We start from the raw sequence: 104,199 nt of genomic DNA, 5'->3' as shown, positions 1-104,199 counted from the left end.
AAAAGGATTAAAATTCTTAAACAAAACACTTTACAGTTCGTATATATACATACATATATATATATATATGCATACTTACCTACAGGTTGGCCCCTCTAGCGTTTGGAATTTAATTTAATTCAGCTATAAATAAGAAACGTATAAATGTTTATCATGGCATTTTTTTTTATTGGAAGAATAACTTTGCCACCAAATTTACATATGTAGAAGACAATTTTATTCAAGAGGCTTTCACGGCTGGCTTTGCCCTTCCTATCAACAAGAAAGTAGTCTGATGAAGTCAAATCGCGTTCGTCATAAGCGAAAATCGCCTCATTTTATAAATGTCATAAAATAATAAATTTCTGATATATCATGTATGTTATTTCAGCTGTCAAAGCCAAAAATCGAAAGCTCAAATTCCTATCTCTCGATGTACCAGCCTGTATATAGACATTATTTTTATTAATTAAGAAAAGTGGTTATGTCTTCATGTAACAGTATATCAGTGAAAAAATATATACCCACAAATTAATATTTTTAGAATTGACTATTTATTGACTACTTATCTCCTAATTTAATTATTCTTAAGTTAATAACGTATTCACTAGGTACTTACAAACATATGTATATGCTTTAGCTTTTGTAGCTCCATATCGAACTAGCAATTCTATATAAAAACAATTAAGAATACTAATTACTTAAATTAATGTTAATTCACTTACATATTTTTGGATAAGCACTCTTATTTTGGGTATATGCATAATACATAAATAGATATGTATGCGAGTGTTTATTTTTACAGACAAACAAAAACAACTATGAATGTAGGAGTATGTAGCTTAAGAATTAAGTAGGAAAACTGAAGTTGCTGCATTTATGTATCTGAACACGTGTAATAATAAATTATTTAATAAATGAAAATTCAAGCTTAAGCACTGAAAAGGATTTCTCACTAGTAAGTATGAAATAAATATCACAGCATATATGTATATAAACCGTTTTTCAGTAAGAGCGCTTCAACTTTTTTTTTGAATAAAACACAAACGGTTTGACTTTTTTAACTAATTTTTTTTTTATTATCGAGTTTGAACATATACATTTAAGTATGAAATTCGATTTCTTTTGCATGATCACCGCGTGCACGTTTTACGAAGTCCAATCGTTGAACCCAATTTTCGACCACTCTTTTGCATAAATCGGCCGAAATTCCAGCAATTTCGCGTTCAATTTTCGCTCTGACCATAATAGTCTAGAGGCGTCAAATCACACGAGCGCGGCGGCCATACGACCGGTCCATTTCTGGAAATAATGCGCTCATCGAACTTACTCTTCAAAAATCAATTGTAGCGTGTGCTGTGTGGCTTGTGGCCCCGTCCTGTTGAAACCACATGTCGTCTAAGTCCATACCATTCAATTGCGGCCAAAAATAATCGTTCATCATGTCGCGGTATCGATTTCCATTCATAGTAACGTGGCGATCGTTCTCGTCAACGAAAAAATATGGGCCAATTACGCCGCCGGCATGTAAACCGCACCAAACATTGATTTTTTCGGGATGCAACGGTGCCTCATGAATCACGTGTGCTTTCTGCCCAGTAACGCATATTTTGCTTGTTGACAAAGCCATTGAGCCAAAAGTGAGCTTCATCACTGCAGATGATTTTTTGGAAAAAATCTGGATTAAAGTAGCAGCAACAGAACGATTATTTTCATAAAAAATTTGCACGATTTGCAATCGTTGCTCAAGTGTGTAGCGTTCCATGATGAAATGTATACTAATGAAGTTTACAAATGACAAGCGAAAAATAAAAAATATTGCGTCGTTCGCCCTCCCTATCGGAAAAAAGTTGAAGCGCACCTATTGAAAAACGCTTTTTATATATATATTTGGTCTTTTATTGGCAAAACAAAAATGAAAAACGATATGAGTGAATGCATTTAGATCTGACATATAGAGAATGGCGAAATCGAAAATCAAACTTGTTGCCAACAAAATATGAAAAATATAAAAATATATAATATATGTAGTTATATCAGTTAGGGGAAATGAAATCCAGTATTTTTGCGTAAACTTTTTGCGCAAATGGTTTAAAACTGTTTTAAGGTAGATCTTTAGCTCCCGGGCCGATCAACTTCGATTATTTCTGTGATTTTAACGACATTTGCTTTAACATCAAAAATGCCTGAACGGAATCGACTAAACCGAAATTGCACTTAATTAGCTGTTACAGTATCGGCAAAATAAACACGATTCACAATTTCAGCGGCCTGACTTGTATTTTCGTCTTTATCAAAGAAAAAACGAATTTTATCTTTGTATACTTCCATTGCAAACAGCAAAATAATTTTTAGTGTGAAATATCCCCTTAACAACGAGAATAAACTTTAAATTGTTTTTCCGATACTTTAGGAGATATCGATCACTACAGCCATCTACCGAGAACATACATATAAAGTATACAAGGTGAAGTCCAAAATAAACAAGACTGGCGCCATCTTTTTAATAAGTTAGTGCGTTGGAAGTTACACCCCTACTTGCCTTTCAGTGAAAGATTGGTCACATACGGTTCAGTGGAAGCGAAGTTGTTGCCTCTGAAGTGTCAGTATGTTTGAGTTATCGGTACAAAAATGAGTTTCGAACAAAGAGCTAATATCAAATTTTGTTTTAAAATCGGTAAAACGTTTACCGAAACATGTGAATTGATGAAAAAAGTTTATGGCAATGATTATCTATCTCGTGCCAGAGTTCATGAGTGGTTTACACGTTTCAGAGATGGTTGTGAGAACATAAATGACAATGAACATACGGCCGCCCAAAATCAGTAATCACCGAAAACTCCATCAAAATTGTTTGTAAATTTATCAAAAATGAAACGAAATCATCGTTGAAATTGATAAAATCGGAGTTAATTATCTCGATTTATTGCATTTTAACTGATCATTTGGGCTTACGAAAGGTCTGTGCACGTTTCATGTTTCATTCCGCACAAGTTAACTGAGAACCAAAAATTGCTTAGAATTCAACATTCGAAAGACCTCATTAAAGAGGCGAGAAAAGACGGGAACTTCTTTTACAACATTGTAACTGGTGATGAAGCTTGGTGTTTCCAACATGAACGTTAAACTAAGCGTGAAAGTGTCGAATGGAAGACCCCAGACGAGCCACCACCCAAAAAAACGCGTTTCGAGAAGTCAAAAACCAAGTCGATGCTCATTTGTTTTTACGATTCCGAGGAAATTGTCCACAAGGAGTTCATGCCAACGGGCCAAACCGTCAATGCGATTTTCTATCTTGTATCTTCTGAGTTTTGAGCGATTGTTGCATCGCTTTCATCGATTCGCCTTGGATGCCGCGAAAGAAGAAGCTGGCGCTTATTGCGAGATAATGCACCATCTCATCGAACCACTATTTCCACTCTTGTGACTGATTTTTTGCAATCGCATTTTAACCATGAATCACTCACCGTATTCACCTGATACAGCTCCCTGTGACTTGTACCTATTCAGAAAATTGCAATTGGCCATGAAATAAAAACGTTTTGAGAGACTGTAGAGGTCATCCAAAAGGCTTGTACCGACATCCTGAAAGACATTCCGGTCAATGACCTGAAACACTCTTTCGAAAAGCTTTTAGATCGCACAAAAAAGTGTGTTGAGGCCAGAGGGGACTATTTTGAATAAATAAGAACAAAGCTCCTGTCGTTTCTATTTTAGCTCAGTCTTGTTTATTTTTTACTTCATCTTGTATAATTGGCTCTTACAGCCTTTATTGGGTGTTTGGCCGAGCTCCTCCTTCTATGTGTGGTGTGCGTCTTGATGTTGTTCCACAAATGGACCTACAGTTTATGTCGACTCCTAACCTAACCTAAGTTTCATAAGTTAAGTTATGCTTTAACTAACATAACTTTCCATGCAAAGTGTTTGGGAGAATATTAAGTTAAGTTAAGTTACGTAAAATAAGTTTCGAATAACTGAGCGCCTATTTTATTGTTTGTCTGCTTGAGTATAATTCAATTTGCATAGGGACCTTTGCAGTTTTTACATATATATATCTTACCATTATTAAATATTTGACTACCTTTGCAGAAAGGGGATAAAAATATTTTAAATAACCTTAAAAATCGCTATATATAAGTACTTAAAAACTTTCTGATCAATATAACCCCCCATAATCGGACATCTCATGTTTTCCGAATGGATACAAACGCTACGGCTCTGAAAGTATTCGATGCTGGTACCGCATGGTTGTAATATAGCAGCGGAAGAGGAAGATCTCCTCTGCGTTAGAAAGATTAGATGGAGTAGGACTTGGCTTCACTTGGTGCGTCCAACTGGCGCCGGTTAGCATGAGAAAGAAACTACTGGCGCGCTTTGTTAAACTCAGCCAAAATCGCGTAAACGGTTATCGCGCCAATTAAGAAGAGAAGAATCGGACATCTCGGATTATCGGATAGTGAGTGTCCTGTTATAAGAAATTTAACAGTATATAAGTATAATTGTAAGTATTAGAAAAAAATTACTTATTCTCAAATATTTCACTTACATACATAGAATCCACATTTTGGCGCTAGGAGTCTGTTTTTTGTTTTTTTAATTTTTATATGGTAATTTTGTTGCACCCTCTATAATGTCCCATTGTTATACAATTATACTCTTTTACCACCTCTATTCACGTTTTCAAATTCTGTTTAAGGCTCGCTCCGTCCATGCTTTTATTTTCCATAACGCGCTATGTTTAGATTATGGCTTTTTGTGAAGTTTGTGAGCTCGGAGCTTGGGTTTTGCTTCGACTTTCAACGCTAGATTAAAATGGAAAATAATTATCAATAAGTATTAAATTATAACTTTTGCATTAACATTAAAATTAGTTTGGCGATACGAGTATATTCTCAAAAAAATATGAGGTTAGTACCTCAAATGTACTTTTACATTTTTATGAAAAATTTTGGATTAGATTTCTGAATCGTGTACCTAGTAAAGGAAGTTAGGAACATTCTTCTGTTATTTGTGAAAGAGTTTCATTATTTTTAACATCTAGTATTGAAAAAACGCAGTAATGAAAAATAATAAATTTTGCTTAATAACTTTTTTGTTATTATACCTGCACGCTTATGCACAATTTTTTACATAAAGGTTTATGTAACAACATAAAGGAATCGAGATAGATATGAACATATATAGTACATACATATATACCAAAATGCTTAAAATGATCAGAAAAGTCAATCATGTACTCAAGTAGAAATTAATATACCATATTTCAATGAAGCTCGGGTACGCTTTGTCCAAGGTAGGTTAGGCTTGAAAATGGAGGAAATCGGTCAATAACCACGCCCATTTCCCAAGTAATGGCAAGAAAACTGTTCTAAATAAAGCCAAGTTATTCAGGTTTGGTAGAAATGATAAACCTAAAATGAGAAAGACTTTGAAGAAATGGGTGTATCTAGTCAATGACTAAATAAAACTTAGACAAATATGATACTCATATTGCTTCCCACGTCATTTAGGACCGACATTATTGAGATTGGAGAAATGTTCCCTTTTTAATATGTTAAGTATATGCTAAAACTCTCATTGACTTGGCTGACTGATTGTCTTCCAAAATGAACAGCCTGCAAAAATTAAGTTTTACTAAAATGTGCGTGGCTAAATGAAATTCGGTCCGAACCGAATTTATTTGTTTTTTTATTAAAATTATTTGAAGTTTTATGATTTTATAAAGTGATTCTTATTCTGTTTCTTATGCATTGAGCCGCTACTAAGCATTGGTGAGGCCAAAGAAGTTACTTCTACGCTTAGTGTGGCTACTTCTTCGCAAAATATTTCTCCTTTATTATGTGTACATACATTTATCCGCTTTGTACATAGTTAAGTTTCAAAAGTCTCAACTACGAGATGTAGATGTATTTGGAAAATAGTAAATATTTATACATTGTTTAATAATTTTATTTACTTTTCCCCCTTGTTTATCCACACCTCAGTGTAACTAAATTCTAAAAACTGTTTATATTAGAATCTAAATGCCGAAAGCAACTCTGTAATTTTCGAAAAATTGGTTAATTCAAATATTTTGAGAACGTGGTGACAATTCACGGCTTCCAAAATTTGTACACGAATTTTGTTAACTTCGCAAATCGAATGATTATTTCCTCAATTATAATTAAAATAGAAAACTATAGACATATATAACTTTTGCATATATAAGATAAACCTTATTTGACGCATTTCGCTCTGATTTCAAAAGGAAGTTACATCTTCTACAGCCGGTGCACTTCCGAATGCTAGTCACTAGGGGTGGGATTATTTTCGAATAATATTCGAATAAACATTATTCGAATAAAACGAATAATACTATTCGTTTCAAATAATTCGAATAGTTCATTATTCGAATACCTTACTATTCGAATACCTCACTATTCGAATAGTTTACTATTCGAATACCTCACTATTCGAATACCTTACTATTCGAATACCTTACTATTCGAATACCTTACTATTCGAATACCTCACTATTCGAATACCTTACTATTCGAATACCTCACTATTCGAATACCTCACTATTCGAATACCTTACTATTCGAATACCTCACTATATATTCATTTATATCAGGGAGAAAATGCTTTTAAAAATATAAAAATTACATTGGCCCTTCTCATGGTGCTAATCAGTTTTTCTCGAATTTTGAACATTGTGATTTTTTGATTTGACCGCTTCATGTTTCAATTAGCTAATATGATAATATTTCTTTGGTATTGTTCTTGATAAAACATCGACAGGTATACATACTTATATGTATGTGCATAACTAAATGTGCATAAAAACATCAGAGCGTTTCTAAAAAAATATTTGGTTTTCCCTCGTAACAATTCTTGTGTTTAGACGCCTTAATATTAATATTAGGGTGGCCCGCACCGCACTTTTCAATTTCCCATATAAATTCTATGGAGAAATATGATTTCACATTTTCTATGTCCGCATCGGTTTTAACATTCTCGGTAACGGATCGAAATAATGGTTTTCTCTCAAACGATAAATATGGAGCCTTAAAATCTTCTTTTGCTTAATCTACAGATTTAGAAGTTATTCAAGGCCAATAATAGGATAGAATTATATATGTACTTATTTATGTACACATGCAGATTGCTTTGAAATTGGATTGATGCGCAAATGCATGTGTGTATGTATCTATGTATGTATGTAATTTCAAAAAATTACGCAATAGAAGAAATTAAATAAAAATATCACTTACTTTTTGTTGCTAATGTGTGTACAACAGATACATGACAACAACAACAGATACATACATGACATATGTACATATGTATATGTACATGTACCTACCCTGCTGAGTGGTCAATAGTAGGTAGATATTTCTTTGTATATTTAGTTATAAGACACTATTTGTGATAAATAATTATCATAGTAAATGGTTTTTGAAGTATTTATGTACGTATGCTTTTGCTAACGCTCTTCCTTTTAAAGTAAACAATTTTTTTTAATTCGATAATAAAATATATATTTTTTATTTCTCTTAAAAAGAAGTCTGAAATAGATTAAGTATTTCAGTGTCACATGCAGTTTATTGCCTGAAATGTCCATATACATACATATATAATTCTCATCGCCAGTTACCTAAGCGTATGCATGGTCGTAGGACTGTCTGCACTCGTTTATCGGGCTTAGGTCAGTCAGTAGCAGGTAGAGTATATGGGTATATGTATGTATGTGCATATAATAGTACTGCGAAAAGCAAAAAACCTAAAAGAAAATAATTTCATGCCTCAAGCAAGAGTAGTCCTTAGATTAGCGGTAAATATTTACCAAAATATGAAACAAAAACAAAGCGCCGACACAATAAAAAGTAGGTAGTATTTTCATTTAACACGTTCCCTGTACGCTTAGCCACATATGGTTCAGTAAACGTGCGCCTGATAAGCACTGATACGTTCCTGAGCCATATGTGTGTCAGCATAGAAAAAGTTCCCTGAACCACATGTGTTTCATGAACATGCAGAAGCAAAAATGGACCATATGTGTTTCAGGTAGAAATACCCTGCATCCGTTTTTTTGTTTAGTTATTATTATTACTAAAGCTATCCTATGACTGCAAAAAAACAAATTTTTCAAAAAACCCTGTTGGACTTGACGGTCAATTTTGCATTTTTGTATTGGGACAGGGAACGTGTTAATATAAGCCTTTTCGTGGTTTTTGAATTTGCATACATAGGTACATGCGCTTGTACAGAAACCGATTAGTAGTCCGCTTATCTAAGTAAATATTTACCAAAAATATTCGAATAGTGAAGTATTCAAATAGTAAGGTATTCGAATAGTGAGGTATTCGAATAGTAAGTAATTCGAATAGTAAGGTATTCGAATAGTGAGGTATTCGAATAGTAAACTATTCGAATAGTGAGGTATTCGAATAGTAAGGTATTCGAATAATGAACTATTCGAATAGCATTATTCGAATAAACGAATAAAAAATTCGAATAAATATTATTCGAATTACGAATACCTCTCGAATAAAAGATTTTATTATTCGAATAATTTTTATTCGAATAGTCCCACCCCTACTAGTCACGCACCGATCATTCGGCTACGGCAGCCGTTGATACACATGAAAGACAAGAGCCTCCCATATCGCTCAAAATTTTATATAATTCCATTGTTTTCAAAAAGCTTCCTATTTGAAAGTAAGCATTGAAATATAAGGCCTCTTCCATTCGCCATTTCCCCGCTCGCTATCTCTATTCCAGAGAACTGCACCGGCTCAGTGTAAAACATTCATACGCTTCGCTTGAACAAAAAAACAGGCCTTTGCGTTCAAACGATCGAACTTGTTCAAATAAGTTATTGCCATTGTTTATTTCAGCTCAATCAAATCATGTGCTGCGTTTTAGCTCTCCGATGTTATCACCAATCGTCTTCATAGCAGCCGTTTCGGGTATTTGCTCGTTCGGCTATACATTCATTTTTTTGAGCAAGAATAAAAGGGCTATAGAGCCAAATGAGCCGGTTTGAACACGTATGATCCCGCATGAGTTTTTGCTTGTAACTAACGATAGCAAAGCAAAAAAAAAAGCAAAATTTTAAAGCAAAACCACTATATTTTCATATTTGTTTTTTTTTTTCTTAAAACTTATAATAAAACACGAAAGAAAATAATGTAAATAGGAAACATTGCTGAAACCAACTAATCCTTTCAAATACGAAACGCAATTTACAGCGTACATTGTACGCCAACGCTCGTTTGCTCGAACATGTGCTATTTACAATAATGACAATTACTTCTTTGAACAAGTTTGATCCTTTGAACGCAAAGGCCGATGCTAATTTCATTCAATGCTGCTTTTTGTTCAATGATTAGATTTGAGCCGAAGACATTAGATCATACGTGTTGACTGAGCTGAACTACGCGTTCGCCTGCATGAGCTGACTGCACTTGACCAAATATTTTGGTTCAATTGACTGAATGTGAGCAAGAAATTTAGCGTATGAACAACTCAAGAAAACAGTGAGCCATGCAGGTCTCTGCTCTATTCTCGTTTAACGAAAAATTTGCATGCGAAAGCAACAACAAAGTTATCGAGTAAGATTCGCCGCTAGAGAGTATGGCTATAGCTCATTAGGCCACACTGCCTTACCAACACATGTAATTTAAGGCAGCTCTCTTCCCGCGCTGCCGAAAAAAAGAGGCCCATTGTAATACACCTATCAATGAATATATAGTATTTTAAAACAAGAAAATACATGTAAATCTCCAGACCAATATTCGGCTCTGAGCGAATTTGATAGATATACCGACGTCATTCGAAACGAATTACGTAGAATCCAAAGTTCCCATCAAAAAACTTTTTTTTTTCACCATACCTAACGAGCCAACCTGGTATCTTTCATCCTTGCATTTAAGGCTAAGCCTGATTGCTCTCGAAGTAGAACGAGTAAAGCGGAAAACGTCGATTTGCAGCCCCACTGCAAATAATATTGGCCGGCTATTTAATCGGTCTTTTTTGAATCACATGAAGAGGAATGAAAAGTCTGCCAACTATCGGCCGACTGCTTGATCAGCAAGACGTTTATACTGGAGACATTTTTGTCGGCCAAATAGTCGCATACATATACACATATCCACAGTTTCGAGTGCACCATCATCGAACCCACGGCCTTTAATTGCCTCTTGGCTGTCGGACAAGATATTTACTTCAGTGACAGTTATTACTCAAGGGAGTAGACAATCAGCTGCTTCTTTGATTTCGACTACCTCTGCTTGGAACACATATCACTGGTCACCCTAAGAAGGATAGAGCCTGCCGGCTTAACGACTTCGCTAACAACTTGAAAGTCTTCCTCATGAGAGGATGTTGAATTTTCGAATTTCGTTGTGGTATGGTCGCACCCAACACCTTTCCGCTACCTTTTTATGCCCCGCTTCTCAGAGAACCATTTTAGTAGCCATAGAGCTCCAGGATTTTGGAGCTACTCGTTGGTCAGAAAGGACTAACAAAAGGACTTTCTATCTGTCGGTAAGGTCCTCGTAGGGACGCGTCCAAAAACAAAATAAAAATAAAATAAATAAATAATTGGCGCGTACACTTCTGTTAGGTGTTTGGCCGAGCTCCTCCTCCTATTTGTGGTGTGCGTCTTGATGCTGTTCCACAAATGGAGGGACCTACAGTTTCAAGCCGACTCCGAACGGCAGATATTTTTATGAGGAACTTTTTCATGGCAGAAATACACTCGGAGGTTTGTCATTGCCTGCCGAGGGGCAACCGCTATTAGAAAAATGTTTTTATTAATTTTGCTTTCACCGAGATTCGAACCAACGACCTCTCTGTGAATTCCGAATGGTAATCACGCACCAACCCATTCGGCTACGGCGGCCGCCGACGCGCCGAAAAACTCTGGAAAATTATAGGAAACCCTTACTGGTGCTGGCTATCCCATCCAGAGGTAATAATTTAGGAACCGCACGCGGTTTCACCTACGATCTACTACCTATCAAAAGTGGATTCCCGCTTGCACCCCCCAGATTTAAGTTGGAAACCGGTTCCGAATTGCCTACTGATCCCCTTCGAACGCTGCTTTCTTCGTCGGCTCAGACAATTTACAGCCCCTAAAGACTTATACTCATAGGACTACCTTCCGGGATCGTGTGACGTGTGAGATGTGATTTGGGGTCGTCTCCAAATTTAAGCTACTACCTGAAAGTTTTTGGCAGGTTTTGTTGTAATTTTTTCCATGCCCCTATTCGAGACCACTATTTAAATCGTCGATTAGTGTAGTCGTCCCTTAATGGTTCCAAAGATGTCTCGGTTGTCAGGGCATGCGTTCAGAGCCAGACCGGAAGAAATTGCGGACCCAATAGCGACGGGGTTGAAAAGTACTCTTAGGCCGGGTCAGGGACAGTCACGGCATTAGCCCACTAGCCATTTCTGTTGAGTTTCACCTGAATATACTCAGGTGGCAGAATACCACAACCAGCAGCTCAGTATCAAAGGTCAAAGTAAGTTTGTAGAAGCGATCAATCCAAAGGTGAGAAATGAAGGGAAATATCACATTTTAGACCACATTTCACATTTAAAAGACCATCAAAGCAGATAATTTAGCGCTTCCCAGGGTGCACTGCGAGATGTGATCTACATCCCATAAATCAGTGCAATTAGTAAAACTTGTTGAAATTATGCATTTCAATGTTTTTTATTTCAATTAAATTAATTTCGATTATATGCGTTGCTTGCAGTTGCAAATCGTCGAAGACTCATATAATTGCTGGAATGGGTATTGATAAACCACTTTCGGTAGATGATTTAGCTATCAAAATTTCTCCATCTCACATGTTACTTTTTCCCTGATGTAAGGAATCTGAAAGTATTTCTCATATGTATATTCTGCCAGATTTTCTAAACCGTCTGTTTATTTATATACATATGTACATAAATGCTACTTTCTGTTACAATGTATTTAATTATTGGAAGTATTGTATGTGAAAAATCCCCCCGTTTTCACATGCGGACCTTGATCGCATGCAAGACAACGAATTAAATACAGATGGCTCATCGTAGACCTCATATAATAAATCGCCAGTTTTATGGTATGAAATTTATCGAATGCAATTAGCTACCATTTTTGTGCTTTGACAGCTGTATTTTCCTTTATACGAAATCTTTGTTGTAGCAATATTCTAAAATCAAAAGATAAGTTTAAAAACTATTTATTTAATATTTACAGCACTTCAAAATTTAGAAAAGTTACTAAGTTACTGACATTTTTTAATACTCTACTTTATTACTTTGCTCGAAAATGCAAAGAAGTTATGCGATGAAATGCCTACGATAATTGTTTCACATAAATTGCACAGCATAATTAAAGGCAAAAATTAGAACACAAGCGAAGACACCCAGTTATCACAACAATCGTCAGCTAATTTGATTATATATTGTTGTTTGTATGGGGCAATACTTTCATACGTTATTTCAGACACGATATCAAATGTGTTGACCCAACGCGCCCATTGTGATATCCCAATTACTTCCGAGTCCACTGTAAATAGTTCTTTATTCACTTTATCGTTTGTATTCACCAGAGAACGTTAAATATAGAGAAGTCTCACGAGCTACGAATGGTGTGAATTGTCAAAAATGAAGTCTAACCGCGGCCGTGGTTTAACAGAGCTGAACTCTAACCGCGGCCGGGGTTTAACAGAGCTGATTGCAGTGAATTCTCTCTTCCTATATTGGCTCTGCACATAGAGAACGTTCTCTGCTTTTGCTTCTGTAGAAAATCAAATTGACGATTAGCCGACGGCATTTTGCAAAGAATTTGCTTGTTCATTTCTACATATGTTCCCTTGATGAATGAAAATTTATTCAACTAAATGATTATTGATGAATAATTTGAATATTTATTATATGCGCCAACATTTCAAATCAAAGTAACTTTAATATTTTGATTTAATTTAAAAAAATGCACTATAAAACGACCTCTCACATCTTGGTATGTGCATTTTAGTAAATTGAAAACTATACAAATTTGATGAAAATTTTTACATACAAGTGCTTTGGTATTTTGACATATGTATGTAAATATATGTATATCAATATATACATACATATGTATATGTATTATGTTAGCTATGCTTGTGCAAAAGTTCAATTGGATCTTGAATTCTTATAGTGTTACATATGTATGTATCATATTTACATTTGAATATGCATTCATTTGTTCCTTTACAAACGAAATTTTTTTCAATTTAGATTTATTACTTGGAATAATATATGTATGCATTTTATAGATAGTATAAAACTTTGAAATTTAAAATAAATAAAAGAAAACTTCAAAGAAACGTATGTATTTGCATATACATATATATTTGTTATTTTTGGACAAAAAGAAATTGGGCATTGTTATACATACATTTGTTTGAAATAAAATTGACCGACAGCATTTTGCAAGGCATTTGAGGCATTACGTTTTTATTTCCGTTCTGTAATTTTTCATCCACATCCTATTGCAGGAGGTATACAAGCATGGTTTGTATACAAGTTTTGATATTCAAAATAAATAAAAGAATAATTTTAACAAACCCAAGATATCCTCCATATTTACATATTTTATAGGATAAAAAAGCATATTCGTATGTTACCGTAAGTATGTATATTTGGATTAGTAACAAAATCTGTTTAAACTGTTTCTTGCTACAAACATATGTATGTATGTACATGTATGCATACACATGTAAGAAACAATTAAGCAAAAGTTCAATGTACTGAAGCAACCATGACCTACCTCACGTATTGGCATATTGATGCCCTATTGTATGTAAGTCCGTATATACATATACATACATTCTCGACTCCCAGCAAAACTATGCTTATTAGTATATACATACATATGTATGTACATACAACAGCACACACAAAGCACTGGTTTTATGCCTCTGCACGCGTATGTTTCCAAAGCTAAAATTATAAGCCGAGCGACTGCAAGAACAAAATACATTCATAGGCGCAGTCGCAGCGGTCAGATTTTTTTAGTCACAACGACGCTGAAAAATCCAAAATATTCTATAACACTAAGTTCGAGCTCATATGCTAGATATGCCCATATGCCAATTTTCTCGCCAATTCGAAAATAGTCAATATTGTAATATTTCGCGTTGAATTATTTGCCAATATTTGGTAAATCTTCAATTTTTGTGAAGTCGAGTGGCCGCGGCTCCGTACATATGTATGCATCAATATATGTATGTAAATATGTGTTCTAAATTCTCGACAGCAATAGCAAATCGAAATATTCTGTCGCAAGTGCTCGCAGCCTCATATGTATGTATGGCTATGGCAGTTTGTATGCATGTATTTATGTACTATATATGAGTGTTTTGCTTTTGCACGTCCATAGGAACAATTTTTCATATGCAGATATTTATTTTATTGAGCTGAACGAATATGTGTATTGATATTCTAATGAAATCCTGTCGAATTGTATTATTGGTATATGTTTCTTTAAGATCCTCTTACCAAATAAATATTATTACCTTAAGAAAATGAAATACTAGTTTTTTTAATTTTAATTTTTTATTTTTATTCACAGAAATTTATGTATATGTATATATATTACAATGGTCTAAATAATAGGTAATTACATTTCCTGAAATGAAAAAAAAAATATAATTATTTTTATTCACAAGTAATTTAAGTATTCTTATATGTATATGTATGTATATATATTACAATGCTATAAATAATAGGTATTTACATTTCCTGAAATGAAAAAAAAAATATTAAATTTTGAAAGCACGAATTACGAAATTGTTCTCATACTATAACAATTTCTCACACGACTTCGATATTGACATCGATTAAGTCATTGCGATTTACCTGATTTTTAAAACACTACTCTCAATCCATCATGATTAAGAAAAAATTGTAGTGCTTTAAAAATCTAGGCTCGGGTGCTAGCTGAAAGAGAAGAAAAAATAAGAAGAAAAAAAGAAAACTGTAAAATAGACTAAAAAATAGAAAAAACCTGAAACGGGAAAATACCTGTAAAATATATAAATAAAAAAAAACCTGAAATATAGAAAAGTGGAAAACCCTGAAATAAAAGAATAGGTATCATCATATGCAAAAGATAGCTAATAGATTATTAATTACCTGTGTGAACGGCGAATCTCTTTTCGGGGGGCCCTGGCTTACAACCTACTTATAACCTACAGCTTTTTTAATTTATTTTGTAGTTTTCTTTCTTTGACTTTATTAACCTCATTTCGCAAGAGCCACTTTGCATTCTTGAATAAATAATACTTTATCTTTACTACTATCTGTAATTTTAATTTTAATTTTGATTTTACTGTTTATCTTTTTATGTAAACTATTCTTAAGGTCAATCATTGTAAAAATAACCTATGGTTGTATGTTTTGACTTAGTAATAATAAATAATAATAAATAAATAATATTTGCTTAAATTTAATCTAAAAACTCTTAGTTTTCCCTATTTCCCACTATTTATAGCACACTCTAGACTTCACAATCCGCATAAGCTGTTCAAATGCAAAGTTCAAAAACGGTTTGAGATAGAAAATTAATAAAAATAATTTTGCTTGATATTTTTCTGATTGGTTGTTTTGATTTTATTCAATAAGGCATAGTAACGGATGCCGGGCATTGTAATATTATGGTTATTAATAAAAAATTATTTTCTATGAAATATATGCACATACACATTCAAAAATAATTTAAATTTCTTAACTTCCTCCACTTTCCTGCCTCAAAACTCTAATGCTACCAGTTAGCAAACCTCACCCTCAATAAAACCTATCCACCCTAATATTATATCAAATGTATGCAATAAAACCTATCCACCCTAATATTATATCAAATGAATGCAATACATCAGTAGGTATGTGTGTTTGATATTATTGTAGGTTCGCTTTAGCGAAATATAAAAACACACATACCTACTTATGTATTGCGCAAAAACTTACCTAAACGAAGGGTGGGGATGGTACCCTTTTTCAAACATTGTCCCCCCACAATACATGCCTCAAAGTGTTTTACACACACAAATGAGTTGTGGGGTGGAAGATGTTCCGTCCTGGCAATATGCAAATTCTGCCTCCATTTGTGTGCTAATATGGGGTCCTGTGGGAAAGAAAATAATTTCACTTCACTGTTTTTTAAATAACACCCGCGCACACGACACGTTCTGCTCATTTTTAAATCGAAAAAGTTTAAAAAAATTCGGAAAATCGAAAGCGTTTGAAAATTGCGCGACGTCAATCAAAAGTTTTTCTCAAACTAAAGTTCATTAGACTCTTTTGGTTTGACATGGAAATTTTGGCGCAAATTACGCAAAATCAATTCAAATTCAAAAATGAATTTTCATGCAAATAAAGAGACAAAAAGCACCTGTAACCTAACTTTGGCACAAAACGGAAAGTTTCTAAAAAACAAGCTCTTAATTCTCAAAAGCTGTTAAATTTCTGCAGTTGAGCATATTTCTGTTAACGTTCTGTGAAAAATGTCGCTGTTGTGTACCACGCGCGCAAAACGAGTACCCCTGAAAAGTGCTGCCATTTAAGTCATTGAGACTTCTCTATATTTAACGTTCTCTGTATTCACTTTCTTCGGAAAGTACGGCAACTCTCATTTCGTCGAATTTTTCGTTGCGTCGTCTCCATTTTGCAGTGAAGCAGGCCGCATTGGAAAATTTTTAATGTGCGAAAAAAGATTATTGCAGATATAGTGAAATAAAAATATGTAAAAAATCAGCATTAATGTAGATAAAAAACCTTGAAATAGTTTATTATGCAGAATTTGTATCGTTTGAGGTTAAATTTAGTGCAAGGAAAACGATTGGGTTTTAATTAACCCCGCCTCCTGCCTTTTTGCTCGCAACGCTAAATTCTACGCCTGCCGCCGTGTGCGTATTTGAAGCCCCAGTTGCCGGGCGCTACTTCCGTGAAGCTGAAACTAAACTAATTGAGAATCTAATTAAGAACAAGGTATATAACTGCAATAAGTGAACTTAATCTATTAAAGAAAAGTTTTTAAACACTGTCATGACGTGAGGGTGCTTATTTGTGGAAGTCGAAAAAAAAATTGGATATACTTGCTACTACTGATAAAGAAACTGCTGGAAAATGATGTTCACGGTAAGTCTTCGTCTTTACTTTCAAGTAGATAAAATGGATTCGTCTTAATATTATATCACTTATTTATTAAAGAATTATTTTCAATTTACAGTTTATGCAAAAAATAAAAGTTGTCACGATGATAGTTCATCTACTTGGTTGCGAATTTACAGAGCGTACTCAATAAGTCAAAGATACCTTATGCCTTATACTTTCATTGGTGAGGCAATGTAAAAGTTAAAACAGAGAAGATTACGCCTTTGGCAAGTTATTGTGGCACGTGGCATGTTGTAAACGATATAAATATTTCATTCTGAGGTTCAACACTACTTATCAGTCGGTATATTGCTCACAGCTCTTGCATTCTCTTAAAGAATGAAAACAGCACTCCATAACTAATATTTAATATTTGTTTCATTATCAATATTACTTTCAATACAGTCGTTTTAACAAGATATAATATTTCAAATACGTTGTTTGATCTGAAAAATCGAAGGGGCTATTAAATATACAAATTCAATTTAATTTAATTCAAGTAACCTTTTGTAAACTATTACGAAAACAAGGATAGTTAACGATCTTAGTCGAACATATTTGTTGTTCTACATTACCAGAACGGCTCATTTTTTTATCCCACAGCATTCTTCAAATATTTATGGGGAATCTTTATGTCATTAACACAACACATTAATTCTAAATTCACGATTAATGTCAATGAATAATAGTCACAAATTTGGATATTTTATAAAAAATAAATGGGTTTAAGTAAATTTTTTCTCAAATTGATGAACAGAGAAAGTTTTATGCAACCTTCAAACGACGGATGGTTTTATTTGAAGCTTTTTCATCGAGAAATACATTCGGTATCTTCTCTTGCCCATTGAGGGGTAACGACCGTTAATATTTCTTTTTGGTGTTTAATAGTAGGAGTCGAATACAGAATCTGAAACTTTTATGAGCTTTATTAATATAAAACCAAATTCACTTTTGATTGTTTGTGTTTTGTCTTTTTCGGGTAGAGCAATTAATTCAACAGGGAGAAATGATTTTTTTATTTGAAGTTTAAGGGTGTATGTGAACAAGTTATTAGTGTCGTACGGGATACCTTCACATGCAGCACATATGTTGAGTATATCTTGGTTGAATCTGGATAAGTAGAAGTTTAATCTGCTACAATATCCGGGACTTGATTGTGAAGGTAAAACCCGCTGTTGTTGTGCTAACAGCATAAACATTCCCATAAATGTTTGGGGAATGATACTGAAGTGACAATACTTGACCGGATATTATTCCAGATGGTTCCGGTAAAGTAGAAGCGGCTGTGATGGGAACGATGGAACCCGCCGTCGCTTTGTTTGATACATTGAAGTGGCTACAGTTGCATTACTTGAAATGGTTTATTAATGATGTCGTTTTAATATCGCCATAGAAAACAAGTTAGACCTTTGTTATATGATTTCGATGACGGTACTTAAAAGGACACCGACAGAGATAGGACTACAACAACGAAAACCCATTTTCATACTTTACTGGGTATAGAAAACTACAGAACATCTAATTTTTACGGCATATAATCAAATATCACGAAAAACTTCAATCATATTCAATTTGTTACCGACCTTTAACAACCCCATAGAAGCATCACACTTCATGTTGATGCTGGCATCTATGCATATTAAGGGGATTTCTACATTAAATAAGATTTATCAAATGATATACATATAAAAAATGTAATGGGGCGCAAAAACATATTTATTTTCATGAAACCGTTTTTAAACTTATGTATTATAGCACCTGGTATATTCTCGTTAGAGTGTTTCGCCCTTGTCGACATTTGTTATTACAACGTTATTTGCATCAAACAATTTAATTTATTTTGTGATCCCAAATATTTACAGGGCACAACGCAGCAGCAGGATACGCGTTTCAGTGATAAGGAAAAGAAACTAATGAAACAAATGAAATTCGGAGACTGCTTAAATAAACGCGTTGACATGTCAAAGGTTAAACTTGACGTGTTGCGTCCATGGATCAGCAAAAAAATTACGGATATTTTGCATATCGAAGACGATGTCGTCGTTGAATTCGTTTACAACCAATTGGAGGAAGAAAAGTTTCCATGTCCAAAGAAAATGCAAATTAATATGACGGGATTCTTAAATGGAAAAAATGCACGACAATTTATGGGTGAATTATGGTCATTATTACTATCGGCACAAGAAAGTGAAAGTGGTATTCCAGCCGAGTTTATTCAGCAAAAGAAAGATGAAATACTTAAGCGGGAAGAGCAGCAACGTCAAAATGATCGTTCACGTTCACGCGATAGGGATAGGGATAGAGAGAGAGATCGGGATAGAGATAACGAACGTGACCGTGATCGCGATAGACGCAGCGGTAGGGATAGATCCCATGATGGACAACGTGATGAGTTGAGTCAACGTGAGCAGCAGCTACCGCCAAGCACCTTGAGCGCGATCGAGCAGGTTAGGTCACAATTATCAGCTAAATCTAGATCGAATTCGGCTGAAGAAACTAATTTAGGTAGCGTTTCCCAAAGCAAGCAATTTGATGGGGGTAATGCAGCCAGTGTGAATGCTGCAGCAGCAGCAGCAGCTGCAGCTATTCTACGGGATCGTTCCAGGTCACCAAATGCTAGTGCTAGATCGGCAGCTGCAGAAGCGGCGGCATCCAAAATACGAAATCGATCACCACGCAAACGCTCCCGGGAGAGATCAGCAACGCGGAAATCTTCGCGGGATCGCAACTCATCACCGCAAAGACGTCGCAATTCACCGCGAGATAGACGGCGAATATCTCGTTCGCCAAGGAGAAGATCATCTGGTGGAGATCGTCGTCGTCACCGCAGTCGTACTCGTAGTCGATCCAGAGATCGTAGCGGTAGGCGGCCACAAAGCAAGAAAAGGCAGCTATCACGTTCACCGTCACCTCAGAAACGTCAAAGTCCGAAATCAAAAAGTCGTCGTTCAAAAGAGAGGCGATCAAGGTCAAGATCAAGATCGAAATCACCCGTGAAACGAAACACATCACCAGCGACAACAAGAAATTCAAAAACCGCACCTTCACCACCTTATCGGAAGCGTTCAAACTCACGAAACTCTAACCCCCACACACCAGTAAATGGTCATGAAGATGGTACTAATGCTAAGAATCGCGATGGAAGGAAACGATCACCGTCTGCAAATCCTAGTGAGAACTCTCGTTTATCAATCGACGATAAGAGACCATCGCGCAAAATTTCTAAAGGCCGTTCTCGTTCAAGGTAAAATACAAAATTGTAGAATTTCTCTTATTTTTCAATATTACACTTTTAAATTCCACTGCCAGTTTCGTATTGTACTGTGATAAATGATAATTGAACACTAAAAATATCATGAAAACCATCTTCAGCTAAATTTTCTTCGAATTCAAGAATTTAATATTACTCCGTTTGTCTGCAAGATTTTGCTGGGAGAAATAATTAAACAGCCTCCAAGCTAAGAAATTTAATATATTAAAAAATAACAAAACAATTTGCGAGGAAAGATGTGATTGACAGGGTATGTGAAAAATAGTACTGTGGTGAAGTATATTTTGGAACTAAACGTAAAGTTTTTTTATGAATTATTGAGGCACTCGTAAGTGGCAACTTGAAATAGATTCAACTACGTTTTGGTATTATTAGAAATATAACATTGGTTAATGTTATGTGTTTTTATTAAAAAAAAGTGTAAGTATTCTTGAGAGTATGGGAGAGAAATTAATTATTCATGGAGTGCAATATTTTTTGTTGTTAAATTATTAAATCGCTTATATTTTGCACTTCGGAGCAATCCAACTGTTACTGAATCATACACGGAATAAACTATAGTATGTAAATAAATATTGAAAGATTTTCAAAATCCAAAATAAAATTTAATTTTTATTAATAATGCCTTAAAATTTTAACAGATCAGTTAGTAAAAGGTCCACAAGACGTGCTGCTTCCTCACGGTCGCGTTCAAGGTCATCATCCCGATCATCAAGAGCATCTGTACATTCAAAGAAAAAGGCAACACGACGTTCGAGTTCACGTAACACAAGTCTTTCGCCGTCGCCTGAACGTAAAGATGATTTTGAGATTCGTCGCAATAAGAATAGTGTTCAGAAGAAGCGGCATTATCGTCATAATCGCGATTCCTCTGCAAGCTCCATGGAGAGAGAACGCGATCGGGATGTTGGGCGCAGGATGGTGGGAGACAATAGAGGTAGACGGGGTGACATGCCTGGCCGACGCTTCTCACCACATAATCGTAGTCCACGAAACGACGGTGGAGGAGGACGAATTCAACGTTCACGGTCTCGTCGTCGTTCGAAATCCCGTAATCGATCAAGATCCCGCAATCGATCACGTTCTCCTATCAGACGGTCGCGTTCACCACGACGGTGAGTTTGTTACTTAGATAATAGAATATTTTTTAAAGGTTGGTGTTTTTTGAACTATCGACGCTATCGACGACCAATTAAAGTATAAGTGTGAACATTAGGCACGGCACGTCCGGTCAAAAACTATGTTTGGCTATGGAGTGTATTTATTGCATTTTCCGATATTCAAATTTGTTTATTAAATCTTATAGATTAAATTCAAACTAACTTGATATCTACAAGTGCTCATCCCTCAAAATATATATTTCTGACTATATAATGACACCTTCCGCTGAAAATCCTAGTTAATAAATCTTAAAACAATATGATAAGAATATAAAATATGTATTTACAGTTTTAATCGGCGTCGCTCGCCAATGATGCACTTTCGTGGAGGACGAGGAGGAAACAATCGTGGTCGGATGAACTTTTGGCGTCGAAGTCCTAGCAGGGGTCGTGGTGGAGGTGGTGGTGTTGGTGGTGGTAGTGGTGGTGGTGGTGGAGGAGGAGGACGTTTTGATCGTCGCTTCTCACCCCAGCGTAGATATTCTCGGGAACGCGATCGTGATCGCCGTATGTCTCCGATGCAAAATCAATTTCGGAAATTTTCACCACAACGACGATTTTCTCCTCCACAAAATGTGCAGTACCAAAGACGATCTAGGGAACGGAGATTTAGTCCAGGTCCACGTGATCGTCGACCTTCCTCCCCAAAACGAGATAATTCTAGAGATCGCACAGGCGGTAAAAGTTTCGGCCGCTGGGATCAAAATAATCGCAATGTTCAAAAACCAAAAGAAAGAACGTCCTCAGAAAGTTCAAATTGGGAATTGGATGACGAACCTGCTCAACAACCAACTGCTCGCCAACCCAGCGCAACCAAACAAACTAGTCCAATTAAAAACAATGGTGACCGACCAAGAAGTGCTAGACGTTCGCGAGATAGAAGCGATCGTGACTCCAGCCAATCTTCTGAAAAAATTCCGAAAGCTCGTGAAAGCTCAGGTAACTGTTTAAACAATTTACACAATTTCTCAAGTGTTTATAAATTAACTCTAATTTCAGGTCGCCGTTCTTCTGTCGAGTATGCAGGTCCTTCAGTCAAAACGATTGATTTATCCAAAGATGAACGAGGTGAAAATCGCAAAGCAAAAGCAGAAGCAGCTCAAGTAGAAGTACCTCAAGTAAAGAAACAAGCTCCTATTACTGCTACGTCTGCTCTTATATTACGCAATGAAAAATTACGTGACAGGTATAGTTCAAGCTTATCACGTACGCCATCACCATTTTTGAAACCTCATGAGCGTGAAAAGCTTCAGTCAAATGCGCTAAAGAAAACGGAAGACAAGAAACCACAAAAAAGCCATAAGGAAAGTTACTCATCCTCGTCAGATAGCTCTGGCGACACCGATGAAAGTGAAGATGACGAAGATCGCAATGTGATTGAAAAGGCAAAGGAATCTAAAAAGAACAATTCAGAATTGCGTTCTCAATCCAAACGACGAAAGTCAGTATCAAGTGAAGACGAATCGGACAATGATAGCGAGGATGAAAAGTCTAAGAGAAAGTCAAATACTAAAGGATCAAGTAAAGGCCAGTCATTAGTGGAGTTGTCTTCAAGTGCCAAGGCTGGACGTAAAGACAAAAACTCTTCCGTTGAAGAAAATAGAGAAGACCGGAATGCAGTAGAACTGCAAATTAGCCGTGGAAAAGGGAAACAGCATAATGACGTGCCCGAAGTTACTGTTCAAAGTACTTCAAAAGGGCACAGAAAGTTGTCCGAGAAAAATCATTCAAAAGATATTGTGTCATCCAATTCAAGCGATGACTCCGAAAATGAACATTCTGATAGCAAAATGGTAGAGGCAAAACCAAAACAATTGGCTTCACGAAAACGCACAGTGTCAGTTTCGGGCTTGAAAAAGTCCAAGCGCGCAGCTTCTTCTGACTCTGATGATGATGAGCATGTTCTAAAAAAGAAACGCAAAAAGGCAAAAAAATCATCAAAGAAAAATTCGGAAGAAGATAGTTCTTCGGATTCTGAAGCTGAGGCTTCGTCAAAAAAGAAAAAGCATAAGAAGCATAAAAAACATGGAAAGAAGAGTAAGAAACACAAAAAACATAAGAAGAAGAATAAAAAGGCTGACAGCTCCTCGAGTAGCGACAATGATGATGATAGAATTCGTGAACGTACAGGCAAATCAACAACATCAGCCGGTTTGTTACTTGGAGGAGTTAATGAAGATTTAGAGAAACAATTGCGTGAAAGGGCTTTAAAATCCATGAAAAAGAATGAATGAAAAATCACGGTCACATACATGTGCAGCAAGCACTGGAAGTATGAAGCTCCACACTTCATTAGTTTGCATGATTAATTTTTTATGTACTCGATAATACTTTAGTTTAACACCCATACATTTATTAATACTGAGAGTGATTAATAGTATTGGCGAAAACCTTTAATATATTGGTCTACATTTGAAATCAATCGCCATCCAAATGATACGGCCTAGAAGCTGTCCATAAAATATATTTATCATCGCATGCTAAGAAATTTGTAACATACATACAATGCATACATTACCTACTTTTACTGAAGCAACAAGGAGCGATTCCAACGATTTGAAAGTCGATTGTGAGCAGATGCATATAAATACATACATAACAATATAATATTGATTGATATAATTAATTAAAATCCCTTTCTGTTGAGAGTTATCGACATTTTCTTGATTTGAAGTTTTAGGTTCTATTATTTAAGTAGATATTATGTAATGCATTCATGTTTGTCAACTTAAAGAAACAAACAAATAAAGATTACTACGAAAAACTCGTTCATATGTTTTATTTAACAACTGCAACATGCAACGAATAATAAATATTGCCGGGTGTATAGGATATGCGCGAAACCAAACCACTAAGGGCATTTAAATTTGCTTACGACGACCTAAAGGAAACTGCTGCCACCAATTACCGCAAGATTGCGGTGAAACTAAAGCAATTGCCTGCACTTTTCGATTCGATACTTTTCTGAGTGCTGAGCACACACTACGGGGAAATGGCACACATAAAGCGAACAGACCCTTTCGTTTCCACTATAGTCAGTTTTATGTAGTAATAACGTTGCTAAGGACGAACACTGTCACAGCACAGGAACTATACTTTATATATACTGCTTAGCTACCATATCTGCACAGATTACGGATATGGTCCAATACTCCTGTCGCTTTTCTACCTAAAATGTATTCGACTGTTTGAGTGGAGCCCGTTTCTCCAGAAGTCCCTTGCGGTGATCTTCACAAGCCCTTGAAGATTCATCTAAAGTCAATCGGACAAGAGAAATTAGTTTTATTAATAATCTTGTGCCTGATCGAAGCTGTTTTTTTTCAAAATTAACAATATGGCGGCCTCAGAAAATATTTTTCAGATTTTCAAGAAAAAAACCGACAATTAATTGTTTTAAAAAATCCTTCGATCAGCCACAAGATTTTAATGTTTTTCAAAAGCAGTATAAATTTTATTCAAATCTACCAAGCGGTTTTTAAGTTACAGTGATCACCAGTTCAAAAAACATAGTTTTGCGAAAAACGCATTTAAAGTTTTGCTGCTGCTAGCTACTTGCTCTCGAAAGCTCCGGAGCGCCCTTTGTTGACAGTTGAAGAACTCTAAAAGTGTTTTGTCGGATTCACTTCAAAGTTTCACACAATATTTTTAAGGTATTATACTTAAAAAAAAAGCAAAAAAAAAAAACAATTTTTTGAATATTCTGACTATCCCTAATCCCTTAAAAATATTTTCTTCTCGAATGCGATGTCATAGCAAGAAGGAGTAAACATCTAGGCCTAGTACGGCCAGGGGATAGAGACATCCCAGCAAGACCGTACTAAAGGACTCACAAACTCATAAGCCAAAAGTAGCGAATTTACGCATACAAATGCAAGAAGATTGCTAATTGCTTATGAATGTAAAAGCGAGATGGCTTCTAATGTTGGTTGACATAGTAGTGGTTTTTCCTTTTAAAAAGTGTAAAAACCAAGTGTACGTCCCGATTATTTGTCAAAAATTAAAAGGTCCTCGGTCAGAAGTAAAATATGTAATAAAAAAGAAAAGTTACAAAACGCAATTTAAACAATAAAACGGCAAGTACCATATTAATAAACGTTTTGGGAATGCTTTGAGTAGTGAAGAGTTGCATTTGGATTTATTATATAAAAAAAAAGAGAAAAAGGAAAGGTTGAAGTGCAGTCCATTCGGAACCGAGAATTTTTATATTATGGAACTCAGACGCACACATTCATGACTTTTCCCATTAAAGCATTTTTAAGCATATATTTTGTATATATTAAGAAATCACACTAATTTAAAAATATTTGTTTTTTTTTCGAAGACAATGGAGAATGTATTTTATAGCAGTACCGAGCTGATGGCTGGAATATCTGAGGCCCAAAAAGTACCCACTGTACCACAGAAAAACAGGGGCTTATCTTTGTTTTACTGATTTTTTATTAATTAGTATCTTTAATACTGATTTTTTCATAAATTATAGCCGCACTTGTAATTACGAAAACGTTTGCAGCAATCCAGACCTTCTACCAGGCAGCGGTCGCTGAAGCAGTGGCCCAGCTACTTCAAAATTGGCGAAACTGTGCTGCAACTCTCCCTCAGGTATTGGTCTTATGCACATTATTATATCGAAACGTGTATTTTGGTGTTGCACTTGTTTACGTACCACTTTTTGCATATACATATATAAGTAAAGTTACCGACCATTATGGATTTTTTACCGAAACGACCCGGATTTATATCCGGCCAAGGATTGCCACTCCAGCAGCATTCCTCGTATGTAAGTATGGGGAATGTGTATGCTGCTACAACAACAACAACAACCATTATGGATTTACTTGGATTATATTTTTTAGATTCAACATCCTTTCTGCAACGAATTTTGGAAAATCAATATTATTGTTTCCAATCGGGCCAAATTGGATGAACAACTTAAGTAGTTTAGATTTAATTAAAGAAATACACAAAACAAAAAAAAAACAACAAATATTTAAAATTTATATGGTGTGTGTTGGTGAATAAATTATTTTTGTAAAAATGTAAATACAAGTTAATAAATAAAAGTTAGACAAAAATGTCATTAACATTTCGTTCAATATATTTAATAATAGATAAAAATATCATGGTTTATCCTATCAAATTTGCTTAAGTATATATTTTGAATGCTTGTAAATTAGATAATTCCTTTACATACTTACTTATATAGTCCCTCATATAATTGCTCAGACTACTCCTCATATATCCCTTAGCTATATATATGAGGAATAGTCTGAGCAATTATAAGAGGGACTATATAAGGTGTTCGAGTGAGAGGGCTATAGCATGTATAAATACTAGAAACTCATATGGAGAGAGACAAAATCTCACACATATATGAACTTATCTCTTATGCTTCTCCATTTGGCCTTTACTACATAATGGAAGGTTTTCAAATTCATGAGGGATACTATTCTTAGTGATACGAGTATGTATGTATAAGCCACACTGGTTTAGATGGGATACGCTCCATCCTAAGTGTATTGAGGACACTGGGGTTGGCTTAGATATTCAGCCCTCTCACTGAATCCATTGTAGTACAACCTTAATAGTTTAATGGGAAAATTGGATTTGGGTTAGATATTCGCTGCTATCACTGAATCTATTATAGTACGACTTTAGTAGGCTCTCATTGAGTTCGTAAACACACATCACGTTTCAAGGCACATCTGATTTCATTTGTAGAGCCATTTCGCAGATTTTTCAAAGAAATAATAACGACGAGTTGCGTGGCATGATTTAGTTCACATAACGGTTGTATACTGCAGCGTAAAGAAATCGAGATAGATATAGACATATAAGCCTCTAAGCCTGAAATGTTCAGAATGATGAGAGTAGTCGATTTAACCATGTCTGTCCATGCGTATAAAGTTTAACATTTGCTGTTCTAAAACTAGTTTTGTTTGACCAAAAAACACATGTGCGTATGTAAATGTGAGATGTCATTGGAGTATTTCTCTTAGATGCTAAAATTGTCTGTCGAAACACCCGAGTGTAATGTGTCTTGAAAAAGGCAAATCGATGATGTTGCCTCTTAGTGTTGTTGACTTATTAACGTCTGATGCACAATCGAAATTGAATTTGAATGAATTTGATAAATGTTTCGTCATTTTTCACGTTTGTGTAAATGTAATTTGACCTATTCCATTGCGATTCTATTTAACTCCTCCTCTGTATCCATACAAAACATCTATCAAACAAATAAAATTAAAATTTTGTTTTGAAAATTGCAACCATTCCATCAGTATTTTCTTAAGACGTTGTCACGTTAAACTATCGTCAGTAAACCGACTTTATTTTACTTTAAACTTTTTAACGATTTATTTATTTACATATGTATTTGGAATTTGGCGCTATATCACATTCTACGTTACATCATCATACATGCCCTGCCAACCGTTACTAGCCACTTATCCTCAAAATTTCCATTTCCATTCCAAAACCATTTGGCACTTTTCCTCCAAATAGCAGCTAAAATTATGTATTCTTATGTAATCTTTGACAGATAAACAATTTTACACCATAGAATAGCGCGTTAAAATTATTGAAATTTGGTAGATATTTAAGAACAGCATTCCAACGAGTCGATAAGTCAATGATTGGTGAAAAAAATTCTAGAAACTGATTCCGTCGAGGATAAAAAGGGGCCAAAAACTGGACGTTCTGTTGAAAATGTTGCTGCTGTAGCGCAAAGTGTTGCTGAACAGCCTTTAGCGTCGATATCTCGACGTTCCTCAAGAATTGGGACGTCCATTTCACCACATATTATTGTGAAGAGCTGTATTTTTAAAAAAAGTAGTGTAACCTAAAATAATCTAAATTTTAACATGTTTTATTTGAAAATAACGTCTAGGCGGGTGTTTCGAAAGACCCTTTACCATTCGCTGCGACTCTCGAGCATTTAGAAAATATAGCCTACAAGACACTGCAGTGTTTGCAGCAGTAATTGCATTGTAAGCATGCAAGCTGTTAGTTGCTTTGTCTTTGTAGGTCAATGGAATTCACTTATATGCAATTGTTATGAGAGGAAAAGAGATATAATAGCTGTGTTTTTTTCCGTGCATATGTCTCTGCGCTTAAAATTTATATAAAGCCATATTTATCGGTTTTTTGCAATCTGCTTTATCGACCGGAAATATTAAACGAAATATCAACAGACTGGACGCACTTTGATATCAAGCAAAATTAAAAACCGTGAAGATATGTAAACTAATAATAAAAGGTTTTCCAATAACAGGTGTTACAGCTGAATGGATTACGCTATCGAGAGATGATTAACGATTTTTTATGGCCGGAATTGGATCTTATTGATCTGGACAACGTTTATTTTCAACAAGGCGGCGACGCTACGTGCCACACAAGCAACGAAGCCATTGATCTTTTACGGGAAAAGTTTCCGGACCGTGTTATCTCTCGAAGAGGTGATCACAATTGGCCACCGAGATCTTGTGATTTAACACCTTGTGACGTTTTTCTCTGGGGCCACGTGAAAGAGAAGGTCTACGCCAACAGCCCAGGGTCGATTTAAGACCTCAAGATGGAATTCGTGAGGCTATCGAGGACATAGGGCAGCCACTTCGGTTAAGGAAAATTATTATTTTATTATCAATTATATTAAAAAATAGCATATTTCTTTGAATATTAAAATAACATCTCTTATTAAAAACCCGTATACGTTCACATATAAGTAGATTATCTACTTTTTCGTGCTTAACTTGTAATCCCTAATTAAAGAGCGAGATTACCTCTTCAAAATTTCTCTCCCGAAATCTGAGATTATAAAATAAACCGAGATTATTACCATACTTTTTTACATACAACCCTGTGTTTTCTGTGTAAAAAATTATTATTTCAAAAGCTTAATAAAATGCCTGAAGGCAAAGAAAACAGGTTCTTAGACATAATTTTAATAAAGTGTTTGTTAGGTATTATTAACTATGCATTCATATAACAGAAAAAAGTCTATGTCCATAAAGGCTTTGTAAATGTAATAATATTATAAAATGTAATATCGAATTTCGAATGCGTATTGCTTCCATAAGTTTTTGAAAGCTCAGTAAACGTCGTTTACGGATTTCTGCAAACTGTTTATTACTAGTAGCCAATTGCGCAATTAAATTAGCTATTCCTTCTCCTTGTATTTTCTTTATATCGTTAATAATAATTAAAGAAACCAAAAACACCGAAATATTCCTCCAAAACAATTTCTATGCAGAAAAACGTCTCAAACCAGTACTGACAGCTGATTGTAAATTTTGCAGGTAATCTGCCATATGTGGATGAGTACATTAATTTTGTGGATTAGTAGGTGATTAATGCATATGTGAACGTATTATTAACAACAAAGCAACCAACTTGTCGTGAATACCCCTCCTATTTGCCGCTGCGCTAAGAATTTTTTCGAATTGACAGCCAGGTGGCGTTCTGTATGGAGAAAAAACTCTACATTCCACTGAACTGTAATTAAGCACAACAGAACAAAGTGAACTGTCAAAAAGTCGAGTAGCATCCGGCTGCGGTCCCGTCTTCCTTTCCTTTTTACGTATTTTACCAAGATGGTAGGTGGTGTTAAAGTTGCTGAATAAATTCATTACCATCGTTTATTCCTGGTGTGCGAATTCTTTTAAGTTGTTTGAAAAATATTCTTAAATATTTTACGTTAATGTGTATGTCGTTATTTTCAAGCTAAATTGTAGTTTAGATAAAGTTTGTTGTCGGTATTGCTACGCGGTTCAGTTATGACTACTGCAAATGAATTCGTCTTTGGTGGTGAAATTTACGGCTAACAATTATTCAAGGATAAATAATAGTGAGACATGACAATGTATCAGTGTTTTGATTGCAGGCGCGAGGTCCCAAAAAGCATTTGAAGCGTTTAGCAGCCCCCAAGGCATGGATGTTGGACAAATTGGGAGGAGTATTCGCTCCTCGTCCATCCAGTGGCCCCCACAAATTGCGGGAATCATTGCCCCTGATGATTTTCTTGAGAAACCGCCTAAAGTACGCATTGAACGGTGCTGAAGTGACCAAGATTGTTATGCAGCGTCTGATCAAGGTTGATGGAAAAGTACGCACCGACCCCACTTATCCCGCTGGATTCATGGGTAATTATATGGAAATTATAATGAAAGATATATTCGTTCTTATTCAATGCTTTTTATTTCAGATGTTATTACCATTGAGAAAACTGGTGAATTCTTCCGTTTGGTGTACGACGTTAAGGGCCGTTTCACCATTCACCGCATTTCCGCCGAAGAGGCTAAGGTATGCGTGATACAATCCATTTAAAATTACTAATTTGCTAATACGTACCGGGCTTGATCGAAGACCACATAATTATGATTCGAAACATATGTGTGGTTCAAAAGTAAGCCCAAAGCAATTTTTGTTACGACGGTCACTGAAGGTCTTGATTTCGACTCTTTGGTAACACATACGTGCAATTACAAATGTTCAAATTTTAAATGTTTACGTTCTGTTTTACGTATGGGTTTTTTATAATATCGTGAATAATTGTATTTTTTATATTCTATAGTACAAACTGTGCAAGGTCAGGAAAACACAACTCGGTGTTAAGGGAGTACCATTCGTTGTCACACACGACGGCCGTACCATTCGTTATCCCGACCCTCTTATCAAGGCTAACGATACCGTTCAAGTAGATATTGCCAGCGGAAAGATTACGGATTATATCAAATTCGATTCAGGTAAAAATTGTGATTTACAATTATTATACATTTTTTATAAAGACGTTTGTACATTTAGGAAACTTGTGTATGATCACTGGAGGTAGAAATTTGGGGCGTGTTGGTACCGTTGTTAACCGTGAAAGACATCCTGGTTCCTTCGATATCGTCCACGTAAAGGACTCACAAGGACATGTGTTTGCAACCAGATTGACAAACGTTTTTATTATTGGCAAGGGTAACAAACCCTACATTTCTCTACCTAAGGGCAAGGGCGTCAAACTGAGCATTGCTGAGGAACGCGACAAGCGCTTGGCGGCCAAAACTCATTAAATAGTTATTTAAGACCGGTTTCTATTTTTGCGAAGAATGGATCGTTCACAATAAAGAGAAATCACTAGAATAACCAACGACAATTGTTATATTACTGTATAACATCTTTATCTGCCAAATTTTGTGCATGCACGTTCACATCTTTGATCGGCATAGAAATCCATATGATAGGATAACGAATTCTGGTAGGGGGAAGCAAAAAGAAGTACACTGGTGTCTCCAAATTGCAAGTTTACATATGAATTTAATTTTAAAGGCGGGGAAAAACTTTCTTATTGGCAGATTCTTATGTTAAATTTAAGGAAGCTATGTGTACCAAAGTTCTATGCCAAAAAAGGCAAGTAGGCGTTCGTCAACATTAAAAAATGATCCATTTTCCAAAAATGGAGAGAGCAAAGTGATGCTAGAGGGATGCAATTTTTGTGCTAGAGATTTTTTAGCTAGAAAAAATGATCCATCATGAAAACATCTTTAAGCGCATGAATGTACTTCTTGTAAAGAAACAAATTAATATTTTGTGAAATCTAGAGTTATGTACACTTTCGCTCAGTTTATAGTCAAAAATGCTAAATTGGGAACTCATTTTCGAAAAAAGGTCGGTAAATATGTTACAGTATATTTTTGGTAATTTTTTTTGGACAACACAAACTCGTTTGATATGCCTTTACCGGTTTTTGTAATGAATGCCAAATTTTCCGTTCGTTAGTTTTTTTTGCTTATTTTTCTCTTTGGAAATTCTTTGGAGAATTTCTGCTGACGTTCTTGATTTGGTTTTATGGCTGATGATGAACACAACTATTGTTTTCCTCTTTTGCGAAAAACGACCAACAATTCTTATAACACGGATATAGAGAATTGAAATGTACTAAATCATAGGAATTATAGAGAGCAGATTTATTTCAGAAGTGAGTGAACTTAACGTTACGGAACTTAAGAAAGAGTGGTTACAACGAGGCTTATCAATTTCAGAAAGCAAATCAGAGTTGCAAGTGATTTAAGGTTTCCGGATTAGCGGTCGAAGAGGTGCCGCTCCTGCAAATTCGAGCTAAACGTCAAATTGATGGATACACACATAAAATTGAGGCACATCCAAAACAGGTGATAGCAGTGGAATAGCAGATTTTTTTGTTTTCTTCCTATTTGGTGATTTCAATGTCAAAGTGATCTGCATTTTGTTGTCCCTTCGCTTCTTTGTTTACAATTCAATTGGAATTTTGATGCCCAAACCAACAAATTACAAAAACAAAATACCCGCAAAAACATACAAACTTGGGTTTTGCCCCACTGCTCTCACCTTGTATGGACTAAAACGAAACGTCAAACTACTGGTTATCCAAGTGAAAGAAAATAAAGGATCGACTGTGACTAAATGTAAAACTTATAGTCTTCTGAGTGAATTAATTTTCCTTTTTCAATTTTTTAATCTTTTTTATAAAATTTTATGAAAACTAAACTTCTTTAATAAAAATAAATTTAATAAAATAATTTAAAATAGTAATCAACTTTTATAACTATGTGGTTCATTTTACACTGTCGTTCATCACCATCACCTATAATCCTGATACTGCAGTAACCCACATGCGCTCGGGGTTCAGGCTGAATCAATTAATTTAGAAAAAAATTAGCTAAAATCTTTGAGTTTAAAAAATTAAATTCTTGGAAAAATTATTTTTTACTGAGTAGAGCATATTTAATAATTTCGGATCAGATAGAAAAGTTAAAGTTGATAAAAAATCTGGCCAAAACCCAACGTTGAAACTTGTTGGCGGTCAAATTTTTTTTCTTGTTCACTCCTCTCGGAAGCTTACCGCTACCAGTCCTTAGTGGTAGGAATGCCCACCTGCCGTTGCTTAGGAACAACGCTTTCTTACTGTTTGGAGCGCCATCTGTGTTTCACATTTTTCTGGCAGAAGGATCGCGCAGATGGTTGAGGACTTCGCCAAATTTCGTGTGTCTACGCTATTACCGCAGTCGCCCGCTTCCTCTTGCTGGCGCCACTGATGTTGTATGTGTGTTTTTCTTTTGTTTTTTGCTTGTTTTAGCAGCCACAGTGCAAATAACGTGGATACTATTATACATATTGTGCAGGAGTAAGGGTGGAAAGGATAAATTGTTGGGGTTGAGAAATGGAATTGGAGGATTTTTTGGTTTTTGTTTTTAAAAACAGGGAAAGTAGGTAAATTTGGAATAGTGCAAGGACCGTGCTTTACGCAGGATTCGAACCCATAACCTCTGGAAGGCTAGTGCACTTACGCTAGAAGCTCATTCCATTCATCTAAAATCAATAAGACACGAAAAGTTAGTTTTATTAATCGATAATTCCTGATCGAAACTTTTTTTTGCAAAATTAACAATATGGCAGACTCAGGAAATATTTTTTATATTTTCGAGAAAAAACCGACAATTAATTGTTAAAAAAAAAATCAAAAATAAAAAAAAAATCCTTAAATCAGTCGCGAGTTTTTTAGGGTATTCAAAAGCAGTATACATTTTTTGAAATCTAACAAGCGGTTTTTAAGTTACAGTGATCATTAGTTCAAAAAACATAGTTTTGAGAAAAACGCATTTAATGTTTTGCTATCGAGCTCCGGAGCGCTCGAGCGCCCTTTGTTAACTGTTGAATAACTCGAAAAGTATTTTATTTTTAAGATATTATACTTTAAGAAAATGCAAAAAAAAACCCATTTTTTTGAAAATTCTGACTACCTAACCCTAAAGTACCTAACCCTTTAAAGTAATTTTTATTACTTTACAAATTATGTATAACTCATGAATCTTCCTAGATGTAGTTTGAATTTATTTGATATATTTGCTTTAGCGATTTTGTTTATTTGGTCCCGATTTATAACCATATTGAAGTGTAATCAATTGTTTTAATTTTTTGGGAAATTAGAGTGGTGCTGTCTACCTGTGAGTATACATATACGAATAATTAAACAAAACTGAAGTAAAATTAGAGGTGCTGTAATGCTTAGATCGTTGCAGACCTTAAGTAAATCTTCACGTGTAAAAGATTCGTTAATACTCGTACCAAATACCGAAAAATATGTGTTGGTTTGGACAGAAGATTGCAATGTTCCCATAAAACGTTGTTTAATAAAAGCAAAAGTCCAAAAAATGTATACTCATTTAAAGAAATTGTAAACTGTTTCATTCGACAAGCCAAAATCAAAATTTGTCAGTAGAAATGGCGGATTTAAAAGGTTTCGAAAAAGGTTTTCCTTACACAATTCCAAATTTAAGGAGAGCGCGCTACAGTTGATTATGAAAGTGCTCGGAAATTTAAGGAACTTCCAAAGATAACGGATTAAGGTGGATATACATACAGCTGACAAAATTTATACTTGCTGGAGAGCAATTAAAAAGGCCTACCATTCGGAGTTCAGAGAGAACGTAGGTTCGAATCTCGATGAAATACCAAAATGAAGAAAAAGTTTTTTCTAACAGCGGTCACCCCTCGGCAGGCAATGGCAAACCTCCGAGTGTATTTCTGCCATGAAAAAGCTCCTCATAAAAATATCTGCCGTTCGGAGTCGGCTTGAAATTGTAGGTCCCTCCATTTGTGGAACAACACCAACCAAACGTAAAATTACTTTTTTTTACTTCTCAATAATACATAGGCTGAAAAGTCCTGAGCCTAACAAAGAAAACACGTTTTTTTTGTTCAAAAGTCGCTTTATTTATCAACGTAATTTCCATCAAGAACAACGTAATCATTTCAGCGCTGCTCTAACATTTCAATACCACTTTTGTAGAACGATTTAACTTTTGCCTCAAAATAGGCCTCAGTTTCAGCGATCACCTCTTCATTCGAGCGAAATTTCTTACCGGTGAGCAGTTTTTTAAGCCTGCGAATAGGCAATAGTCACTGGAAGCCAAATCTGGCGAATACGGTAGATGTGGGAGCAATTCGAAGTTCAATTCATGTAGTTTTGCCATTGTTTTTGTTGACTTGTGACACGGACAGAGTCAAATGCCCATGCAATGTAAAGCCAACACATTCCTTTTCTATCATTACGATGTCAGCAACTCACGCAACTTAGCTTTTCGATCATTCAAAACGATTTTGTGAATTTTTTATGTTTTCTGGTGTTTTGGACGACCACTGCGTTGTACATCATAGGTGTCTCCGAGACCACGTTTGAAGTCAGCAAAGCATCGGTTTATTGTTGTTCCTGATGGAGCGGAGTCTTCATAACACTTTTCAAGCCATTGTTTCACTCGAACGGATTCTTTCTCATCAAAATGCAGTCTAAAATAAAAACATGAAATTTTTTTTATCCTTTGTTTTGAAAATAACAAAAGGAAAGTCACTCTTAGCACAATTACTCACGAGCTAATGAATAGAATACCATGAAATTTTAACATCTGTCTTTTTAATGTTAGTACTAACTGAAAAATATGTGAATGCAATAAAACTAGTGCCATCTATATGTTAGGCCCGTAACTTTTCAGACCATGTCTACATCAATACTCCAACTGTTTAACTAGTGTATTATAACCTTCTTCTTCTTCTTAATTGGCGCGATAACCGCTTACGCGATTTTGGCCGAGATTAACAAAGCGCGCCAGTCGTTTCTTTCTCGTGCTAACCGACGCCAATTGGACACACCAAGTGAAGCCAAGTCCTTCTCCACCTGATCTTTCCAACGCAGAGGAGGCCTTCCTCTTCCTCTGCTACCACCAGCTGGTACCGCATCGAATACTTTCAAAGCCGGAGCGTTTGTATCCATTCGGACGACATGACCCAGCCAACGAAGCCGCTGGATCTTTATTCGCTGCGCTATGCCTATGTCGTTGTAAAGCTCATACAGCTCATCGTTCCATCGTCTGCGATATTCGCCGTTGCCAACGTGCAAAGGTCCAAAAATCTTACGCAGAATCTTTCTCTCGAACACTCCAAGCGTCGCTTCATCGGATGTTGTCATCGTCCATGCTTCTGCGCCATACGTTAGGACGGGCATGATGAGAGCCTTGTAGATTGTTAGTTTTGTTCGTCGAGAGAGGACTTTACTGCTCAATTGCCTACTTAGTCCAAAGTAGCACTTGTTGGCAAGAGAGATTCTACGTTGGATTTCAAGGCTGACATTGTTATCGGTGTTAATGCTGGTTCCTAAATATACGAAGTCTTTTACAACCTCAAAATTATAACTGTCAACAGTGACGTGGGTGCCGATACGCGAGTGCGCCGACTGTTTGTTTGAAGACAGGAGGTACTTCGTTTTGTCCTCGTTCACCACCAAACCCATTCGCTTTGCCTCTTTATCCAGTTTGGAGAAGGCAGAACTAACAGCGCGGTTGTTAAGGCCGATGATGTCAATATCATCGGCATACGCCAGCAATTGTACGCTCTTATAAAAAATTGTGCCTGAGCGATTCAGTTCTGCGGCTCGTACGATGCTCTCCAACATCAGGTTAAAGAAGTCATACGACAGCGAGTCACTCTGTCTGAAACCTCGTTTGGTATTATAACCACTTGAATTTTATTCCAACACTTGAAATTATGTACATTGGAATATGTATATTGGAAAAATTTTAATGCAATCCACATATGAAATCACCAGAGATGTGGAAATATTTCTCAATTTTAAAATGTGTGTAGTTAATATTATATTTTTTATCTGTTGAGGAGTTAAAGTGCTCGAGATTAAAGGTCTGTTCGAAAAATAATTGGCCTGAACTCGTTTTGCACGAAAATATTTCAGGTTCTACAAGTATATATATCGAACCTATAGTAAATATTGCTAGATCAGTAGGTAGAGAAGGATTTGACGACATGGATGAAGGAGATATTTATGAATTAATAAATAACGCTGAAGATTTTGATGAGGAAGAGCTTTTACAATTAGCTGATACACCTGACGCAAATAAATAAGTTCGTGCGGTTTTTTTTCGAAATTTGAATTTCGGATCATTCCCATGGCTTTTAAACGTTTGGAAATGGTTGATTGATCAACTCCCAAAGTTTTTGCAACCTCTTCTTGCGTTTGAGCCGGATCTTGATCGAGCAATTCCTCCAATTCGGTATCCATGAACTTTGGCGGCGCACCCTCGCGTTCTTCGTCTTCCAAGCCAAAATCACCACTTTTAAAGCGTGCAAACCACTTCTGGCACGTTCGCTCAGCTAGAGCATGCTCACCATAAACTTCCACCAAGATACGATGACTTTCGGCTGCTTTTTTCTTCATATTAAAGAATTCCCCGCAAAAACACATTATTTGGCACGAAATTCGACAATTTCAAGTGTGGTAAAAATATTGTTGTTTACGCTTCAAATAAAAAACTTATACTGACGTTTGTGCCTTACGACAGTAGCTCTCCAATGAATGTTTGGAAATGTGGATCGATGGAATAATAATCAAGTTACGCCATCTGTTGTAAAACCGCACGAACTTATCCATAGACCTATTATTATATTATAAAGAGTAGTGCTGAAGAAAGCTCAGTGCAGATTACTGACGAAGTAGACGAAAATTTACGTATAGAAAATCTTAATATATAGGTATATGTATATAATTGACGCTTACACCCTTTTTGAGTGTTTGGCCGAGCTGCTCCTCCTATTTGTGGTGTGCGTCTTGACGTTGGAGGAACCTACAGTTTTAAGCTAATTCCGAACGGCAAATGGTTTTTCATGAGGAGCTTTTTCATGGCAGAAATACACTCGGAGATTTGCCATTGCCTGCCGAGGGGCGACAGCTATTAGAAACAACTTTTTCTCAATTTTGCTGTTTCACGGAGATTCAAGCCTACGTTCTCTCCGAATTCCGTATGTTAATCACGCACCAACCTATTCGGCTACGGCGTCCGCTAAATCTTGGAATTGTGATTCTTATGCGGTACGATCTACTGAATTTAAAATAAAAATTCAGCACTGCCTTGCACCATTAGTAAAAATGCAGAAAAAAAACATAAAATAGAATACGAAGAATTATTAAATAGTGAAAATTTAATTAAAAGAGACGAACCAGAAGATATGCTCTTAAAAAAAGGAAAATAATGTAAATTTCAAATGGTGAAATCTTTGAACATTCTATTTTAAAAATAAAACAAGAAATAAAATTCGTCTTGGAATTATGTAATTTATTTGAAATTAACTGTTCTTAGTTACATATGCATAAGCTTTTTACTTAAAATGTTCTTCGTTTGATTTCAAAACGCACATATTTCCTTCCTTTAAAGAGAAAAGTTAAACGAGAATCATTTGTATGAGTACATAACGCGTTACACAGGGCTAATGTTAATTGGGCTGAAAAGTTTTCGGTATGGTGTATTTGCTTTCTGGAGTCGGTTTAGAACTGTAGGTCCCTTCATTTGTGGAAGGCATACTGGAAGGAGGTGCTCGACTAAACACCCAATAAAGAATGTACATACGAGCTAATTGTATACACATGTCTATGTATATATGTACATATAATATAAATAATTTTATAGTAGTCGTTTACTCGCTTGCAGCTTCACTTCCTGAAGGATGAACCTTGGTCAATCCTTAAGTCAAATTTGTTTGGAGCTTACTTTCTCATATAAACGGCATCATAAGCGGGTGTTCCGTTGCTGCCCAGAGGGTACTTCATGGAAACACAACTTAAGCTATGAACTGCTGGAATTTTTTGTATTCTTATTAATCAAATAAACATATTTTCAAACAAAATTATTTAAAATGCCTGTTTGCAATGAAATGGCTATTTCGATGAAAGCAATACAAAACAAATATTTTAGTTTAGACACTTATGCGCGTATTTTATTTATTTTTTATTTACAATGGCCTTTATCGGTTGAAAACTTGAAAACTGGAAAATCATGAAGAAGACATGCTTGGGAAAATATTGTTGTACACATACTTATTGCAATCTAGACTCGACTTTTTTGAAAAATGCTTTAACGGAGCCGCTACAAAACAAGAAGAAATTATATACATATTTATCCGAAGGTCTAGATTTACATACATACATACGAGTGTATGGAATAACATTGCGCTGTAATGGTTTTTCACAAATGTACATTTCTCTGTACATTGATGACATTTTTTAAACTAACTACAAATACGTAAGAGATGATACAAAATGATGATGAGTGTATTTAACTAAAATTTCTTTCATAATCTTAACAATATTCACGATTTTATTGAACTCCGTTTTGTGACTAATTTGCCGGAATCTCGACTATTAATGACTTCAGCATGGAATCCTGTCTCCCAATCGGCATAGTATTTAACGGTGCGAACATTACCATCGGGCTCCACCAGAGAGTATTCGCCTTTTACAACATCTCCATCCCGTTCTTCCTTTTGATGCTTTATATCTCCTGTATATGGGTCATTTACGCCATACTCGAAGGCATATCTAGCATGGTCACTCTGAAATAATTAAAAGCAAAAATCAAAATATTTTATAGGAGAAATTTAGAAGTATTGATAAAATACGCACATAATGTTCATAGTGTTTTTCTGGAATCGTTTTGATAACAGCTGGTTGTATTTTGAGTGCAGGTTGTGTCTTCAGATAAGTTGCGGGGCTAGTACTATGCGCTAGTAAAGGTGAGATTGATGGTGCATATCGATAGAGTCCAGCGCCAAGCGGACCAATACCTCCAACTCCGTGCGCATAGCCACTAAGTAGTTCCCTCTGGTCCTTTAAAATAGGCAAACTCCCTTGGACTGTACTGTATTTTAATGGCGATAAACTTAAACTGCCGCCGACTCCGTGCAGAGATGATGGCCCAGTTTCACCAAGTTTCAAGATCGGTGACAACCCGGTGTGTCCCAATGCTATTGCTCCATAATATGGACCGCCGTGCGCCGAAGGTATTGTTGAATACCCAGCTATAAAATGAATACAATCCATATTTACGCTATTTGAAAAAGGAATTTCCTCTAATACCGCACACACAATGTAAGGATTTTAAAATTCGCAAATATAGGATTTTAAGGCTTTGCGATATTTACTAAATTGTTAGTTCTAAAATAGCACATTATATTTATAATAATTTGATAGATTTTTTTACCTCTCATTTTGATGTTAAAGAAAACCGTTTTTTTATGCCAGGGGACATTTTTTGAGCGTCTTTGTCCAGGAAGTGAGCTTTAGATTTTCAACGTAATTAATTCCTGTTGCAATAAAAGCATGTAGGTAGGTCCTTCGTCTACTAACCGAGTGCAGTCTAGGAGATCTAACCGGCTTAGAGATTACAGAAAAACGGGGGGCATGTGTACTGTATGGCGCAAAACAGCCTGCTGAAATACCAACTGAAGTAAATTTGAAAATGGACTCCAAGTTTGAGAGCAATCGGGTTGCATTTCCAGTCTTCAGTACATTTAAAAAACAATTGGATCGCAGGAAAACCATACGAGGCCTGCGAGCTGTGTAGGTCTCTTATCAGGAAAGAAAGCCGGAAAGTGAGAGCCAAGAGCTTAAGTAACTAGCCCCCAAGAAACATATGTGAAAACTCATAGAATCATAGTGACTCCGGGTCCGGATATGAAATCCAAATACCAAATGATAGAAAAGAAAGAGAAACGTTCGGCCAAACTTCTAACAAAACATGTAAATACAGGTCAGACCACAAGTTCGTGCGTATTTTACCCATAACTTCACTTTTGTGCGATTTTTGCATACAAAAAATTATTCGCGGAATATAACGGAACTATTTATATTTTCTTTGATATATTGTGCATTCAACAAGTCATTTAATCGTGGATAGAAGCGCGTGTTGGTAAAAAATAAAATGGAATCTTCGAACGCGTATAAGAGGCATATTTTGTATTGCCTCTGGTAAAAATGCAACAACTGCTGCTGCAGAAATAAACACTGTTCACGGAGAGTATACCCTGAGTGTAAGGAGTGCGCAAAAGTAGTTTTCAAAATTCATCGCATGGAACAGTTCACAGGCACCTGGTTCAGTCGGGAAAGGTTTCAAAGCTGGGAAAATGGGTTCCGCATAGGCTTTCCGTCGCCAACCTTCAGCAGAGAGTGAATGTGTGTTCTCAGCTGCTGCAACAGCTTGAAAGTTTTTTGAACCGTATCGTTACTGGTGATGAAAAATGGGTCCTTTACAATAACCCTGTTCGCAAACGCCAATGGTTAATGGCTAAAGATGAAGCACCAGAACCGACCCTTAGAGATGGCGTTCACCCCAAGAAGATTCTCCTGTCTATTTGGTGGGATATGGCCGGTATTGTTTATTACGAACTTCTGAAACCAAACCAGACGATAACTGCTGTTTATTATTCCCATCAGCTATCAAACCTCAATCGACCGTCTTTAGTGAATAGACGCAAAGTTTTGTTTCACCACGACAACGCAAGACCTCATACCGCAAGGCAAACATTAGGCAAGCTGAACGATCTCGGATGGGTGCTAATGCCGCATCCACCATACTCTACGGATATTGCACCTTGTGATTATCACCTTTTCCGTGGACTTCAATCCCATATGAGTAACAAGAACTACTCCTCAAAAGAAGCTATAAAAAGGGATATCGAAGCGTATTTTGGCTCCAAGGACAAATAAGTTTTTGAGCAGGGAATTAAGAATTTTCCGTTAAGAAAACAATGTAAATAATGAAGGAAAATATATTATTGATTAATAAATACTTTAAACATCTTTTTTATTAATCTTAAAACCACCTTTAAAAAACGCACGAACTTATGGACTGACCGATATATTAAGCACGCTTCTAGAAATTTCAACGCGATGTTTCGAAATGTTTCTTCTTGTAAAAATTGTTGGAGTTCGATCCGAAATGCAGGTATCAGTTGTTAGCGGAACACGAAAAGGATCTAAAAGTTGCCTAATATAAATCTGATGCCCCTAGTTTCAAAACCCGATAGAATTTCAGTAAGATCTTGATGACCATACCATAGCTAGGGAGCGGCTACCGTAATTTGGTTGTGGCATCCAAAATACGCCATCCAACATTACCATTAAGGTTAAGGCGATTTCCAAGCCAATGAAAGTTTGAAATATCATACTTCTATATGGTTTAAAAAAAATTTTAAATGTCGATAAAAACAGATACATTTTACGAGTATGCATTATATATGCCATGCAGTGTATAACAGTTTGACTAATTTCTTTTTATGGAATAGTAAAAGTAGTCGAAAATTCCATAAACGTATCTGTTCATATTTGCATATTTAACTCATTTCACCTTTGACCTCCAGGGACCCTCGGTATGACTCGTCATACCTTCACTATTTTTTTTTTTGAAGAACAGTTTACCATAGGTGTTGTTTTGTTTGTTCATTCATAGCTCATTGCTTAGGTGCCCAAATTAAATCATTATATTATATTTTAAAATAATTATTTCAATTGGGGAGGGGGAGGACTATATTCCTAAAGTTATGATTAGTCATGGGTTTGTCTAAGGTTAATTTGTCTCTAAGGCAATGCAGGACAAGGAGTGGTGGTGTAAGGTATGTGTAAGCAAATCTAGGTCACGGTCACCGGCTTATTAATTTAAATAAGTATATTTGTTAAAATTAGCAATTCATATATTACTTGATGTTAACGGTGTTGAAGCGGAATAACTCAAGCCAGATTTGCCATAAACGGGTTGCGCCAAGTTTGCTACAATAGGAATTTTCTGTTGGTGTAGGAGCGCTGCATTGGTTAGATCTTTACCCAAACCTAAACTGCTAAGTGAACTCTGAACTGCATATCCACCGATACCTGCTTTAGTAGATATACCGGAGTATTGTTGAGATATAGCACCACTGCTTGACAGCTTAGCTAAACCTGTACTTGAATGGATTGCTGATAAGGCTGGCGAGGCATATGTTGCTACTTTTGCTAACGCAGGAGTAGATATAACGGGCGTGATGGCTGGCACTGAGTAAGGATTTATTTTGCTTACTGCAATGGCGGGCTGCTTGGAGATGTATTGATGAGAAACAGATCCACTGGAACCGTATTTTGCTGACCCAGTGCTGGAATGTATGGATATTACGCCTGGTAGTGGATAGGACGACGATTTTGTTATATCAAGTGTCGGCGCAAGGTAATCTTTAGCAGAAGTTGTCAATGTGGCTGCTTGAGTTGCAAATAGCAGTGGTTGCGACGGCTTCGAAACGAGCTGATGGGATATAGCACCGCCACCGGCATATTTTACAGACTGCGCTCCCAAATTAACCGACTTAATCGACGGGTTGGCATAATTTAAAGCTGAAACGGCTGGTGCCGTCGCATAGCTTACGGTTTGCAAAGGTTTGGAAACGTATTGATGGGAAACTGCACCACTACTTGCATATTTTACTGATTGAGATCCTAAATGTGTGGCAGTTAAGTCAGAGCCTGAAGAGTATTGGGTGAGACCAGACGTTACAATTGGCGCTACGACTGGTGCAGCGACTTTGGTTATAGCAGGCGCCGAGTATGTAACTGGTTGTAAGGGCTTAGAAATATACTGGTGGGATATTGCGCCACCTGTACCTATGGCTGAAACGGCTGGAGCAGTAGCATAACTGCTATGTTGTGAAATTCCAAGGCCAGAGGAATATTTTGTCACAGTGGGTGCGGGATATGCTTCTACTCTTGTAACTGCCGGGATAGCAACGGCAGGGGTTTTTACCAGCGGTGACGCTGCATAGCTAACGGTTTGTAAAGGCTTCGAAACATACTGATGAGAAATCGCTCCACTACTTCCGTATTTCACGGACTGAGCTCCCGCATGGATAGATGAAGAGCCCGAAGGGTATTGAGTTACAACTGGTGTTAAAACTGGGGATACAGCAGCGATCTTGCCAACTGCTGGAGTTGAATACGTCAAAGGTTGTATGGGTTTGGAAACGTATTGATGTGAAACTGCACCACCATGTTGGGAAACTCCGAGGCCAGAAGAATACTGGGTAATCGCAGGCGCGGCATAAGTTCCCACTTTAGCAATAGCAGGGACTGCAACGGTTGGTATCTTCGCAACTGGTGCAGCTTCATAGCTCACTGTTTGTATAGATTTGCCAATCGCTGGAGTTGAATATGTCAAAGGTTGTATAGGTTTCGAAACGTATTGATGTGAAACTGCACCACCATGTTGGGAAACTCCGAGGCCAGAAGAATACTGGGTAATCGCAGGTGCGGCGTAAGTTCCCACTTTAGCAATAGCAGGGACTGCAACGGTTGGTATCTTCGCAACTGGTGCAGCTTCATAGCTCACTGTTTGTATAGATTTGCCAATCGCTGGAGTTGAATATGTCAAAGGTTGTATAGGTTTCGAAACGTATTGATGTGAAACTGCACCACCATGTTGGGAAACTCCGAGGCCAGAAGAATACTGGGTAATCGCAGGTGCGGCGTAAGTTCCCACTTTAGCAATAGCAGGGACCGCAACGGTTGGTATCTTCGCAACTGGTGCAGCTTCATAGCTCACTGTTTGTATAGATTTGCCAATCGCTGGAGTTGAATATGTCAAAGGTTGTATAGGTTTCGAAACGTATTGATGTGAAACTGCACCACCATGTTGGGAAACTCCGAGGCCAGAAGAATACTGGGTAATCGCAGGCGCGGCATAAGTTCCCACTTTAGCAATAGCAGGGACTGCAACGGTTGGTATCTTCGCAACTGGTGCAGCTTCATAGCTCACTGTCTGTATAGATTTGCTAATCACTGGAGTTGAATATGTCAAAGGTTGTATAGGTTTCGAAACGTATTGATGTGAAATTGCGCCGCCACCTTCATACTTGACAGATTGAGATCCCGAATGAATAGACGATAACCCAGAGCCTGAAGTGTATTGTGTTACTACAGGCTTTATTACAGGTAACGCGGCAGCGACTTTAGTTATTGCAGGGGCCGAATATGTCAAAGGCTGATGTGAAATTCCTCCCGAGGAGCCGTATGACGCATAGTTGCTGCTAGTGATAGACGATACAGCTGGTGCAGCATAGTTGACAATTTTAGATACTCCGAGACCAGAATTATATTGTGAAAGCGTAGGCGAAGTGACGGGAGCAACTTTAGTTAAGGGCACTGCGGCATAACTTGAAGTCTGTACGGGTTTCGAAACATATTGATGCGAGACTGCTCCGCTGCTTGTATATTTGGCGGATTGTGTTTCCAACTGGATAGCTGTTACAGATGGTTTTATAACTGGTGAAATTGCTGAAACTTTGGATATCGTGGGAGCTGAATAAGTTAATGTTTGTATAGGTTTGGAAATCTCTTGATGAGAAACTGCGCCAGCAGAAATTCCTTGACCTGAAGCGGCGTAGTGGCCATGTTGTGAAATTCCGAGTCCAGAAGAAAATTGTGTAATTGACGGTACAGCGTAAGTTGCAACTTTGCTAACTACTGGAATGCTGGCTACTGGTACTTTAGCTACCGGTGCAGGGGCATAGCTTACTGCCTGCAAGGGTTTCGAAACATACTGATGAGAAACTGCGCCACCGCCTGAATATTTGACAGATTGAGAGCCTGAGTGGATAGACGATAAGCCAGAACCTGAAGAATATTGTGTTATGCCGGACGTTATTATTGGAGCCGCAGCTGCGACCTTAGTTATCACAGGAGCTGTATATGTTTGGACAAGTGGTTGTATAGGCTTTGAAATATGTTGAAGAGAAACGCCGCTACTGGAAATTCCGTGGCCTGAAGAATACTGTGTAACTGAGGGAGCAGTATAACTGCCATGTTGAGAAACTCCAAGACCTGTAGAATATTGCGTAACTGTGGGAGCAGCGGCAGCTGTTACTGTAGATACGGCTGGAATAGCAATGGCAGGTACCTTAGCTACCGGTGTAGTTGCATAGCCCACAGTCTGCAAAGGTTTCGAGACATACTGATGAGAAACTGCTCCACCACTTGCATACTTAAGAGACGGAGATCCTGTAGAGAGAGATGAAAGAGAGGGAACAGCATAACCTACCTCTTTATTCAAGGTAAGACCGGAAGAGTACTGAGCAACTGCTGGTGCTACAAGTGGTGTTGTTATGGCAGCCACTTTAGATACGCTTGGACTAACGAAACTCACTGATTGTGTTGGTTTGGAAACAAATTGGTGAGATATAGCTCCATTCGTACTATACTTTTCACTACTATAACCAGATTCCACGGCTGCAGCCACTGGGTAGTGAGCAATTGCTGGTGTAACTGCTGGAGTTACAACTCCTGAAACATATGCTGTTGAAGATACTGGTTTTGATACTTGTTGATGGGAATATGCCCCACTTGAAATAACAGATTTAGCGCCTGGAGCTGCGTAGCTAACGATATTTGATATGGGGCCAGAGTATTTTGTAATGACCGGCGCAGGTACATTAGGTATTGCAATCTTTTGAATAGCTGGAGCGGCATAACTAATTTGTTGTATTGGTTTCGAAATGTATTGGCTTGATGTTGCTCCACCAGCACCATATTTAGATAAATCTACACCAGATGTTACGTATTGCGATTGATATGCTCCCGCTTTCAAGCCTGAGGAATATCCCACAGACAGTGGAGTATATTGCGAAACGGGTGTACTTGAAAGGTAAGTGCTTGATATATGCGGTGCGTACGAGTAAGATCCAAGCGACGAGAACGCTTTCTCGGTTAACAGATTTCCATCCAATTTAGTGAGAGATGTGGATATTAAGGGATTTGTTAACTTTTGAGTGTATGGAGTGTTATAGGATATTGCAGGCGCGTATGAGTTTAGTTGTCCTGTTTGGAATGGTGTGACATATGTGGAAGCTTTCGAGATCGTTGGGCTAGATTGATAGTATGAGTATTCCGATGATTCATATTCAGAACTTTTCGATGCAGCAGGGGATGTGAAGCTTTGGAATTTGAGATTCGGTATTGTAGTATAAGTCTTTGATAATCCAGGTGAAGTAAGAGCTCCAATTTTGGTTACTTTTGATTCGACGGTTGCGACAGGCGGTAGGTATGCGTTTGATATTCCCTCCACTTTGGGTGGTATGAGCACTCTTTTAGAAATGGAAGGTGTAAGCAAATTTTTTAATTCAATGTCTTGCTGGATGAGCCCAGAAGTTTTAAGGGGCTGATCTGCATATGTAATACCTCCATTCTTTGGCGCTGCATTTGTTGATATTTGCAATAACTTATCACCAAGTCCAATTCGAGATACTCCAACTTCGCTTTCATAATATGATTCGGATGATTTCACTGTATCAACATTTAGATATCCACTATCCGACTGACTTCCCAATGACAAAGGAATTTTATATTTAGCTCTTGCGGGAGTCACTGATAGTTGCACGTTTGGCGGAGGGTAAGCATAACCAGCTGACGCTGCGAGTACGCAGTCTGGTATGACGATTGGTTTTGTACTCGCCCACACTGTGCTACAAAAGCACAATAGCGCTAATTGAATCTGAAATTAAAAAAATAAAATTAATTAATTAATGCTAAATAGAGTCTGTCATATGTACATTACATTACAATTTTTTACTTTTTACTTTTTATATTTTAATATAATACTGCTCTTATCGAAATCGTGTTGTAAATGTCAATAGAATACAGAAATACCGCTGCGAGGTATTAGGAAAAAGAGAATTTCGAGACAAGGCCTGCTTTGCTCAATTATCAAAATTATGGGTCCGGCAGATTACTCCAACTACCATTGAATCAGCCTTTTGATGCGCCAAAAACTTACTAGGTCTCAATAATCTGGTTTAAAACTTGATCATTTAAAAATGTTTGTAAAAATTAGTGAAGAAAATTTGGGAGCGAAAATAATTATTTCATTATAATTTTAAGACTTGTACAAAATTTGTTACAAAATGGTAAAATTATTGGACTCCGATTAAGTCATCGTTAGAAAGCCATAGCTAACTAGATGCGAAACTCTTTTTCTCGTGCGAGCGTTGTCAACAGTAATACTGAACCGGAAGAAACATGGATTGGGTTTAATTCAAACAAAAATTGGGAATATTCAGTTTCCACACCGCCACTGAGTATTTAGTGCGCGGTTCCCTAGTAAGCTTACATCATATATACACATACATACAATAAAATATGTAGTAAAATAAAGGGTTTTCCAATAACAGGTGTTATGAATGAATGAATTGAGGATTTACGGAGAGGATTAACGGTTTTTTATGGCCGGAATTGAATGGTATTGGTCTGGACAACATTTATTTTCAACAAGACGGCGCTATGTGCCACACAAGCTACGAAACCATTGATCTTTTACGGGAAAAGTTTCCGGACCGTGTTATCTCTTGAAGAGGTGATCACAATTGGCCACCGAGATCTTGTGATTTAAAACCTTGTCACTTTTTTTGTGAGCCAGGGTCGATTCAAGACCTCAAAGGTGGAATTTGTGAGGCTATCGAGGACATAGGGCAGCCACTTTGCAATTCGGTTATGGAAAATTACATGAAATGGATATTGTCCTGTAAGCCTGGTCGTGGTGGCCATTTGTCTGATGTTATTTTCCACTATTAATGGCATACCTTCCTCTTTGTAATGAAATAAACATCCGATTATTTATATTAAAAAATAGTATTTTTATTTGAATATCAAAATAACAGCTCTTTTGGAAAAACCTTTGTTTAATTACAATGTTGGTATCAAATGAAAGTTTTAGTACAGTAAAAACTTTCGTATAGAACTGCCATCTATTAAATTTTTAAGTAAATTAAATATCTAAGTTAAATAAATATCGGCCACACTCTACGCAAACCTGTGAGCGAAGTAGCACATGTCGCTTTGGAATGGAATCCGCAAGGAAGAAGAAATAGGGGTCGACCGAAAACGACATGGCGAAGGAGAATCAACAGAGAGACGAGCAAATCATATACCGAACTAACAGCTTTAGCACGTGGAGAAATAGGTGGAAATCCCTTGTGACTGGAGTAATTTCCTAAATATTTATATGTTTATATAATATTTCTTGAACATGTCAATAATAATATACTTATAATAAATAATTAAAATAGCACAATATGGGTATATTTGAGAGAGCATCAGGGTTGCCATAAAAGTAAAAAATGAGAACTAATTAAACAATATTTTGCGATATTGATATCAACAAAAGCCCTTTAAGAGAACTTGAAAACCAATTTTTGAGAAAGGTTGCCATATATATTAGTTAAAAAATATTAATATAATATTATCATATTTGTTCTATACATATTAGAATATAAATGTCAAACGAAAGATGCTTAGGAATTCTTTGATGCTGAAAATTTTTTGAATGGAATTTCAATTATTTTTTTAGTTTAAGCATTAAGATATAAATTACAAAGTTTTTTCAAATGAAAGATTTTGAAAGAAGCTTTAACGGGTTGGCAACTTTTGGATAACCGTTTATTCTATAATACCTGCACGGACCTTGATGTATTGCTACATCTGCCTCTATTTTTCATACAAGCTCTGCTTAGGTCATCGGGCCAAACAGCAGTATTAGCTTCTTTGGATTATTGAAATATAACGGTGAATAAGTGGATAAATATTTTTTCTTAGAAGCCCTCAATCTAGCCTGGCATTAATTCCCATTTAAGAAACCGAACTGTAGAAAAAATGGTAAATCGGTAATAGATAACTGCCCATGGTATACAACTTTTTGCTAGAATTTTATATTCGAACTGAGTCAGAAATTGGGCAGAGCAAACCTTATAGGGTTTTTGCAACACTCATCGTTTTGATACTTGGTGACAATATCACGTGAAATAGATTTTGAAGCGTTCGATTAATTTCTAATTAAAATCCAAATTAATAGAGAATTTTAGCCTTGAGGTACCGCTGGGCACATTTCAAAGTACAAATGGAAAAGGACTTGACTTCGCTAAGCTTACTCTAGAGCTCTAACAATTATAACTAACTTGTTCTTGTACAGTCACAAGAGTTATTGAAGCTATTGTTGGCAAAGAAAACATGCTGGCGCACAAAATTTATGAAAAATCGAAATATAATCAAAAATAGTTCAAATATACAATTTAAATATGATCGTTTTTAGGCTGTTTTTGCAAATTTACGAATTTTTAAATTAGTAGATAATTCCGCCTAATTAGTGATTTCTGAGATGAAAAAAGCTCCTTATAAAAAAAAACCGTCTGCTGTTCGGAGTCAGCTTAAAACTGTAGGCCCTGCATTTTTGGAATAACATCAAGACACTCGCCACAAATAGGAGGAGCTTAGCCGAACACCTAACGGGTGTAAGCACCAATAATATATATATATAATATTTAAATTTGAATTGGTCGAGGCAAGAAGCACCAAGAGATTTGGTGACTCCTAAAACACGCAGGTTAAAAAGTCCATTGCATTTATATAATATTCCATTCCAAAGCAATAATATGTACATACATATCTATAATTAGCGATTAAATATAGTTTAAGGTAAAATAAGTAAAATAACTAAAAATATGATTGCTAAAATTTTGATTAATTTTGATTTTTTTAAACTATTTTTAATGGTAAATAATAATGATTATTTTTTGACTACTTCCATTTATAATCGATTACTAATCATGAAAAAAAAAAAACAAATACCGGTATGTAATCAATAATGCGTACTTAAAGGAACATAATTTAAAAACCACTGGAAGTATTTAATAACAGTTATTTAAAAGATCTGACTTGTACTTACCAATAACCTTTACAAATTTATGGGAGGGTAAATGAAATTAAAATAATTCAGTTATATCTTTCTCAAGTTGACTTTAACAAACTTATATCTTTGATTATTTCACAGTTTCAAGTCCAATGAACCTTTATATAATATATATTTAAATAATTCCCGGCTTTTTGTCACCTGCAAATAATTTTTTAACACAACTATGTTTACACTTTTCGAATAATTCCAGTTTGGCCCAATATTCCTATATTTTGTAATTTTTCGTCATAATTTTTCAGTCCCTAAAAAGACATTTTATAGTCACATTTTCATCACTTTTACCTACGCACATGCACACATACAGATGTATGCACAATAAACACCTCCATTTATGGCTGTAACTAGCTTACACAATTTTATTCTCACTAATTTGCATCGCATGCACATACTATACATACATATATACTATGAGCACTTATGCAGTATGTTTTTAGCAACACTCACCTTCATACTCTCTTTTTTGATAATTCTTAATTAAAAATTGTTAATAAAATATATTTCGAAGTCTTCGATTCAACTACATATTAAGGTCCTTATCACATTGGACATTTATTGGCACTTATGCAATTTTAATCCTTTATACATATACACATATCCAAGGTAAGTGTTGATGGTTTGTCGCGCGCGCGTATCCTTTTCAATGGGCGTTAACGATTTGATTTGCGCTCCAACGAACTGGAGCGTCGCGAAACACTACCAGCTAGCCAGGCCCTATTGTCGTTTATATACGGTCAATGTGGTCCCCAACCGATCACAGCATCAGCAGTAGCAGCGATAGTGACAGTGGCAGCAGCGGTGGTGGTGGCGACAGTGGCAACAAAAATTGGCAGTATATCCAAAAAGGCTGTGACAACTAGTGCTAGATTGTACATATATATATAATGGCATGAATCAAAATTATGAATTCGCAAAAAGGCGAAGCATGCGCCAAAACGCTTGGTGAACTACAACTACAATTGGTGCGTCTAACGACTATTGGTTGCGCCGGCGTAGTGCACTTTGCAGCTTTTGGTTTGTTTATTGGAGTTACCTCTTGCTATAGTTTGGCTTGCGTTCTCTGCGTATGCCAACTACATGTAAAAAACGAGTGCACGATTTTTCGGCAACCGAACATGCGTATCTGCTGCGCCGATACGGGTGCGTTTAGTTGCGTAGCTTTTTAAGTTGTTGTTTGTGTTGGAATGTTTGAGTTTTCGTGTTTGAGCATATGCCCCACCTTTACGAGCGCTGATGTATCTACTGAAGCACTTTTTGTATATGAATAAATACTATATATATATATGTATATATATAAATATGCAAACGCACATATGTATGTATATGTGTATGTAGATATAAATATACCTATACATACGGACATCTATAAGAAACTATTTCCACACAGATGTACATATTTAAATATTTGTAAGGAGCGTTTTCTTGCAAAAAGCTAATTAGAAAATTGATAAAACAAAGAATGCAAAATTTATATGATTATATATTACAGTGTGTGTATGTGTCCAATTTATGTATCATATATATATGCAAAAAAATGTCACAGTGGGCATATACATAAATATCAACTATGACCTTAACTTCTAATTGAGGTGCTAGCAATCTCGAACTTCGCCGCACAAATCTCGATAAAGCTAATAAGCCGCATTTGTAGGTTCATTTTAAGATCGGAGCTCGACCAGACACCCAAACAAGGTATAAATGCCAATTATATGTATGATATATATATCGGCTTTTAAGGCTATCTTCTAACTGTTATTTACATCTAATCTCATTAAGGAGCCCTGTTACATCCCCCAATTTCTGGCAGCAAAAAATACAGTTATTCCGGGTACGAGGCTAATGCGAAATCGAAAACAATGAGGTTGACAATGAGTTAATGAGAAAATAATCGAAAAATTACATTTTGTCAACGGGCATTAGTGCTGTGAAACCTTAAATTGCTAAATCTGTTCGATTGCCCGTTCTGTAGGAAGAACATTAAATTATTAGGGAGGGCTAACACTAGGTTGCTTACTGGTTACTTAGCCCGTGAACATCGACTGTGCTTTCCAAAGCACCGGTTAGGGCGATGATAAGTACGAGCATACAGACAAACGAAAATTGAAACATACAACTCGAACCCCTAGCCGGTATGATTTATCTAGCAAAGTCTTTTCAACATTCATTCGAGAAGCTGAGTGCCTATTTGTTCAGCCAGGATTAGATACTTTTCCAATTTCGAATTTTTCTACTTATACGAAGGTTGCCTTTTATATATGTTGCGCGTACACCCCTTTTGGGTATTTGCCGGAGCTGCTTCTTCTATTTGTGGTGTGCGTCTTGACGTTGTTCCACAAATGGAGGAACCTACAGTTTCAAACCGACTTTTTATGAGGAACTTTTTCATAGCAGAAATACACTCGGAGGTCTGCCATTGCCTGCCGAGGGGCGACCATTGGAAAACAATTTCTCTTCTTTTTGGTCTTTCACCGAGATTCGAACCTACGTTCTCTCACGCACCAGCCCATTCGGCTACGGCGGCCGCAAATTAAATAAAATATGAAATAAACATCGAAATTCTAATTTTATGTTCACATTTTCATATAATTTTTTTGGAACTTCTGAGTAAGCGCTGAATGGAGATAATGCTTCTATTGAGACAGCTGTTGCGGAAGAAACGTACTGGCAGAGTTGAGCGCGATACAAACGCAAATGGCTTCATTGTTTCTCAAAATTCAATACACTTCTGCATTCGCTTGATCCAATTTTGGAAGCACCTTTGCCACTCAGAAGTGGATACCTCCAAAACTAGCTGTATAAATGCTTCAATAGCTTCTTCAGGATATTTCTAATATTTATTTTACAATAATATTATACTGAATACATTTATTGTGCTACATTTTTTAGTGTTATTTTTATATTGATGCCCAAATTTGAATAAATAAATAAATGAGTACATAAAGGTAAAAAATTCATTGGGTGATCAAAATCTTTCAGTTATTAACTGTCGATAGTTGGGGTTGCCCCATCGCTATGGATTGTAGATATACTTATATATACGTCTGTTTCTCTTTCAGAGCAGTTTTTCTATGTTTGTAATGCTTTTGCAGGACAGATCGGATGAGCTGAGAAATTACACTTTCTATGCCTCAGATTTCACAATTTTATTAAGGAGGCTTTGAAGTGTGATGATAAGCTACTAAAGAGAACCTTCATCCTACCCACTTCTTTGTTTCTATGCCCATTCTTAGGTAATAACTACAATCGACAGTTATCCTTAAATGCATAGGAAACCACTATTATTTTTCCGGCCTACTCAAGTTCAGCCATTTTTTCAAGGGTAAAGATACGTTCAGTCGGTCGATTAATAGCAAATTTTACAAGATATACAATTCATAAAATCTCACAATTTAAGAATAATAATATTTTTTGTCTGCACTATTATATAAAGAGGAAAAAATGTTGAAGATATAGTTAGTGAAAAAGTGGCCATGAGAACACTGAAATGCATGTCTTTTCACCGGAAGGGACTGATATATTAGAGAATGAGTATCAAACAAAAGGTATTTAAAAAAATGTCCTTGCAAAAATACTCCGAAAGGTGTAACCTTTTTATACAATAGCAGTCTAGAATTTATTTATCCTCTACAACGGTGTTTAGATTTCATTTTATCTGTGTGGTCACCTTAGTTCAATATGAAAATAGATACTAGAGAAGAAATCTATTGATCAACAATTGATTCGGTAGAGGATAATCAAAAATGCGAAAAGAAATTAGATAGAGAGAGGAGTAGTTCGCCTAGTTCACTGACTCGATGATACAATATATCCTTTTGTAGAAATTCTTTACTCCATCTAAATTGCATGTGCTTCTCACCGCTCATATACATCCTTGCCAGGAAAAGCGGCATCCGAGTGGTTTCTGGAGAATACTTCCTAGAAGCCCCACTAATCAACATCATATCTATGTACATAGTTTCCTTCGCCAAAAAATTACTGATTATACGCGAGTTACTTCAATGTGTGACGCTTCTGAGAGCCTCTAAGGGTTCCCATTCCTGGCCACTTAGTAGATAGTGGCTATTACTGCATTTATGGCTACCTGGTTATCAATGTGAGTGGTTGGTTCGACTACCAGTTCAGCAGCGTAGATCTCGTCTTAGAAAATGTTGCGGTATTCTGAACAGAATCTTCCATAATTTTAGACCCGCCCGTGAAGAAAACACTGGTATGGCGATAAAACCAAAGCCATTGATTACAATTATTATTATTTGTTTCGGTCGCGCCGGAGGCGTATGTTACCGAAACAAAAGATTGTCAATGTTGTTGATTTTTCGCTTTAGTCTTGATCTGGGACCATGTTAGGTCTTCATTGACTCCTAGAAATTCGTCAAAAAGGCTATGCCGCCAATGCTATTCTACTTATTTCGTTCGTTGTATTGCGCTTGGTGTTCCAACCCATCTCCACTTACGATCCTGTATTTCACGAGTAATTGGTTTTTGTTCACTTCTTGCAAGGAGTTGATCGTTCGATATCTAATTGTCAGACCACCATAAGTGGAGGGTTGTTCTGACGCATCAGTTATGATGATTCCAAGCTTTGTGTGGTAAGTTTCGCAACCATAGAGAAGAATTTATTTGAATTAAAAATTCTTTGTGGTCGCCGTAGCCGATTGGGTTGGTGCGTGACTACTATTTGGAACAGAGAGAACGTAGGTTCGAGCCTCAGTGAAACACCAAAATTAATAGAAATATTTTTCTAATAGCGGTCGCACCTCGGCAGGCAATGGCAAACCTCCGAGTGTATTTCTGCTATGAAAAAAGGTCCTCATAAAAATATCTGCCGTTCGGAGTCGGCTTGAAACTGTAAGTCTCTCCATTTGTGGAACAACATCAAGACGCAAAAATTCTTAGCTTCGGCGTTTTGTCGGTTGTTTCTTATTTAGGCTGCCACATGCCGTTTTGGCTTTTTGCACTTATATTAGTCATGGTCCACCATCTGGCGCAATCTTACTTCTCAGTAAGAGAAGTACCGTGATTTGCTCGCGGTATACCATAAAAGTGTTTGTCTGTGAGGTTTTGATTTAGATTGGATTTGAACTTCGTTTTGCTCGAAGTCCAAGTGTTCCGTACTAATCGGATTGTATCGAGGGTGGCGTTTACACTTTTTTTTGAGTGTTTGGGCGAGCTCCTCCTCGTATCTGCGGCGTGCGTCTTTATGTTGTTTTCATGCAGAAGTACACTTCTTTTTTCTTCATTTTGGTGTTTCTCGCAGATTCGAACCTACGTTCTCTCCGAATTTCGAATGGTAGTCACATACCATCCCATTCGGCTACGGCGGTTGCCGTTAAGAATACCAGTAAGAATAACAGAGACGATAATATGCAACCTTGCTTGACTCCCGCTACTGACTCGATTGGCTCAGATAGATCACCGTCATGCACAAAGTCAATGAAGATAAGATGGAGAGGTTCCTGCAGTTCATTTACCTGCTCAGCGAAGTTCTTTGCTCCAACCATTTTATTATTACTCACTATCTTTTCTTGAAGTTGCCCTGATAAGAAATATAGTTTGAACAGGCGATGAATCTCGTACATTAGTATAGTCGGTTGGCCGTTGTTATAATAATCCTGTCACCATTACTTAAGCGCTGACTATCTCTGCTCAGTTCTTTGCAACTAATTCTAACCGGACATGTTTAATACCCTCTCTAGTGCTCATAGTGTTTCAGTTATATGCAGTCCCGCGCAGTCTATGCACGCCTTCCAATTTGCTGGCATACGTCTTTTTATCTCCCAAACCAAGATGCCGTATGGTGTTATAGGCCTTTAAGCAATAAAAGTCTTATTATTAACAATTGAAAAAATACATTAATTAATTGCCTTTACAAGTACATATACTCACATATACATATATTTGCACGAGTATGTATAAGTATGTATATAAATACTTATAAGCTTGCCACTTTTTAGTACTCGTAATCAAAAACTTACAGAGCTAGCCAATATACACTTAAGTGCAAATAGGCGCATAGTTTTTAATCATACTTTGTGGTGTTATCTTTTTGGGATAGCAAAATTTTTGTGCATGCAAGTTTAAATGTTGTTACAAACATATGAACTTATGATCTCATAGTTCCATTTTATTGGTATTCTATGGCCACATTTTCACGATTGTGTGTATGTGTCTTTATGTTACGAATTTACTGCTATAAATTTCAATAAAAAAAACTTTAAACTAATCCGAAATTTCGTCATGCAAATCGATATGAATATGTAATTTGGCGTTGGTCTGTTTTCGTAGGTAACTATGGGCATTCATATGTGTGTATGTGTGTATGATTGCACGTTGGTGAATATGCCGAGAGTGTGAGGTAGTGTTGCTGTAAAGTACGACAGGCTGTTCATAGTCTTACATAATGAGAGATGCAGTTTTTCTCCTATGGCGCATTCACATTCGCATCACAGTTGCAGGCTAAGGCGCAAACGCAGGCGCGCATGCGTGCGTATGTCAACTTCATAAACCACGCCAAGGCATGTTAGACTGCTGCGTGCTAAAGTCAGTACTAAGCCAAATAGCATGTAAATCGAATTGAGTTGAAATGAACTGAACTGAACTGAACTAAACTTGTTCAAAAGTAGGTTACGCTTATTGTAGTTTATTTAGTTTCGAATGCAGAAATTAAAATTCAATCAAATTGCAAAACAACGCGTTGCAGGACACTGAACTGCACTCCCAAGCCAACGTACACGCATGCATTTTGTTGAACGTAGGTACGCACAAATGTTTGCCGGGAAAAATAGTTCGACGAATCGTGTGTATCTGCATGGCCGAATAGTTCAAGCTGCTAGGTGCTACCTAAACACATACACATGCATATATGTACTTAAGCACAAATATGCAGATGTGTATGCACATGTGGATGCATGTGTTTCGTTACGTAGCGTATACGTCTCTAATCTGAAGGAGCTGATCGCATTGGTCAACTGGAGCCGCAGCGGTAAATTATAAAACGTGTTTATATTCAATTAACGTCTAAAATGAATGAGCAAATGAAATCGATATTCAATTCGTAATACAAACGAAAAGCTAATTTTTCTTTAGACAATATCTTAATATGTGTATCAGCATTCCGTCTAGCATTCAAATGCTAGATCTGCCTCTAAGTAAATGCCATATGTACGCATGCTCGTTTATCTGTTTTATGCTATGTTCTACAAACCAACACGCATTTGCATGTGCATTTAGAGCAACTTATTTACTTGGCCACGACGTGCCGCAGATTCCATTTTGTCTTTCCTTTCACTTATTCTACATATCACACAAACATACATATATATCTATTGGAGCCCTGAACGAGTAATTAAAAACGCAACATGTTAGTTACCGACGATGCTGCTGGCGGCGAGTATATGCTACATAACGGTACATTTGGTATTGTGGCATCGCTGACTACTAATAAGTTATAAATAAAGGGTTTTCCAATAACAGATGTTATTGGTGAATGAATTGCGCTATCAAGAGATGATTAATGATTTTTTATGACCGGAATGGAATTGATCTCGACAACGATTATTTTCAACAAGACGGCGCTATGTGCCACACAAGCAACGAAACCATTGATCTTTTACGTGAAAAGTTTCTGGACCGTGTTATCTCTCGAAGAGGTGATCACAATTGGCCACCGAGATCTTGTGATTCAACACCTTGTGACTTTTTTCCTTGGTGCCACGTGGAAGAGAAGGTCTACGTCATCAGCCTAGGGTCGATTCAAGACCTCAAAGGTGGAATTTGTGAGGCTTTCGAGGACATAGGGCAGCCACTATTAACGGCATACCTTCCTTTTTATAATCAAATAAACATCCGATCATATATTTATATTCAAAAGTAGCATTTTTCTTTGCATATCAAAATAACACCTCTTATTGGAAAATCCTGTAGTAAGAATGAGGCAGTTGTTTTCATCACTTCGATTTTGTTTTTTTTTTTTGTTCTACGTGCCACTGAAGATGCCAGTTAGTAACCAACCGATGCCAAGGTCGGTTATTTAGTAACAATGCCTAACGTAATCGAGACTATTGCATATGAATGTACCCCTACTTCTTCTTAAATGATACAACAACAGCTAAGCGAGTTTGGTCGACTTTAAAAATGTAAACTTAGTTCAATGTGGAAGCACGGAAGTAAAAGGATCTGACAGATCAAATTCGATGTTGTCGTTTGTGAAGCCCATAAGTCGACTGTGAATTTACTTACACCGTTCACAATACAAAATTCATTAAAGTCAATTTCTTTCTATAATATTATATAACGCGAAGGAAAGTATTTAATTAGAAAGGTTTCTGTGCGCAGAGTGAACACAGAATCCTAAAAACTTCGCCAGCTTCCTGCCTATTTTACGAGGCTACGTTAGTTATTTATCCTAAACGCAAATAAGTTCTCAGATTCGTCAATGCAAAAGTAAACAAGTCTCAGTGAAGTTTTACTACTTCTGTGGTTATTTCTCTAGAAATATAATACTTCAAAGCAAAGAAAAGTGCATTTTATATAAAGTATCGCATCAAATCAGTCCTCTAGAACACTGAATCAAAGTGCCAATTCTTCGTATACTTGCTAAGCCAATGTGGCCGTCGATCCTTGAAAGCTCAATTTCTTGAAGGCCGTCCAAACACACGGCTGGTGTACTAGAAATAATCGATGTAAATAATCGTCATGTGGCATATCGTGAGATAGAAGCATCTTTGGACATTAGTGGGACCAGCTTACATTAAACATTTATTTATTTATTTTAATAATCTACAGTACAAATTACCTTACAGACAAAACACAAATGTAAAGAAAAGCACTATTAGCAATAAATATAAATACAATATTAATTAACTAAATTTTAATTTTTTACAAAATTAGATCTGAATGAAGCAAAATCAAGCAGAATGGTATTAGGTAATGAATGATAGCCTCGAAGTACACGATCAATGGGTGCACTGCTCGCAAATTTAGTCTTAAAGTCCCGTAAAATGGGTAAAAATTGCGAAGACTTCTTTGGGGAACATTAAAGCTTATCCACTCAAGTAGGTCTGAACAGTCGACGATGCCATTAACAACACTGAAAATAAACGAAAGTGACAGGACTGCCTTTCTCTTTTCAAGAGATTCTAGATTAATTATTGTAGCTTTAGCCGAGAATTATAGGACATGAACATTTGGTCGTCAGGAAGATTTGTTCTCGTTGGATACCGCATAATTTGACAGTTGCCCAAAAAAGGATTTGTGTCCATTAGAGTAAAGAAATGTTGCAGAAATTCCACCGCGGTGCTTTAATGCACATCTAAGACATCATAACAGGTGAGGAATCTTGGTTCCATACATGTGACCTGAAAACAAAACAGCAATCGACAGTATGGTAACAAAAGTTGTTCGCGGAAAAATCACCTCAAAGGAAATGGTCTCCTGCTTTTTCGATAACTCTGGTCATGACGCAACTGTATCACTAGAAAACTTAGAAGGTGCAATTCTGAGTGGTACAGAACCATTTCTTTGCTGAAAGTTTTTGGAGAATTAAGAAAAACCAACCGCCGAAGACGAATAATCCTTCCCAATACAATGCGAGCTCTCACAAGAAAGTTTTTGGACACTCAAAAGAATTAATAGTAAATTCGCCTTACAACTATGATTTGGTACCTAATTGTTTAATTTTGTTCTCGTTATGAACATAAAAACAAAATGTGAGCTCGACGTTTTTCAGCGATTGAAGAAGCTGTTGAAGGCTTTACGCAACTGGTTTTAGAGATATCCACTTCTGAGTGGCAAAAGTGCATTGAAAATTGGTTCAAGCGAATGCTGAAGTGGGTTGATTTCCAAGATGAATGTTATGAAAAACCATTTCCAATATTCTTTCCATTAATACTTTATTGTCTTTTCTTAAATAGGGCGGAAAATATAAAAGACAACCCTCGTATAAACGATGCTATTGCTTCTGAGGTAGCCGTGTTTTGCGCCATCAGTACGATCAGTGCGAGTTTTTACCGAAACTTTCCAATCGAGCAACCAAGTGTGTAATGATGATTGCCTATGCTGTGATCGCTTTTAATCGGTTAAAAGACGGTAGGACGTTTTTTGAAGACGCATATTACGAAAAACATGTGTCAAAATGAAATTTGTGATGCGTTTTGCAGTTATAGAAGATTCTTTGAAGGACATACATTATGATCAGAAAGTACAGGGAATGTTTAAATTAAATAAAACAGAGTTAAATTTCGGGCAAATTTATTTTATCTCCTTCAAAATATGACCCGTATGAAGCAACACACATGAGCCAACGAAGGGATGGCCTTCAGCTCTTTCGTCGCATTCTCTTTGATCTCTTCTATCGACTGAAATCTCCTCTCGGTAACTTCAACTTGGGAAACAAAAAGAAATCGCACGGGCCATATCAGGTGAATACGGTGCTTGCACCATGGTATTTACTTGGCGATGGCGCGTTATCATCATGCAAAATCCAAGAATCGTTTGCCCATATTTCTGGCCGTTTGCGACGTACAGAGGTTTTGATCTCAATACATATTCAAACATACAGAGAACTTAATGCAATCACCGCGGCTAAACATACTCGTATATTTGCAAAAATTCTTTTAATATACCTATTGGTCTACATAAGTTTTGGTTTTTGTTGCAACATTATAAAGTACAAAATGACATTTATTCTCACCGCCAATCGGCAATTAAAGCCTTGCGGTCCGTTTCATACACCTTTTAACCCCTTTGGCGTTCGCTTCGATTTGACAACTGATTAAGAATACAAACGGGCACATTTAATTCTCGATGTAGAGAATATAAAAGGCGGCGCCTTTCGAAAACTTTTACTACAATATATTTTTGGCGAATTTGATAACATACCTTTGTGTGCAAATGTAGCCATGTGATCAATTTATTTTATATTCTTGGCGTCCAACTCACTTTCACTTCCGCTACCTTTTCCTCTTGTTTTTGTTTGTATATTTTCTGTACTGATATCACGGTACTTGGAGAAGGTGTACTTTTGTATTCTAACATTCTTGCATTTATATGAAGGTGCCAACGTCAAAGCAAAGCGAGTTTCTCGCGTTGCGTCAAAGCGGAGTGAAAGCAAAAACAGCGCGAAAGTTCAATGTACCTAGGCAAGCTTTAAGCTCATAGCTCGTTTCTGAATAATAAAAATTGTGTGAGTATTAAGCCAAAATGTATTGGCATGACTGATCACAGAATGGTTAGAAGACAGGTTACATTTCATTGTATCTCTGATTACCTGCGGCTTACTCGGGGGCAGGTGGATTTCGAAAACATTGGCTTGCAGGTATGCAAAGTCTTTATTTCCTTCAACTTTTCCTAGATGTGGGAGTCTTAATCGAATGAGGAACAGGAATTCGAACTTTCACCAAGTGCAGATTTAGGCCTTTTGGCTCTCAGTTTATAACTAGCGTTTTCCTCTCAACTAGTCACCGTCCGTCATACGTTATCCTTCTTTTCTTTTCTAACTTGCCTTTTTATTAACGGTATCACAAGAGGCGATTTCTGTGTCCAATTGTCTAAGTGTGCCCTCCTTTCCAACGAGCAGTCTGATATGAATCCGGATAGATCCGACAACGACGACTCGATTGTCATGTACACGAATGTTCGTATCTGTTCCATTGATTTGCCGAATGTACTTGTATGTGTGTACGTACTTGCATATATGTACCTGCATACGTTTTTGGCTTTATTAGAAATTATTGTGATTAGGGATTACACTGGCTGATTTATATTGAGCGGCAATTTCAGGTTTACATTTTTGCTAAAATTTAGCTGCGGATACATACATAGTCTATGACAATTTTTTTTCTTTTAGAATCATTCTGATTCATTACACTTCTCAACGAATATTAGCTTAAGTTCTTGATATGGCTGACTGAGAGAAAAGCTCATGAAAAATATGATTTCATGTTTATTTCGCAGTCTATCACGGTTTTCGAAAATATTGTATATAGATGTTCCGCCCACGATCATTAGAATAGACAATATGCATTTTTAGCCACAGATATTGGTGTCTACGAACACATTTACTTATACACACATGTAATGTATGTATGTGTATGACTATATGTAAGCACACTTGTGCTTATATACATATATATGACAAAAATGTATCAGAAACTATATGAAATTTCGAAAAATATTATACTACACAATATATGACTTTGATTCTTCTCTATTAAATAGAAATAATAAGAAAATCACTTATGCTGTTTGCGCACTCAAATAAAATTAATAGCGAAAAAATATATTCAAACATTTAGAACTTCATCTGTGATTAATTTTTTAATTTGTCAGCTAATAACTAAATATGTAAGTAAATTAGTGCATACACATCCATTTGACTATATCTAAATATAATTATTTGTATATATAATCAATTCGGAATCCTTCAAAACATCTGAATATCGTAAGCTTTTAGAACCGGACCTGAAATTTTAGGCGTATTTAGCCATTTCATTCAATGGTAACCAGCAATCAAGTGAAACTATTTCATTTTACTGGCTTATATTTACTTTTATTGGTTTAATTCTAAATTTATAAGTAGTTATTTCTAACTGCCTTACAGTGGAGCTGTTTTGAGCAAGCTGTTTTGATTTAAGCTTTCAGGTAGCTCCCTAAAATTCAATTTTCTATCGATTTATAAATGTAACCTTTTAAAAGATATCCTCGAACAGGATGAAAAAAGGCCAGACCTGCGTGTCCCATCGAAGGTTTTAAAAAAGGTGTTCAACGGAGGGTTAAACTTAAAAAAAAAAAATTCACCTTCTCATTAAGAGTTGCTTCATCAATATACTTTTCAGATAGTACCTCATATAAGAGGTGAATAATGACCGATAGTTTTTGAGAGACCTTCAATATACAACTACTTGCTTGTGATAGTCCAAAGAATTATTAATTTTCCATACCTTTTTATCAACTTTATCAACTCTTATTCTTATTAGTTCATACTTACTCATCAGTTCATACCCTTTAAAGATATTAAATCATCGATTTTCATGAAATTTATGTCAAAGCAAAGATGAACTTAAGTCGATTTTTAACCCGATAGGTGACGCTGGAGTAAATATATTTCTAAGGAACGTATTAATGACCCGATTTGCACAGAAGTAGGCGAAACAGTTTATTCTTCCTTCCCGAAGAGTATGGAATAGCCTCCTTAACCTGGATAGAGACGGCTTATGAACTTTCACTGGATACCATAAGGCACATTGTAGTCTAGAATTAGTACAAACGATCGTTTGCCACTAGATGATGAAATTCAAGAGCACATTCTTTGCCAATGTGCAGCTCTCGAAATACGAATACTAATGTATTTAGACAGTGCGACTCTAAATCCAATAGTGATATGGAACAAGAAGCCTGACGAGGTACTAAAATCAACAGAAGCCTCTATTTATGAACTTGCCAGGAAGCACATCAGGCCCCATCAGAGGTCGCAATGCCTTATGAGCGTATAATAATAATATTATATAAGAGAAGAAAAGTGTTTCCAAAAGTTCTTTGGTGGCGTTTGAGTTCATATGTGTGTTTTTGCAAAAAATGGACTAACCTAGCAATACAATAATATTTATAAATGAAAAACATCTGGAAACATGAGTGCGGAAATATGAGAGTATGAAAAGGGCTGAGGTTAATAAAAGACTTGTGACAGGGGAGCCTTCTCCTCTATTCGAAATAACTAATTTGGATGTAATCTAGTATACTATACTTTCAATAGCCCAGATTGATACCTTTATATATGATTATAACAGAAGTTAAGTATATAATAATTAGTGGAGTATTCATATAAAGATATGAGTAGAAATTTTTTTACATATATTTTTTAGGGGTTGTCTATTCCCCCTGAGAGGGTCAAAAACTACTCATAAGTAAAAAAGTAGAAAAAAATGATATATGTAAAATGTTGAGGAATCATGTGGATTTCGTATGCCACTTCTTCCTAAGAAGAGGTAAATTTTGAGCCCTCCTAAAGAAGCGCGACCTGAAATTCAAAACTGGGGGTTTACTGATATTATTCTTTCATACGATATTTTATTAGTTTGATGAAAGTTTCATGTTGCCATTTTTCCCTGTGCATTTACTTAATGGGTACATAATTAGTAATTCTGATTATTTTTCTTCTCTGAACTTTTTCCTGAAATTAGCATTGTAGTAAGTAGTACTGCATATTTCTTTATTATAATAAGCAGAGGGCTTAAAGCATGTCCTTGTCAATAGGAATACAATTTTTTTAATCAAATGAAGGTAATAAAAAGTTACTTGGTCGTCAGTATACCTGTATTTTGTGTCGAATAGTAAGATAAGATGTTAGCGGCTGGTTAAAATAGAAAAATTGCCGGAATAAATATTTTGAGCTGAATGATAAGTATATATTTTTTAAACAATTTCGTTTTCTAGTTACTGTATCAATATACATATACTTGTATATCTTCTTCTTCGTGATTAGAGCGATAACCGATAACGATGAACGGCAGTTGTTTCTTTCTCGTGTTACCCGGTACCAGTTGAACAAGTGAAGCCAAGACCTTCTCCACTTGACTTTCTTCTACCATTAGCTGGTACTGCGTCGAGTAGTTTCAGAGCTGGATCGTTTGTATCCATTCGGAAGACATGACGAAGCCGCACTATGTCTGTATGTAGAATTTTTCAATTTCTTTACAGCAGTATATCTCTCGTAAAAGTCAGGCATCAGAAAAAAAAGTTATGTGAAAAAGGCGATTTAGTTGTTTTTACGGAGTGTTTTTTGTGTCCATGTATATATAATTGGCGCTGACATCCTTGTTTGGTGTTTGGCTGAACTCCTCCTCCTCTTTGTAGCGTGCGTCTCGATGTTGTTCCACAAATGGAGGGGCCTACAGATTTAACCGACTCGGAATGATAGATGGTTTTTATGATGAACTCTTTCATGACATACTATAAATATACTCGAGGGTTTGCGTTTGCCTGCCGAGGGACGACCGCTTTAGAAACAACTTTTTCTATCAATTAGTGTTTCGTGCCCGAAATTTCGATTCTGTGTACCCCCGAGCCACGTAGCAACCCATTCGGCTGTGGAGGTCGAAATACTCTCATAATAAGTGTTCAAAATTGATTGGAACATTTTGACAGCTTTTACTCTTTGTGATACGGTCAATTATGCATACTACCTTAAAGGAAGACCGAAAATAGCAACACGTCGTATGAGCAACATTTACATGAAACTATATAATTATTTGCGACACATTTGTTAACAAATCGATTAGAGCTATTTTAGCGTTCATGAACAAGTCTAAAAAGTAATTTGACTACATTGAAATACTGTGCACAGCGTGAAACCCATGCGACCAGTCTGCAAATACAATAACAAAAATTTTCATCAACGATCAGACTCTGTGCAAATCATTTTATAGATTTTATTTGGTTGCTTTCGGTTGAGGTTTCGTTTGGTTGTGCGTGCGTTATATTTATTTATATAGTATTGCAAAAACAAAAAAAAATATAAACATGCATACATACATATGTACAAATATAACTATAAATATATATGAAAAGGAGTGTATGACAGCTTTTGAATATCTAGGCTTAGAACTTTGTTTTTTTTTTCTTTGCCCGCATTATTGAACGTGGGAGCACATTACACAGCTTGTGGGCTTCAAAAAATAAATAAAAAGGAGTATGTGCGTATAATGTGCCACCTAAAACACAAATATTTATTTTATTTTTTTTTTCATGTCGAAGTGCGATTGCTGCATGCATGAATATATGCGATAATTTGCTGCAATTCACGCTTCAAAAGTTGCATATCTGGTTGCCAATTTCTTGGCTAGAATGGATTGCACATTCACGCAAACTGATATATGACACTCACATACGTTTCTATATACACGTAAATATGTAAGATTGTGTGCCTATTTGTTCATTTGCGAAACTTATTTGCATTTATTTTAAAAGGAGTTGAGCGGCTTACCTAAATTAGCTGCTGATATGTGTATGCTTGTTTGTACATTTGCACAATTTCATGATTGATAAATAGTTGGTCGAATCAAACAAGTAGCAAAAGACAGTACCATGAATGATTGAAGTTAATTAGATAAAATCAGTTTAAACGAATGTGTATGTGTATATATGCACTCATGTACACGTAATAACATACCTTAATATATATACTAAATAGTCTATATACATACATATAAATATGTATGCAAGTAAGTAATGTTGTGCCCAATATGTGTTTTTGTGATTTTGTACATATTTTAATTAGGAAAACTTGTATTTTGCTACCGAAAGAGTAAGAGTATACAAGTATATTCCTCGGTATAGTTATAGAATTTGCAATTAAAAAGAAAAAAATTTTAAATCCAGCTAATGCAGTAGGTAATTTTTTTTTGAACCATTGAAAAGCAATTAGCAAATCTTATGGCTTTTCATATTTTTGTAATATTTATAAAGACTTTTTCCCACACAACTTCGACGTTTGACAAAAGCCGATTTGAGAATTTTTTTATTATTATTTTAAAAATTACACAGCAACGATTGCGCCGCGTGCAATTAGCCAGGGGTTGGTGATCTATTAAAGTGACCTTGAAATTTAAAAACAACGCACAAAACTAATGCATTTCATTTATCTATACGTAATTGTTATTTCACTCCGCAGACTTGCATACACGTACAGATGTGGATGTTTACGTGTTATAAACTGATTTTGGCTTGCTTCTACTCACTTGTATGCATGCATGTGCACACATACATATGTATGTAGGTGCATGTGAACGAAGACCGGAATGTTGTCGGTAAAATAGAGGCTTTCGTGTTTTTATATATATTTATTTTTAATACACAAAAGTAGTGCAAAAAATTGTACCACTTAGTTTGAAGTAAAAAGCCTCGACTGTTGCTGCTAAGTGTAAATGCAAAAGATCAAATGTTGTTGTTGTTATGATCGAAATAAAATGTTACAAATTATTAAAATTATTTTAATCTGTTTCAGCATCGAAAGTATTTAAGAAAACATTGCGAAGTAAAATTACACCAGTAGAATCTAGAGTATTTGCATTTTAAACCATGGCCAGTTATCGGGTAGTCTGTAAGTTTATTTATCTGCGGAAACTAAGTTTGGCTTATACATGGGTAATTTTTTCTCCACAAAAGGGTGCTTGAGTGGCCGTTTGCAATTTCGTGACATGCCTGGCCAACTCATCTGCAACTTCATTATCTTAAATAGCGCTATGTTCGGGAACACAGCAGACTTTTATGGTTTGTATGAAATGTTTAAGCATTTTATGCTTTTATAACACAACTGCCTTAACAGCAGTCCGGTATACGCTGCCAGGACAGCCCAGATTTATATTCAGGCAAGGACTATTTTTAATTTCAGCAGCATGTTCCTAAAAGTTTCAGGGTATTGAATGCTTTTACTACTTCTTCGCCTTTTTTTATTTTAATACTTTGTATTTATAATATTATTTAGGCTTCGGTGTAGCCTGACTATCAAAAAGGATATTCATATTTTAAACTCGTGGTTACTTTGTTGAACACTTGACGTCTTCTCTAAATTAAAGATTCCAGCGTGAAAGATTTCGCAGATACTTTGTAAATGGTTTGACTGTAAAGCTTGCAGATTCCCAAGAAAAGAACTCTCCCCATTTTTGAGCTACCGGCGTAGTTGCAATCCATGCCGAAGTAATCTTTTATTTCACAATAAGCGCCGTTCTGTGATTTCCCCTAAGATTGTTATATACCCCATACTTATATGGCCTTCATGTGTTGAATGCTCTTAGTCTTATAACTTCACTTCCATGTTGAATTACCGCGACAAATTTTGGCAAACTAAAACAGATTGTTTAATTGGAATAAAGCAACTGCTCAGGTAGACGATTGGGAACGTCATAAGGAAAGTCTCAGAATCTACAAAAATGCTCTGAATAGAGAAAAACCTAGTTCACGCTGGAATTTTTGTACCTGAGTTGATGCGTGTATGGAAATTTCTAATCTTAAGAAATTATCGACATCTATGCCCCCAGGCTTTGTAAGAGACCGAACGGTTCGTAGACCATGTCTATTAGGGATTCTCTGGATATCTCATTTGATACTCGTGTTCCTGTTCAGGCGTCCTTACTGGATCTGCCACCCCAGCGTTACATCATAACGAAGAGTACAAACCAAGATTCGATAGGCGATTAATAGTTTCAGATCCTATAAACCGCTTCGCACCGACGGTATCACTGGATGTGGACGAAAAAAAAAAATATTGTCTACTACAAATAACTCAGTAATGAATAGGAAGCGGCTAAAATTGTAAATTTTTGACTTTTTTTCGTTAAGGAGTGGCCGCCAAAATCAGCTTTTATTACAAACTACGTTATGAAATTTTATTTCAAAGAACATTTCCACAATTACTTGCTTCACGGCAGCAGCGCGCCGACTAGTGACCTATGATCATGATTTTTTTCTAACTATTATAGAAAAAAGTAAAACTAACAGATCTATTCTTTGAATTTTTATTTTTTTATTCATTTGGAAAAAAACTTACTTTTAAATACGCAACTAAATAAACAATCATATTAGTTTTCAAACTATTTGCTAAAATAAATATACAAGTATGGGGCCATATTAAATAATATCAGAATTTTACTTATAATGCAATTTTAGTCCTTATACATACATATAAATATTTATACGCATATCCGCGTTAAATGATCAACTATCTGATCCATGTACTGAAAATATTGTTTAGATAGTGCGATAGCGTTGATGGCGATAGCTGTCTGCGCTATAGTGTTTGGCGTACATGGGCATTATGTGCTTTCGATCGAGCTTCACCATTGACTGTACCATTTGCGCTGAAGCAGCGTTTTGCTCATCACCGCCATGATTAGGAAAAACTACAGGACCTGCTGAGTCCTTATGATTGAATTTCTTTGTTTTCCGCTGAAAGTAGTTGATATAGTCGGGACGATTTTGTGGTGAAGGCGCTTTGAAGTTCGTCTGATATTTGTATTGTGCTGGTGCTGAGTAATGTTTGTAATTAGGAGTTGTGAAGGCGAATTTTTTACCTGGCGGTATGTTATCGACATAAGAAGCATGATGGCGTTGATGCAATGGCACTGATGCAATAAAATCAGTACGCTGTCCACCACCATTGGCGTTCAGGGCGTTTTGTTCTATATTCGCTATGTTTGATTGTTTTGTTGAAATGTAATTCTCTGCGCTTTGATAACCATTTTTGTTGGTACTATATATCGGTTGATACTCGGAATTTTGATCTAGTACGAGAGCTTTCCACTCACTTTCCTGATTACTGTATGAATCTGGTGCAGGATGAGATGTTTTCAGTGAATTTTGTTTTTGGTAATACTCGTCTCTTGCTATTTGCAATCTTTCACGCATACCCGGCTCCAGTTCCATCGGTACTTGCTTGATGCGTGCATGTGGCTTGAATTCAATTAGGCTGGGTATTTTCGGGTGTGAATGTGTGAGGTCTTCGATTGGCTGTTTTAAGGGTTTAATATCTGAACTTAGCACTATGTGTTCTTGATCTTTGCTATAGTGATTAATTTTGGATTGGGAAGTGTTATCATTGATGCCATTGTCACTGTGTGGCGATTCGGTGACTGGGTGGGAGTTTGCACCAACAGTTTTTACCACGGCATTGAATCCATGTTTTGCATCTGCAGTGTAATGGACTGTACGTATTGAACCATCTGGCTCGAGAATACTATAGTGACCTTTAATCGAATCGCCGTCACGTGATTCCCACTGTGATTTTACGTCGCCTGTGTGAAGATCCTTGACACCATAACTAAAAGCATATTCTGGATGTTCCTGAAAAATGAAAATAAAAACAAACAAAAAATATACTCATGAAGTTTATTATATTATTATAATATTAGTTAAGTTGTATACGTTTTAGGAATAAGGCAAATAAATATGCACGGGGTTGCTATTGGAATAGTCGGAGAAGTTAAGTACCTTCGCAACTAAGGCTCTCATACCATGCAAACATTTAGCAGGAAAATCTTGGATTTGTAGTTCAATAATCATGAGATGGATGTACATCCTGATAATTAGACTAAAGATAAAATATGGAGCGGTCGCGTGGGTATCGAAGACCGCCTTTTCCAAATTACGGGTAGCACTGACTAAGTTTCAGCGCTTAGCATGCGTGTGCATCACGGGAGCGACGCGCACCTGCCCTACAACTGCGTTAGTGATCGTAGGTGATGCACGAGTTCACACCGACTCACGTAGTTATTAAGCAATCAGCCGAGCGCACCTGTTTAATATGACTACAGAAGATTTTGATAAAAGAAGTGATCTCATCCTACCAAGGGATGATTTCGCAAAGGTTATTAAATTTGAGAAAAAATTTAGGATTGAACTGGATGATAACGCAACTCCGAGAGTGCACCCTACTCGAAGACCCCGGAGGGCATAGGCGCTGGATTATATAGCCCAAAAAAAGCGGTCTGTAACTTGGGGTATTTCCCCATCTGTCTACTGACTTTCCCCGTTTTTGCGAGCAATACCCAGAAACTCCAACACACCTTTTCTCGAATCTAATGCTATAGCGACAAAAAATATTAGATATATCGGCCGGATGCGAAGGGATATATACTCAGACCAATCCAGCTTCATCGAAGGTTTATTGAGCTGAGTTTGGATGAGGTATTGTGGGGGAGTAGAGGGTACAAAAGACTGTGAGGCCGAAGTGCAAACCTCATTTTTATTCATTCATTTATATAATTGTCGGGTACATTCTTTATTGGGTAATTGGTCGAGTTTCTTCTCCTAGTTGTGATGTGCGTCTTGATGTTTTAAAACATTTTGATTAAAATGGCTGCTGCATATGTACTTGTATATCGAATAATAATGGCTACATACAAAAATATGCACTTTTCTTTAGCATACATTAAATAATTTACATCTACATACGAGTAGATGAAAATTTATCACAATCTCGATTTTATGCTTTTATGAAAATATTCAAGGATATTGAAATATAAAAACTTCAAATGACATTTTGCGGAAATTGTTAAAAAAAGAACATTTAGAAATTTTCATCATATTACTTTTTCGTTTGTTACCTCTTTTTATAATTCTTTATGGATTTTTATAGTAATTTTATGAATTCCAAATTATAGTGGAAACGTTATTTTTTTTAAATTCTGAAAACCCACTTTGTAATTTTATACACCTTTTTTAATATGACATTTATACCCACCTCCCACTATACATATATTATATAATATTTATATATTATATAACCTCCTCACTAACAGCCGATGCGCCACTCGTGCGACCGCCAAGATTTAAAAACCCATTCATTAATGGTGGTATGTACTCACTTAATTTCTATACGGATCCGCTTTTGGCTAGAAATATTTCCTATAAAATATACATTTTTGATTTAATAATTTGAGAACCATCTGAACTGTAACTCGTATCTAATTTATTCCAGATTATCTTATCATAATTGTTGTTTATTTTAGTATTATTTATTATTATGAAATTATTAGTACAATACATACATACTCATGCATATATTTTGTAGCTAATGTTCTTAATGCCATTTGATATTAAAATTAAAACGAATTAAGTCGCTGGTTGCGGTAATTCAGCTCTCTCTTTAGCGTTAGACTATTGGCTCGGTCCTACTAAGTAGTTTCTAGCCAAACGATTTACTTGTAAACTGTCTTGTTCATTTTCCATTTCAGCGGCCGGTGTGTTATTAGCCGTCCAATGGCTAGTCAAATGTCATCAATAATTTTATTAAGTTTAAGATATGACGAGGTGACGAGATTGATTAATAAGCCCTTGAAATAATTGCTCATTCTAATTAACGCCTGAAAAAATCACAGAAGGATTAAAGAAAACCGGAGGTCCTCTTTCGGAGGTTTGGACTCATTATTAAATCCAAGAATTCAGTCCATGGATCTGTTACTTGTTATATTCTCGTAACTCCACTCTGGACTTTTTGTTTTGCTGACACCAACTTTATTTCGGTTAGAATTCGACTTCTGGCCAAACGTCACTTTTGGGTCACTCCTTTGTATGGGGAATAATATGTACCTTATTATCTCAATTTGGGGTCAAAAACAATTAGTAATTCTGACAGCCGTTTGACTCTATTTACTCTCTTCAGAATTAGGATCGTGATATCGTAGATCAAAAAAAGGAGTTCTTTAAAATTTTTCGGTACTCAATTTCCTTCTTGAAATTTATATTTATCATATAAACTAACTGCATTTTGAGCAAGCAATTCAATTTGGATACATTTATAATTTGCTAAAGCTGCTCTGTTGTTAGAATAAAAAATTAAATACATGTACATTTTTTTTTCCTTGTTCACTCCACTTGGGAGCATAGGACCTCGACAAGACTCAGTATTGCGCTAGTTTTGTTAATCTATTATGCTTTCTGGCAGAGTAGGTGATTAACCTGCCGCTACCAATCCTAAATAGTGGGAATGCCCACCTGTCGTTGCTTAGGAAAAAAAGAATAATACATGTACGAGTACATACATATGTTGCCAAAATTAGCCATTTAGTAGTAGAAGCTTACATCTTTCCTTATATATTTATTAGTACGAGTATATAAGCAATCATGCTGCCATATTTTCTATCAATTAGTTTTGTTATTACATGGGAAGTTGTCAGCTGTCGCCAAGCTTTACATGATTTAGGTGGCATTTAAAGTCATAAATCATTTAAAAATATGAAATAAAATTATTTATTTTTCATAAAAGATTGACATCCCAGAGCTATTGTCACAGATTTCTGACAGCTTTCCTACACCCATTTTGTAGGTATCTCGCTTATGACAAGCAACGATATGAATTGGAGCATTTTACAAGTGTTTGCATATGCGCATAATTTATGATGACTGACTGTTGAAAATTGTGATACTCACACTGGTAAAAGAGTTTCAAGGATTATAATGGATGGAGTGCAATATTATAATATTATTAACTTAAACGAGCGATTCTACTCTATATTATTCATACATACGTATATATCAAAATGGTACGATTTTCTAAGTTTATCTGTATAGATAGGCCTTATTTCTGAGACTAGTTGGATAAACGAAGGTTTTTTTAATAAATATAAATAAATATCTATCTGTAGCAGCTATAAAGTGGCTTTGCCTAGATAGACTTTGCTTCTGTGAATGTTTGCATACGGTTACCACTTATTTTAAAATATTCAAATTTAAGTGTTGCAAAAGTGGGGTGTCGAATGAAAGGCATTGCTTAATTTAAGAAATATATTTGAATATGGTAGCCACCAAATACTTTGTAAAAGATGTTTTTTTAAATAGCCAATGTAAAATATGGAAGAAAATACCCAACACCGTGGACAAAAATTTTTAAACTTGCACTTTAATATTATATACCAAAATTCAATTACCTATAAAACTGCATACTCGAAATTTTTCTAAAAACTCTAATTAAAACGTGCTAAATTTTGATGAAAACTCGTTGAATTCTTTTAACTTGCACAAAGTTTGAAACTTGGATTTATTTGGTTTTTGTAAAAAAGTGAACTATATTTTTATACAAAAATTATTAAAATTAACTAAGAAACAAATAAATTGTTAAAACTTGTTAACGCAGGGCAGGTGATCTTATGCAAGTAAAGAGAAAAAAGTAAGAGCAGCAAAATAAGGAAAATATCATCATATTATTATGAGTATTTATTTTTAACGTAGTTTTATTATATTTTATTTGTTATAAAAATTAATTTTATTCCAACTTACGTATTCTGGCGCATATTTCATCATCCCATCGTCTGTGTTATTATTGTCGGCGTCAGTAGCAGAATCAGCCTTAATTGTGGGTAAACAACTTAACTGTATCAGAGTTATAAAAAATATTTTTACCTAAAAAAGAAATATTTTTATATAAAAGTTGTTGAAAGGAATATTATAATCACATAATTATTAATTGTTTCTAATTATTAATAATATAATAATAATAATTAACATAATTTTTTAATTCTTCGAAGCAACTTAATTATGAATGTAAGGGATTTGAAGGAAAGTGCAGCCAATCTTTTGTCACACTTGAGACCTGAGGTTTGTGTTTTAGAACCGTTAGTCAAAGAAGTTTGTTTTTATTTTTTTAAATTTCACTTTAGGTTGAATTCATTGCTCTCAATGTTAGAGAATGGAACGATGATGCTATTGAATGCAATGACAATGAAATACAAGAAATTTCTGACGATGATGATGACTGTTCTGTGAAGCCGGAAAACTCGATTACATCAAAGGAAGCTATTGACATGCTTACTAAAACTTTGGAATGGGCTGAGATTGAAATGGTTGATAAATGGGATTTAAATGTGTTGAACAAGCGGAGGGAAAAGACAGTTGTTAAGATGCTTGAACAAAAAAAGCAACAAAAGCGGATTACTGATTTTTTTCGACATGAACTCAATTTTTTTAAAAATTAAACAAAGCATGAATTTAAGTATGAACAGCTTTTTGACTGTAACTAATTTTTTATTTGTTAAATGGGGGAAAATTAATATATAACGTTTCTTTTGCGGTTTTAAATAAAACAAAAATCTCTGAAAAATAATTAAAAAGAATGTCTTTCAATTTAGTTTCCTTTCATAAATATGAACAATCTCTCAAAACAGAGCAGGCCTGGTTTTAATTAGTTCATATTATCGCGAGTGCATTGTATTATTTTAATGTACAAATAAACTGTATGCCAATTTTGAAAAAAATATATTGACTTCTTCACTTTAAAAAAAATTAATGAAAACCAGGGAAACATTTGAGTATTTGATGCATAAATATTGTATGTTCTAACGTTCGAGGTAAACGCCCTTCCCAGTTTGCAAACATTGAACGAAACTGTCAGGAATTTTTAAAATGTGAATGTTTTTGGAGTTAGAATGACTAGGGTTTCATTCCAAATAGATTTTTCATCATACGACATTAACAAATATGGTACATTCCAGTTTACAGCTTTTGTCGAAATTTTTATGCAACCTATCTTCGCCTCCTGGCAATTTTTTAAGTTATTGCTTCACGAAATAAATTACCTCAAACCAGTTATATCAAACACACATTTGCAAACCAAGTTCTATTTAAATAGAGTTAAGCATGTTTAGAAACCGAATGAATGAAACATTTGTTTTATCGAAAGCCGGAGTGTATTTTAGAATTTTTAAACGGTTTTTGAATTTTGTCCAACAAAGTCAAATAACACTAAAAAACTAACAGGTGACTTTTTAGCTATTATCTTTTTAAACAGTTGGTTTAAACAGCTGACGCACGTTTCGTGTTTTGTTCCACTGTCAAACATCTTCAGTTTGGTCTATAATTTAACCACGAATCGTCTTACAAACGAACAACGCTTTCAAATCATTGAATTTTATTATAAAAATGCGTGTGCTGTTAAGAAAGTTTATCGTGCGCTTCTTCCAGCTATTGTAACTAAATTTAGAACCAAATTTACATTATTGAACATCAAATATAGCAGCTGTATGGGCCAGTGTTAATGATGACCATCAATTACACAGGCCTGCGAAATTTAACTTTTTTCAGTTTCTAGAATGGCTGTACTTGTTTCTTGTAGTTTTTTATGCGCTGAAAACGAATCTGACCTTCAAAATGCTCCATCACGTCAGGATTTTTGGTAAATGAAGCCTAAAAGGTCAAAAAATGGCCATTTTAGCCATTTTTGATAATTTTTTTTGGGATAGAAAATTTTTTTTTTCAATTTTCGACAAAAAGGTCGCATAGTACAACTCTTTAGCTTTAAAACCCATTTTTTAAAATTATTGTACGATTTTTTAAAAAAAGTTATGACATTTTGAAATTAACAGTTTCAGTTACGCCAATAGACGTTATACCCAACGTATACGTAACTGAAACTGTTAATTTTAAAATGTCATAACTTTTTTTTAAAAAATCGTACAATAATTTTAAAAAATGGGTTTTAAAGCTAAAGAGTTGTACTATGCGACCTTTTCGTCGAAAATTGAAAAAAAAAATTTTCTATCCCAAAAAAAATTATCAAAAATGGCTAAAATGGCCATTTTTTGACCTTTTAGGCTTCATTTACCAAAAATCCTGACGTGATGGAGCATTTTGAAGGTCAGATTCGTTTTCAGCGCATAAAAAACTACAAGAAACAAGTACAGCCATTCTAGAAACTCACCCTCGCAGGACTGTGTTATCGATTCGTCGCCGCGCGCAGCAATTGGGCCTCTGTTACTCAACAACGTGGAACATTTTGCGAAAGGATTTAGGTGTGAAGCCTTTCAAAATACAGCTGGTGCAAGAATTGAAGTCGAACGACCTACCGCAACGCAGAATTTTTGGTGAATGGGCTCTTGGAAAGTTGGCCGAAGATCAATGGGTACGTAAATAAGCAGAATTGTCGATTTTGGAGTGAAGATCAGCCAGAAGAATTGCAAGAGCTACCAATGTATCCAGAAAAGGTCACAGTTTGGTGGGGTTTATGGGCTGGAGGTATCATTGGACCGTACTTCTTCAAAGATGCTGCAAATCGTAACGTAACTGTGAATGGTGAGCGCTACCGTGAAATGATATCCAACTTTTTTTTTGCCCAAAATGCAAGAGCTTGACTTGCATGATATGTGGTTTCAGCAAAACGGTGCCACATGCCACACAGCACGCGTAACAATGGACTTGCTGAGAGGCGAGTTCGGTGAACATTTTATTTCACGTTCGGGACCTGTCAATTGGCCACCCAGATCGTGCGATATAACGCATTTAGATTATTTTTTGTGGGGCTATGTTAAAGCTCATGTCTATTCAGACAAGCCTACTTCAATTAACGCATTGGAAGACAATATTAAAGCATTTATATGTGAGATACCGGCCGAAACATTGCCAAGAAAGGAAAGAGTATGCCAAAATTGGACTAAGCGGATGGACCATTTGAAGCACAGTCGCGGTCAACATTTGCATGAAATAATCTTCAAACATTAAATTGTGTGGACTGTACTACCGATTTAAATAAAAATTTCATGCATTTTTCTGAATTTTACGTATGTTTTTTTGAAAAACTTTCCTATAGCTCTTAAAAAATCACCCTTTATAATTGAATCCTTAATGACCTTCTCTAGATGTCTATGTAAACTTTTTCTTGCTTAACGCATTGGTGTGTGTCTTAACCCTATCTCCGCTATTAAAATATTAAACCTTATTTTCTTACTTACAAAAATGATTGTTTTAAATAATAGTCCTCTAATTTTATTGAATTATGTGTTATTTATTTTGACGTTTGCTGCAATAATTCACAGAAAAGAAAAAGTGTGTACGCACGTGAATCAATAGGTTTTACATCTGCATAAAAAGTACATGGAATTATTAAGTAAAACATAAAGGATTAATTTATACACCAATATTTTTTTTTCGTCCTCACAGTAGTGTCCACCTATGAGTATAGCAGAGCTTGTCCCAATCCTCCATACAGTGCTACGTTAATTGAGCTATGACCTTCACTGCCGTTTGCGAATTTTCTTTGTTTGGGCTTCAGCTCATTTTCGAGACACCATTTCGAAGCTGCTGGTTTTTGGCATGTCATACTCGCAAGCGTAAGTCGCGTCGCCAGTTGTATTCAATTCAGAAAGCGGAATTTAGAAAAGGCTCGGGAAGTTATGTCTCCGCCACTTACTTTAGATGTCATTTTTAGACACAATTAAGTACTTTTTGAACTAGCCGTGCGCCGACGCTCCTTAAGTCCAAAATATCTGTCATATTATTATGAATGGACTTAAGAGGTATGTTGACTTATTAAAACAATTCTCTAAGACTCATACGACGATTTTCGAGAACTAGCCTTTTGATTTTATTGATGATTCTTCGTAGTAAGACAAACTCTTTGTTCAACTAATTTTCCCATTGCCAAAATCGTAAAGTACTCAGGCGTAATGATAACCAATAACAGCTGCTGTCAACATATTGAGTGACGGATCATGAGTGAGCTTAAATTACGTATGGTAACTGGTAGCAGTGGCACCAGCTGAGGCATGGATATAATATAAATATCAAACCAAAGAAGATACATATATAGTCATTAAAAGATTTCCGCCAGGACAAATATAAATTTTTTATATTACATTTTTTACGTTGTTATAAAACAATATTATTGATATAGTGATAATTTTTTTTTAAATTGGTTTATTCGTAAGCTTGAGTACAATAAGAAGTAAACTGAAAAAATTTAATTCTTTTGTGATTTATTCAACGATGAAAATTTTGTAATAGGGTTTAAATTTTTTTGAAATTTTCAAAAAACAGTCTCTTCAGATGTTTTTCTAATTTTTGGCATTCATAGCTGATCCTAAGCTCAGTAATCGCTGAAAGTTCCATTGTAATATTCCATAACTTTTCGAGTTATATTCGAATACGTTCGAAATAGTTCCGGTTGTACGATATTGGTCACAGCAGTGATGGGTAGTGTTTGAAAAAGAATAACTATCATCTTGGACTTTGTTGAGTTTTCTTGGCTCTTGCCTTGCTCTGATACTAGTAACCCCAGCCAAGCCACTTTACCAAGCAAGGTCACACTGAGGTTACTAAGAATGTAAGAGTTGCCCATACTTCTATTAATATTTTCACGCACTCGAACGCCTTCAGTACCCAGTCGGCGGGGAATCAGCAGTTTTAAAAATAACACTGCCACTTAGAACTAATTCCCCTTTTTCTGGAGAATTGATACGATACGAAATTTATCTGTGATGTTAATATTATTCCTTGCCTCCGAGTTTGTGATCGAATCCACGACATTTGGATTTAGTAACACAAATACACTCAGCTATCAAGCAGTCAGCTTAGATCACTTTCACGATTACAATATAGCACAAAAGGTATTTTCAATTTAATGCAACATTTTTGCGTATCCAGTACTTTTTACATTTCACATCTCTTCATATGTCATACAAAAGGATATCAAGCGATTGCCTTCGACTTTTCTTAAATAACTTAAATAACTCGTTTGAACTTTCACTTTCAGTGGAGAAAGTTTTTGCTTTGACAACTAAATTTCACTTTCTATTATAAAATTTATTTGATATAAGCCACAAATACAAGCAAAAGCACTCACAGCAAATTTCATAGCGATTATTCAATGGGCAAATTCTGTTGAAACACTTTAATTTTCGATTGGATTATCACCATCAACTTAGTGTGTTTATTTAGCGCTTTTCTAAATCCCCGATATATGTATGTAGTCACGTATATTTATATAATATATAGTTTATTAATCCAATTGTATTGCGAGTATTTTGTGCAACATGTGCGTAAGTCAAGGACAGACTTGCAATAAAGTTGCTGTCTGCGATGCAATCGCTATTTATATGCACATACATGTAACTGTATATATAAGGCGCATCTGCACATGCATGCCATACATCTATAAATATGTACATATGTATGTACATATGTAACTACTATGATGACGTCGTTGTGTGGGCAGGTTTTCTAACGCATCAGTTTCATCTTCCCAGCCGGCTCAACAACTTTCGTACGGTTTGTTTTGCTACTAATTTTCACTGGATTTTCCGGAATTTCTCGTGCATAGCACACACTGGATCAGTTTACTGATTTTCTTGATGAAAAGTTTAATATATTTGTCTGTTTTATGGTACAATGATTTTAGATGCCTGTATAATTTTGATACTCTTAAGATATACTAATAATGTTTTTTGTTGTTAATAAAAACATAGTACATATAATACAAATATGTATGCATGTATTATATGTATGTGCGGATATAGGCATTTTTTTACTAATTCATAGTTAAAATACTTTACAATTCTCTTATCTCATTAGTCTGATGTTTCGTCTCCAGCTCAGAAAAAGTTTCCACATGCAGCATTACAATCACGTATGTACCTGACTGTGCCCATAGTGTACAACTGCTAAAAAACTAACCTAATATTAGCCTTAAAAATACAGAATAATTGCGAGCCTAATATAATATAGACTTAAAGGTTCGTTGTCTAAAAATACGATTTACTAATAGCCAAATCTTTACAAATAGCCACATGTAGATTACAGGCGCTCGAAAGAACTTCTAAGCCTAACATAGCAGCAGCTTTCGAATTTGGTGGGTATCCTTACCGGGCATTTTCCGTTAGGTTTCCATGAAGTGAGTCTTGTGGTTGCTTCAAGTCCTTTCTGCAGAAGCTGTTTGGAGGATAAGGTGGAATCATTTCAGCATTTTTTCCTCAGCAGTCCTGCTCTCGATGGGCAAATATTCAGGCATCTTAGTTCTCACTTTTTTACTACACTTGCGGATATAGCAGGTTTAAATATCACACGCGGTGAATTTCATCAGCAGTTTGAAGAGGTTAACGCAATTGTAATTATCCACCATTTGGTCGTCAGCCTCCTCTAATTAAAATAAATTGATCTTTGCGGCGCTAGATGTTGATAAAGACCATATGTTAATGTCTTTGTTCCTTCAAAATCAATTTATCTATTAATAAGGGCAAGATAATCTTAACAGACTAGGGGCAAAAATTTAGGGGGATCCATATCTACACTATTGTATATTTTAGTCCACTTCTTAACCCAATGCCTTACTGCTTCTTGAGCCAAGATGCGAGGGAGTCCGTTTGCCGGTAGACTAAGGCAACGTACAATAAAAGCCATATGGGTACAGAAAGTATTTGCTCTAATGGCTCATATCTATCAACACCCCATATCTGAGCACCGTAAAATAGTAACGCCCTACAGCAGGGCAGAAAATTTTAAATTTTTTGGTAATATTTATCCAAGGGTTGCTTATGTATTTCAGCCATGTGACATTTATTGGAAGTTTTGGCTCAGACAGTTTTTTAACCAAAGACATTTATATTCATTGACAATTGAATGGAAACGTTACCGTACGTTTACCGTACGCCAGCAAGAATTCTTATACATTCTCTGATAACTTTAGATTGAAACAGATTTACGTTTAGACCCCACTGTGTACAATAAGCGTAAATCTCATCAATCAGTTTTTGAAGATATATCGCAGTTTTTTAGTTTGATTTACCTAGTAATATAGTATAAAAAAAGTGTGTGCAGTATCTTTTCCTATAACAATATTAAATAATAGCATATTGTAGCGCCGTCTAGTGATTTCTTACATACAAAAATATATACAGTGAAACTTCCCCTAACGGATATCTCTATTTGACGATCTCTCTCTTTTGGGCGAACATTTTTTTTTACCATGTTTTATGTAATATATAAATTTCGGAATAAATTACTATCTCTTAAGCAGACACTCTCTTGGCCAGACGCGAACACTTAGGTTAGCTAGGTTAGGTTACGTTAGGTTTAAATGGTTGCCCAGAGAGTGGCTCCACTTGGACGAAAGAAGTTTGGTTCATCCTTTGTGATACCATCGCAAGAGGGGAAAAGAGGGGAAGAAAAAAAAATTATAGGACGAAAAGGAGAGGGGTAGAAAGGGTTGAGTATTTGTGGACTATGAACGGTGACTAATTTGCGGTTGTGTTAGACGCGGGCACTGGTTTTTCGTAAAATTGACACCAAAACATATATAGAGCGCACGCAAACCTTTTATTAAAGGACATTATTGTTTGTTTTCATAATAAAGTTTTCCAGATAAAATATAATTAATTTAGTAAATTTGGTATAATTTCACCTCCGAGTTTTTCTATGAATTTTTAAAAGAAACAAGTCCGATTTCCCTCATTAGATTAAAAATTGGAAAAGCACATCGTCTCAAATAAAGAAATTATTCGGTAAAAATGAATGTGTGGGAATTGTACCACTTTCCTTTTGAAAAAAAACTTACGTCAATCGGCAATTTCTAAGATTTTATATGCATAATGAATCTAATCATCTAGTTTTATGTAGCTTATTGACTGAAATGTTATAAAATATTTATTTTTATTTTCGTTAGTACTTTATACTACAGGTATATGCACTTATGCACATAAATGAAATATGCACTTTTAAAAAAATACATACAAATTTTTGTTCGAATGATATAATATCAATATCTTTTATTCAAATAAGAAATAGTATTAAATTAATTAAAAATTAAAAAGTTCTGAAATCAGCTAACCTCCCCTAGAGCGGACACCTCTCTTGGGTGGACAAAAGTGTCTGCAAATTAATCACCCTGTCGGAATATTGTACATTTTTGCACTGGAGACTTAGAGTTTAAAAACCCACAAGTGCAGGAGCTTTTTCATGGCAGAACTACACTCAGAGGTTTGTGATTGCTTTTTGTCTCATAAAAATGGAAATCAAAAATAAATTATTCGTACCAAAAAACACGCAAGTATAAATATGTGTTAAAAATTATTTTTATCATTCATATGTTATTATGTTATTCATAGTATTTAGTATCATTAGCACATAGCTTAAAATAAATTTCGTGTTAATGGAAGATAGTTTCTTTGATAATTTGGTTCCCTCCAAAACGAGTTTAGAGATATATTCCAGTGCCCTTCTTTTCTTATCATATGTAGAACCCGAATCTGCTGGGTATAATATAGAAGAAAAGTTGGCCCGCCCTAGTCTACATATATATATACTATATATAAGTGTATGGGTATAGATACATACAGATTTTCTCCATGGTGGCTAATACAAGAAAAATCTTTTGTCTATAAATATTATATGAATGATACAAAATACCTAAAAAAATTATTAGAGATACTTATGATTATTTGACTGCTTCTAAACTCAATAAATTTGACGAGTGGCAAATTGCAACAAATTTAAGCGGATAATCACTTTTAACTCAATTTCCAACCTTTTAATAGGATGTTGCTAAGAAATTGTTGATGACCTATGGGCATGTAATAAAACCAAGGGCGACAAGAAGAAGAAGAAGTGCAATGCCAATGCTTGTGAAAAGGTCATTACAAAAGAGATTGCTGTAACAATGAATTCCAATGTACTCGTGCACTTTTTTAATGAAAAACTGCATGTACACATACATATGCACATATGTAATGTATGTACCAGCTTGCCTGTGGAATGGAGCACTGCGGTTATTGCATTCGTTTCTTCTGATGTGATCATGAAAATTGCAACTTTGGCGATGAATGTTAGTTGTGCCACAAACGTACAATCAACCTCATTACCAAGCTAAGAAAACGTGTTTCGGTAAATTGGGTGCGATCAAAGTGATCGGAGCTATAGTTGTAGCAACTTTTTCTTAAGGATTTTCTATTTACAATGCGTAGAAACCTGAAATTAATTAAGGCGATTACATTTTGTAACTAGTGCGGTAATTAGTTTTAGCAGAACTGGAAAGTGTTGTGATTTTATATAACGTATGGTTTAACATATAACCTTCATTAATTTTTTAATATTTTTTTTATTTTAGCTGCAGTCCTTTCCGCGACATTATTTCTTTCCTTTTAGGGAATTTTCTTCTTTATCTATATGATTACGTACGCGGACGCCGTTCGTCTGTAGACCCACGCGCATTAGTAATTGAGTTCTTTAAAACTAGTAATGCGCATAAAAATTGACTGAAAATGTGATTTTAAGCATTTCCACAGAAAGATGGATATTAAAGATAATTAAGAATGTTCCAACTATAAGTGCATCAGCATTGATAAAAGAAGTTCAGCATAATAAGAACTCTCCGTAATGGCGATTTCATGGAAGAACAGCTCAAAACAAACCATTTATTAGTGCGCGAAATATACAGTCCAAAGTGCAGCTTGTTGAAGCCAAGCTAATGAGGACGACATCTTTTGGAGTGACATAATTTTTGCTGATGAAAGCTAATTTAATTTTTTTGGTTGCGATGGAAAAACGTTTGTTTTGCGCAAATTTAATTTTGAGGTGCAGCCCAAAAACCTGCGAAAAACTGCGAACACGGTGGAGGTCATATTACGGCTTGAGGTTGTCATCAGTAGAGGAATTATGAATAAAACAACTTATTTAAAATTGCTGGGGGTATTCGGGTATATATTTCGACTCTATCAAAACAACCCATATATTTGCTTAACATCAAATATGGCTTAATATGGCTTACCTGGAACTGCCCCCATGTGGTTTGAGAGCCAGCGCAATCGCCCGTTCACAATGTTATTGAGAATTTATAGAATGTTCTTGAACAAAAAATAAGAAAACATTCCATAAGCCACCGCTATGAGGGGTTCAGGCTGTAATTTAATTTCAACCGGCTTACTTGCCATCAAAGAAAATCTCGGATTTAATTGACTTTTTTGTCTACTAAAACATTCAAAGAGCCCACTGTTAGGTACCAATTGTCTCCGAAACAGGATGAGAAAATTTATCCACCCTTTATCAGAATCTTAGTAGCAGAAAGACGGAGACTCAGAGTGAAACGCTGACAGCGCACCAGATCCATAGAGATTAAAACGCAATTGAACCTAAAAATAAACAGATACAATTAGTAACATAAATAAAATACAGGGGCCTGATTTATGGAATTGTTTGACGCTAACGCTTTCCTTAATGTGTAATCAAAATATATTACACATGGTAATTGAGTACTGGGATAAGCTTTCATATGCGCCATAATTTAGCTGTAAATTTTAGGTACCGTTATCCACGCTTTGCATTGCCTTTGTTGCCAGCGAAATTTATGTCACAAAAGTTAGTATACAGCAAACGATTGTTCAGTTAGCATAACATTTATTTTTACGTATTGATTAAAAAAGTTAAAGCTACTAAAAGAAAATAATTAAAGTGAGTATACAAATTTAGGGAAGTACGTTTTGTATTAAATTTCGCGACATTTTTAGTAATGGCATCAAAAGGAAAAGAGCTTTCTGATGATTTAAAAAAACTGATTATCTATATACTTCTGCTCAAATATGAACGAGACGTTATCAATAAAACGGTCCGCGGATGACATATGGCAAAAATAAATTTTTTGTTTTTTGGTAGGACTGTTATAAGCTAACATGGCAAATTTCAGCGTGATATGTCACATAGTTTGTTTTCTGTGCTACTGTAAACAAGTCAAGCTCGAGTGTGTTCTTCGAATTCTCTGTTATGACTTCAATTGTCTCAAAATGTTTTCCACGGAGCGGCAACTTGAGCTTGGGAAACAGGAAAAAGTCACATGGAGCCATATCAGGCGAATACGGTGCTTGCGTAACGATATTAACATTATTTTTGTTCAAATAATCGCGAACAAGACGTGATGTATGAGCTGGTGCATTATCGTGATGCAAGAACCATGACTTGTTGTCCCACAATTCCTTCCTTTTAAGACGAATGTTCTCGCGCAAACGCTTTAAAACGTCTAAATAATATTCAGCGTTAACCGATCGGCCTTGCGGAAGGAACTCCGAGTGCACCATACCTTCGTAATCGAAAAAATCACTCAGCATAACCTTAATTTTTGAGCGACTTTGGCGTGGTTTTTTGGGTTGATGTACGGCCCTCTTTGAACGATTTGTACCACTGGAAAACACTTGCACGCGATAGAGCAGAGTCCCCATAGGTTGTCTGCAACATTTTTAAGGCGTCTGAAGCCGAAATTTTGTTGGAATAACAAAATTTCAAACAAATTCTTTGTTCAACTTGAATTTCCATCGTTAAATTCGAAGAACACACTCGAGCTGACTTGTTTACAGTAGCACAGAAAACAAACTATGTGACGTATCACGCTGAAATTTGCCATGTAAGCTTATAACAGTCCTACCAAAAAACAAAAAATTTATTTTTGCCATATGTCATCCGCGGACCGTTTTATTGATAACGTCTCGTTCATATTTGAGTAGAAGGTATATAAAAATTAAGCTGAAAAAAAGTGTGCGTTTGTCCGGGGTAATCTCAGCAACGCGTGTAAGGAAAACAATGAAAGTTTCACATATTGTTGGTGTTGCTTTGGCAAAGGTTTCTGTGGAGTTTGGTTGAAATCCGATAACGCGTGTGTGTGCGGTGCGTCGGTTAAGCGAGTGTGTTTTTGCTATTTGCCGCAGGTATTTTTTTACCGCACATCGCATTCATTAGAATTGAATACATTTTGGTTGTGTGTGTCTGGGCGGATTATTATGAAATGTGGTATATATAGTTTTTTTTCCACGGTGAAGGTTAGTATGATATGCTTATTGATTCCACTCGCCACCAGGTGGCGCTGCCGAAGGCCAAAACGAGGACCCAGGTAACCCTAGGATGTGTTTTTACATTATGGGTATCAAATCAAAGCTACTGATGAGTGCTTTAATACAGAGTATTTTTTAGATCTCTGAGTGACCAGGGTCTCGAGATATAGCCGAAAAGGTGGGCCAAGGAACCCTTGGATGTGTTTGTACAATATGGGTATCATATGGAAGCTGTTGATGAAAGCTTTTAAGTGAAGTAATTTTTACTGCCCGTTTCCGGGATAAAGAAAGGAGATGGAGCTGGAGATGGAAGAGGAAAAGGAATAGCTACAGGAAGAGGAAGACCACTTATTATTAAAAATTAAAAATTTTTTTTTTAATTTTAAAATGTTACATATACGCTTATTATATAAACGTTAATCTGAAGTCAGTTATAGTGAAAAATTCACAGTTCTCTTCTCCTTCTCCGCTTTTTCGCACACGTAATTGTATGGGATGAGTGCACGATGGCACATAAAAAGTCACTGGAAGCGCTTGATAGGACATTATGAGATTTACGTAGTAAAAATGAAATGTTTGGTCGTGCCTTAGTGCTGCTGGCAGGTGATTTTAGACAAACACTGCCTATTATTCCTCGAACAACTGTAGCAGATGAATTGGCTGCATGTTTGAAGTCATCATATTTGTGGAGACATGTTCAAACACTCAAACTAACTACAAATGTACGTGTTCTAATGCAAAATGATCCATCAGCTGCTGAATTTTCACAGCAATTATTGGATATTGGAAATGGCAAAGTTCCTGTCGATAATCTAACTGGGTTAATAACTTTACAACCAAACTTTTGTTAAATAAGTCAAACGAAAGAACAGTTAGTTGAAAGTATTTTCCCAAATTTGCCTCAAAATTACAAAAATCATGATTGGCTTAGTGAACGAGCCATCATGGCTGGCAAAAATAAAGATGTGAATGAAATGAATGCGGCTATTTTGGCTAACATACCAAGTCCAGAACAAACATATCGATCCGTTGACACTGTTACAAATCAAGATGATATTGTAAATTATCCCACTGAATTTTTGAATTCCTTTGATTTACCTGGATTACCGCCACACATGCTAAACTTGAGAATAGGAGCACTGATTATTATGTTGAGAAACATAAATCAACCACGACTATGTAATGGCACTCGATTAACAGTTAAGAGATTGATGAATAACGTCATTGAAGCAACAATTTTGAATGGAAAATACTCTGGTATACTAATACCGCGAACACCAATGATACCATCGGACATGCCGTTTGAATTCAAACGTCTTCAATTTCCTGTTCGCTTTTATTCACGATTACTATTAATAAGTCACAAGGCCAAACTTTATCAATTTGTGGTATTGATTTAGAATACCCATGTTTTTCTCATGGCCAACTTTATGTTTCATGCTCAAGAGTTGGCAAGCCATCGGTATTGTTCATTCATTCAACAACGCATTGAAAAACGAAGAATATTGTATACCAAAGAGCATTACAATAAAAAAAAGTAATAAAGTAAATCACATAAAACGTTTTTTAATTGCTACTACTATTTAAAACTTCTTTCATTACTATTCATGCGCGAGAATTTTTATAAAATACACACAGTATTTTTCGGCTTAATTTAATTAATTAATCTAGATTTTTTTAAAGACGACCAGCGGAACGGGCGGGTTTTCGCTAGTAATATATCAAAAGGAACATAAATCATTGCGAGAAATCGGTCGTTTGATAGATAGGAGTTTTGCTACAGTTCAAAAGAATGTGAATAAATATAAAAGTGCGGGAAGCACCACTAATAAAGAGCATTGTGGGCGTCCGCCGCTCTTAAGTCCCAAAAGCTTAGTCGTACGGAAAATCAGGACAAACCCCAAAATAAGTGCCCCCAAATTGAAATCTGAACCCAAACTATTCGCCGGCTTTGCATAGTACTGGCTATCATGGGCGCAGTGTTAGGAAAAAACCCTTCGTGAGTAGTGTCAATCGGAGTAAACGGATTTCATTCGCAAAAGATCATAAAAAATATGGCCAAACGTTTTGGAACCAAGTCATATTTTCTGATAAGTGTAAGTTCAGTATCTGTGGATTTGATGGGCGTGAAAAAGTTTGGAGAAAAGTTAACAGGGAATTGGATCCAAACAATATGACCGGCACTGTGAAGCATGGAGGGGGCTCTGTGATGGTTTGGGGATGTATGGCTGCGAACGGGGTTGGAAACTTGGCCTTTATCGAAAATATTATGGACCGATATGGTTACTTAAATATTTTGAAAGAACGCGCTACCAAATAATGGCCTCGGAGCAACGTTTCTCTTCCAGCAGGATAATGACCCCAAGCACACATCCAACATTGTACGAGAGTGGCTGTTGTATTATACAATGTGCGAAAACCGCCACAGTCTCCGGATACCAACCCAATCGAACATTTATAGGAATATTTAAGGCGGAAAATACGTAAACATCCGATTAGAAATAAGGAACAATTGAAAAACGTCCTTCAAGAGGAATGGAATAAAATACCACCAGCTGCAACTGAAAACTTGGTGAAGATAATGCCATCACGACTTAAAGCGATTGTAAAGTCTAATGGTTATCCTACCAAATACTCGTGCTAGGATTTGATTTTAATTATGTTTTTGATTTCACAAATTAATAATATGATGAACTGTATACTTACTTTTGCGACATGAATTTTTATAAAGTTTAATACAAGGTGGCGCACGAATCGTGCTACAAAAACAAAACGTAATAACTTTTTTTCTGTGTTATTTTGCAGATTAGTATTTAGATTTACAAAAAATGGAGACTTGGGATACCGAAAAGAGGATTTGGATAGTGCAGCGGTACCATGCTTTGCAGTCCATCATTTCCGTCCAAAGGGAATTTAGGCGGGAGTTTGGCGGCACTCCCCCGAGCAGATGGACCATTATGAGGCTGGTGAACATGTTTGCTGAATCTGGAAGCATCGCACGCAGACCGTACCATCGAGATCCCCATGTTCGGGTCGAAGCCACAATCGCGGCTGTAGCATCGTCAATTCAGGCAAATCCAAGAGTTTCGACTCGTAACTTGTCGGCGCAAATTGGAGTTAGCAGACGGTCATTGCAGCGGATAGTTCATGATGACTTAAACTTGTTTCCGTACAAAGTTCAAATCACAAGCAAATTAAACCCTCTGGATTTGCCTATTCGCCTGGAATTTTGCCAAAAAATTATTGAAATGGCCGAAGAAGACAACAACTTCATAAATTGCTTGTTTATGTCTGATGAGGCCCATTTTGATCTAAACGGCAATGTAAACAAGCAAAATTGCCGTATATGGAGTCAATCAAATCCGCAAATACTCCATGAGATGGAACTGCACCCAGAACGAGTCACAGTGTGGTGCGCAGTTTCATCAAGGTGCATTGTCGGGCCATACTTCTTCGAAGAAAACGGTGTAACAGCGACTGTAAATGGGGACCGTTATTTAAACATGTTGAAGGAGTTTTTTTATCCAGAACTGCGGCGAAGACGTATCCCTTTTAACAGCATTTGGTTCCAGCAAGATGGAGCAACTGCACATATAGCCAGACCGGTTATGGAGGAGCTCCAACGAAAATTTAGAAATAAATTGATATCCAGAAATTCCACTTTCCGCTGGCCCCCAAGGTCACCTGACCTCACTGCACCAGATTTTTTTTTATGGGGTTATCTCAAACAAGAGGTGTATAAAACAAAACCAAGTAATTTGACTGAATTGAAGCAGTCCATCACAACAATAATTGAGGCGATCCCGACTTCAACCCTTCAGTGCGCAATGAACAATTTTCTCATCAGGTGTCGCAAATGCGTGAATGAGCATGGAGGTCATTTACGTTCTATTATTTTCAAAACTAATTAGTTACATAAAATAAAAATGAATTATTAACAAAAAGTTAAATACATTGATTAGAAAAAAAGTTATTACGTTTTGTTTTTGTAGCACGATTCGTGCGCCACCCTGTATAAATAGCTATAATTTTGTTCCTTTTTAAAATTTTATAATTTTTTGGATTAAATATGATTTTTGTATTTCATGCATGTAAATAAAACACAATTTTGTTATAACTTAGGTTGTGTGAAGGAATCGATTGGGGGAAAAGTGAACACGTAACACGTACTTACTTCTGTTACTAACTGTACATGTCTGGGATCACAATTGATAAAAGCGCAGAATATTCGTTGTTGAAAGCGACTCAATTTTTCAATAGACCAATTCATCATAGCGCTCCTGTTAAAATTTTTCGAGAGAAACAGAGCTAAGACAAGCGAGTATAAAGCGAATTTATTTGCTGAGCATTTGGAAAGAATCTTTAGCCCTAATGAAGGATTTACTGAAGTAGAATCTATTGAAAACTGCTCTGAGTACGATGAATATATTATTGCAGTTACACCAGAAGAAGTTGGTAAGGAAATAAACAAAATGAAGCTTAAAAAGTCCCCTGGACTTGATTTTAATACGGCTCAAGTCCTTCGTAATCTGACAAAAAATTGCATTACCTATTTGACTAGTTTATTTAACAAGTGCCTCTTGTACACGTGCTTTAGATACATATCTATATATTGGAAATTCGCCGAAGTTACCATGGTACCTAAGCCTGGTAAATCACTCAACCAAGAGTTCTCTTACAGGTCAATATTTGCAATGCTTCTAAAAAATGAATAAGAATCGTTAATAACATAAAAAAATCCAATGCACAATTTTCCTTACTCCTATTTTTCAGGCGATTTTGTTTGTGCCTGCACTGTACACTTGAGCTTTAAGCTTTGTGATTATGTATTGCATTTTGAAAGCCTAAAAATCGTAATTGGTGTATGGAAGACAAACACTTAACACGATAGATGACCAAAAAATGCATATCGTTCAGTTTTTTATGCAGGAAATTAACAAATAATTTTATATAGTAAGAGGTTCCGTTGTAATAAAAGAAGAAGAAAATACTTCAATATGCTGAGCACCTCAATAAAAAAAAACATTAATTCGAAGCACAGGAAAATTGTTTGAACCGATTACAATTTCAAGGGTATAAAAACTGCCAACAATATAAAAAAAGTTCATGTGTAAGTATATATAACTATAATTGGTGCCTGTACCCTTTAGGTGTTTGGCTCAGCACTTCCTAACCCCCACCACCTTTAAAATTTCAGTGTTGAAATCGTCCGAAACCTCTTCTTGGAAGCGGAAAGAACAATGTTGCATACTGCAATTATTTAATACTCAAAATTTTATATTTTTTAAGGCGGCACGGAATTGATCATCAAATTTTGTTTTGGACTAACTTTTTTACTAAATAAAAAAAATTATTTTGATTAATGGCTGCCTCTATTTTGACCTTGACACACTAGTCTAGTCCACAATTGTCCAATATGATTGACGTAGGACGCCATTTGCAAAAATTACATATCTTCCGATAGGGTGATCAATTTTGAGCCACCTTGTATATTGCAATGTAAAAACAACAAACTATGGGTAGGTATGTATGGTATGCTAACCGGCACCACAGAGCCATTGTTTACTAGCTACGTTCGATGACGCAGCAGATAGGTATTTTAGGACCACTTTTTGAATATAAAGTTTGGACTTTGAAATCAGTATTAAAAATTATCCGAAAACTAGAAATTAATAAAAATTTTTAACAAAGAAAGTAAAAAATAGTTCATTTCAAGTCCTACCAATCTTGGCCGAAGCCGAAGTCAAGGCAAAATTTGATCGATCAATATTAAATCCAACATACGAGTACATGAATATCCAACATACGAGTACATGAATGAATGAATTAATAAAAATGATTCTTGCATTTCGACTTCAGGGCCTTTTGTGCCCGCTACGCAGTACATTACCTTACTCAAGCACAGTTGTCTTAATAAGATAGAGCTGAGTTGGGCTGCTCGTATGCTATAAGTTGACTGAACCTACTTTGATTATACCCCTAGTAGGAACTTTGCCGGCCGTAGTCTCATAATTTGATGCCCGCTTACGTCTCTTAGCCTTAGCTCTTCACTTCTAAGTTTCTTTTTAAAGAGGATAATAATGAAGTCGCTAACCAATGCATCCGCTACTTCGCTCCCAGATATACCCCCGTGTCATGGGACTCACATAAGCCGGATGCGATTGTGCATTTCTAGCAATTAAGAATGAAATCAAGGACCAATGAGGTCTTAACTTCTTTAAGTTGATCTCTGCACATAGACATATGTATGATTGAAGATGTTGTGAAAACTATCCATCAGCGTGTGTATCCATTGGGACGAAATGACCCAGGCAAAGAAGCCGTTGGGCCTTTATTCGCTGCACTATGTCCGTGTCGTCGTAAAGCTCATACAGTTTATTGTTCCATTGTGTTTATTGTTGTGCGATATTCGCTGTCGACAGCGTGCAAAGGTATAAAAATCTTCCTCAGAATCTTTTTCCCAAGCACTTCAAGGGACGCCTCATCGGATGTTTTTATCGTTCAAGCTTCTGCGACATAATTTTGTGTTCTCTTAATTCGCTGAGGAATACTAGAAGCCACATGAAGTATCTGCTGTCACTAAAATAAATTCTTTATGACGCGATTTGCAATTATCACAATGTGGTGTATGCTCATGAAAATAAACCCTTAATAAATATATGTATGTACATTGGTTCACTGATGTCATGAGGGGATTTTTGTTGAGGAACGTTATTTTTGTTATTATTTAAATCAATAATCAAAATTGCTTTATTTATTTGTTACTGTATAAATATTTAAAATATTATAAGCATTTGCATCTAGCTTTTCCCGTCTTTTGTCTCTTGTGGAAATGGAAGCATACCTGGAAAAACTTAACTACTAAAAATTTTGCTGAAAACTCACTTCCTGCTAAAAATTGATGATTTTGGTCTTCTTTATGGAATGCTTCACATGTATGGTATACATATATGCATATACTTATATAGATGTATGGCCGATTACTATTTTAATCTACGCGAAAGGTGGAGAAACTAAATGCTAAATGTTTTTCGTAGATTTGTAAAATTGGTGGAATTTTTGGCTTGAATTTGGCCAGTTTCTCTTTTTGACCAACTAACAAACGACTGAGTCCACGTATAAATATACATTATAAGTACATATAGCACCACAGAAACTGGGGAATTGTTTCCTTTTATTTATTATCCACTTTCTGAATGTAATTGTGTAAAAATGGGGTGTAACTACGACTATCGCATCGCAACACTTAAAAGAGGCACATGTGCGTTTTTCATTCCTCACACACGTGCTTATGCATATGTATAAGTATAGTACATTCAGTCCATGTGCATGCCCAAAAACCTTTGTAGTTACTCTGGGTCGGATTGAGATAAAAAATGACGGCCCAAGGCGCAGGAAATAATTGATAGATTTCCATGCGCGATTTTTCTTAGCAAATGAAAAATATTCTTAATCTGTTAAGTGATTATGTCGTATACATATATGCGTCAATTTCAAAAGTTCATTTTTTCGTTAATGTCGTATATGTGCGTCATGCCGAAAAAGGAAATTGCTTTTGCTATGAAATTTAAAGTTAAGCAAAAAACGAAAATTTCCCTGTTATTTTGACATTATAAAGTAAGCATGAACACTGAATTTCCTGATAATCGTTCTGAAATAATAATAACACTCGATGAATTTGTAAAAGTTAGCCCGAATTCTATTTAACGGCCTACTAAAGTTTTCATATCCCAGTCTAAGCTGTTTTAAAAAAGTGGAAAAATGGTTAAAATATAGTTGTACGAGTATATCTGATCGAAATGCAAAATTTAGACAGGACAAGACAGTAAAATGGAAATATTTCCTTACCAATTTTGTTCTACATAGTAATAAAAAAGGCATAATAAGAATTGAATTAGGCAATGATTTTTATTCTCGGTACAGATTTGATAAACCCACTTTTGACTTTGTGGATATGAGTACGAAAATATTTTAGAATTATTTCTTTTTCTTTCTTCGTTCATATTTCAGCTCTTAATTGCAAAAGGTAAACGAGCAAACTGATTTATATATTTACAGATTGTGTAATGGACGTGTGAGTGGCAAAATCCAAAATTAGGGACCCACCCGTGATAAAAAAATATATGCTGCTGAATAGGCATATTTTTGCAATACGCGTTGCTCAATTTGTTAATTTTGTTTAGAAAGCATAGGTACGTTGATTTTACAAAATGAGTTCACGTAAATCTGCAATGAAATATTTGGAGAAGTCGAAGACGTTCATAAATAAATGGATGCAATGGCATTCCGAAGTTAAAAACTTTGACGACTTTCCTGTACAAGGGCCAATTAGAAAATCATTGATTTGTTTGTGAGGAAGCCGAACTTATCGTTGCGTGAAGCTTTTTTTATTTGCATTATACGTTACTGATCTTCAAATCATACTAAAATATTGAAATACTAATGTTTATCGCGATGATATTCAATTATATGTTAGTTCTCCTTTTGAACCGTCAATAAATGTATAAGCAACCTCAACACCGATAAAACTAGTGGACCTGCAATAATGGGCTGCTCTTAAATCCAAACAAATCAAAGTGCGTCGAATGGTAGTCACGTACCAACACATCCGGCTAAGCCGGCCGCTCTTTACCCCAGTGAAAATTGGACGGCTTTTAGCAAATCATTCTTAATACCAATATAGTAACGCGATGGATGTGAACAGTATGCCGATTGTAGTAAGTAGTAGTAGGAAGCTTAACGTCGCTCAAGTTAAACGGAGTCTGGCGAAGCGAAGGCAGCACTGGCCACTGCCATATATACCACCAGTTGTCGGAGCGGTGCGCACTGTTCTCGATGCCAGTGGACAATCGGGTGCCTTTCGTTAGCTTCGGTAGGAAGTATGACGTTTTGATCTCAGATGGAGATCAATGGTTAAGTTAAGAGAACCTATTAACGGGATATCTACCCACTTTCTACACCGACGGATCCAAAACCAGTGAAGGTAGCGGATCTGGATGGTACTTAGACGAAGACACTAAGTACTCCTATGCCACAGGACCATCTTGAACGTGACTTACTGGCTAATTGAGAAACAGTGGCGGGGTACCAGTATTGGAATTTGTAGTGGCAGTCAAGCTGCACTGAAAGCCCTTTCTAACTCATGCTGCTCCTCGAAGTTAGTCGGTGAATGTAAGACAAAACTGAACAAAGTATGTCTTATTGGTTAGTATGTCTTATTTGGTTACCTGGACATTGTGGTATTACAGGGAGCGAGTTGGCTGATAAACTGGTTTATGAAAGCTCGGCAAATATGCCACTAGGCCCTGAACCCTTTCTGGGGCCAATTCTGCATCGATTCACCTATGGATTGACAACTTCATGATGTCTGCCCATAGAGAACGTTGGTCTGGGTTGAACTTGTGCAGAGTAATCAAGTGCTTTTTGGAAGAACCAAACAGGAAAATAGGGACCTTTCGCCTAAAACTCAGCCGAAAACACCTGAGAATACTGGTGGGTGTAATCACAGGGCACAACGCCTGTGGTCAGCATACGCCTGCTATGGGGATCGTCGAGAGCCCGATATGCCTATCCTGTCTTGAGGATGACGACACTGCAGAGCATTTTCTCTTTAGTTGTCCGGCGTTTTCCAGAATCAGACTAAGGTGGCGATATACTGAGTATGGATAAAGTTCATACTATTCCTCTTTCGGATCTCTTAAAATTCATCAATGAATCCAAGAGATTTGTGGAAGAGTGACCTCAAACTAATTTTTTCGTCTCACCACTTACATTTTATGTTTCCTATCTCTCTGTTCTTTCTACTGAAATCTATCCGGGTGTATTAGTAGTCTCCTGACTGAGTGTTTGGACTTGAAATACTAGTTGCCTAGTAACAAAACGTCAGTTCTTTGTCCTCGCTGTTCGTCTTTGAAACACCCTATGTTATTATTAAGAATTTTTTTCGTAAGTTCAAACACAGTAATATAACTTTTGGTTTTGAGGTTTATAAATAAATAAATAAAAAATATACAAACTGCCGCCCTTGGTAGCCGCCTCATTACCTTACAGCTGTAAGCCGTCCCTGTGCACACTGGCTTATTGTAGTTTGTATCAGTAACCGCAAGGACGGATGAAAATGATAAAGCACACTTTGTATTACAAGTTCATTGCAAAAGCGAAAAATTAACTGGTTCATCTCTGCGAATCATCACTTCAAACTATCTTGTTCTTACCCTGCACATGTATGTAGATTTCAAAGTCGCGACATGAGAGCACATTACGCGATGTTTACTGCAATTGTTTAAATATAATAAGTGTGTAAGTACAAATGCATGCATTTTTTTAGTATGAACCTTGAAAAGTACATGTACAGTTATGTACTGTACAGTTATGTACATGAATGTATTTAAAGTACAATACATATATTCCCCGCAACAAAAAACAAATTTTTCACAGTTGATGTTAATTAATAGTGTCGAATCAGAACTCGTACAATCGATTGTTGAAAATCGTCTAGTCTCTGCCTATAATGCAGCTATGCAAAGTTTGTAAAATTTTTTTATATTTTTTATTAACGTTGCTTATTCATTTTGGAGAAGCGGTGTACAATGGCAAGTATACATATTTTATATATTATATTATACATATGTAGACGCATTATACAATATATTAATTTTTAATATAATAATTTGTTTTATCAAACACAATCAACTTTATAAAATTCGTCTTTATTAGTGTTGAGTTTTTAAAAAAATTGCACATTGGTTATAACAGCTTAACATAGTGGAGGTATATACCAACACATTAGACCGGGACGGCCTCCATACAAAACAACGTCGGTTACAATTCTTAGTTTGGAAGGATTTTAGTAACTTAAAAGTTTCCGTCCTTGCTACACTCTAAAAACTGCCAACCATCTTAACTTTGATGCTTTCCATTTCAATTCAACCGGGCTATTCGGGTCATGTTCTTCGATTTCGATGTAACTCAAATATGTTGCTCTCTGGTCAAAATAATAAGACACGTATTTTTTTGTTCGCCCGAAAAAAAATTTTTTCAAGAGTTATCGGCAATTTTGTTTTTCGGCTCAAACTCGATTTTTTTTAATTAAATATATAAGAAAAAAATTTTTTTAAATGGCCATAACTTAGTCAAAAATGAACCGATTTTAATAATTCTGGGTTCAAAATGACCGTAATTACTTACACGAGCGACTTCATGTAGAAACAATTGCAAAAAAGTAGTTCAAAATTTTTTATTTAAGAAGCTTAATTCTGTCCAAGACAGAACATACTATACTTTTACTTATATGGGTTTCAGGACATTCCGGTGTTCAAGGAAACCTAATTGCCGACGAATTGGCCAATTGTGGATCAGCGTATCCTCTACGAGGGCCACAGCCGATAATCGGAATCAATTCCGCAGGAATCATAAATTGGATCAGCGATTATGTACGCAATTTACATAAAGAGCGATAGTCCGGTCTAGAACTTTGCAGAACTGCAAAGTGTTTTGTGACAAGTCCGAACAGAAAACTGCCAAATTTCTACTAAAACTTGGAAGGAAAGACGTTCGGTTGATGGTCGGTAATATTACAGGTCACAACCCATGGGGTCAGCATATGACCACCTTTGGAATCATTAAGGACCCAATGTGACTATCTTACTTGGAGGAGGCGGATAGGACTGAGCTGAGCACTTTCTCTGGGAGTGTCCTAGAGCAAGGCTACGAGTTTTGGGTTCCAATGTCGTAAGAATGAGTAATATTCGTTCTCTAAAACTGGAGGATATTTACAGCAGATTTGCCAAAAAATCTGGAAAATTCTCACTGGACTAACTATCTTTATCAATGTCTCTATTCTTTCTTAACTCTCTCTCTGATACTTTTCTTCTTCCCTCCTTGACTATGTACCCTCTTTCCAGAGCTCTAAATACAATGGACTGTTAAGACCGAGTGTTTTAGGAGCCACCAAATCTCTTGGCTCTCGACCTATTTAAATTTGAATTTCAATTTCAACCTTCTTCGACCAGTAAATTATTTCAATTTTTACTCCACCAAATTCAATTTTAGTTTCCATATAATGAACTACTAGTAAGCGAGGTATTTTTTTCTGTAAAGAAAATAATATGTGGAAGTCAAAGTTGAGAGGATGAATGTACTAGTACTCTAAGCGACGCACTTTGTTTTTGTTTTTGTTTCAAGGAAAGAATATGTAGTACTCAAAAATATATTTTTCTACAATGTATCACAAATTAAAATTGTGTCATAAATAAATACTAAAAAGGTGATTGAGTTGGTGGTTATTTTCTTGATACACAACTTACTGTACATAAAAATGTTCAAGATGTCGCGATAAAATGGCCGCCTATCCGTTTAAACCAATAACAATGCTCAATTGCGGATATGTAAGTAAAATTTTAGGCAGAGGATGATTCAAAGAAAAGATATATATTTTTTTCAATTAAATCTTTGTGTCTCAGAAACTATCATATCAAACTTATGTTAGCACAATTTAGCACAAGCATTGAATTTCTGCTTAGGCACTGTTTTAAAATTTGTAAAAGGAAAAAAGAATCGACCTCACGCTTTTGCATATACTGTATGCGCATTAGGGTGGGTCAATTTGTATGAAACGACTTTTTTCGACATCGTTCCTAGCAGTTTCAGATTGTACAAGCAATTGTAAGAAAAAAAACATAGCTCTAATTAATAAGAAAATTAAGAGGAAGTTATGTTATTAATAATGTTGAAAATATTTTTTGAAATATTGTAACATTTTAAAGTTTTCCATTTAAATATAAAAATTACATACATTCATTCCCTTTTTCTTTTACAATATTAACAAAATACATATAATTTCCTGTGTGGCGCCATCAGGGTTTCTTTAAAAAATAAAACCAGGGCTTCTACAAATAAATTCTTCAAGTTTGATTGAAAAAAGTAGTATTCATAATAAAAAAAAGTAGTATATTATACATAATAAGGGGTCCTTCAAAATAAGAAATGTAAACATTCAGATTCTTTCAGAGTTCACTATTTTTATTCAAAATATGGCTTTTAACAATTATAATATATATGAAATATGCCATCATTAAAATGCCCACCACGAGCACATCTACAGGGGAAATACGCCAAACAGTCAATTCATGAATGCCTAATTGCCATTGTTGAGATCGTCGAAGTATCGAATTGAAGGTTGTTCAGCAACACTTTGGGCTACAGCAGCAATATTTTGAACAAAACTTTCAGTTTGCCTATCTTCGACAGAACCAGTTTCTTCAAATTTTTCCACCAACCTTTGAATTGCCGAATTGAACATTTATTTTCGCCAAAAAAAACACGAATTTTGCAATATGTTGTTCTTAAAGATCGATAATTTTTATATTAAGTTTCAATAATTTCAACGCAGTGTTTTATGGCGTGAAACTCTACATCTGCCTACTTGACAAATATCAAAGATCACATAAAAAAAGTCTAGAAATTATTCACTGCTAACATCTAGGCGCCACTTTTGAAAGACCGTTTACTTTGGTCAATAATACTCTTCATATTAACTTCGTATTAATATATATTTGGGGGCTCTTAATTGGCTCTAGAACTATGCTCTATTAGGTTTTTACCTTAGAATTTCATGTAGAATCCGAGGACACTGCTAGGAACTTTGGCAAAAAACCTTATCGTCTTGAAGATTTTTAATTCTTTTACAATATCAATATATAAAGATTTCAAATATTTTCTCTAAAAAAATGGGGAAGTTCACTTTCATAATTTTACTCCGATAATGATTCATGCAATAAAACACAAATCCATTCGTTTTTTATTGTCTTTAAAGTCCACCCCTTTTGTGATATCATATATACAATACACAAGCAAACATGTCTTATAAGCAAATTGTGCAATAAGCAATAAAGCAAAATTTTGCTATTTCTCATGCTGATAAACATTTACAAATAGACCTGTTCTAATCACTATGCAGAAAGCAAAGGCGGCACCATTCGCGAGCCTTTCCTCGTCAATTTGACAGCACCCACCTGACGTCGTAAAGGACTTTTTCTCAATTGGGATGAAAACTATATTTTCCAAACCTACCTTTCCATAGTTCCCTGGCCGGATCAACAAGAGCAGTACGCAGTATATAACTTAATGTAAATATATTAGTTTGCGAATACATAACTTGCACCTGCCTCGCAAAAAGTTGTACTATTATTCTAAACACAAAGTTTCAAAAACTGGTTTAGTATAAAAATACCAAATGATGGGAATTTCTTAAAATTATTGGACATACTGTGTGACCCAGACGAAGTGAAGTGAACTGATTATAATAAATAAATGTCTGGATTGGATTCAATATATAGGAAAGAAAATCTTTCAAAACCGCGACAATTTTATTAAAAGAAATCTAAATTTTTGAGCGTGCACAAAATTATGGTTTCTAGAGATTTTTTAAAGGAAAATGATGATAATGTAGAATTTTTAACTGTAATGAAACTAAAAACTATATTCTCTGTGTTATATGCCGTGAACGGAAACGTCAAGTTTTGTTTGTTCCATGTAAATTCATACAAAAGTGTTGTAAACAATTTGCCGCGCAATTATTTATTATTTATATATATATATTATTTTATTAGACTCTGAATACACTGAAATATTTTGTGGAATATTATTGAAAAACAATATTATGGAATTACAATTATGTGTAATTGTATATTTGGGATAGCCACAGTTTTTTTTCCAATGTGACAGTAAACTATTTTTTCTGTAAACCGGAAGTAAACAAAAAAAAGATTTTATTTTCCATAAAAAAAATTTGCTTCATTGTGTGATTTTCCACAAATGTGGCTTCTTTCGAGAAATTTGTTATCTCTGGTATTTTTAAACTATACGTTAAACCCTCTTTGGATTCCCACACAGAGTGTATGCATACATACGTATATTTACATATATACTATATATCAACATACGGAAGTTTTCAGTAGGTAATTTTTGGACATATTTATAAATTACCTCTCAAGATAAACTATTAAAAATATTACATACACGCCTAGTCATATACAAGAAAACAAACTTACGTTTGTATGTTCATACACATACCTATTTGTGGTCATAAATATTTTCAAGCATTATCTTATGTGCCGAGTACAATTTAACACTTGCCAAAAAAGGCGGTGAACCAATAAACAATAAAGAGCTCGAATGAAAAAAAAACAATATGTGTAAATTTTAAATTGAAGCGAGCATAGGCTTTAACTGCAAATGGGGTCACTTGAAAATCGCAAGCAAACTTTTCCACATAAAAATGTAGGTAAATAAAATTGAATTGAACGGAAAACATATGAAACAAAATGTTAACTGTAGTACTATATGAGGGTTGTTACTTAAGTTTTTGAAATTTGTACAATCTGACATTTTCATCGAAAAGTTTGCTATCGCACTCAGTGCTAAATATTTGTGCTCTTACATGTATTTGGATCAAATGTCGAAGTAAATCGCGAGCATTTTCGTACCCTGCTTTTTCATGATTTCGGAAGGGAATTAAACTAGTAACAGTGTGCCGATCAATTTCAATTGTTGAAAAATGCACAATAACTGACTATAAGTCTTTAAAGATGAGCCAAATCAAAAGAAATATACAAGGCCTTCGTGCACATATCAAATCGAGGCAAATGATCGCCTGTTTTTTCGAAATAATTGGACATGTAGCCACAGTGCGAATGTAGAACGATTAGTTCTGAATAGTACGCCACAATTTGTTTGGGAAGCAAGTGAAATTAATCGCAAAAGACGATTAATTCTTCGTGTTAAGATTTCAAAAAGCAGTGAAGCTTGACTCAGAACAGTGATGCATTCAATTCATTCATTTCAAGCACTCTTCGTACCTGATTTGGCATCTAATTATTTCGTCTTATAAACGCAGATCAAAAATATAATCAAAGGTCAGTGTTTTGTGACATTTATAGAATCGCTCGAAGCTTTCAAGGTATATGTTTTAGGAGGTTTAAAGAATTACTCTTCAATTGCTTATATAGGGGGCCCTCATTGTTCGGCTGGGAGGAGTGTGAAATTATTAACAAAAATTTCCCCATTCGTTCATTTGTGGGGTGAAAGAGAGTTTTTCTATTATTCGTTCTCAGAAAAAGGCAAGGCGAATCTATACAAAATGGCGTTATTTCATCATCTGATTGATGCCTGATTGTTAATGGGAGAATGTTTGTGTTTTCTGTTCCTTTTTTTTTCTTTAAGCTGAAATTTGACAATAACCCACTATCTGTTGTATGAAAGAATACTGTAGAATTTTAAACAGATTAACGGACAAATCTGCTTTCAGCAGGGATGCACGCACGGTCATGCATCAGTTTTACTATCTGTGGAACACTGGTAAGACGCATGGAAAACATTATATCCGGTTCACAAGATAGATCTGAACAAAGACTATAAAATACAAATGACCGACTGAAAGGATTAGCAGACCATAGTAGAATCAGACGATAGTGGTCACCATATTTATACTTATGGCTGAAAAATGGACAACTGCCTTAAATCGGGAGGGTACTCGGGACAATTATCCTTAAGGGGTTAGGGGTAGTCAGAAGCCCCAAAAATTAATGATGATTTTCAATAATTTTTTTTTTTGCTAGTCAAATGCTTTATTTTACAAAAATAAAAAATAGCATTAATACATCATGTTTCGATTTGACCTTAGTAAAATTAAAAAAAAAAAAAATAAATAATAATTGTAAAAGTTATTGCTGTTTGTGTGGAGCCCGTTTCTCTAGAAGTCCCTTGCGGTGATCATCACAAGTCCTTGGAGACTCATCTAAAATCAATGAGACAAGATAAATTAGTTTTATTAAGAGATTTGTTTTTTCAAAATTAACAAGCAGCCTCGGGAAATATTTTTCAGATTACAAAAAAAAAATCCAAATTATTGAAAAAAAATCAGACACGAGTCTTTTATGTTTTTCAAAAGCAGTATA

At 35.7% G+C, this 104,199-nt stretch overlaps 4 protein-coding genes and 1 non-coding gene across 6 annotated transcripts; 3 read left to right on the top strand and 2 right to left on the bottom strand.

The window, feature by feature from the left end:
- Positions 1-16,656: 16,656 nt before the first annotated feature.
- On the top strand, positions 16,657-24,352 carry LOC129240208 (serine/arginine repetitive matrix protein 1). Of its 2 annotated transcripts, XM_054875850.1 has the most exons (6): positions 16,657-16,989; positions 17,032-17,139; positions 19,017-20,398; positions 21,067-21,540; positions 21,875-22,524; positions 22,585-24,352. In XM_054875850.1, exons 2-6 carry the CDS (start codon positions 17,128-17,130, stop codon positions 23,817-23,819), a joined length of 3,753 nt encoding a protein of 1,250 aa, XP_054731825.1. In that variant the 5' UTR covers positions 16,657-16,989; positions 17,032-17,127; the 3' UTR covers positions 23,820-24,352. The 2 variants fall into 2 exon arrangements, with proteins under 2 accessions (XP_054731825.1, XP_054731824.1); XM_054875849.1 differs by having other exon boundaries at positions 16,657-17,139.
- A 5,742-nt stretch (positions 24,353-30,094) lies between these two features.
- LOC129241783 (40S ribosomal protein S4) lies at positions 30,095-31,714 on the top strand. Its single transcript, XM_054878292.1, has 5 exons — positions 30,095-30,176; positions 30,464-30,722; positions 30,785-30,882; positions 31,154-31,325; positions 31,384-31,714. The coding sequence occupies exons 1-5, from the start codon at positions 30,174-30,176 to the stop codon at positions 31,635-31,637; spliced, it is 786 nt and encodes a 261-aa protein (XP_054734267.1). The 5' UTR covers positions 30,095-30,173; the 3' UTR covers positions 31,638-31,714.
- LOC129243310 (small nucleolar RNA psi28S-3327) lies at positions 30,928-31,069 on the top strand. The gene has a single exon (XR_008582286.1). It is a non-coding gene; the product is annotated as a small nucleolar RNA psi28S-3327 (small nucleolar RNA).
- Positions 31,715-39,308: 7,594 nt separating the features above from the next.
- On the bottom strand, positions 39,309-51,641 carry LOC129242068 (uncharacterized). Its single transcript, XM_054878627.1, has 7 exons — positions 51,636-51,641; positions 46,979-47,942; positions 46,217-46,816; positions 44,099-45,826; positions 43,136-44,059; positions 40,064-40,458; positions 39,309-39,993 (listed from the first exon to the last, which is right to left on the bottom strand). Exons 1-7 carry the CDS (start codon positions 51,639-51,641, stop codon positions 39,751-39,753), a joined length of 4,860 nt encoding a protein of 1,619 aa, XP_054734602.1. The 3' UTR covers positions 39,309-39,750.
- Positions 51,642-69,680: 18,039 nt separating this feature from the next.
- Positions 69,681-80,511, bottom strand: LOC129240879 (uncharacterized). Its single transcript, XM_054876931.1, has 3 exons — positions 80,284-80,511; positions 74,952-75,074; positions 69,681-71,018 (listed from the first exon to the last, which is right to left on the bottom strand). Exons 1-3 carry the CDS (start codon positions 80,293-80,295, stop codon positions 69,927-69,929), a joined length of 1,227 nt encoding a protein of 408 aa, XP_054732906.1. The 5' UTR covers positions 80,296-80,511; the 3' UTR covers positions 69,681-69,926.
- Positions 80,512-104,199: the final 23,688 nt, after the last annotated feature.

Source organism: Anastrepha obliqua, chromosome 3 (genome assembly GCF_027943255.1).
Source record: "Anastrepha obliqua isolate idAnaObli1 chromosome 3, idAnaObli1_1.0, whole genome shotgun sequence".
In the NCBI taxonomy this organism is placed as follows: domain Eukaryota; kingdom Metazoa; phylum Arthropoda; class Insecta; order Diptera; family Tephritidae; genus Anastrepha; species Anastrepha obliqua.
Note: the sequence above shows the minus strand (reverse complement) of the source record. Positions and strands in the feature narration are given on the sequence as shown.

Bases quoted from the DNA above. Each gene is read 5' to 3' on its own strand.
- LOC129240208 (XM_054875850.1), top strand. The intron at 20,399-21,066 runs GTAAAATACAAA...AAATTTTAACAG, and splicing joins AAAGGCCGTTCTCGTTCAAG to ATCAGTTAGTAAAAGGTCCA. The intron at 22,525-22,584 runs GTAACTGTTTAA...CTCTAATTTCAG, and splicing joins GAAAGCTCGTGAAAGCTCAG to GTCGCCGTTCTTCTGTCGAG.
- LOC129242068 (XM_054878627.1), bottom strand. The intron at 46,817-46,978 runs GTGCTGGTGGAG...ACGCAGCTCCAG, and splicing joins TGTAGATTTATCTAAATATG to GCGCTAAATCTGTTATTTCA. The intron at 40,459-43,135 runs GTAATATATGAA...TTCATTTTATAG, and splicing joins TTCAACACCGTTAACATCAA to CTGGGTATTCAACAATACCT.
- LOC129241783 (XM_054878292.1), top strand. The intron at 30,883-31,153 runs GTATGCGTGATA...TATATTCTATAG, and splicing joins TTTCCGCCGAAGAGGCTAAG to TACAAACTGTGCAAGGTCAG. The intron at 31,326-31,383 runs GTAAAAATTGTG...TTGTACATTTAG, and splicing joins TTATATCAAATTCGATTCAG to GAAACTTGTGTATGATCACT.
- LOC129240879 (XM_054876931.1), bottom strand. The intron at 71,019-74,951 runs GTAAGTTGGAAT...TTCATTTTTCAG, and splicing joins TGAAATATGCGCCAGAATAC to GAACATCCAGAATATGCTTT.